We start from the raw sequence: 119,729 nt of genomic DNA, 5'->3' as shown, positions 1-119,729 counted from the left end.
TGTTGGAACATTGGATCTTGGTAGATGATTAATGCTGGGTTTTCTGTTCTTTCTGAAAACTAGTTAGACTTGTTCTTAATCTTCTTGCGTGTAAGAGTGTGCATAAAACAATCCTTGACATTTTCTTTGCCAGCTTTCTAAAATTGGGGACATACAGTGTGTCTACTGGTCTATATTAATAGCTGCTAAAACAAAGCTCAGAATGGACTCAATTGCACTGCAGAATCTCATGTATAAGGAGTAGCTTTTGACTTTTATCGGGTGTACTATAATTTCTGTGCCTGTGTCTTACAGTTTACTGCACTTAGGCAGACAGCATACTGCCAAGAGCTGTCAGCTCTGTTCCCTGAGAGGAAAGTAGCACTGTCAGGCAAGAAGAGTTATGCACAGGAAAACCTTAGGGAAGGTTTTTTGGTATCTCCAGACAGAACACCACAGAACTCCTGCGGACCCCCAGAGTCCAAGAACTGTACCCAGTAGCACGATTACCACAGAAATCTTGACTTTTTCCATAGACCCTAGTCTATGAATGAAACTGGTTGATTGACTGCTCCTATTGGAGGGTGAGAGCACTCCACAGCATCTCTGGAGTTCTACCTACTTAGGTCTTAGATAAATGCGGCCTTGTATTGTTTGAAATTACAAGATTTTTACCTGTCAGCTGTGGGAAAATGTCTCTTCTTTAAATAGAATGTGTTCTGGAAACTGCTTCAAGGTCTAGAAGGGGGTGGTTAGGGAGAAAAAGGTAAGCAAGCCAAGCAAGGGGAGTGCTTTTGTAAATGACTTCTTGAAAAGAAGGAAATCATTCTCTTATCACATTCAGTTGTCACAGATTTCTGAAGCCAGTTGGTGCTTTTAGTGTCACTCATCTGGTCTTAACATGGCTTGCAGGGATATTGGTAAAAGCATGATAGGTGTGTTGTCTGCATGGGTGTTGAGGGTAAGAAGAGCTTAGCCTGCTGCTTAGAAGACCCCAGGGTGGTGTAAATTGAATGGATTCCCAACTTGTATTTATCTGGATCCATTTTCAGAGTAGTGTTGCAGTTGGTAATGTTCTCTGCATCAGTCTGAGGAGGACAAGCAATTTATGAATAATAAAGGGAAGTTGGTATTTGAGCAGTCACAGCTTCTGGGATTAGAATGAGAAAACCTTGTTTTACTTTTAGGTGATTCTGTAGAACTACTTTTTTACCCTATTGAAGTAACAAAGACATTTGAGTAATACAGGTTATTATATACTTTGTTGTCACTGTGAGGAGATCTTCGGTCCTGAGGATGTGGGTGGACAAGTTAGTAGAATACAAACTAGGATGTGTAGATTTAAAGTTAACTAGCTACTTCCAGGCAGCTCCTGGTGTTGGGCTGCTCTTAGTCTTAGTTGCATTCAAGATAATTTATTGTGCCTTTGCTGAAGGATATAAGATCACATGCTTGAGAAGCTCAACATCTAGTAGATGTGCAAGTCTGACCAAACGAGACCTTCCTGCCTCCAGGTCCCATGAGAGTCTTGATCCAGGATGATGTCTCAGATTGCATATAATACACATCAGCAGGATCAGACTCTTCACAACAAATTATGCTTTTTCATACAGTAAGTTGGGAACTGCAAATAAGTGTCCGCAGGTGACAAAGAGCAGGAACAATCGCTGGAGAAAAGAGAGCCTGTGAAGCAAGGACTATCATCCAGGATTTTCTTTCTGAGCTCTGTGCCCTAACTGCTAAGCTACAGAGTCCTACTCTCTCCTCTCCACTATGAATCCAGCATTGTTTTTTCTACTGGAACAGATGAACTGCTTGAATATTTAGCCTGGTTCTTGGACAAAGTTTCAGAGCCTGGGCGAACTCTGGCCTGGTTTAGAGTGAGCTTGGATGCGTCTGCATCATTCCCGTAGGCATGACCTTACTGGTTTCTGCTGGGCCTCGCTGCTGGTTTGCATGAAGCATGAGAATACAGCTCCAGACTTGTCGCACACTTCGACATGGGAACCTTTCGGTTTTTTTCTTGAAGTTGGCACGAGCTCATTATGAATCCCTTAAAAATAGATAGCTGCCTTACTTCCAACTGCTAATTTGAATTTTAAAAAAACAACATAGGGTTAACGTTAATAACAAACCACCAAACTGCATTCTTTTTGTACTTTAAAATCCACATATTTTAAACCCGTCAGTGCAGCGACTTCACTCTTGTGTGTAAAATACCTAGTACGAATAGGCTCCGATCTTGTTTGGAGTGCTCAGTAGTTCTAATTACACTGCTGAAAAGTGTACCAGTAATGGGGCTTGCAGGCAAGCGGTTGAGTGTAAACTCCCTTATAAATACAAATTTGTACATGTCAGGTTTTTTTGTTTACTATGTAAACTACCAGAACAATTAAAAATCTGAAGTATGGAGTGAGTTAAGACTACAAACTTTGTCTTGAAACTGAGCACAAAATGAGATACCACGTGTGAACGTTGTGATGAACTGCAGCTGTGTGCTGTGCTATGGAGTGTTATTTAAAAGTAAGCAAGGGGAGTATGTATGTTGCTCAGCCTGCTGTTTCTTCTGGCATACTGCACTCTAGTCATCCTGTCTTTTGGGTGAACCTTCCCTTAATAATCTCATTTTGAATCCACTCATGCAATGCTATTAGAGGAAGGCTAAATTTACCTTAATACTTGTTTTATTAACACATAAAAAAAGGACTTGTAGGTTTTTAAAGGATCATATAAGTGTTATGAGTTCTAGCATCCATTGATTGTATCCTGGCTGTGACGTGACCTTTGGAGATCAGTGACCAGGAATGTCATGAATTAAACAGGATTTCCACAGAAATTAGATTGCTATATCATAAAAATCCTTTCCTTTTTAATTTAAAACTTTAAATAAACTTTAAACTGAGGCAACAGTGTCCATTTTAGAGGGATCAACCCAGTCCATGCAACAAAGAGCTGTTTAAATGCTCTGGAATAAGGATAGCTTTCTTCCAGAAACATGTTTGCTTAGGCATACGTATTTTTTAGTATCTTGTTGCTTAAATCAGCTATGTGTATACCACAAATCCATTCAAGCAGCTGCTCAGCATAAGACAAATTTTTTTTTCCTATGAGTATAACAAAACAGGGGTTATCTTATCAATGTGCTGTGTTATGAACAATATAAGTAGCAAGTTTTAGCAGCTTTTGTTTAAGTGGCTAGGACATGAGCAAAAGATATACTGTATACCCTGGTTATCATCCTCGTCCCAATTTCTCCATTTCATGAAATAGTTTGAGTTTTATTATTACAATTTAGTGTGCCCAAGCCAGAGTGCAGGCATTTCATATCTCTGCCGTAGTAAAAAACATTTCATTGGGTACATTCAATGACTTCACAAGGTCAGAACTTGATTTCCACTCCAAAAGACAAATGAGAGGTTCACCAATATGTTACATTACTTTTTCTTTTTTTAAGCTGTAGTACTCCAAATACTGAAGCTTGCATCCAAAAGTTCCTACAGTTTCTAATGATATTGTGAGTTACCACATCACCAAGCGGTTCAGAGATGAGAAGTATCATAGTAAAATAGAAATAGTGTATGGGACTCATCAGGGCTCTTTAAATTGTTGGCAGTAGAAAAGAATAAGGAAGGTAAATGCAAGTTTAACAAGTTTTAATTGGTAAAATAAACGTATGGTTTGCTCCAGACAGCGAGCATCAAAGACAGCACATGGATTTGAAAACGCCTAGAAACTCTTCTCAATAAGTAAGAGTTGCTTTTCTTATGCCACCTTCTGAGTGTCCTGCAACACTTCACTGGTGCCGATTTTCAAAACCAAAGGATTTCTGGAGTTATCTTTGGGTAGTGACAGTCGTCCTGCCTTGCTCCTCGCACATTGCAGCTCCTGTACCCTGCTATGCCACCCCACCCCAGCTGCCAAAGCTTCCACAGGTGCCCGAGGGTATCCTTACTCCAGAGCATTTTGGTGGTGCTTTGTTCCATTGACCAGGCTGATCCAGCAAAAATGGACACCGTTGCCGCAGTTTAAAGATGCTTTGTACCAGTGAAACTGCATTCCCGAGAGGCTTTGTGCTGGTAGAAGAAGGCCACCTTCATCCACTTGTTCCATCTATACTCTGAGCCTCTTGCAACCTAGTGCCGAGGTAGCTGTGCTTCTCAGAGGCGCAATCATGAAGGAGGCACAGTGTTTGTTAGAAACTCTTGAGCAAAGTAAACTCAGATTTACTGAGTTAAGGTAAATCTCAAGCTTTCTTAATGCCAAAAACTAGCTGGATTATCGTTCTGTGCTGGTGAAAGGACTTTGATGTCTTCCTAATCGTTCATCTAGCTGCATATATATATAGAAATACATTAACCACTGAAAAAGGGAAAGCTCCCCCCCAAAAAAAAATTTCAATCCTCAGGCTTATCTGCTCATCCATGAGAACTGAGCACTGTCTTTTTGAAAACTTCTCTTCAAATTTTTACCTAAGAATGAATAGCTCGCTTCCACCTTCTGTCTTGAGTCCTTAATGCCGCCTTCTGTGGGGCAAAACCTGTGTCTGGATTTTGTAGCTGTGCCAAAATACAGCTGAGACACAGGTATCAGCCCAAACAGAGCTGCTCTGTTGCCAGACAACACGACCAGTGAGGAACAAAAGGTTTTCTAAGAGGTTGAGGTGATCTATTAATTTTTTTTCCTTGTCAGGATAAAATTACAGAAATACGTACCATATGGGGTTACCTGGCTTTTCTAAGTGCTGCTGGTGTGTTTTCTTCCTTCAAAGCTTTTCCCTCCCCAGCGTGGGTGATGCAGAGCATGCCACAGGCAGGGGCACCTGGGGGATCAGGATAAATACCTCATTCGGTCCCACTCCCTCAGTTTTACTATGCCTTTAATTGAAAGTTAGGCAGAGGCAGAAGAAAACTCAGCCTCTAAAAAAAACATTGGGCCAGATGCTGCTTGACTGTAAGTTCAGGCTGACTCCTGCTGACCTTACTGAAATAACAGAGCTCTGAGTCATGGAGGGGCTTGCTCTGTGCCCAGGGGACTTTTTGGATGATTCTCTCATTCTTAGTGGATTTTATGTTTTTTAAGTACTCAAGGTTCAGAGGAGGAAGAAATGCTGCACACCCACCACAGAAGAGGAGCTTTTGTATTCATGTGTGTTTTCTCAATGCTTGCCAGTGCTGGCTTGTTGGCTGAAGGCACTTGCTGACTCCCTCTGTGGCCAAGGCTTTAATTAGCTACAGTTGAGGGTTTTTAAACAAATGTCTGGCTATAGAGGATTGGGTCATAAAGGTGATATTTAAGGGCTGCCTATTGTGTTTCCATAATTCTTTCTTTTCTGTTGGTATGGCTTTACTTGCAAGACTCCTTTCACAGGCACCTCTGTAGACTGCTAAGCACTGAGAGAAAACATTTCTGTGAGAGGAGTTTCTGTTGAAGGTCTGCCAGCATCAGCTGTGTCACGCAAAGGCATGTTAATGAAAAGAAATTCAGTGACCTTAGAAGCAAGGCATCATAAAGTTGCACTAAGGGAATAGCATATGCTGGGATCCTTGCAGGAATCTTGCTGAGTTTATTAACTGTCAAAAAGGTTTTCTACGGTGATGAGAAATATAGTTATGTCAGGCTGTGGGCTTAACTGGAGAGACATAATGAAGCTGATATCCTGAATGAGAGTAGTGTTGTCTTTTCTTCTGTAAAAATTACCATTTGCTAAAACATCCAGAGCTGCAAGAAGATGGAAAAAACCCCTTAAGATCTATTTATTTATTTTTTTCAGCGTAATGGTAGGTCAAAATATTTCTTGGTCTTAGTAAGTTATTTGTAAATATGAAGTATATAAACAGAAAAGAATATAAAGTGATATTTTTTTTTTTTAAAGTAAGGTCTTTACATTTGGTTTTGATTTCTTTTAAAAAAGGGGGGAAATGATGAAAAGTTTTTCCCTCCTACACATTCAGTAAATTTTTTAACACAGTGTCTATGTGTAGAATAATTTTCATATAAATGTAAGTGGGAAAGGCTTTGTTCTTGATGTTTTTTCCATCTTTTGTCACTGCAAAACTTGGATAAACCTCTTGTCCTCTCTCTATCATTGCCCTACACTAGTAACAACAATCAATCCTTTTATGATTATCCAGGCAGTTTAATTTATCTTTCCTCTTCTTCCCAGTTGCCCAAGCAGACCAATAATCTTTTGCTTACTTGAACTTTGACTGTGTCCTTCTGGACTGTGTGGAGGCAACAGTCCCAGGACAGAGTCCAAGGCAAAGGAGTTAAATTGACCCTGTTACATGACAGCTTCATTCAGAGGTTCACCGCTTAATTAACTGTTTCTGTTGCCTAAGAGCCATTGTCATGGTCCAGGATCCAAACTGGAAGGAAAAACCTTCAGAGTAATGCATTCCCACAGACCCAACCCAAGTCCAGAGACACCAGAGAACAGGAAGCCCAAGGGAAAGGTGAGACTGTCTTGGGAACAGTGAACCGATTTGGGCTCTCCCTGGGCAGCCTCTCTCCTTTTCCCCGCCTGTTGGCACGGCATGACTCTTTGCCAAACTTCAAGCCCCCAGATTCGGGCAGCGGCAGCAGAGGAAGCGGGAAGCTGCAGGAGTGCTGGCGGTACCAGCTAGACTCACCTCCAGCCTACTCCTACTCAAGCTGCAAGCCCAAGCCATCATCCTCGCCCGCAACCTGGCCGCAGCTGGGATTTGGGATACGCCGAGGCAACTGATAGGTTAGAAAAGGTGGTGGCAGGTTAAGCTGTCAGCTGATGCCTGCATGGATCACTGAGCTCTGCCTCTGCACAGGGTCACTGAACAAGGATCGATGCTTTTGTTAGAGTTAGGGATGCCTGCAAAAATGTAGCTGCATATATGAAGGCTTTGCAGTGAATGACATTGGTTTGGCTCAGCCACACCTGAAAGACCTTTTGGAGCCCAAGCGCTATGCTTTCTGGAAAAGCCCTTCAAACCTGAGCTATGAACCCAACCTTAAATCAAACGCTGACCCAGCCTTAGCCGGAGTCTAGCAACCCTTGCAACCCTTTGCCTAAATACATCCATGCTGGTACAAGCCTTGTGACATTCAAAATCTTATGGGGAAAGGGAACACTGAGAATTTAGTGTTAGTATAACTGAAGTCTTAGCAGTCTAATAAAAAAATTGTTATTCTGCAGATTGACTTTGTTTGTTTTTCAAAACAGGAAGGAGGGAAAAAATTAGGAATATTATTATTCATGGAAAACCTCAGTAACAATAATACAGTCAAAACTGTTATGCATGCACTGTCTAGGCTCTACCCCTTTCCCATAGTGCCCCGCTCACTCTTCCACTGCTCCTCTGGGTCAATTGCTTTAGCCTGGGGGGAGCGGGTATGGCAAGGCAACAGCATCCTGAGCCCTTTGCTGGGATAAGTATGGTGGTGGTGGTGGTTTCTTCCTCCTCCTCTAGGATCCACTTAAGGTCATATTCATGTTTCCCAACACGTTTTGTGCTTTGTTCTTTCTTCTGCAATTCTGTTTTACATCTGAATTTACTATATATGGTGCATTTTACCTAAGTTAGAAACTTGTTCTTTATTCTTTTTGTTACTTTTTGTTACTCCTAAGATGGGTTTTGTTCACCTCCCAGGTCTGTACTTCTTTCACTGACCACTGGTGCGTGGGTTATAGCCCTGCAGCCCTCAGCATTTACGCCATGCCCCATCTCCATCGCCTTGTGCGTGTACTCCTCTACCTCACCTCTTGGGCGTCCACCTTCAGGGCCTCCTCTTTCATACCAGGCCTGCATTACATCATTCTGCTAAGGTCATAAATACTGCATGCTACACTGAACAGCTGCGTGTTACTACTATCTGTGTAAAAGCTGTGGTTATACTGTATGAAGATAAGCAAAGCAAGTTAGGCATAGCTACCTGGTCACTAGAAAAATGGCTGTTACAGCAACAAATCAAACCAAACCAAAGGAAAGCTTTGAGCAAGTCTAGACAAATTCATGCAAAGCAAGACTGATAAACCTCTGCCCCGAGGCTCTGCAAAGTCAAAGCAAAGCCTGTGTCTTGTTACCTGCAACAGCTGTGCTGTCTTTACAAGGCTGCAGCCCGCAGTGTGTCCTGGACAACCCATTTTTTAAACCTGGGTATCCATGCTGTCCTGAGAAGTTATCCCAGACCTAATCCTGGTCTAGGCATCCTGTGTAGCCTCAAGTGCTGAAACATCATGGTGCCAAACATGGAGAGTAGCCCTCAGTTCAGCCCAGCGAGCCCTTGCCAGCTCAGTCACCTTCCTGCGTTAGGCTTCACAGGGTCTGAAACCCCAACTTGAGCCCATGGCTCCACATGCACATGGCTCCAAAATTCTTCCCAGCCTCCACCTTACTCTCAGGATGAGCCCGTGACCCAGCACGACCATCCCCCATGGGACAGGGTGCTGGTGCGGGAGTCCTCGCAAGAAAGCAAGTTCAGGTTCATCCAGAGACCCATGTAGGTGTTGACTCCTGGTGCCTTCTCAACCCCCTTGGGTTGCAGCAGTGCACCCTCATCCCTCGCCCTCTCCTTGGCACTGGGGCAGTGGCCTCCCATGGTGGTGGGGACCCTGCCTGAAGCCAGACCTTCACCTTGGCCTGAGGTCCATGCCTGAAGCCCCAATGCCTTCGGCTCTCCTGCATCAGGAGCCACCAACTCATGGTGGCCTCAAAGAGAGGCGGAGAGGGCTGGAAGTGTTTGAAAAAATACTGGTCTCGGTCAGAGGTAGCAAGGTGAATTTTGGTTTGGCAGTACTAAGGGAGGTTTTTTTTTCTCTCTTTTGGCCTAAGTTCAACATGGGTCATGTGCTGGGACCCCTCTGCCATGTCAACTTTGCAAAGAAGCATGGGATCCTTTATGGGTTTGGTGGCCAAGTTTTTGCAGATGCTGATTTTTAATACTGTTGGGCAGGAGGGGAGGATTCATTCATTTCATAATGAACGTATAACAATCTTGGCTATTGTTTCAGTAGCTTGTATTCCTAACTTTATCCCCAGTCTCATTCCTTCATCAGCCTGATTTCTAAGCAGGGGATATATTGGAGGGTGTTTATGTTTTCGAGCCGTTTAGAATAAATAAGATTTATTTGGGGGTTTGGTTTGGGATTTGACAATTTGGGAGGGTAGTGATGCAGGTAGGAATAGTTTTTATGTTAGGGCTCTGGGTTTGAGGTCTGAGGAAGCTTTGAATTTATTGCTGTATGCTTCGGACTCCAGGTTTTCTGAAATGGGGTTTGATAGAGTGCTTCTGACACATGTTGGTTGCTTTTAAAAAAGTAGTTATCTTGGGCTACCGTGAGTTCAGGCTAACTCATGGGGCTGCTCCTTTGAGTCTCTTCTAGAAGGATTGCCCTTTTCTCCAGTGGAACAGGTTGGTGTAAAGAGCAGCTACACCAAGCTATGGGTGTGCACTGGCATGATCTGAGGGCATTTTTTTAAGTCTCCACCTTCAAAAGGCCTGTTGTCCAGGGCTTAGGTTAGCATTTGTGCAATTTGGGCTTGCAAAGCACCTTTTTTTCCTAGTAATAGGTACAGTTTGATTGGGCTTTGCAGGAGTATGTTTTTTCAGTGGTCTAAATATAGAGGTAAGTCTTGCATTCAGAAGAAATGCCCAGTTTTGTCGAACGTGTCCTAGCTTGATTTTCCTCTTGAGCTGATAGAAGATCCCTTGGATAATTTGTAGTTAGAGTTAATTACAGGTTTCAGTTAAGGAAGTAAGGAGTTAGGGAAATAAAATAAATATTTAAGACATAATTTTCTAATTTCTATATTGAGCTGTTGGTTATTTATTTTTGAGCTGTAAGTCTAGAGTCTCAGAATAGCTTGAGTAAACTGTGTTGAGGAAGACAGCTAGATCAGGTTTGCCCTTTTAAGCATGTGTAAAGGATTAGGGCTATGGTTTAGATGCATTTGGTTTGTAGGAAGTTGATGTGAACAGGTAATGTTTTGTTTTGGAGGGAACTGCAGCTTTTTGCTTTTGGGCTGCAGTGATGGAACATTTGACGGGAATAAGGGCTGGGACAGACAGGGAGCTGATTTGGAAAGCAGCATAGGTTGATTCTGGGGTGGGGGGCAGGTGGTCAGATGTGTGCTTGGGTTCACTGAACAAGGATAAGGCCTCAGTTAGAAGAAACCCTAAGGGATTAAGTTTGGGATTTCTTGCCATATTCTGGCCTACAGTCGATGGGGTAAGATTATGGCTGATGCTGCAGCTGTGGTTTTAGCTTTTGGAGGCTGGAGACCAAGCATAGGACAAATGCCCTGGTGGGTCATGGCAGCCTTCTGATGTCCCAACAGGGAAATGGCATGCAAACTTGAGGACAGTATGGCACAGGCTCTGTTAGAGCTTGGGTTAGGTTCAGAGTAAGGGCTACCTTTACTCAGGCAATGAGAAATGAGGCCTTGTTAAAGGATGGATTTAGGATCACGCTTCTCAACCTACTGATGGGTTGATGAGCTGGTGTCCTGATTTTGGCTGGGATAAGTTAACTTTTTTCCTAGAAGCTGGTGTAGTGCTATGTTTTGGGTTCAGTATGAGAAGAATGCTGATAACACACTGATGTTTTCAGTTGTTGCTAAGTAATGTTTAGACTAAGTCAAGGATTTTTCAGTTTCTCATGCCCAGCCAGCAAGAAGGCTGGAGGGGCACAAGGTGCTGGGAGGGGACACAGCCAGGACAGCTGACCCAAACTGGCCAAAGGGATATTCCATACCATGTGATGTCATGCCCAGTATATAAACTGGGGGGAGTTGGCCTGGGGGGGGATCGCTGCTTGGGAACTAACTGGGCATTGGTCGGCGGGTGGTGAGCAATTGCATTGTGCGTCACTTGTTTTGTATATTCCAATCCTTTTATTATTATTATTGTCATTTTATTATTGTTATTATTATCATTATTATTTTTTTCCTTTCTGGTCTATTAAACTGTTCTTATGTCAACCCACGAGTTTTACTTTTTTTTCTGATTCTCTCCCCCGTCCCACTGGGTGGGGTGGGGGAGTGAGTGAGTGGCTGTGTGGTGCTTAGTTGCTGGCTGGGGTTAAACCACGACAGCTGGATACTCTGCCTGGAAGTGAGGACAAGAGGAGCTGATGGCAATCCCAATTTACAGGAGGCCCAGGCTAGCAGAGAGAAGTCAGCTGGGGTTACAGCAAGTGACTTTCCTGATTTGTGGTCATCTCTGCGTGATGCTGTCTCACTTCCCTACTGCTCCATGGAGAAGTGGTGCTACGTCAGCAACCTCCTCGGGCATGCTCATCCTCTGTGGGTTGTCTGCCTGCTGCCGTGCATGTTGTGTCATCCACAACCCCTTAGCTGTGTAGAGCTGCCTGGGCTAGGTCTACGCAGTCGGGACCTGTGCCTCGATCCTGTTTTATTTCCTACTGCTGGTGTACTGTTGCTGATGGTGTCAGAAGCCAGATGAAAGTAGTGCCTAATGTCCAAAACTAAAGGTCCTGAAAACTATGCCTGGGTGTTGCTTAACCCTGGAGTCTCTTAGTATCCACAAAAAAATCTTTCTGTCTGGCTTAAGTTTCCGCAGTGACTACAGTAGCATCTGTATGTGTATCCAGAGATGTCCCAGTATTAACCAGGCTGAGCAAATTGATGCCTTGATCATGTGAACCATAAAATAGATGTCCTTCTGCTTAAAGTCCCCGAGGGCTTGATCTGGGAGGAATGGCTTTGATATCCTCTGAGAACATGGACAGCGTGCTACACAGGTGGGGCAAAACTTTTCTTCTAAGAGATGAGGGGCAGGTAAAGGGAGAAGGAACCTAGAGTCTCTTCCTTATCTGAGGACAAATGCTCTAATGTTGTGTGCTGCTGAGCCCAATAGCTCTGACAAACATGTAGTGGTGGATTTAGCCCTGTTCTGCCGGAGGTGTCAGCTCTGTGTATAACCCAGTTTACAAATCAGCATATTAGTACAAGCCCATCTTCATAAGTGAGAGATTTGCAGTGGCCGTGACTGTGATGGATGAAGAATGGAGACAGGAATGGGCTCAGCAACCTTCGGCGGAAAGGGAGACCTTCAGCAGGGTCAAGAACATCTGAAATTACTGTGGCTTAAGCTACAGCAGCCCTTGTTTTCTAGTCTGGTCCTGTATTTCACCTGGGTCCTATCTAGCTGAAAAATTTCATGTAGTTATTCAATATTTTGTGTATTTAAAACATTGTCTGTGCTAGCTTTTTCCAAAACAATTCATATTTTTAAGTAATTATATTTTATAATGCAAAATAGCAAGTTTGCATAGCCTTTCAAAATAAATGTGGAACACATCAAATGCTACAACATTTTGAAACTTATCTTGAAATGAACCTATATTTTCGCCAATTTCTTTTATTATTTTGCTTACTGACAACTCTGAGCTGGTGAAAAGGAATTTTTTCTGCCAGGTAATTTATTAAAAAGCCTAACTAATTACTTTTACAGCTTTTTGAAAAGGCTCATCATCAATAAAGAGCAAAAGAGTTCAGTCCTGCCAGTAAAACTTTGGACTGTTTGATTGCCAGAAGTCTATTAATCAGTAAAGGAATTTTTTCAGAGTCTATGGGGGAGAGAGAACCCAAAAGGAAACATCTTTACAATTTTAATTTTAGCCCTTAAATTGCATACCTGTATATAATGTAATTAATTTTTTCCCCTAAGGGAAAAAATACCCATGATTTTTGTGATATTGGGGTGAGAGAAAAATGCTGGAATTGGAAAAGCAAAATTAATCACGGAACAGTAGATTATAATCAAAGCCCAGATCTGAGTCTAGCGAGTGGGATGAAGTGTCATCGCTTTCACATGATCCCTTCTGTTAGTGTTCTTAATTTATTTTGCAGATAAACTCCAAAAGGTTAAGTCCTTGAGCTGCCTGTGCTCTGGATCTAAGCCACTTGTTTACTACGGAAAAGGCATTTATCTCCATCCTTGGAGATAATCAGAACTTGACTAGACGTGACCCTGAGCAATCCAATCTACTTTTAATGTTGAATCTAACTTCAAGGTTGGCACTGCTTTGAGCAGGGATGGGACTAGATGAGATCAGGAGGATCCTTCCGACTGAGGTTTTTTTACGAGTTTCTCTGTATGTGTGTATATATGTGTATGCAAACAAGTACTGAAAGAAGGCTACTCCTTGGCTAGAGCCTAAGGATATAATTTTCCCTGAAAACATCAGCATGAAATTTGCCATAAGGCATTCTGGCTAAATTAGTGAGTAAAGAAAATGATCGTCATTTATCTTGCTATTCTAAAGCCTGTAAGTATGGAAAATCAGCTGTAGGGCAACCAACCCATGTGAGTAAGGGGCTACTATTCATGGATTTCTGCAAGTTAAATTTCTTTTTCCCAATATACTTGTTTATTAGAGGAAAAAAAAAAAATCTAGAAACAGGCTTGAATCCTGGGTGTTTTGTCATTTCTAGCTCCACAGCAGGCAAATCGAGAAGTCCTGCCTGTCTGCACAGCAGAAAGTGACGTGCAGCAACAAGACAGCGGTGGTGGCCTAAGGCAGGGTGGAGGCAGGTTCTTGGTGTCTCCACCAGCCTGTCTTGATTGGCCTTCGCTGATAACCTGTTTGGGATTTCCCTAGTTTTTTTATTTTCCTCCCTCTATTCCTGCTCTCCTTCATCTTCTTTTCTCTGCCAGTTGCTATTATCTAGGAGGAGCACTTAAATCCCATATAAGTCCTTTTTAAATGGCCATAATATGTATGCTAAAATATATGTTCATAGGAGAATAAAATAATGTTAGGAGAAAAAGCCTCCTAGGACACATTACTGTGTCTTGGTTTTTCAATATGCAAACACAGAACTACTCCAGTTTTTCGAGCAGAATAAGAAACTTCGATAATTAAATGGATTTTGACAGGTATTCAAAACTAGATTTATAGCAAGTATTTCTTCAGTCTGATGTCCGAGGGTTTGATTCTTCTTAGGTTCAGGCATTCATCTGTGAAGCCTGAAAATCTTGTAATCTAATGCTCAGCTGCATTCGAAGAAAGTTGTGTAAGAAGATGAAAATCACTTTGTAGTGAGTTAGAGGAACAATATAATCGGGAAATTATGTAGAAGGCTGAACAAAGCCTAGGATGTTGCCAGTGTAAGTCAACGTAACCCTGTGTCAATCCAAAGATTTACTCTGTCTTTTAGCATCTGTGCATAGGATGCCAGAGCAGCAAAGTAGTTACTAGTGTATACCACTGCAGTGGAGAGAAAAACAAAAAACCAGAAGGCATGGATGGCAAAGTGAGGATCTATCTATCAAGACATCACTCAGAAATCTCTTTACTATTTCTTTCATTCATAGCATGAAGCTCAGGGTTTAAAATGCCCTGGTATTTAGATGCAATATTTGAATGGTAAGGAACATAACACTATTTAAAAAGGAAAAAAAAAGCAGTAAGAATTGAATTGTGGCAACTATGTTTCATTAAAAATGAGGTTTTGATTAAAAGGAGCATAATCAACGCCAGCTACGCATGCAATACCGATTTCTGTAGTGCTTCACCACAGAAGGTCACTGTAAAAACAGCATGAAATGGTATTTCTGGAGACTAGTTCAATTTATTATCTTGAAATGAAACATTTAATCTCGAAATGGACCAACTGTCATGCAAAATGGCAATGGCTCATGCAATCCTTTTCTATTCTCTCATTGACTTGCTTTGACTCCTACCAAATGAGGTCAAAGATAAAATGTACTATAAAATCCCGAAAAGCCAGCACTGAAAATCAGGTTTGCTCCCTCGTTAGCATTTCTCTTCCGTTTCTTTCTTTCTCTTAGCGACGCAGATCATCCTCCGCGATGCGAGGGCTGGATGCCGGGGCAGGGGCCGGCTGGGACTCTCCCCTTGGGGAGCTGGGCGAGGGTGGGTGCTGCGCTTGCACCGGGGTGTGCGGCAGGAGCTGGAGCGAGCGGCTGCCCCGGGCAGCGGTGCTGGCAGCCGGCGGGCTCGGGGGCGGCAAGACAAGGATGTACGCATCCAACGCGGTCATGTCCCGAAAGCTCGCAGTCCCCGTGGCAGACGGGGAGCGAGTACAGGTGAATACGTAAGGTGACATCAAGGCTATGAGGCAGAGTGCAAGAAATTTGCCTTCCCAACAGGCCAGCTCTCTGCTTGCCCTGCTTTTCATTTATGACCGTTAATTTGCAAATTGGCTTTTTGGTCCCAGGCCTTTAAAACTGGACAGAACAAGGTGACTTCAGTATCTTGTTTGATGGTCAACAGCAACATGAGCTCTGGTGTAAGTTGGAGACTAGCTAGGGAAGGAGCAACTGGAAGTGGTTTTTACAAGTGTCTCAAAACGTTTCTTCCAAATATCCATGGTTTGAGGGCTGGTGGTGCACGTAGGCTTCACTATCTCCTTTCCTGTGCTTTTGTAGGGGTGATAGCTTTCTGTCCTGGTTTTGCCTTGGAGACACTGCTGCAGGACGATTGGACTGCTAATGTTGGCCATTTTGGGGTTTTCTCTTTCCCAGAAACACTTGTGGTCCAGCCTCTTCCTTCTTATTTTCTGGTGCGATGTGATGAGACTACGGTCAATTCCCCTGGGCACTCTTCTGAGAAAGGGAAAACGGTCTTCCCTATGTCATACTCGGTTGCTACAACTTTTGCATCCAAACTCAAGCCTGTTGCACATTTTGCAGCTCTGGAGAATAGTGTGCCTACCAGCATTACTGAGAAGAGCACTATAATGGATTTCCCTCTAGTGATGAAATATGTCAACTACAGATTATTCTACATATTTAAAGTACTGACACAGTAGGAGTAGTTGTTTCTCCCTTCCTTTCAAACAGCCACTTCGGGAGGGGAAGAAAAGAGAATAAGAAGTTTATTGGATATTGAATACTATAAATTCAGTATAAATAACAGGACTCTTTACCCTAAAAAAAACCCAACAAACCAGCAAACAAAAGCAACTTTTTCAAGTTAGAAACAAAGTTGTGCAGTGAATACACCTTCACACCAGGTTTGTTATTCTGCATAAAAAACCACTACCTCTTAAAGCAAGATGAGTATCATAATGTATTTTCTGGTGGAACAGGTAACTCTTTCATCAGTTCTTCGTGTTTAGAAAATATTTCATCATCTCCAGGCCTGAGACTGTCCCTATTTTAAGAGTTGTCATCCTATGCCAGGATTTTAAAATTATAGCAGAAACAGGTGCTTCAGGGTTGAAAATGTTAGATTCAGGTGTGGATTCATCTAATTTTGCTCAGCCAATGAAGAAATTATTTACTTAACCTGAGCACGAAATGCATTAACACATCTTTTGCTCTATTATTTTCTAAAGGACTGTCACTTTTGGATTCAACAGTGTGTATTATTTCCACTGAATAATTTTGATATTATTGGCTATTGTCAAATAAATTCGGCAGTGGGAAAAAGGTTTTGGAGACGCTAAGTTTGCCACTACTTGTAAAAATAGCTAGCCAGCTACAAAGGAAAAGCCATTTATGCATGCCCTGAAGGACAGCAGTGTAGGAGCAGAGTCTTTGTGCAGACAAAGAGTGCCCGTGGGAGGCTGACGCAGAGAGTACCCACCCACACCTTCACTAGTGGCTCATGCCAGATTAGATAGCAGGTAATTTACACCTTGCTCCAGGTGTCTCTTGTGTGGATTTTCTTGGATACAGGAAGGTGTGAACACAGGGGAACAAGGCTAGAATTCAAGAATTTTGGGAAACTTGAGACAGGGATCACTTTCATCATGGTGATAAAAGAAAGGTGATACATTTGGGCAGGAGTCACTCAGTGCCATCACTGCACAAGGAAGGATCAGAGGACATTTGGGGATTGCAGGTCCAACAGTGCTGCAATAACGTACCAAGGATAGGAAGCATGGAAGAGGCTGCATGGGTGGTTGTGGAGCTGCCACAGCCAAAGGTCTTCTTTAGTTTAGACAGTTTATTTTTAGGTGTAATTTTCCCTGGCCTTGAAGCAGGACCTAGACTACCTGACCTCTTGTAGTCTTTTACTGCCTTATGGCTACATGAATGATGTTTCCTGTGGTTAAATCATAACGTCTGATGCTTGAGGAAGAGGTATTGGCTTTGCAGTCCCAGAGTGATTCAAATAAAAAGTCAATCAAAAATGAAACATAAGGAAATGGGGTCTCTCTAGTCCTGGTTAATTTGATGAGTGCAGAGAACAGAATGATTAAATGATTAGGTACCAAAATTTTTAATGAGTTAAGAGTTAGTCACAAGTTACTAAATGTTGAAACACTGGATAGGCAGCCTGATTTGCATAAATGGCTTGTATCCTGATTAAACCCACTTTCTTCTATATTATCCTTAGTCCTGTAGGAAAGACTTGATGCAAAGTGCTCAAGCGGGGTTAGCTGTGCACAAATTTTTGGTTGACCCTGACTTGTACAGTCACTCGCCACTGGCTAAACCCTGCCCTATGCCTGTGTCCATTAGATGATCTGAGAGAGGGGGTGAGGCAGGGCAGAAAGGATAACAAGCTTTCAGACAGCCATCCGGGACATACCAAACACAGTTTCGGAGGATTGCATTGCCATAGCGTGCAGCTTTGGTAAGGGGGGTCCATGCTCAATGTGTCCCCTGGGACCACCTGCTGCTTTGGGGGGAAGCACCCCACTGCCTCCAGCCTCCATCCAGGCCATGGCAGCAGGGCTGAGAAATGGTGTGGGTAAGACAACTGATGTGGTTTAAGCATTCTGGTTTCGGCAATCCTTGGAGGTTTTCAAGACCCGACTGGACAAAGCCCTAAGCAACCAGGTCTGAATTCAGAGCTGTGAGCAGGAGGTTGGGCTGAGACCTCCTGAGCATCCCTTCCAGCCGGAATGGTCCTGCGAGCCTGTGACCAGGTGCTGGGCTGCTCTGCAAGTACCTCCAGACCTCCCAGATCACATTGTTTGTATACCTTGTCTTCCTTTCTCCTATCCTTTCCTTTCTTGATCATCTTTTCAGCTGCCCTTTTACACCCCTTTCTCCTCCTCCCCCTGTCTCTACCCAGATAAACACTTTTTCAGGACATGGTTTAGCAGGCATGGTGGTGTTGGGTTGATGGTTGGACTTGATTATCTTAGAGGTCTCTTCCAAACTTTATGATTCTATTCTATTCTATTCTATTCTAGATGTGGCACTTAGGGACATGGTTTAGTGGTGGACTTGGCAGTGCTAGGTTTATGGTTGGACTCGATGATCTTAAAGGTCTTTTCCAACATAAATGATTCTGTGATGCTATGATTTTTCCTCATTGCTCCCAGTTTTGCTGCACCCTGCCTCAATTTTGCTATTTGTGATAGATACCCTCAGCCTTGGAGGGCATTACTGAAATGGATCCCCGAACCTTGCTGGCCTTGCGAGGTACAATGCACCCAGAAGTCCCCCATGCAACTTTCACGTTTGGTCCTTGCTCACACACCTTCCCCTTAGCCTCCTGTGAAATCCAGCCATCCCTCCCGGCACTGCCCCAAACTTTTGCCAGTTTCTCCCACTGTCATCTGTCACCTCCAGCAATTTCTTACATCACCTCCAGCAATTTCTTCATGTCCTGCTGAGATCGATAGCGTCAGCGCAGGCCAGGGACCAGCTGTCTACCTGCAGCTATGATACATCGTCTCGTTGCTTCCTTTCAGCTTGCTCCTTCAGTGATCTGCCTACACATTATACTCATATTATTTAACGTGGTTTTATCCACAGAATACTTGGCATGTGCGGGAAGACAGGGTTAACAAATATTTAAAGAGCTTCCACTGATTTTTTTAATGTATTTTGAAAAGCAGTATTTTCTGCAAACCTGGTAAGGGGAGGTGGGAGAAGGAGGGACGTTACAGTTGCCAGATCCTGTGTACATCCTGTGCACTGTGGTCATTACAATTAGAAAAAAACGCACCACCCTGATATTTTTAAATTTCAGTCTCAGTAGTCATGAGATATTTATGTGAACACGTAACACAGCAAAAACATCTCCCAGAGCTGGAAGGGTGTAGAATCTGAAAAATAGTCAGCATCACTTTAGCAAAGTCTGAAAATCATTAAATACTTAAACTAGTCTCTCAGAGGATTTTAATTATATTTAAAGAACAATTCTTCTCTTGCACATGAAAACAAGAATGGTGTCTTCTGTGTCAGTAAATTTGCATCCAGGCTGTATGTGAAGTCAATTATGCATATTTTAGAAATTAAAATATATTATTTCTGTCTTTTAGAGTTGTTAGCATCACAATACTGATGTAAAAAGACCCATCTGGAATTAGATCTTTTTCATCCCCTCTGATGAGATCACATCTTCAAATGTGAATTTTGGATATATTACCATACAAAACTTCAGGGCACCTCACATTTTTTTCAGCAGCACATTAAGTGCGTATCTTCTCAGCTTTACTTGCAATAACTGGGGACTTTTGAGTAAAAAATCCCTAATGTAGGCAAGACACATAAGCTAAGAGCTCACAACAAATTCTTTTTCTCCTGCAAGTGCCCTCAGGACCAGAATGGATGTTATTTGCAGTCAGGAAGCCAGTCAAAAACTCTCAAGCCACTTCACAGTTTTTGGCGTAGTTTAAATAGCTTAACAAAGAGTAGGATACAATTGCTGCTGCTGGAACATGGAAACCGTCTCTCCTGTGAGACCTTAATTAATGAAGATGAAAAAAAAAAGAAAAAAACCGCTAATTTGACAGCTGTCTGGCAGGCTTTGCAGGGCTGACTGTGTAAGAACTGTTTGACCTTGTAAACTCAGCAGGTTCAAAATGCATCTGAGAGACTGTAGGTACCCAGCCTCATTCCCACACTTGCTTAAAACCAGTCTGTTCAGAGCAAACTTACATCTTCAGGTACATATAAACCTTCATTAAAAAACTGTACATCAGAGGTTTTATTTGAGTAGATTTTGACCAAATTAATTTTTTTACTGAATTGTATCCAAAGTACCTTTCTTTAACTACATCTACGCAATGCTGCATGATTTCAGTTTCTTTAAGGCAAGAATTGTTCTCTATAACCATTTTGACTTAAGTCATGCAGTAGTATTCCTTAAATCAGGAAAGCCAGACTAACTTCTAAGTGCTTTACAGCTTTACATTTTAGCAGCAAGATGCCAAAGCAGCTTTGCTTGGTGCATCGATAACTGTTGTGTCAGTGAACAACAAGAACAGACCACAAAAGCTTTAGATAAATACAAGGAGAAGAAAGCTGTTAAATGCATTTCAGTGCATATTTACACGTGTCAGAGTACTATAAGGCAAGGCGTACAAAACTGTAAAAATAAGCAGCTCCCAGAGATGAGTGGTATGTCACTGCTTATGTTTTGGAGAAGGGTGTAAAACACAACTGGGCTGAAATGTCCCAAAAGAATTAATCACGATTTATTCAACTAAAGTACAGGATCCAAAATGCTCCTCATCTAAACTCATTCCTGATAAATAAGCTGAGAAACAGGACAGACTCCACTAGGCAAGCAGCTATCACTGTTGCCTTTGTGGCAGAAGAAAGGGGCTATTAATTTTCTGCTAGTAACCTGCAAAGGAATAATATGTTTCTATGCCCTGAACTATCAAATCAATCACATATAAAAACAGGCCAGCAATTCTTTTTCTTTGAGATTTATTCTCTTCCATTATTTGCAGGTAGCAGACTGCTGTCTCAGGCCTTGGTGGGAGCTAGGAGTGAACCAGGGCAACCCATCACCTCCAAGGGACACAGCCGAGAGAAACGCTGTCAAACTTTCTTTACAGTATGGCAGTAGATACCGCAACAGTTCACTCTCACAAGTGGCCCATCTATAAGCTGCTGATCAATATGAGTTAATGGCAAATTTGAAAGAGCCTTTTCTCTCAGACCCAGGGGAAAAAAAGGTCTGTACCTGCAGCTGAAAAATGTTTGAGGTAACAGCAATACAAATACATGGATTTTGCAGCCAGAGTGAGTTACCCTAAGCACTGGGACTTAATTTTAATATATAAAAGGCATTTTTGCAAGCATTTTTTACCAGATCAGAAATTGATATCCTCCATGAAACTAAAGCAAGCAGAGTGAGCTTGTTCACATTTGCACAAGACAGATTCTGAGATACCTGTTCCACACTGTGTATGTCCTAGAAAAGGTACCAAACAGCACAGTTGTTGTATGGTTCCCTTCAGGTTTCTGGGTGGACGTCTCCTGTGGCCTTCAAAAGTACTCATTTTATAACGTTGCTAGGGGCCTTTGCTATAGAAGTGATGAATTTTAAATTAGTAGCATTTTTAAGCTAAAATGCCCCCTTTTCCTGTTCAACGTGGCAGTTTAGATTTTTCTGGAAGACAAATTGAGTATAAAATCATGTAAAGTTTCTGGAGTATGAAAGTTTATTTATTCCTAGAATTCTATCTCTTGGGAAATGTCGTGGTTTAACCCCAGCCAGCAACTAAGCACCACACAGCTGCTCACTCACTCTCCCCCTCACCCAGTGAGATGGGGGAGAGAATCGGAAAAAAAGTAAAACTCGTGGGCTGAGATGAGAACAGTTTAATAGAACCAAAAGGAAGAAACTAATAATGATGATGATGATGATGATGATAATAATAATAATAATAATAGTAATAATAAAAGGATTGGAATATACAAAACAAGTGATGCACAATGCAATTGCTCACCAACCCATGCCCAGTTAGTTCCCGAGCAGTGATCCCCCCTCAGGCCAACTCCCCCCAGTTTATATACTGGACATGACACCACACGGTATGGAATATCCCTTTGGCCAGTTTGGGTCAGCTGCCCCGGCTGTGTTCCCTCCCAAATTCTTGTGCCCCTCCAGCCTTCTTGCTGGCTGGGCATGAGAAGCTCAAAAATCCTTGACTTAGTCTAAACACTACTTAGCAATGACTGAAAACATCAGTGTGTTATCAACATTCTTCTCATACTGAACCCAAAACACAGCACTATACCAGCTACTAGGAAGACAATTAGCACTACCCTAGCTGAAACCAGGACAGGAGAAAAAAAAAAAAAATGATATGTTTCTTTTGTGCAAACTTCTCACCCAGAAGGTCATATAAGAACCTGTATTTTGCTCAACCTGTGTTATTTTCTGTTAGGCAATGATTTGGCTGCTATTAATCCAGTCATGTTTCAATATATCCTTTCTGTCATATGTGAAATCTAAAAGCTCAGACACTGGGTACTGTTGGTTTGTAGGCTTCAGTGTACATTTTTTAATTAAACAAAAGAAGAAATGGAACAATCCAGGAAAGGAAAGGAGGAAATTCTGGTGGTGTAGCTCCTTAGCAGTATAAAATTGTGGCTGACATGACTAGGTTATAGAGAGACTGACCACCCTCCCTCCCAGTACAGCACTGGGGCATCAGGTGAAGCTGCCTGGGGCCACGCGGGAAGGGCAGAACAAAGGCAGCTCTTGATGCCCCAGCTGGTGGAGCAGCACTGGAGGTGAGATCCTGGCCTGGGTAGTTCCTTAGTTTGAATCAGTACAGCTGCTTCTCATGTTTTTCTCTTTCCTTTACTTTGAAGGGGAAAAAAATCCACTGTGGTAAGAAGCAGATGAAGTGGACAAAGCCCTGAGCAACCCGGTCTGAGCTCAGAGCTGGCCCTGCTGCAAGCAGGAGGTTGGGCTGAGGTGCCCTCAGCTCCCATCCAGCTGGAATTATCCTGTGATCCCGAATGGCAATTTTTTTCACGTGAAAGTAGTGTTCAGCCATTTATTCAAAGTTATGCTATGTGATGCAAAATTTCGTAAGAGTAGCTTACAGTCACCTGTATTCAGTGGTTGTTTAAGAACTTTCCCACTGTTTATGAAAATTAATTTTTCTTTATATTTTAATTAAATAACTGCTGGTGACCTTCTAGTGTATCTCGGGTATAAGAATCCCCTAATGCTTATCTGCCCTTGTTTATTAGTTTCCTCAGGGAAAAGATGATCCTGTTTTGCATTTCTGGAAAGTCCCTAGCTGTTGTTGATAAACACGCTGCAGATATTTTAGTTACAACATATTTTCGACTTAGCTTCCATTTAATTTATTTCCATTTACCATTTGTTTGGATATTGGCAGTGCTGGCTGTGGGTGTGGGATGTGTTAGCTTCAGATTACTTTCGTAAGAGTAGTCTGTCCGTTCCATGACTTCTCAGGTCTAAAAGCACAGTTTGCAATTCCACGATACAGTTGAAAGTGAAGCAGTGGGTGTGCACGCACCGACTTTCTGCGACAAACGCTCCGTTGTGCAAGTACAGTGAAAGGTCTTTGGGTTTTACATTCTTGGCAACCTGTGAAGCTAAATGCGTGCTGAGAACGGCTGCTCAGAAGAGACGAAGTAATTGCCTTAATCAGACACGAGAGCAGCCGTGGCTGGTGTCCGCAAAGCAGAGGGGAAGCGTTAGTGAGGGGGCAGGGGCGAGGGCATCACCGCTACCTTCCCTGGGGCACCGAGCAGTGTATGATAACCTAATGCGTGCAGGGGTAGGACCCATGCGTTTCCAGTTTTTTGTTGTGGGGCTACGCATCCTGGGGAGCGCGAAGATGTGCGAGGTGGTTTTCCGTACCTTGTTCTGACATAGTTTGGTTGCACTGACTTTCTGGTGGCCTGTGGGTACTTGACCTTTAACGGTGAGTTCAGCAAATGGGGGTCTAAGCCTTAAGGTCAAAGGCAGCGTGAACAGCAGGGTCCAGCAAAAGTCTTTGATGAAACAGAGACAGGTCGTAGCCGTGGGGGATTTGAATCGCGTGCAGGTTGTGTGGCCTGTGGATTCAGAAAACATTGCTGGGTGTCCTCCCTGCTCCGTGCAGAAGTGAGAGATCCCACACAGGGTCTTCACGGGCTCTTGGGCAAAGCTGGAGGAAAGCTGTTGAGCATAGTTTCTGTAGGTCCTGATGACTTCTTAAACTGATCCATTTTGATTTTATCTCAGGATTCGTCTACACAGTACGAAGCATTTGTACTGGGCTGAGAGAGCATGGTATCTGGCCTGAGCCACAGTATGATTCAATGTTGGCATGGCATGATGCTAACACATCCACGCTGCTTCAGCTGTCTCAGCTGTTGCAGATATCTCCCCGGTACTGTGTTGTACAGCGAAGACATATCCTTAGTTTTACATGTGGCCACAATACTCCTGGAGGTATATGCTTTCAGCGTATAGGTGCCTTGTGTTCTTTTTAACCCCTTTTGGGTGTACAGAAGAGGGGCTGGCTGGTTGAAAAATGGATGACTGCACTTCAGGAAACTTGCAGAAGACTGTACAAGTGCTAAAAGCTACTGTGATTTCATTTAATAATCTTAACATTTTCTCCTAAGTGACTAAGAATTCCATTAAGAAATATTACATAGGTTGTTTATTCAGTATATGGTCATGTAAACTAGTGTGCACTTTCTCTTGAATTTTGCCATGATATGCTAAAAATTTTTGCATCGACACTAGAAAAAAAGTATGTTTTGAACTAATAGGCTACTTCTGCTTTAATGGTGGCACGACAGAGAAGGATTAAAAGTTATTATCTCTCAACAGTTACTATGTTTTCATGTGTATATTCTTGATGGTTATTGTGCGATGCAACACATTTTAATTATCATGTTTGCAGTTATGCCAATGTAGCTACTTCAAATTCTTTCTTCCTGTGTTATTCAGGATCAGTGCCTGCAAGCTGACCTGCCAGGATGAATTCCAGGCAAGTCTGCAGTTAAATATTTGGGAAGAGCCATCCAGGCAGACGTAGTTCAGCTAAGGCAGTAGGAGTTTTGCCATTGACTTACTGACTCTAAGGTACTACCTGTGGACTTGGAAAGACATTTCTTCAGTTGTCAGAAACCGTTAGGCGTATCCAAATCAACAGCTCATTCCTTTGCCTGTTGTGGCCCCTTCGTCTCAGTTACAACAGAAGATTTGTGCTGAATCTGTTTCCTGTTCACACACAAAAACTTTGAGTTATTTGGCTTTAGCCAGAATTAATATTATCCTCTTAGGGGCTATGTGAATTTGGTATGAGTCATAGTTTCTTGACATACAGCATGGAAAGAAAAATACTAAAGGTCTAGGCAAGTCTGCTGGTCATCAGGAAAAGTTTGTAAACTTGTTAGCCTTGTTTGGAAGCTGTTTTCCCATTTTATAGTATGTAACTGTAGCTATGTAACAAGTGATGCGTGATGTAGACAAAAGCACTATGAAATCCTATATCTGCTTTTTGTAAAGATCAGCTGAACATGTTAGGTGACGAATAGAGCAAAATTATTGGTCTTGTTCAGAAAAAAAAAAATAAACTGCATTTCTAGCTACCTTTCATCTATTTTTCATTCAGGATAAAATGCCTGTCATTGCAACACTGCGATGTAGTGTGAAGCATTAGATAACCACAAAACAGTTTTGAAGCAAAGACATAATTCAGAGGTCTGATTTTTGTATGGTGATGAATCCCCGCAAAAATGGAGCATCAGCAGATCTGAGGCAGCAGACATCACCGTGTAGAGTCAGTTGATGTGAACCCTCCTGCTGTCAATAAACTTCAAGCCGCCTTCTGCATGTCATAAATTCTAAAGAAAACACCAAGGGGAAGAGATTTTTCCATTGCTAGAGAAGAAATGAACTTAGAAATTTTCTGTATTTCTGTAAGAAAGAAGAAACCCAGCTCTACTTTAAAGAAGTCATAGAAATTGTCATAGAAATTTCATTGCTCTGTGCAACCTCAAAGACACCCATGTTCCATGGCCAACACATGTGATTAAGCACTTTTAGTGGAACCAAAACAATGAAGATTAAACAATTATATTATACCTTCAGTTATAAATAATCCTCATCTTGTCTACCAAGTGTTCTTATATCAAAAAGAAAGGCTTAAAGTATCTAATCTACTTTTCCTACTTTATTTTCTTGTCTACTCCTTGAATTTGATTAAAATTGGGTAATAAAAATGAACTTTTCTTTCCCTTTTGTTTGTAGACTTTTACTTGCAGTGCTTCTTGTTTTTTGAAGAGATGTGCATAAATCTTCTGTTTCTGGAGTCAAATGATTTATCCAAGATTCTCAGTTTACAGGTTTGTAGGAACTGTGAGTGCGATGAAAATCAGAACATATTAAAATTTAATTCAAAAATCTAGGGAGATAAATAAGGAAAATAAAAGGATAAGAAATGTTTTTCAAGAGGCTTGATTCATGATTGTGGATAGGCGGTGTTAGCATCACGGTTTGGTTGTGACAAATCGAAACAGTCACTTCATAAAAGCTATGGTTGGTAGGACACCATTTTCTTAAAAGCGTAATATTTTTTCAGAGTCTTAAATTCTGGGCTTGCAAAATCTAGAAATGTCCTTTGAAACATAACATTTATTCCTTATGGAGGGTCTTCTTCTTTGGAGTTTTCAGTGAAACAGCTGAAGACAAGAAGAGTTCTTACGTGTATCATGAGGAACTCCAAGAGACACCAAGGCCTCAAATAAGACAGAAAGACCTACAAACACACATGGATTTTTGGAATATATGAGGCTGGACCTAAGAATTCTGCTGACACTTTCGAAGTCCGAGGATAACAGATAATGAGAGATCCCGAAACCATTCACTTTTTCAAATAAACTACTGAATTACTGGACTTCCAGAGTAGATAGATAGATAATAGAAAAGTTTAGAAGTGTTATGCTTCACAGCTCTTCACTAAGCTCCAGAGTGCTAGAGATAATAACTGTAAAAATAATAATTTAATGATTAATAATTTTAATGACTATTAAGAATATTATTTACAGAAGTCTGAAAATAAGTTGTTACAGGCCACAGAAGTTCACGTAGTAGCAGAGAGACAGTCGTATCACTGAAATCATTGATGAACACACATGTGAGTACATCAGGTGCTGAATATTGCCATTGACTGCCCAGGCAGGGAAACCTGGCTCCTGCCAGTTCTGCTTGGAAGTGGTAACAGGGCAAGTTGGAGCGGAAGACAGAGTGGGAAAACCAGTTTCTCAGGGAGTGTAGTAGGGTATTTTGAATTTAGAGTGAAAAATGTTCACTGTTTTCAGCATTGGTAGGTGAAGAAATCAGCAATATGTACAGCATACAACTGCTGCTGCTCATGAGGGATAAATGCTGAATACAGCTGGACCTGTTTCCAGGAAAGCAATTAACTGTATTTTTTGTTCATTGGTCAGTGGCAGACTGGCATCAGGAGGACCAAAAAGACATAGAGCCTGTCAGAATGTGACGTGTGGGATAAAAAGTCTAATTCTTTACTCTTAAGTAACTTCTTTTTAATATCTGTACTTGTGCATCTCACTGCTACTGGCTCCTCTCTGATGGATGTCATTTTCTGACGCTTGCTTTATAGCTGTTCAGCACTTTTATTGCCCTGCCATCTGTTCTAAACAGTTAAAGACACTTTTATTCTCAGTTCTTCTTCAGGGATGTAGAAGAGGCATCTGTCTCCAAACACTTAAAATCTCCTAATATACATTTGCAAATTATTTATGCAAAATAACTCAGATGATACATTTTCAGTAGGATTTACAGATGTCTGACAAAAATATAATTTGCTTACACCTTTAAATAAAACATTGTTGAAATCTGGCATACATGCCAACATGGAAAACTGCTCATTTTGTGTAAGAAATTAATAAAGTTAGGCTGAAGTTTGTGGAGTTCTTAACCCAAATCCTTAGCTTTAAACATGCTCTGAAGTATTTTGCTGAATGACAACTCTGAAATAAATTTTCATTGCAATTTTTTGAATCTGTAGTCCGAACAGTGCTAAATCTACAGAACACATTTTACCAAGACTTTCCATCACAAAGGTCTGTGTAAACACCGATTAATCCAGTTACCACATATGGGAACTCTGAAGTGGAAAAAGGGACTTGTTAAAGGCATCAGAGTGGAATTAATGAGTCTGAGCTGGGCTTAAAACTAAAGAGTTTCAGTTGTTAGGCCATGGAAATAAATCCTCTCCTGACCCAAGCGTATCAAGGGAAGAGATGATGGATCCCAGTGGGTCCTCACTGCTGTCTGCTGGCAGCCTCCTCCCCAGCATACCCGCAGAGCGCAAGTTGTACGAGTTAAACTGTTTGTACAGGTGACCTAAGACAATTCAGTCATTTTTTCAAATTTTTCAATTGCTAGCACTGCTATGTTTGCAAACATTCGATAAGACCTGTTGCTAAATGTCTTGGGAAAAACATCCTCTTCCGTTGCTATAGACCTCTGCTCCAGCCCCTGCTTATCACCTTTCCTATGGCAATAGGAAAAACCTAAGGGCTTATCGACATGACTGGGTGTAAGTGAGACGTGGTGGCTGCAGGAGCCACCCGTCCCCAGGGTGAGGTGGGATGTGCTAATTAAACCAGATCTGCCAGTCCCTGCCCCTGCCGGGGAGGTCTGCTGGGCCTGCTGAAATTACTGAGAATAAGTGGCCGGTGCTCTCAATGTACTGGAGGATACAAAAGAACAAATCCATGTTGGAATAATTTTCTAAATAAGTTTTTTTAGTTATTGATATTCTTCTCTATAGCAGAATCTCACAGCTCTGCTTTAATCAGAAGTCATCCCTTGGGTGCCCACGTAGAGGTCCCAGGCTCCCCGCGGCAGCTGCGTTGGGTCTGCCGAATGGATTTTGCAGCCGCACAACTCTGATTCAGCAGCGAGCTGCTCAGCTGGCGTCACCTTCCTGAGCGTGAAGGATGCAAGGATTTGGCAGCACACCGAAAAGTTTCAGTCAAGAATGAGTAAGATGTTACCTTTTAAAAATAGGATGAAAAAGTTTTCCAAGAAAGCTATTCCCTGTTGCCTGCCATAAATCCCGTAGGAAAGGATGAGATGCTGGGAAAAGGCTGTTTGCGAGGCTCCAGGGGATTTCCTGCTGCCCAGCAGGATTTCGGCATGGATACGACCCAGCAGCCATGGCAGGGTGGGGTACGGCCACCCTGGGGTGCCTGGGCTTGGGCACCCCAAGGCATTCGATGGTGCCACCCCATGCCGGTTACTGGGGGATGACTGCAGGCAGAGGGCACTGGCCTCGGTCTGTGGGAAGCAGGCAAGGGTAATTATGACTTTTTTGCGTATTGGCAAAGTTTGTCTGGATTTTCGTGGGAACAAAAGGCCACATATCTGCTGCAGAATCTGTCCACAGACAAATCTGAAGTCCCTGCTTCGAATTGGAGGTTGCTGGAGCTGCCGGAAGAGGGTCTTGGTATTTATAGAGGAGAAACGGAGACACGGTTTTTGTTCAGCCTCAGCCCCAGAAAGGGGCAAACTATTTTGGCTGAAGATTTTAGTGAAGGATTGTGGGGGAAAATCAACAGATAACAGATGCTCATTGTGTAAAGTTTAATTTCAAGTTGTTAAGGAACTGTAAGCAGGACTTTTGTAGCTTTTATAGTTGGCACTATCACTTTGTATTTATCAAACAATAATTGCTAATACTGCGTGCCTTCTGTTCTCTCTGTATGCCCTTCGTTCTGTTCAAATTTCTAGCAACAGAGCAATGCCATCAAATTTGAAGTGCAGCAGCTGGAGACAAAGAGAGTGTCCTTAATGGCACGATTTTCATGTAAATACCATGCTCAGGGAACTAATTGCAAAGTTCACTAGCCTGAAAGACAGAAAACTGCTTGGCAAACAAATGTCTTCACCAGGCCAGTGCATTTGAGGTAGAAATATCTTACTGCCTACAATGCTTTGACTTATCAGTCGTTCATGAGGGAAGATGGATTACACTGAAGAAAAGCATTAAACCAAAGTGGCTGAGTTCATAACTCCTGCTTGTGGGCAACCCACAGACTCTTCTCCAGGCCCTTCTTTCACAAGGCCCAAAAGTCCCTGAGTGCTGCTTTTCCTTTGTGGTGGGTTGACCCTGGCTGGTCGCCAGGTGCCCTCCAAAGCCACTCTATCACTCCCCTCCTCAGCTGGACAGGGGAGAGAAAATAGAACGAAAGGCTCATGGGTCGAGATAAAGACAGGTAGAGGTCACTCACCACTTACCATCATGGGCAAAACAGACTTGACTTGGGGAAATTAGCTTAATTTATTACCAATAGAACCAGAGTAGGGCAATGAGAAATAAAACCAAACCTTAAAACACCTTCCCCCCACCCCTCCCTGCTTCCTGGGCACAGCTTCAATCCCGATTTTCTCTCCCTCCTCCCCCTCAGCGGCGCAGGGGGACGGGGAATGGGGGTTGGGGTAATTTTGCCACACCTTGTCTCTGCCGCTCCTTCTTCCTCAGGGTGAGGACTCCTCACTCATCCCCTGCTCCAGCGTGGGGTCCTTCCCATGGGAGACAGTCCTCCATGAACTTCTCCAAGGTGAGTCCTTCCCACGGGCTGCAGTTCTTCACAAACTGCTCCAGCGTGGGTCCGTTCCCCGGGCTGCAGTCCTTCAGGCACAGACTGCTCCAGCGTGGGTCCCCCGCGGGGTCACAAGTCCTGCCAGCAAACTTGCTCCAGCGTGGGCTCCTCTCTCCATGGGACCACAGGTCCTGCCAGGACCCTGCTCCAGCATGGGCTTCCCACAAGGTCACAGCCTCCTTCAGGCACCCACCTGCTCCGGCGTGGGCTCCTCCCCGGGCTGCAGGTGGAGATCTGCTCCCCCGTGGACCTCCCTGGGCTGCAGGGGGACAGCCTGCCTCACCGTGGTCTTCACCACGGGCTGCCGGGGAATCTCTGCTCCGGCACCTGAAGGACCTCCTCCCCCTCCTTCTTCACTGACCTGGGGGTCTACAGAGTTGTTGCTCTCACATCTTCTCACTCCTCTCACCGGCTGCTGTTGCCACAGCAGGTTTTTTTCCCTTCTTAAATCTGTTCTCCCAGAGGCACTACCACCATTGCTGATGGGCTCGGCCTTGGCCAACGACGGGCCCATCTTGGAGCCGGCTAGAACTGGCTCTGTTGGACATGGGGGAAGCTTCTAGCAGCTTCTCACAGAAGCCCCCCCCTGCTACCAAAACCTTGCCACGCAAACCCAATACACCCCTTTGTGTGGACAGCCAGGCCACGGCCTCTGCCACTGCCAGCAATGCTGTGGGTGATGGAGAAGAAGATGGAGAATTACCACCAGCCCAGGACTGCCACCTATGCGGTGGGCTGCGCTTTCCAGGACTGTGATGTTTGATGGACCAGAGCTGTAAAGGGCTTGCTATCCAGTGCTAACATCTCTGAGATACCGCTGGCTCATCTGCAGTGTGAACTTTTTATAAAGACAAGTGAGAGCCTGCCAAAATCAACTGAATGAACTGGGGATATAAACATTATAACTGGAAAATGGCATGATGCTTCAGCCCTCCCCATGGCTTTCCCAACTGAGCTACCTGTCCCACACCGTGGCTCGTCTGGAGCTGATACTAAGGAACCTAAGAGGGGTTTTAAAGATAACGATTGGTGTCTGAGGAGGTCTGGAGAGCCAAGGGAAGTACAGACATCTAAAAATAGTTTCCATGCTAAGTAGGAGTTAATCTGTTTACACTGGGCATGTCTGTATGAAAACAAGTAATTTCTGTAACTGTAGATGTCTTATACAGTTGAAAGAACTCTCTGATATAATACATTTTCTATGCAAACTCCAGGTGCAATTAAAGTCAAATTCAAATTTTAACAGAAGCATCAAAAATATGTGCCATGTGAGCACGCAGTTCTGTTTACACACTTGCCTCTGTTGAGTAGCAATGTCTATGGAAATATTTATACGCTCCATTAATTGGGACAAGAAAAATAATATATATCTGTTTAGCATTGCACACTATCATGACATTCTTCAAATAGTAATGCATTTGGTGTTTGCCTTCTCAGGGCCACGCTGGAAATGCAGTCCAAACAAACTAAAGATGTGAATTAAAAAGGCAAGAATTAAACTGCATTACATAGTATTATGTGGACACTGTTAGCCAGAATTACAGTATCCTTAATTCAATCTGCTTTAGTTCTCCTTTGAAATTAAGTAAATGAAATTAAGGCCACTTTAGGTTTTTTTACTTCTGAATGAGAATATCCACACAAAAGTGTAAAGAAATTAAACTAATCCACCTTAAAAGACTCATTCACACACGTTTTCTTGAGGCTGCCTCCAGAAACGATACCTGAATCGCATGTGGAGTTCAGGGAAGATTTTAAAGGCTGACACCTACAGCTCCTCTCTTCTCATTTATCATCTTTTCTCTCGGTGTTGTTGCCCGGAGTCAGCAGATGTCAACGTGTGTCCATTCCTTAGCTCACTGCCATAACTAAAACCACTGTTGGCTGCCACTGGGGTTCTGATTTTGGGAAATGAAGTATGTGATAGCAGAGTGGAGACCTAGCAGGGAAAGTGCAACAGTTGCTTAATATGCAATATCACTTTTTTTTTTCCTTCCTCCAAAGAGACAAAAATGAGGGGTTCCTTTATATTCGCAGTCAGATTACGTTTGAGTAATTGCATAGGCAAAGCAACTAAGACTCAAAATGCCTAAGAGGTTTCCCCCAAGTTAAAAGTGTTTTCTAGGTGAAGAATAATTTTACAACCAGAGAGGGAAGCAAAGGCTTAAGAGGGGATGCAGATTCCGCATCCAACATGGCAGTGAGCAGCTTAGCCACGGAGCTGACCCGAGAAACACAGGCAGGATGGCCACAACATGTCACCCAGAATTTTGTGACCACATCTTGGGGAGCACCTCCTGCGAGTCGCTGATACAGCACTGAAGTGAAGCAGTAAGCTGAGCAAAAGTACACAGACCTCTTGGGTTTTTTGAAGTATCAGTATGTGAGACTTTTGTAAAACAGGTTGTGCCATGGGGGGCATATGCAGCTTCTGGGTCATAAGATAAGGAGCTCAGCCTAGAAAGAGGTTTTGCAGAGGGTGACTGTAAGGTAATTTTGTGATTAAGCTTATTCTTGGTTAGCTGATCCTGGACGTGCCCCATGCAAGTGAGGGCATGTTGGGGAACACGCAGGAGGGGAAAAGTGAAGAATGCATTAAAAAACCCCTTACATCCTTCGCTTGAATTTTCTTTGAGGTATGGGCTTGTCTTTGACGTTAATGCAGGTCAGTTACCCCTACGTCTGTCACTTTTACTGTTTTTCTTACCACCTCCTTGGATTATGGAGGAAAGTATTTATATTGTGGACTATGAGGCTGCCAACTACCATTGTCAGTTCTGTTTGCTTTTCAAGGAATCACTGAAACTCTTTCCTTAACAGTTGTTTATGATGAAGTGTAGAAAATAGGTTGAAATTTGTTGCCTAGAATGTTGAGCAAATGTACCATGTTCAGATCAGGCACTCACAAGCTCCTTTTTAATACTAGAATATGCTATATGCAGCATAAACTACAGTTTACATGAGAAACTTCAGTTTTCATGACTTGGAAACATAAGCGATGGGCCCTGAAACCGTGACAGCACAGATCCACAGCTATCGATAGAGCCCCCATAATTAAAGTGCTACAGGGAGCACTAGTCTGTGCGATAGTTTCTAAAAACTGATGAGCTCTAAAAACTCCTGAGGATGGAGAGTTCTATCTCGTTATTAAAAATGTCTAGTAATTAAAACAGATTGGGAAATAACCACCCTTCTTTGTACTTTCCTTTTGCTCTGCTTTTGTACGAAGGCTTCAAGCCAAAAGATCTGGCAGTGCAAAGCTGCCATTCTTTGGTGTCTAGGAAGGTGGTGCTAAACTACAAATTATAGCAAAAGCTGAGGGAGTGTGTATTCTTTGCAGATAGAGGACTCACTGATGGTAGTTACTGTTTCGTGAAATCCAGAAAGACTGTAGAAGGAACGTTGTAGGGAGTCAAAAAGGAAGGTTAATGGGCTTAGGATAATATTGTCTCCTAATAAAGTTCCCAGTTCAGTGTTAGGAAAGCTTAATCCGTTCTGCAGCATCTGTTACTTTTGTCATGTGAGAATAATCAAGATCTCCTCTCAACTTTGTGGCTTTTTTCCACGATCGGTGAGAATCTATTATGAAAACTCCTAGAAAGCTTCATTAATGTGCACAGGCATGAAATAACGTAAAACTTTCAAGTGTTGACTAAAAAGATATTTGAAGTTGTGAGTGTTCCCACTTACTTCCACCATCTTTTAAGGAAACGGTCAGTGAGAGCCGGGTATGATGCAGCTCGACCTGCTATTTACAGTGAAGAGATATTAATCAATTATTGCTGTCCTTTTTCCTTGTGAACTACAGACAGGCAGATGATTGCTTTATTGTTCCCATATATTTGTTCAGTCTTACAAATAATTTGCTTATTACCAACACAGTTGAGTTTGTGGATTGTTCCCCGACCGTTTGCTGCGACGTGCTGGTTAGATCAGGTGCACAGGCAGCAGGTCCTCAACAGGGATCATCTGCGTAATCCTTCTGGGGCCGAAGCAGCTGTAGATCAAGGTCTATGAGATGCACGTCCGAGACACAGACCTGCAAACTTCTCTTTGCATGTGCTTCACAATATCCACTAAAAGTCAGCCAAGGGAGCAAAATCTTGACCACTCCACCTGTTAGACCACGTGCAGTGTAAGATAAGATACCCGTGTTCAGCTGGATCTTATTTCCAGACCTGCTTTTCGTCCCTGCCTCTCTCCTAGAGCGGTTGTGCTCAGCAGGGACTCACGCTCATGGGCTCCGCACCCCGTCCCTGCCCCTGCCCCTGCAGATGAGGAGCTGTGCTCCAGCCTCGCCTGCTCCTCCCCAGCCAGAACCATTGGGTTAGTGAAAGAAACCTTCCTCAGGGGTTAAGCTGTAAAGAGGCAACCCCCCCGCCCCCACAGTACCGTGCGATGGTTAGGCTTAAAATGATCTTCCAGATCACATTTTGTAAATTACACCGTTGTCATTTACAGTAGGTGGCAGTTCAATGACTTTTAATTGCTATTAGTCATGCAGCCCATTATATTGTGGAGCAACGTGTGTGCTCCCACTCACGGCACGTGGTGCTATGGCTCCTGTTCGCATCGGAAGAAAGCTGCATCCCGCTCAGAGAAACGTATTTTATTCTTTATATGCATAAAGAAGTTCATACTGTCCTCGAGTGATGGGTTTCATTCTGTTAGGCATAAGACCCTTTGGTTTGCTCTGGTTTTTAGTCTGAGCTTAAAAGTGAGCTTCTGCTTCTTGTCACGTTATTTTTCAAGTCCGAAGAGCTTTTCACTAACACCAGAGATTAATTGCCGCACAGGGATGTGGGACAGCCAGGAATACCAGGCTTGGACTACCGGACACATTGGCCCTTCATTATCAGCGCTAATGTTATCAGTTTCCTGTGAAGCTTCCTGTAAAATCATGGATTTCTTGAGGTATGGCCTGAGGGAAGGGTTGATACCATGATTTTTTTTAATGTCATGACATCGTAATTCCTTTACTCAGCACTTTAATAGACAGGAAGTGATGAGATCTTCTTCCTGGAAAAATGCTTTTGAATACCTGACTTGAAATGTGTTTAAGAAATATGCTCAAGAATTTCTGAAAACCCATCCCTTTGGGTTTCTCAAACTCACTGTTTTGTTCTGCGGGCTCCTGCCTACCTGTCCAGGCTTTCTGCAGCTTCAGTTCATTACCCAATTCTCCCAACACCCATGTGGGAGAGGTGATTACTACAGCAGAGAGAAAGACAAAAATACTCACTCCAGGCCCACAGAAGGGATGGGTGACAGAATTTCCTTTAGAATCAGTATTCCCTGAGTCCCAACCCTGTGCTCATTACTGGTTTATGTGATGCAGAAAATATCTGTATCATTACTGACAAGTTCTTATTTCTACTAAGTAAATTATTTCAGTATGAAAGTGTGCTTCTCATGTAACCCTGTACATTGCGGCAGTGATGTATAGGCAGTTCCAAAAATATCCACGTTATTTCTTGTCTTTAAAATCCCAGTGAGATCTGCACGGAGTCGCTGCAGAAAGCATGGCCTGAGGAACATACGTGGTATGCAGAGGTCTGCAGCTGGCCTCCAGCAAACCGCCTCTTATTCCCAGGGAAGGGATGAATGATCCTTGAATTTGAGACAGGAACCTTCCCCGGGGCTCCAAGACTGAACAGAATATCATTTTCAGAAAGCCATCAAATGTCTGCCATTTGAAAGGTGGGGACTCCCACGAGTATGACACCAGCGGGCACAGCAGCAAAACCCTTTATAAGTCATCATAATGACCTCAGCATGGATATGTATGTGCTGGTTGCTCCTGAACTCTATCGCAAGGTACAGCAATGTGACCACATCAGACTGGGCATGCAGCAAAAGTATTTAATGCTCTCACACAGCAAGACTGCTCACTGATTCTAGCGTGGCCTGACAACCTTCATAGAAGTATGCTAAATCTAAAACCAGACTTCACTCCGTGGAATACATACTCATTTTCTTGACATTATGATGGTTTCATTTTTGGGGGTATTAGTTTTTCTTTGATCTTGTGTGTGTATGTGTTGGTATTTATGTGGTGGTGGATAATTATTTTGGAGACATCATGTAGGAACACTTTGCTTAGGAAGCACAGGCCCAGTCCTCCATGAAAAGGAAGTCACTGTGTCACATCCCTCATGTGGGTGGTACAGCACGATGGCTAGCCTGTGGGTAAACGGGGTGACTGTGACATCGGCAGTTGGTTTAGAATTAATAATTTCAACATGAAAATGCACGTTTTTACAAAACCACAAAAACCAAATCCATAGACTTTCATTTTGGTATTCCATCCCAAAGGCTGACAACCACCAGCAAATGCAGCACTATTTTACTGGCCTTTACCATTACGATGCAGGATGGAGTGAGGGATTGTCAAGGAGAAACTGCCATCATGATTCCCTTAGTGCAGGAGAGAAGATTAGAGTTGACTGGCTCTAATCTTAGCACAAGTCACATCCTTGTGCTTATCTGATTTCTTCTTTTTAATTCATCTTGAAGTATTTGCCACTGAGAGATGTCTGGAGCTTTTGTAGATGTCAAGTCATTGAAGGTTTGGATGGGGTGCTGGACGTCAGTTAAAAAATGAAGGGCTCCATTTGATCCACCATCCAGAAGTCACCACTTGTGAGTTCCACGTGGCTGATGCGGATCACTGTGATCTCAGGAACATCACTGGAGACCTTCTCTCCCACGTGACTTGGTCAGTGATGGTAGGTGTCTGTTGCTGAATGGCCTCAGAAGCTGGTTTGCTTTGATGTTACATGAAAAGCTTACCAAGGTGAGGTCAAGAACACACATACATACATGTAGGTAGGTATTTCTATTACGTATACATAATACACATTATATAACATATAAGCTCTACATTATATACATGGTTTTATGCATATGCATATATATGTATTTATGTAGAGACATATGCCACATTAAAATGCAAATAGTTGCAGGACATGGCAGAGGGCTGGTTTGGATGACGTTGTTCTTTGGGATTAATTGTTCAGTTTTTGATGGGGCAGGGATGAATTACTTGACTTTTATTTTGGATATAAACCATTGTGTATCATATGTTATATTGATATAATCATACCTCCAGATTTTCATAGGCAATACCTTGAATGTTATGCTGCCATTGTTTCATGTAGAAATCAGGCACTCAGTAAAATTAAAATTATTTCCCTGAAATCACTTCACTTTATTTACCTTAATATATGGTAAAATATTTGGTAGCTATAAGATTACTTGTCATCCAGATGATGTTGAATTACAGGCTGTAGACGTTGACTTCATACCACCTTTAAAGTGAGTCAGCATGATGGAAAAGTTGGAGAAAGCCACAGGAGAAAAGCCACCAGCTCTAGAAACCTTGGAAACTGAAGGTGTAATATTTCTTCCTCAGCTTTCGTTCTGCTAAATTAAATATAGGTAAAGAAGAGAAATGCAGACGTGGAAGTTAGGCATAATATTTTGAAGGAAAAGAGAAATATATGTAGAGGCTGGCAGGACTCCCAAAAAAAGTGTTAAAAGAGAAATTCAGGGAAAAGAAGTGGGAAGAATACAAAAAATTAGTAAAAAGTAGGACATCTTTCACGGATGTTTTCAGGGAAAAATAGTTGTGGCTTATTATGAGGCTTTTATGCTCAAGACAGTTGATAGAAAGCTGCTTTCTGTTTTAAATCTTGAGATGTCTCAGCTATTTTTCTCCACCACTTTTATTCTCACCAGTGTCACACACCTGAATACGGTGGCTTTGCAGCCACGTGGAGGAGGAGAGGGTGCCTGGACCTCACCAGGTGTCGCACCGAAAAGCAACCGGTGGCATTCTGCACATCTGCGCTCTGCCATTGGGATTTGGCTTCGTGTTATTAAACACAGGGTAATGCATGGCCCCAGACAGCATACAAAATAGCAGTTCGCTTCCCGCTCTTCTATGGATGTTGTAGCGCTAATGAAGCAAATCAGATCTCAGGGAATATAGCCACGTATTTAGTATGTGTGTAAAACAGTTGTAATAAGATATTGTTATGGCTGAGATTGTTATGTTTCTAGTGGAAAAAAAGAATTAGGATTGAAATTGCAAACCAACCCCATTCCTATAGAAAGTGAAAACGCACTTGGATAAATGAAGGTTAATAGAGTTAATTGCGGGGAGTAATACAAGAAGGCAACTCATGCTAGAGAACATAATTGTGATTCAGATAAAGGGGAATTGTAATTAAATGGAGGTCGGATAAACATGATTATCCGGGAAAGGCTTCCCAGCACAGTACCGGGAGGTTTTAAGATGCGGAGGCAGACACGTGTACGTGATCTGGAAGTAGAGAGGCCATCGCCGTCAGCGCCCTGGGTGCTCCCCCACCGCGGCAGGTTGCCCACGCTGCCGCGCCGCGCGGCAACGCAGGCGGCAACGCCAATAACAGGCAATAAATTGCGTTAATTTTGAAGTCTGTTTTGCCTGCAACTGTAATTGGCAAATGATCTCCCCGTCTTCATCCCAAACCCCCAGATTTCTCGTTCCTGCCGTTCCCCGTTTTCACCCCCATCCCGCCGCGGGGGGAGCGAGTCTGGGTGCCGGCCGAGGCTAACGTGCCGCGGTACGGCTCTGGGCCACGGAAGGTGAGGGCATCCCACCCCCAGACAGAGGGACAGGGGTGCGCCTGCTCTCCCCCCCCACCGCCACCTCGGGCAAAAGCCTGTGCCGAAGTATATACAGCAAACTTTTATATAGATGGGTAAATATTTGTACTTGCCATATATGAGAACTAAACCTGGCATTTTCTATTAGTTTAAAATCCTTGATATTTTCTCCTAGGCACATTGTGTCATCTCCTTTATGTAGATAATTATAAGCTTACTCACCACGTTTTTTCCATAACTGGTATTATTTTTTAGGTGGATATTTAAAATGAAATGCAGTAGCTTGATACTGAACACTGCGAGGCAAACAGAGGCTTTCCAAACTGAAACAGGTACTTGTGCTTATTTCTTTTATTTTTCAAGTTACAAATGTTCCTTGATGACCTATATGAGATGAAGGGAATTGTATGTATTCCTCCTAGGACAACCACAAGACTTCCAGACAAGCTTTTTTTTTTTTTTTTCCCCCTTTTTTTTCCTTTTACTTGCAAAATATTTTTGCTACATTTTCAACTATATATCATTATTAAGAAAATTTAAATATACCAAATTTGAATACAGGACGGTATTAATTCACATTCTTCTAGAATTCCTATAGATTATTTTACACAACACATACAGAACAAAAAAGCCCTGAGAACTTACTAAGAAAAACTATCACATACTTCTGCTGTTCAATTATTTACAGTACAGATTGGAATCATTGTTTCATAAATTCTTAGTATAGTGTATCATAACGATATACATTCCCAGCTGCCTAAGGACAATTAGCGCAATTTGGAGTTCTATTATTCTGTTTGGAGCAAGTGAACATCTCTCTAGGGACTAAGCCTCCAGTTCCCCCCCCCCCAAAAAAAAAGAGGGCAGGGAGATCTTTTTGCTTTCAATTTTCTCTGTTTTTCCAGTGCCGACTATATTCTAGATCGTCAAGCAGGCTTCACAGCCGCATACACAGAGGCCACTCATGAGCCCTTACTGTCATCTTTAAGCTTGCTCCTTGAAACTTTTTATCTTTTAATTTTTTTTTTTTTTAATCTTTGTGCTTTCCTTCTGTATTTCCATCAGCTTACAGGCTGCAATGAATCCTAAAAGGAGGCTTTGAGTCAAAATGTGCCCCCAAGCTTTTTTTGACGTAATCTTTAACAGGTTAGGTTGCTGATAATTTACACATTGCAAAAATTCCGTAAGTATTAGGATGGATGGCACCCCTTGTGATAGTGAGATGCAGCTGAGAACAAAGTGACTTGAAATTAATTCCGAAAACCCCCAGAACATCTTCTTTGTCTTTTTATTTCTGCAGTTGGCATGTGATACAATAATTATCTTATTCACGTTCCTGTCTTTTCTGCTTGTTAAATGAGTTTGTTGAATTTTCTGGTATCATCAGACATGCATTTATTTGCAACCATTCCCAAGATCATGACTCCATTGCCTAAATTGGATGTTGAAACTTGATTTCCATGCTGGAATTATTTATGTATCAAGGTCATTTTAAACCTCAGTCAGTCACGCACAACAACATTTTTCCTTCCCAGTCTAAAATTCCATTTTTCTTTGCAAGACCTTCTGTTTTTACTAAAGCTTAGTAAAAGAGTAGTCATTTTTTGATATTTTAAAGTTTTCACAAAATTAATTTCCTGAAGGTATATTTCTTTTTGTCATGATACAGCAAGTATACACAGGTCCTAGACTCATAGAGGTCATGTAGATGACAAAGTAACATTATTATTCCCACAAACCAGCTCAAAGGATGTTGGCTGCCTATACTATATACACAAGTTTTGGCAGCCACAGAAATGAAGGCAGAGATGGGAAAGTTAAGACCAAATTGCACACCTACCTCAAATACATTCTGAGTAGTCTGCCACACAGTGTTTCTGGAAAAACAGCATTTCACTGGTGAGTGACGTATTTTCATTTCCTAAAGAAGAGGGATTTGAGTATATATGTATTTCTTAATTCTGCAACAATCAAAACTTAACTCTGGAAAATGTGTTTAATTTCCATGAAAATGTCATTGTTTTGGCTCCGATTTCCTGGCAGTGATTTTTTTCCACAGCTTTAGTAACAATAACATGACAGTTTTACATCAGAAAGTAACTGGCATATGCTGTAATTTTGTGCTTTCCCAGAGAAAAAAGAGGAAAGAGCTTTAAAAAGGAAACAACGGAACGTTTATTGCTTGTGTTTACCGAAAAGTGAAGCTGAACCTTCCAGTCACTTTCCTTTCTCCCCAGCCAAGCATCATCCCGTGAGAGGATGGAAGACTCTGAGCTGCTTGCCACGCAGAAGGAGCTCAGCACGGCTTACTGGTAGCACAACGATCCAGTGAAGCAGGGACAGCTTCTTAAGGAACAATCTAGGCTAACAGTCTTCAAAATTACAACAGGGGTGTTCTAAAACATTATGTTTAAACTCAGTGAATGCAGCTGTTCTCCTCCAGTGCAAAACTACCACCAGGTAAAGTGGTACCACGGAAGATATCAATGTTCTCTGTAACAGATGTCTTGCTAGACTAATCTTCTTCACCTAATTTTGGTGAAGCTGTCCCCATATATTTGCTTGCTTTAAACAGGATGGGAGAAAATAATTTTTTAAACATGGATCCCAGCTTGGCCCATAGGGACCGACAGAACTTCAGCTTCACAAGGAATATGGAAAGAAGTAACTAGTTCCCACAAGACCTCTATGTTAGCAAGAGCCATTTAACTTATTTTTCTGCAGCCAAACTACATACATATAAAACTTTAATATCCTTGCAGTCTCACGGGGCTTAAATAATCTTGCTGGTGATAGGTATCTAGCTAGGAGGAGGATGATAAATCAAGCTATGAAGTTCCTTTTTTTTTCTTCACTGAAGAGATTTTACTAGAAGAAGGATTCCCAAAAGCTTTTCTCCACTGAGGTTTGAAAGCATTTCAGCCTTGTATTTGTCATTTGTCCACATTAAGAACACTAATATATTTAAGCCCAGGTAAAGGTGGATTTCTTCTGCTACTTTTTATTTTGCCTTCATTTTATCAAGTATATTGTCAGCTTTTTCACAAAGCAGGAAAAGTGATATCTTTTAGAGTTGTGTCCCCTATTCACGAAGTATAAAGAAAAATATCCTCGTGTATTTGTTTAGCTGGCGAGGCGATGCAGGCAGTAAAAAAAATCATGAGGCAAACTTTATGGACTGAGGACACATCCTCATAAATACTACTTCTAGACATAGACAAGATGGGAAGGAGAGTTTAAACGGAATATTGTGCTTTTCAGAATGTTTTGAAGGCAACAATATTTAAGGCTAGATAGTTTTCTTTAAGAGACACCAGCGAAGATCTCGCTACCATTTGGCTTCGTGAACATTTTGTATGTGTACGTCCATCTCTCTTACTGTTGCATTCAGCTAGCATTTTGGTATCAGGGCTTGAAAACAAAGTATACTGATGGAGTACACTACTTCCTGGGCACAGGAAGTTATTCCACAGAAAAGGCAGCTTTAAAGGAAATACCAAATGTTCTCCTGAAATTACAGAAGAACGTTTCTAGAGCTAAAAATCCCCTCCATTTACATGGCCTTTTGCCAACAGGAGGCTAACTAGCACTGCATGGTAAAAAGACCGCCTATGTTACACAATCCATCCAGGGCCACAGCCCATGTCCCCCATGATAAATATGTGAATGTCAGAAGCTAATTAAAGATACTGAGGTCTTTCTGCCTTTTCTCTGGGGGGTTGACGATGTTAAGGGAGGTGGCCAACAGGAAAGGAGATTGTCAGATACAGGGCTGCAAGTATTACAGCTCTCCCAGCCCATGAATAACTTTTAGATAGTAAATAACTTTTTGACATGATAGGGTATGTAATGCAACTTTAGCAAAGTGGATGACTGAAGGCACCCTGAAAGGGCTCTGTACCCCTTCCCACCAGAAGCGAGACTGACTGACCTGCTATGTTCCTTGGACTCCAACAAAATAAAAGTCGGTTAAGCTTTAGTTGGGAAAGGGCAATTAGCAGTTCCTGGAGATAATTATAATTTTACATTTATAATGGCAATTTTACTTTTCCACTCTTTGAAAGCAAAATATTATCCTGCCTCTCTAGTATTCTGGCATTTACAAAGCAGTAAAGATGATATACAAAGATGATTTATATATGATGTACTCCTCCACTGCAACTTCTTTCCAGCCTGCGAGATGTTTTCTTTGTTAAGAAGTATATGGAGGGTGCCACTGCGGCTGTGGATCCTGCTGCTTTGAGCAAGTGTGCTCACCCACCTCTTTCTTGCAACTCCACAGGAGAAAGATGAGTGGTGAAAATGACAACTCCATGTAAGTACAGGATGAGAAACATTTTTTTTATAACCCTGTCATAGTGGGGCTACCCTAACAAAAAATAAGCTTGAAAGTAATCTCAACTTGTTTCTCTGGATTCTCCAGTTTCTTGAAATGCAATTAATAAACCAGAGGTTTGTACTTTGCTTTTAGACAGTGATAGCATCATGGAGAAATCGTGAAGGTCAGTTGCACTGTGGACAACTCCACATCCATCTGTGTCTTTTAAATGATACTCGTGCCTCTTCCTTATTGCCAGTTTTGGTCTGTCTCCATTTTTCTCATACCGGTCTGGACTGGCTGCCAAAGGGCCAGACAGAATCATTATGTTGACTTTGCTAAGACTTCTTCTGACACCTGCAGTTGTAGCATTTTTTCCCAGCTAGGGAGCACGATAGTAAGGCCTGACACAAATGCCAAAGTATGACAAGGGCACTTAGTGCAAGAACAATGTATGGTACTGACAGCTTTACAGGCAACTTTAAAAACTTCTGATGTCTCAAAGGGACCAACCAACCAGGGATCTGATTTCCAAATAGACAGTTCTTTCACACAACCGTTGAAATACATTATATTTCTGTATATGTTGGGAAGTCCTTGCTACTGAAAAAAACTGTAAATAAATCTGGTTGCAAATAACCAAATTCTTAGTTCATCTAACTGGGGTTAAACCATGACACTTCTCAAGCTGAAGCCAAACATACACATAAACCCCAATGGCCAATTCTTCCTGTTTTACCACAACCCCGACATACAATTTCACGTACCTGCACTGTTGGGAAAACATCATTATGTGAGGTCATCATCTTATCCTTCCCAGAAATTTTATAGTCCTGACAGTTTGTTTCTTCCGTGCAAAAAAGGCTCTAAAACAAGACAAAAGTAAACCTAACAGCTGGCCTCTTTCCTGTACCTATACCGTTTCCTGTAAAAAAATGTTTCTTACATCTTGCTTTAGGAAATACTCCTTTCTCGAGCAGTGAAACCCACTGAAAACAAACCACAGCTGGATTAATACGAAAGCAAAGCTGGGATGCAGAGTTACAGGAAAAAAACTAGCCTGTCTGTTCTGTTGTTGACATGAAGGTTTACAATGGCTTTCAGGCAGCCTGATATGGTAAAAACTCATAAAGGAAGGGCAAAAATAGTATTACATTTTCTAGTTTAAACTGTGTATTTTTATGTAGTCTTCCTTTGTAAAAGGTGAAGAACAATTACATTTTTATCAAGGTATAGCATGGGCTTAAGGCTAGTAATCTTAGTATGATTATAAACTTACATAGCTTGCAGTATTTCTGATGTGGTCTGACAAGAGGCTCCGTCTTGCATTCATAACAAAACTCTTGCAGAGATGGTTTTCAGTAACCACCACGGTATGACACATGCCTATGGCAAATGGACGTAGGTGGTGGCAGGTAAACGTGGCATGTAATGCTATCAGTCAATACTGCAGCAGGTTGCAATGAAACAATGAGGGCCTCAGATACTTTTTTTTTTTTTACTGGGTTATAAATCAATTAGGTTGGTTTGAAAATTTCTTCTGAAACAGAAGTTTTGGCAAGTGTAATGCTAAGAATTGGGAAGAGTCATAAGTTTAAGTCAAAAGGTGTTATTGACTCTACTGCTTTCAGGAAAATAACATGAAGAACAATGGGAGTCAATTGCTTTCATTACTTAAAGACACCACCTTTCCAGATGGACATTAATGATGTCAGTAACTGTAGGCAAAAATAGAAGTTTATCAAAGTTACTTCATGGTGATGATATCAAGTACCACAACCATTTCTCATACTTACAGTAGGGAGCCACCAACACAGACTTCCATCACTTTTGACTATGTGTAAAATTGTGGGCTTTAGTCTTGGCAAGCATCCATCAAGGGATGAAAGCCAGCAGACAAATTTATAACTCTGCTGAAACTAACAGATACGAAATCACTTTGGTCAATCTCAACTGATGTTCAAAGTTTTGTAAAAATCCCTTTGGCCTGCACAGTAGAAGTCAGTTATGTTGTATACAGCGTTGAAACTCCAAAATGCTTTGCGGTTTAATGCAGATGAACACTGCTCGCTGCTCTGCTATAACGGATGGTTACTCTGCTCTGCTCACAGAACTGGGATGAATGCGTGACTCCTTCTCACTGAATACTGTCACACAATATGACGATCTGACTGAAGTCAAGGTTGTAGTGATTAACATAAAGCAAAGTTATCCAGGTATAACAAAGTATCATGTTTAGTTATGATTATGCAAATGAGATTACTGGGACACAGATAAACAGGATGGCTAAAGTCCAGCAAAGTATTACTACAGGTCTATATATGATATTTGTGGCATTGTATGAGGGAATATCGTATGAACTTTAGAACAGTCCAAATGTACCATTAAATGAACACATAAGGGCTGATAATTGAACATCAGTGTATATTTAACGTAGGGATAATTCACTAGTGAACTAAAAAGCTCGTAATGTATGATAGTAACTACAGAAAAATGCATTAGTTGGTGTTTAAGAAAGGGGTTAAATGTAAGAAGCTAAAGCTTAAAATTTTTTGGTTGGTGCTGCTTGACAGACCAGCACAACTGAGTCTGATTATTAATACACAGGGTTACGCTTGCTATCTGCCATGTTGCACTAAGGAAGAAACCCAAGTGAGAAATATGGTCATGAGTTGAGCTTTTGAGTTTGGGTAAACCTATAGGAATCTGATCCCCAGGTGATTTAGATTAGTTAAGGGAAATATTGTGGGCAGTGCTGAGCAGCTACAACACTGCAGAGCAGCATGGAAAACGTTGGAAAGAGCAGACAGTATCGCTGTTCTGTATGCCGTTAACTTCTTTAGAAGACACCAATAACGGAAGTCTTTATCTTCAGTCATTTGTCACAGGTGTGCATCTCCACAATTCCTATCCTTACATGCCTTTGCGCTAGATCTCCTTTGCATCACTAACATACATTCTTATTTTACCTTCTTACCTACAAAGGCATCCAGAATGAAAACAGTGAGCTTGTCTACACTTAAAATACCACTTTCTTTATTGCAGTGCTAGTGGGAAATCCAAGCAAAGGAAGACAAAGAACTCCCCATCCAAACCTAAAATCTTGGAAGACTCAGCTTTTGGGTGTGCAGAAGTATTATCCAGCATTAAACTGTTTATTATAAGCCATTACATTCCTCTGTCAAAAATATTTGCCATAAGTGATGGCTCTACTATATTTCATTGGCTTCACTTCAAATCCCGTATCTGTTATTATGAAAGACCTTAATGGAGGCCCTGAGAGGCTACTTCCTGTAACACAACCCCAAAGTTGCAAGATACAATCGAGAACACCAAACAATTCACGTGTAGACTGGCTACACCAGTATCATCCAATACTCAATGAGATGGGGCAGCAACTTTCATCATTGGCTATCTGTTGTCTTCTACGACAATGGTTCTTCTAGGATAGGTGTCAACGTCCACAAATATGTAGCGGACCTCAAATCTTCCTCTCTCAGGATTCTGCAAGGAAAACAATTTCAGGCTGTTTGTTTCTCCTCGGTAGTTTCAATTCAAGATTAAGCTTGTCAGTTATATCAAGCAATTGTACATACCTCTTTGACTTCCACGTGGACTGTTCCCCGCTTCCCTGGTTCAGAGCCCTCAATATAGAACTTCAAACGCATATGTTTCAGTTCATCCTTTACGTATTCAATATGACTAAAAACAAGAAATCAAAACAAAAACCCAACCCAGCCAGCAAAAATACATATTATATGCTAGTTAAACTTCAAATTTAAACTTTTTATTTAGAGGATCTGCTTAACTATTTTGTGAGAAAGCATATTCCAATGCAGTCCTCGTGCTACCATGGGTTCCTTCTCTACTGCTCTTACCAAGCTTTACTGCGAGCATATAATGACTAGCGGAGCAGTTGAAGATTAACAGACGAAGTGCTTAAATGTCCTCACCCCAGTCCTCCCCTCAAAACTCAACAGCAGTCCAATGGCTGAAGATTCTGGAATTTCCTTGTATTTATTCTAAAAAACCCCAGATTCAGAGCCTGACATCTAGAAAGGAACACCCACATCACTAAGTGGATTTTTTTAGGTGCTTTAAGTTACCAAGCCAAAACACACAAAGCATGTTTTGTGAACTTAATTATCAGATTGGTTAAATCACATAAAACAAAGAGTTTACTATATGCTTTACTTATTTTGGCAATAATTTTGTTCTACCGAAGTTGTGTAACTTTGGCTCCGATATCGGATCTCCAACCTAAATGCTGATATTTAGACTGGAGTTAGGTTATGCTCAAGTATTAGATAAATAGAAAGGTCACGTCACTTTCAGGGTAACCCCTTCCAGAAACTAATGGTCAAACTAGAGTTCTGGTGCTAGTTTATGTTTCCTACTGAAATTAATAACTGCTGCATACTACCAAGCTCTTATTTCCATCAGTCACGCCTAGATACACACTGTGAATTAAACTTCCAATACACTTCAAGGTGACATGATGGGTTACAGAGAACAAAGATGAATGAAGAGGCTTACTGCAGTAAATTCACATTCGAGGTGTTCATACACAAAAAAAATCTGTACATTTTTGAGACATTTAAGGTCATCCTTATACTGCAGACACAAATTCTACAATCTTGCCAAGTCCTTAGCTCAAAAATTTATTTAAAATACTACACTTCCAAAATGATGGAAAGTAAATACTAGGAAAGCTGACAGTACATTTACTTATTTATATAGTTTGTTTTACAGACAGATGCTTAAAACATTTGTGCATATCCTTTTCATTTAGCAGCTCCACTTTAAACACTTCTTCACAGAGTCTGGTGAAAAGATAAACTTCCACCAGTAAAAATCACCCTCCTCCAGAAAAAAAATTCTCCATTTCATGGTTCAAGTTGTGTATCTGGGCTTATGTGTCCCATCCTGTATGAAATCTCCTTGAATAAATTCAAGTCAAAGAACCCAATAAAGACAAAGCTCCTATTGGATTATACTGCAGGAAGGATTTACATTTTGTAAGAATTAGTTCTGTTGTTTCCCTCAAAAGGAGAATAATAAATAGACACACTCATGAAACGTTTAGGTGAGAGATGTTCTGTTAAATACACAGTAGAGATGTGGCCTCAAGTACCAAAAAGCAATATAAGAAATAGGCAGTCAACACTGCGTATGAGCTCGGGACAATATAGTCACTGCAATGACTACAACCTGTACAGTCAGACCCAGCCTAGCTTCAAGCAGAACAAGCTGGATTCTTGAAAGTCTGAAAGTTAGTACCTCCTGCTCTTTATGGCCTGATAAAAACTACTGCTTCAAAAGGAGAAAAACTCTCAAAGAACAATTTTTCAAAGAACAGTTTCACTCTATTTGAGGGTTTCTGACTGTAAACTTCAGTCAGATCCCTGCTCCCCAGAGACATGCCTAGGCCTCCGTACTACTCTCTTCAGACTCGCCCCGTTTTTTGGAGACACCAGCTCTACCGTGCTGACCATTGCTCGTATTGCGGCACTCAGAATTGGCATTTTATATTGTAAGTGCACTGTATTTAGTGGTATGGGCCACACAAGAGGTACTGCAAAAAACTGCTTTCATTTTCACTCAAAAGTGACAGGGTACGTCACATACAGTTTATTAATCTAGATCTAACTTGCTATAATGTGACCCAATATGTCTTTGCTGTGCAAAAACTAGTGTCTGTATGTGGCAAACACCAAAGGGCACCTGACAAGCTGTCGTCTTCCTCTTCTTGTTGCCTCCCCATAACCTTTAATAGATTCACCGAAAACACCAATTATCTACAAGAGAAAAGAGGTTCGAGTTGTCAGAAGGTATCACATTCAAACAGATATTCCAGTATCAGCTCACGCCCCTGCTGTGAATCCATTTTCTCTCAACAAAATGCCCCTTTTGAGTCTGATGTGTCAAGAACAGAGTTTATGAAAGAAAACAGCGTAAGGAAAATTCCTCTGTATTTCAGTGCTTTTCTTTACAGTCACATATTAAATGTCTAAAATAAATCCTACTAATATCTTTCATTTGTACTGTCCTCTGAGATTATGACATTTTAATCTCTCTTCTGTGTATTTTATACTTTACTGACATTTTGTGTAAAAGCAAACAAAGCCTATTTGCTCATGTCTCCTCCAAGACAATGTTTCAAAGTTTAAAATGCAAATGTGCTGCCATTCACATAATCTAAAAAACAATACTCTTTAAGAAATTCAATATTTCTTTTTTTTTTTCAGATCTATAAAGCCAGACCAAATTAACCTAGTTTTAAACTTACTTTAAAGTTGGTTAGAAAGGGAGAGTGATTTTTCCTGTATAAGTACTGGAGAGAAGTTTTAATTTTGCAAACTTGTTCCAAAGCAGTCTTCATTTTTATTCTAGTTACAATTTGTCACATCGTATCTAGGTTATCCTCAGTGGCATCTGTGGCAACCTTCTTTGAAAGCATTTCCATGCACTTCTTGTTTTGCCTGAAGTAGTGGTTTTTAGAATCTAGTTTTAGATTTATTTTTGTTTACATCTAGCTATCTTAATGTGACTCTGTGATCACATAACTGTTCTATGTCTCTTTTCCTGTTAGCCACGGGAATGCTAACTGTGTTTCAAATGAAGTTTAAATTTCTGGATACTTAGGTGGTGTTTTGCAAAATGACAGAAGCCTACTGAAGTGTCACACCAGAATAACTGTGCTGAGGAAAGGCAACAGGCTCGATCTACAAAACTTAAGTGGGACCAGTTGCCTCTTGACCTGCAGGACTCCTTAAGTACTACATTTAGTAGGCACTCAGGTATGTCTATAAGACTTTCTGTATGGGGACACAAGCCCACGCTCTGAAGGGACAGACACTGTATTTGCATCAGTTGTGCTGTGGCACACTCACTTAACTTGGCTTTTAGCAGGCTAATTCACTCAGGCTCAGTGCTTGTGTTAGCTTGTCCTAATACGGACTCCGATTTGGAGCCGACCTGCCTCTGGCCACCTAAAAGCACAGGCACATCTGCTGGTGTTTGCCTGCTAAGCACCACGTGGGTCTTCCTGTAGCTTTGCTTGTGAGATTCCTTGGGCAAACTTTTGACTCAAAGAGAGAAGACAGTAACCACTGAGAAACATAAACTTATGACTAAGGTTGAAAAACCAACCTCAGGGTGAGATCTGCATTTCTCCAAGGCATCTCCATAGATCTTACTTGGACTAGAAGAAGAGAATAGCTCTTTAAAAATCACATAGAACAAACCACCTGTAACAGAAACAACAGCAAATGGAATGAAAACTAATCAAACCAGACGGAATTCATGAAAAGTGTCTTCTGATGAAGAATATAATTTTTAAAAATAACCTGTAACACCAATTCCAACAAGCACCACAATAAAATAGGTAAAGTCTCTTCCAGCTTCTTTCACTGAAATAGACAGAAAACAACACAGGAGTTACAATCTTGGACAGTAAGACTTGCATATATAAGTCTTTTTATATAAGCTTTCTTATATAAATGCTCTTCTATTAGTCTGCAGCTCAAAAAACATTTGGCAGAAGAAAAAATTCCAATAACAGCTTCCATAATGCCTCATCGCTAAAAGAAAGAGACCACGGAACATCTCTTAGGTTGTACAGGGCATGTTTATATCTCTGTATTAAGCCTTATCATTTTCTGGTTTTCCTACTAGATGTTTTCAAGAATAGCATTTATTGCTACTTTTTGTGTACATGAGAGCTAGTTTTTTTAAGAACTAATGAGGTATTTAGCACTGCAGTATTCAAGCTACCATGTAAACCCATAATACTTGCAATCCTTATGCACAGAAAGGGAGGAGTAAAAATAAAAAAGTGTAAGCTTATAAACTGCACACACTTACTAAAAATAACTGATTTTATGAATTCTCAATCAAGTGAGCAATAAAAAGGAGGGATATTAAACCAAAATATGTATTTTATTTATTGAGATCGTTAACTGCAGTTTATCTGATTAGTTTTTATCTGTTAGTTTTGATCTAATGTAGTAGTAGAAGCCTCAGTATACACTCCCCCAAAAGTCATATGGGATTCGCTGCTACAAAGTATTTTTTGAGAACTTGGCAAGAGACTACTGATCTGTTTAAGTGATAAGGTGTTCCTTTCAGTGAAGTACAAGCTACCAAGGCAACTTTACTAACAATTTTTCCTGCACTCTTCTAATCAGTTGAGGGTGTTTTTCATAAACATTTTCAGAGTACTTAGAATTTCTGAGGCTAATTATGTAGTAACCACTTCTCACTGAAGTGAATGAGATCAGCCAGAGTGACAGCCATCCTATAAAGAAGCTAGCATCACACGTGGAGCTTTTGACAATTCTGCTGGAGGTAAACTTGTTTTAGCAGCAGAGACAGGTTGTGCGTGATAGGTTTTCCTTTGGAAAAGGAAAATGGGAGGCTACTAGCTCTTGTCCCTGATGGGACTTAAACACTGAATCAATAAGCTGTTTGGAAGAAGCCACAGTTTCTGTTCTGCTTGTGCAATACGTATGCTGAAAGGTATCAACTGCTGCAAACAGTACGACGTGAAAAGGAACGGGCTGCTTGTTTTCTGAGCTTTTTTTTTTTTTTCTTCCAATTCCTGAGTTTGGGGGCTATAAAAACCTCAGCTGCAGCAGTAACTTTCCCCGTGCCAGCCTCTTCGAGCAGCGCAGAGTATTCCCGCTCCCCAGTGACTGCAGCCCGTCTTACCTTTCTGAGCTGCCGACAGCAGAGTTTCTTCTCTCCGGCCCCTTTGCACGGACACATGTTTGCTACTATCGCCAGGTTTTTCAGCTCTCAGCCCCCCGGCCCGCGTCCCGATACTCCGCCGGGCGGCCCGCAGCAGCAGGGCGGCCTCCCTGCGGGGGGGCTGGTGCCGCCATCTCAGGCAGAGCCCCGGCCCAGTCCCCGTCCCCAGCAGCGCCCAGCCCGGGGGAGCGAGCAGCCACCTCCCCAGGGCGGCCCGCACCAGGCAGGCGGGCAGCATGCCGGGGCAGGGCTCCCAGGCGGCCCGAGGGAACGCGCGGCGGAGGCAGCCGAGCTCAGGGGAACGTTTCTGCCGCTCAGCCCCGGGGGAATCCCTCGGGGGCCGAGTCAGGGCAGCCTCCCGCCCTGAGCGCGGCTCCGCGGCCGGCGCCTCAGGTCAGGAGCCCCCATTGCCCTTTAGCCGCCGACCCGCCATGGCCCCGGCGGAAACCTTGGGGGTGGAGGGGAAGAAAGCGGCAGCGGGCCCTGGGAGCGGTAGTTCGGGCGGGCTCCCTCTTGCGCCCGCCGCTAGGAACGGCTCCCGGCCAGGTCACTACAGCGACCGCCATGCCGAGCGCCGCCGCCACAGCCCGCCCTCACGGGGCGGGTGCCCGCCTGCCGTCCCGGTCACGCTTTTTAAGCTGTTTTGTTGTGTGGCGGTTTTTTTTTTTTTCTTTAAGTATATATATATATAAATTGCTTTTTGATCTCGCACACAGAGGTGCGTAAAAGCGACGCAGTTGACGTTTCCACGAACGGAGACCAGAACACCCTGAGAAGACCGTGCTCCGGCTTCCCGGGGACGGCGCACCGGCGCGGAGCTCCCGGCGGGGCGGGATGGGGGGTGAAGCTGACAGGACGGCTGTCGCGGCAAGGTGCGGCGCTCGCCCCCCCCCCCCACCCCCGCGGCAGCCAGCCCAGCCCCGCAGCCGTCCCAGCCCGGGTCCGCCCCGCTGGTGCGTCCGACGCCTGCTCCGACCCGTGCCTCGGGGCAGGCGGTGTCCCTTCTCGCCGGGTTAACGACACGCTTCTTAGGGGCGAGCAGGAATTCCCGCCGGTCGCCTTTCCCTCGCCCGGGCTGGGCGGCGTCAGGTGGGAGGCGGCAGCTCCCCCCCCAGGCCCGGCCCGGCCCGGCGCGAAGCCGCTGTCCGGCTGTGGCGGAGCCGGCCATGGCGACGGGCCGGGGCAGGGCCCTGCGGCAGTACGGGCGCGGCGCGGCGCCGGCTTCCCCTGGTGCCGCCGAGGTCGGACCGCCGCGGCGTTTTACTCCTGCTGTCGCCGCCGCCTCCGCCGGGCCCAGGTAACGGTCTCCCTGCCCGGCCTGAGGAGAGGCCGACGGCGGGCGTCGAGCGGGGAGCAGGGCTCTGCTGCCCCAGAGCTGCCTCTCGTCCTTTTCCACCTTGCCCTTGGCGGGTGGTTTGTTGTTTTTCCTTAACGCCCGTTGCTCCCTTGGCAAACGCCTTCCACCCACCTCACGGCTCTGGTTTCCAGCTCTTAAACCTGCCACAGCTCTGGCCTGCTCCCTCATGGCCGTGGTTGTCTCCTCTCCCTCTCCCCGGCCCTGTGGAGGGGGGTATCTCTGTAAAGGTGACGGGCCTTGCGGTAGGAAACACAGGCGTTCCCAGGTGTAGGGAAGGTCTAGGTTTAACACGTTGTTTTCTGTCCGGGTAGTGGGGCTTAAACTTGGGTATGGGCTTGAGTTTAGAGGAGGTAGTGGGATAAGTGGTAGGCCGTCTACGAAGTAGTAGCTAGCTTGGTGGCTCATGCCTGTATGTTCAGGGTAGTTAGGCCTTTGTAATAAATGGGAGGATTTCATTGTGGAAGGTGTGATTAGCTTAATTCTTATAGCGCAGGTTCGGCTTCCAAGAGTTTAAAGCACCAGTCTTAGAAGCAAAGTTGAGAAAGCAGGTTTTTCTGCCAACCCATTTGTACAACCTTGGGTTTCATAGCTGTTTCATTCCCCCTGTTTTTTTTAACCTGGAAATGGAGTGGATAACATCCACCTTTTAAAAAGACTTTGGAATTGTTAGCTGAGGAAGAAAAAACAAATGTCAAAACATTACTGTCATTTCTGTTTATCCCCAGGTATGCTTTGACATTTGGAGGAGGAGGCAGATTTTGTCACTACTTACAACTTTCTATAGGTTCTTTGAAATAGATTTGTTCCCTGACCAGCAAAAAACCAATAGCCATGTTGCAAGTAGTACAGGGTATGAAAGTGAAAATACTAGTACAAAACCAAGTAACACAAGTTGAAAGCTAATGAGATGGCAATTGAGGTTGTTGTGCCTCTAAGCAAGAGCATCTCAGTTGTTACTAGACGTCTCTAAAGAGGGGGAGTAACAGCTGTCATCGATTTTTAATTTGGGCAGGCAAGCTTTGTCAGTGCTGTGTAAAAGCATTTTGTTAATACTAATTTCAAATCTTAGCACATGCAATACTTGAAAAATAGTTTATGCAATAGATTTGCTGTTCTTTCTTCATACCTTAAGAATATTTTTTGTTTAGAAGATGCAAAATTCAATACTTTTTTTGAATTGAAGCTTACAAAAGTGGTAGATGCTATGTCGAAGTTTTCAAGGCATGTGTAGGCACCATTTCTCTCACTTCAGGAATTCTTTCCTGGGGTGAAGAAGAGGGGGATGCAAGGAGTAGTTAAAAAGAGAGCAAGAAGGACTGAATATAGGCAGTGCAGGTTATGCTTGTACCAGGTAAAGTGTGTTGTAAAATCCAGGACCCAGCTCCTGATCTGAATTACTCCTGTACCTGGAGTCTGTGTAGGTATGTCACTGTAGGGTATGCCCAAACTAGGTATCTTTGTGCTTTCAGCGTAGATACAGGCAGAATAGCCTGGGATGTGCTGCCCAGAAAGATACAGCAGTGGTAGTTCTGCTGCTGTTGAACACAACTTGTGTCTCTAAATCCCTTTAATAGCTTTTGAAAAATGCAGTTTGTTACAATCTCATCATCTAAGTGTACTTCTTGATAATAATACATGAGTAAAACATTTGCTTGACCTTCAGGGTGTATTTGATATACAGTTACTTTTTTTGTAGTTGTTAATTTTGTTAGTCTACCAGTGATTGACACGCAATGAAAATGTGCACGTCTTTTTGTTATGCTTATGACAATTTCCAATAAAACTTAAGGATAGCACAGTTGACAATGTAGGGCAGCGTTGTTCTTTTCTCCCATTTTTTATTTTTCTTTGCGCATAAACCAGTCTTAAGAACAGTGTGCATTAAATGTACATGGTACCCATGTACTTCAAAATTAGATATTTTTTTTTTTCCCCCCAACTTGGATTGGTTACTTAGAAACCCAGAGTTGGGTTGACCAGGTGTTGGAAAGTCAGCTGGCGATACAAATGATCACTAATAGAGTGTATGGGGAGCTGTGCCTGCACGGTGGCATCAGTGGGTATGAAATGTAAGGATTTGATTAAGACCAAAACTCCATCTGAATATTTCTATGTGCTTTAATGATAGCATTTGTAATTACAGCTTACAAAGTTCCTACTAGCAGAAATCTTGGAAAAAATGTGTGGCCAGTTGGATTGTAAGAATTTATTTGTGTTAGAAATATGCAAAGTTTCTTTCTTTAGTAAAAGAGAGTAATTTCTGTCCAAATTGTTGTGTGTTAATGAGCAATAAAAACATTGATGCTCATCTTGCCTGTTGACGCTAACACTTATCTCACACATTTGCAAGTATTTTAGGAGGCGAAAATCTGAAATGAGACTATAACTTTGTTTCACATGTGATTCTGTTGTGTAGTCAAGGGAATTCTTTTTGAGCCTTGTCAGTTTTTGAGAAAGTTTCAAGGTACTGTTTTATTTGGTATCTCTTAGGAGCTTGGCAAAGTTGGATGGCTCAAAAATGTCCCTGGAGTAATGCTGCAAAACAGAAGATTAATCAGTGAGTTTTACTTACTGCAGGGGCCTATCTGGAGCTTGATTGTGGTGGCCACAGTGGTGCAGCTGTCTAACCTTAATAGATCTCTACTGGATTCAAACTGATTTGCTGGTGTGACACTATTCCCTTCTGACTACTGTGGGAGATTAATCATAGGAGAGACACCTATGAGTTTAAATCTGACATCTTCCTGATGTCAGGTATTTTAACCTGGTGATAATTGTTCAAATTTGTGAACTGATAATAATGAATTACCATGTGATGTATTCCCTGAATCCTGTCTCAGTTGAGATGTGGTGTCTAGGTGTGCACGGTATGCATACTTCTTCATTTTGTGATGATGTGACTCCTCAGAGCTTTTCTTTTTTAGAAATAGGTCAAGGAGCTTTGCTGCCAGGCCTGGGGCATGTTCTGAAACTGTAAATGCTGGAATTAAAAGTCTGTATTTGACACCTTCCATAAAACCGAAACCTAATCTCTGCATTGAGAGGTGAGTATGTCTTTAGGAGTAAGAGTGGAAGACCCCTTGCAGACTATCAGCCATCTTTTGACTGCTTACAGTTATGTTCATACCTTGGAGATTTCCATGTCACATGTTCTGAGTCGAAAAGAAAAGGTATGCTTTCCTGGCATACTTTGTGATCTTATTGTTGACCTTCTAAAGTTTTCTGGCATGGTTCTCCCTCACCTCCCTTTCTAAGTTCATATGAAGGATGTAGGTTTTCCAAGTCATACAAAGCGTTCAGCAACTCCTTTGCAAGTCATGGGCTGTGTTGTTCCTTGAGAACAAAAATTGTTATTGTATTACTTCAATAAAAGCCAGCTGGGAATTAAACTTCGGATGTTTCTCTTGATGTTTGTTGCTTTGTGTAGAGAGGCTTAGGATGGTGGAGCAGGATGAGGCGGGAGGAATAAAGTGGCTGCTGAATGTTTGCCACAAGGTAAATGTTTCCCTACCTGTTTGACAGTGAAAGGGCCCTTTCAATATAATCATGAGTTGTTTTCTTTTTGAAAATTAGTTACATTTCTACAAAAAAAAAAATCTCAAAATGTTACATGAAAGATTAATTAATTTTCTTTGGTTTATACTTTTTGTAGCTTCCTGTGTAGTCGTTTCTCTGTTTTCAGTTGGATGGCCAGTTCAATCCCTTATGCCGTTAGTTTGGTGTAAAAGACGAGAAAAAAGAAAAAAAAAATTCCCTTCTCTCAGCTTCCTTCAAAGAAAAAATAATACAGTTGTAAAAACTACTGTTGAGAATTCTGGATCAAGCATATTATTTTAGCTAACTTGCAGCTTTTTGAGGGATCATTTCTAAATTCTCTCTGGAATAAATGCACTAACTGCTTTGGGCATACAGTGTTTGAGTTATTTCGTATAATAACCGTGCAAGTTTTGGCACAGTCACCTCTATGTTAGTGCAGTTAAAATTCTGAGTTTTAATACCAACCTCAGACTATTGGTGTTACTGTCATTCTAAGTGTGAAAGCTGTGTGCTTCTGGAATACAGTATTATAAATCGGCAGGTGTTGTCAATGACACAATGGTAAATGGACAAGAGACATGGCTGAGGTGTGGACTTTCACAGCAGCTTGTATTTTCAGTGGTGATTTTGATGTTACCATACTCTCATGTTCCAAAAAGTGGAGTATAAAATGCATCTTTTTTTAAACTCTGTGCAGTTACCAGGTACTACTGGAAGGGTATTAGGTTTCTGTCTGTTAATACAAAAATCGTGGTGGCTCATCTCCAAATTATGATGTGCTGCTTGTACTTAGGCTGGCACCTGCATTTCAGGCAGCCTTACAGATGCACAGAAACATTAATGTTCTCAAGATGCCACTCAGCTCTTATTTTGAAGTTCACATCTTTCTGTTGACATAAATGAAAACTGAATGAGACTCCTAAGCACAGATGGTTTGAAGATTTTGATGAGGTGGAGCATGATCTCACTGTTTGACTAGGACATTTCTGTCCTGGTGTGTCCTGAGACCTGACTCCACAGTCAGGAGGAGAGTGAGTATACACAGTACTGGCAAATGCCGGTGGTTATGGACTAAGTGTTAAAATCATGGTACAAGCAGTGAGAAACTGAAGTTGAATGAGGTAGTTTCATGTCAGACTGGGTTAAAGTTACCGAAGTTTAATGAAAATGCAAACCCATAACTTTTTATGTAATTGTGCTGTGCCACCTGAATACGTTGTGGTGAATTGTTTTAAGCAAATGTCTTATACCAGAGAGACAAATCGGGACCCAAACTCTGCAAATTAACTCTTCAGGTGAGTTCTGATTTGTGTATTTACAAGCTGATAGTTTCCATCTCTTTTGTTCTGCTCTGGTTTGGAATTAAAATTCTTTGCCATTGTCATTTCTAAAGTTTGCAGGCAAGTCTAATGGTGTTTCTCTTTTTTCCAGCCTGCCATCAGAAATGCTGATAAAGATATTTTCCTATTTGGATGCTGTGTCCCTGTTGTCTGTTGGTTGTGTGAATAAGCACTTCTATCATCTGGCCAATGACAAGTAAGGAAGAGGGAAGCGTAAGTGCTAGCCTTAATCATGTTTACCTGAGTTATGAGTCTTTCTAATTTAGTTTCACTGATGCCAGAGCACTGATGCATGTACCTACTGGCAATTACTCTGCTGAAAATGTACTACATAGCTCACAGTACAATGTGTTGTATGGAATTCTAGCTGCGCGAGCCCTGTTAAGTTTAATGGGAGTTATGAGCCGAAAACTAAATACAGTGTTTTGAAATGTTGCTATTAGCATTTATTTTGTTGTAAAATTTGCATATATTTGTTTGCATTTGCATGCACCTGCACAGGCTTTTTGGTTCAGGCAATTCTTAGTGGTGTGTAGCCAGTAGCTTTGTAGAATTGTCATAGCTTTCACAGTTTTGAAGTCCTACTTATTTAGTTCTTTCATCAGGCTTTTGCAGAGGGCTTGATTTAGTCAAGTGATTCACTAGTGGGTTTTATCTGTTGCTCTTTCTGTCAAATTCTAGTGACTTCTAAATGAAAACAAAAGGGGCGAAGATAAATACTGACACATTTTTTTTTTTGTAAGTGATTGCTTATACAGAGTTCACAAATTGCTCCTACCAGTATCATGATAATTTTGGTGAAAGGATCAAGAGGAGAGACCCTGGTTGGTATGCGATAGCTAGGACATCTGGGTATCCTTTTTTTTTCCTAGGATTCTGCTGCGTTAGTGTTGTTTAGATGAGAAAATGTCTTCCTACATAGGAAGTTGCTGCATCTGGTATTCATCCCTTTCTCACTTATTTGCCAAAACTTGTACAGTGTATCAGTTAACAGTGGCATTGGCACCTTTAGAACTGATGAATTTAAAGGGAAGGCCATAATCCAGATTTATTTTTTGAGGCTGTCAGCAGGTGCATGTAGATAAAAATTGTGTAGTTGACACATATTATATATCTTAATATGCATTTTCCACTTCAGGATAGTAAGGTAGGATAAAATCACTGTGGCTGTTCAAGGGAAGCTGATTCATCTGTTTCCATCTCAACAATGTCTGTTTCCATTTTCTAATCTCGATGGAGATTACTATATGTGCACAAATGGGATTCAAGGAAGAGAGACTTTCCCTTATCTAGGAGACTGACTGGTTCAGTGGGACCAGGTCACTTCTTCCTGCTGGGTTTCCGTGGACCTTCTTGAGTCCCTGAATCTTGTGGTGAATTAACAGAAGTTTTAATTGAAGTCCCTGTGTATCTCTGTGACAAATTTGATCTTGGTTTTTAGGCAGAGTATCTTTCTGAGGATATTTCTGCTGTCCTAGATGTATAGGATGCTGTCCTTGATGCAGCAGGACCATCAGGCTTTCATTGTGATATATCTGTGCTGCCTAATGCAGTGCTTTGTCTTTGGGCTTTTCAAATAATGTCTGCGCTTTAATGGTTCCTTGGTGCTGATGTCTGCAATGTAACTGTTGAAGGCAAGGAAATGTTTCTGACCCCCCCATTCTGCACCCACATGCCACATGTGGTATTATTCCAACCTTTCTGTCATGCAGTGTGGCAAGCTCACATAGATGGTCTGTCTGAAAGCCTGAGGGTTTTGATCTCCAGCAGAAAGTGCTTGTATAAGGGGAATTGAGAAGCCAGAGCACAGGGGAAGATCTTTTTGCTTTGCCCAGATCTTTGTGCCATTGTGGTCAAGTGATGACTGACAATGGTGTGTGTCTGTTTCTGGCATTTGAATTAGCCGTAAGAGGTTGGATTGGCTTGTTGTAACAATGTCCAATAAGAGGCCTTGAGATGAATATTATACTTAACACTTTGAGGCAGAAGTGTCATGTATTCTGCTATGAAAGAGGCAAATTTGTCCTTCCCTGTTGGATGCCTTTTTCATTTGTCTGTCCTGAATTCTTCAGAAGTTGAGGATGAAAGGGCAATGATATCTCCCTAAATGCTTGTGATTCCAAGTCCCCCCCTTTTTTTGTCCTCTGCTTATGGGTCTGTGTGTTTTAAACAGCTTTGACTCAAAAAATGGCAATGGGAGATTGTACATATATCTGCAGAGCAGCAGGCTGGAAGGTTTTTGCAAAATTCCTGAGTATGTTTGCATCAGTAACAAAGAGCCTGGCTCTCAGTGTGTGAGGACTTATTCTCAGCAGCTGATGAAGTGAGAGTGGTTTTCATGGATAGAAGGCAGTGTGGGATGGATTCAGTCCTTGAATGCTTTAATGCTTTAAGGAGGGGAAAAACGCGTCACAAAGCACATTAGTGTAAATTTGCCTGGGGATAGGTGAGGACTGGTAAAGGTAATCTTGCTGATAAACAGTAGGTAATTTCTCTTGAGAATTTATTTCTGTTGCTATTAATTTTCTTTAGTGCAGTTATGTAGACTGTGTGGCTAGCACTTTAAAATTAGAAAACTTACTGGAAATGTTTATTCACAGATTGTTGTTTGAATTCTTGTAACTTCTTGTACTCAGTGTTCCCTGAACTGTCCTAGAGATACTGCGGGGGCGAAATGTGACCTCATATTTTTTTCCTCATGGGAAAGAGGTGAACCCATCATTCTGTTGCATGTTTCTTTGATCTCTTCAAAAAGACATCTCTTCCCTGAGCTTTTCAAAAGAGAGTGCAGAAGGGATTGACGTGACGATGGTACCACCACCAAACATAGGGGATTCTAATTGTCCTCCTCCACCCCACTTTCAGCTGCATCTGTGTGCGAAACTTGAGGGGTCCAGATTGTCTTTGTTTGAGTAAGAGGTATTAAAACACTTCTTCTACTAGCTGATTTTGTGTGAGGAGGATGCATCATTGTTTTGGGGTGGAATCTTCAAAAGTAACTGCTTAACCTTAATTGTTTTTCACTTAAGTCGCTGAGTATGCCCGTGCTGTTTCTGAGCTTCATCCTGGATCCTGTATTTTCAGGAAGACAGACAAGACTTACCTTTTCTTTGTTTCCTCATGATAGCTTTCTCTGATATGTACTGTTTTGTTTTGTTGTTTTTTTTTAAATCTGCTTTTGTGAGTGTCTGTGAAGGAAGTAGTAGCATAAGGGGAAAAAAGGCTTTTAAAAAACCCAAATACTCTAGTGTGCTATTGAGAGGCGTAAAACAGTGGGAAGTTCCCCATATCTGATGATCCTACTTTACAGAGCACTAGTCAAACATTTTCTGTATATGCAGTTGAGATGTTTGTCAACCCTACTGGCATATTGTAAGAATTAACTGAATAACTTTTTTTTTTCCTGTGGTAGAGCAGAAAGTTGTAAGTGGATCTCATTTGGTATGTATAATCCAGAACAAGAGATGTACTCAAAGATTCTATATTCTTTGAGATAATCTAGTAAGCCCATGAGAAATGCTGACATCTAGCATCTTTTGGTTCCTGAGCCTTCATGTTTGCGCCAGGGAAACTGACCTCAGATGAGCTGTTGGAAGGTCAAAATGGGGAAGAGTGTACAACCGTGCCTTTGCATTTTCTTGACGAGTATCTGGGAGGCTACAGTTTCTGGTATTCTGTAAAGTTAGATCAAACCCGGTTTGCTGATAATCTAGGACTTTTTATTTTCCTGCTAACATTATGCTCAGCAGTAGCTGAGACATGCATATAAGAATAATTAAGTAACTATTCTTGAAATTTATGTGGTTTTCCTCTTTATTCTGTTTTTATTTTCAGTGGAATCTGGCTGAAAATCTATTCCATTTGTTTTCAACCAAAAAGGACAATTTGGAAAATGAAGTCTGAAGAAACAGAAACAGTTTCCTTGGGCTGTGCTGCTCTACATGATAGAAAGCCTGGGTACTGGAAGAAAGAATACATCTTCAAACAAATAGCTGCTGTCAAAATGAGAGTAATGCGACTTGTTAAACCTGTAGATCCTTATACAGGTCTTCCATGTAAAAACAAAGAAGCTATGAAGTAAGCAATGCCTTGTTACAGAAGATGTTTACTCGAAAACAATGTACAGAATATTAATGGCTTTGGAAATGCTGGGGGGATATGGAAATAGAGCTATAAAATATATATCATAATGGGAACATACGATGATAGCCTATAAATGACCTAGGCTGAGAACCATAAGTAGCAGTTAGTAGAAATATAAAAATTCTGTTGGAAGCATAGTTTAAATTTTGTCACCTTGAAAATCTTTTTTTTTTAAACACCCTTCTCCCCTCTCAATTCCTAAATAACAGAGCCTCTGGCTTGAGTTGGATGATTGTTCTAAAGGACAAAAATGGAAAGGAACACTTAACAGAGAAGGCAAAGCTATCATTTAAGGACACATCTGTTACTATACTTTGGTATAGTACAAATTGGCCGTGCTTAGATAGCCTGTCAACCCTAAAACTATTTGGAGTTATACCATTGCTTCCTGACCAAAGCAGAGGTCCCAGCAAGAATGGGTGAGTTTTAACATAGGATTTTTGAGGGGGTTTTGGTGTAACTGGTTGATAATGTGTCTGTAGGAGCTGTCTGACCTTGGTTTGACTTAACAAGTTAATTCTTTCTTAGAAAGCCTCTATGTAGTATTTCTTCCAAAGCCTATGTCCTTCTCTTCATTGGTAGAGCTTTTTAGCAAGAAATAGATATAATCCAGTGAGCTATGACATTAATTCATAGGTTAATGTAGCTACTGGCATGTAAGATACAGACTGATAGGTCCTGCCTTGGAAACCTGAATCTAAGGTATAGATACAAATAAGCATGAAACAAACATGTAAATCTAGGAGAATTTAATGTGAGACATTTGGATTGGAACAGTTCATCAATGTTTGTGTGGCTACAATCAGGTAATCTATGTTAACAGCATTTATTTTTTTCTGTCTGGTAGGTGTGTATGTGAATTTAGGGACCTTGGTATTTGGCTGCTTGTACAAGTACATGCATATAAAAAAAAAAGTAGTCCACAGCACAATTTGGGATAGCAGTTGTTTTGTAACTTAAGTGTGTACAATATTTTTCTGGCATTATATTCTGAGAAAAGTTGTTTAAATTAAAAGTATGTATTTGAGGTAGGTATGTATTTGGTAGCTGTCAAGGAGTTTTCCACATCTGTGTCTTGTGTGTTGTTCTAGTATATGCAGTATCAGCTACATGCTTCTTATGCAAAGCCCCTAGCAGTAGAGCTCTGAAAAGAGAGAATTGTTGTTCACATACAAAAACCACGGTTCCTCAAGCAGAAGCGACGTATTTGCCTAAAAAAAAAAAAAATCAATCAAGAGAAGCCTTTTGTGTAAAGTCAGCTAAACGAAGTCTTGCAGTCAAATTATGTGGGAAATGTAGTTATTTTACCAAGATGATGATTCATATGTAGAAAATAGTAGAAGAAAACTTGCAGGCATTTAGTGTATTTATTTCACAGAGTCATAAGTTGTTAGAACTTGTGAATATACATGAAGGTAATGATTTCACAAATATCAGAATGTTACTCAGAATGTTAAGACTATAAGGAGCTAGTGCAGGGACTTTGGGAAAATCCCTGTATTTATACCAGCCTGATTGACTTAAAGATGGAAACGGTTGATGTCCCATCCCTGCCCCAAATCTTACTGTTCAAGGTAATGTGACAAAGTTCCTGTTGGTTGCTGTCTTCCTAGTAGTGTGTAGTGGTAGGTGATACTACTGCGATACTATTGGGAAATCTAGGAACAGTTTTGAACAGAAGAGCCTAAGTCTGTGAAGGGTTTTAGAAGGAGTTATTTCTCCATTCTGAATAGGTAATGCAAACTCCGCTTTCTGCTCTTTTTTTATGCATCATTAGCTGATAAGAACGCCTGTGAAGTATGAACTTTAGTTAAAGGGTGTTATGGAGCTAAATCACTTAACTACAGGCAAAATCTAGAAATAACTTCCTAAAAAAGGAAACCTTCCTCTAACAGAAGCTTTTAATTTATTGTATGTACAGCTTGATCCTTTCCTTGGAATTTTGCTTCTGTGGAGGAAGAATTTACCTTCTTAGTAGCTTGCTTCATACTGACAAACATTCAGTGATTCCATCTAGTACCAACATAGTATTAAGAACAAATTATAAAGTAATTCTGTGGCTATTTTGAAATATTGGGCAAGCATCTAAGTTTTTCTTCTTTTTTTAAGTAGTATATTAGGCCATCCTATGGTGGCTTTTGTTTCTTTTCTTGTTAGGCTGTTGAGATCCTGCTAGTATGCTGTAGTTGTTCAGAAGTAAAGTTTATGGCTGTGCATGCTGAATGCTTTCAAAACTGTTTTCATCATGTGCTGTTGGTCAGACTTCAGAGTTAAAAATGAAATTAGGCTGAACTCCTACATAAATAAGGACACATAGTGTTGTTGCTACATTCTGTGTGTTCTTTTCAAAGACCTCGTCGACGTTCCTTAATTGCTGAATACCATCTTGCTAACGTGACTGAAAGTAGTGTAGCACTTGGTGCTGATAAGCTTGTCCAGCTCTTCAGTCTGAAGCCAGGACTCTTAGTAGGACTTTGGAAGGTAAGATAACATTTTGTTTCAGTACTTGATTATGACTTGAAGAAACAGATCCTTTTGCTTTGTATTTTGGGATTTGGGGAGTTTTTTGGGGTTTCGGTTTTGTTTCTTTTTTTTTCATCTTCCTTTTTTTCTTTGGATTTTGAAAGATCTTATCTAAACTAACAACAAGAAAATACAGGTAGGGACAGCTAGTTGATGATTTATTGTATTCTAAAGAGCTGTCACAGGAGTATCTACTTTTCAAAAAAAATCCACCTCTAATTAAAAGAACAATTATGTATCATAGTATATTAGATACTGTACTGATCTTATTTCTATGTTCAGTTGTATTTATTTTGCAGTCTTCACATGCCAAAGTTTGATATCCTCAAGACATTTAAAATAGAATGGTTTCAGGAGGGATGTGCTTCTTCCCCTGACTCGGGCCTTGCCCTGTCCCTATCACTCAAAGTGATGAATTCTCACGAGGCAACTTTGCTAGTTGTTTCCTTTAATCTATGTCACCAGGTAGTTGTATCCTGCTCCAGCAGTAGGAATGCTGTAAACCATGCCCTTTTGGGGATATTCAATTCTTGGTATTGAGTGTCCAAGTTAAGGCGTTAGTCTCTGTAGGCTGTGTAGAGATGAATGTCTTTAGAGAGCGGGGCAGCACATCTGAAGTAGACTTCTGCTCTAAAGGAACCTGCATCTTTGCACTGAATACACTGGGACCTAGGTGTCTGCCTGAAGTTGCATACGGTTAGGTGCTATGGAAGCCTATCTCAGGTGTTCTGCTCTTGGACTGAATTCAGAAGTAGCAGCCCTTTCTTCCTCCCCCAGCCATGCTAGTGATGTAGACTTATATTATTTGGCACTGGCAAGGAACTTGCCTCAGGGAGCCTGTGAACGTTTGCTCTAAGCTGTGATCATTTCCAGCTGGAAACTCTTGCTACCTTAAATATGCACAATCACCAGAGGAATTATTTAAAACCACAGAAGGAATATTTGTTTCACTCTTACTTAAAGGTGTCCATTTCCTAGAAAACTTGAGACCGGCTGACCTGTGTGAGCCTATTACAGGTTGTCTCAATCTATGAAAATCTCTGATAAGCGAACAGCCATTTCTTTCGTATCTTCAGAAGTTTAGTAGACTGCCGTCCCTGTGGTATTGTTCCTATAGTCTTGCTAGCGGTTTACCCCTTCCCATGCTTGGAAAGAGAATTTTTTCAGCACCTGGTAGTGGTTCAATCATAATGAATTTCCACAAAGTTGTTAAGCATTGAGTGCCTCACTCTAGTGTAGTTTTCCTGCTTACTTTTCTGAACAGCTGTTCTTATGCTCTGTGTGAGCAGAGTAACATTAGGCAGTTAACTGTAGATGGGTGTAATAATCATAAATGCCACACATCTTGTTTTTTCGCACATAGCTTAGCTGTGTAACAGAAATTGTTGATGCTAGTAGTTTTGACAGCCAAGTACAGGTTATATGGGCCTTCTGGTATTTTGATAGAGAAAGACTGAGGGACTTTATGTGATTGATAAATCTCTGTCATTTTATCTTTTATAGCTGTAATTTTGCACTACAAAAGTACAGCAGTAGCTAAAAAAAAAAAAAAAGTTGGAGTAAGGGATGTCATTTTCTGTTTGGTAACCCAGAGAGATGAAAACAAAATTTGCCCACTTTTCAGGACAGTAATAGACTGCTGGCAGTGAATAATTTAGCTATTGACTTACGTGTTTGCAAATGTAAGAGTTAAGAATGCATTTTTCTTTTAAAAACCAAAAAGCTGAAATCCTAGCATTCTGTGTTCTTGAAGTAAATAGATACCTTTGGCTCTGTTTAGTTCTCTCACTGAGCTCTGAAGTGTTCTTTGAGCTACACAGGCCTATAGAAGGTATGTCTTATCATTTTCCCAGGAGTATGTAATCTGGTGAAGACATCTGGGGTTTTACTTTGAAATTCAATATTTCTGTTGAATAGCTCTGTATTCCTCACTGATGTTAGCCCTCTTTGCAAACAGTTCTTTACATATGAAAAAGCTTGATGCTTAGGTGTTTAGTAGCTGGGAGTAAGGCCTGTTTGACTCTTAGGTATCCAGTTTAAAGTGGTAAGTAGAAGCTAGAGAAGTACAATTCATGGATTGCTGCTGATAACTTTTGCCCTGGCATAGCTAGTTTCCCTCCCTTTCCCCACAACACATAAATGGTGTGATCTTTTACATGTATTCTGTACTCTAGTGAAAAACCAGTAGCAGTTACAGGGGTCCAAGTGTTAAAGCAAGCTATTATTAACATTATTACAGTAACTGGCAGAGTAATAAGCAGCAGCACTTATCTATGAATTTTAATGTTCAGGAAGACCTTGTGAAAAAATGTATTTCCAGATGAAAATAAATCTACTTTAATTAACTTTTCAGGAGAAAAATGAAATTGCTTTTGTTATGGCGAGTCTTCATTATCATCAGCTTCTTGAGAGAAGCACTTTGGGTTCTGCTACTGTGTAAGTTTTGGCTTCTCCTTTGTGGGTAGTAAAGATAACCTTTTGAATAAAGCTTTTAGTTTTACAGTTAAAATTGGCTGCTGGTAAGAGGTTTGTATTTAGGCAGTAATTAACTATTCTTGCTTAATATAAACAACAGTTATGGGTAACTATATACAAATATGGGTAACTATATACAAAGCAAAGTAGTATTTTCATACTAAAATGTTGCCATTGTTAGGCTATTAAGGAGATAATTTAGTCATACAAGTGTACTAGTGCTTGCTGTATTGGGAAAGTTAGAAATACACTGCCCATACTTTCTCCCTTTTCACAAGCAGTCTTTTCATTCCCTCTTCCTATCTGAAAGACCTAGAAAAGAGGGAGACATTTTAGGAAGTAGGAAAATAATCTCTAGCTGTGTAAGAGGGGAGAAAAAAATTCTAGTAAACTGGTAAGGTGCCTGCATTTATCTTTCAGTCCTATTGAAAAACTAGCTGGATTTCCTATGAAGTATTTGAGTATATGTGTATATTGCAGGGTATAATATAATACCTGTTCATATACTGTAAACCGTTTACAAAGATGGAGGGTTTTAGCTTTAGAGGATAACTTTGGGGACTTACTTTCCCCCCAGCCCACCCCCTCAGCTTTCTCCTCAGATACTGTTGTATCTACTGGTAGTCTTATGTACCCATTATAACTTAGTATGGCTCTTTTCACACAGAAGGTAAGACTTAACACGATCTTCCTTACTACCAATAGGATCCGATGTAGAAGCTTCTCAGTTGCCTCTGGGATTTTGGCTCTTCTGGTCATTTGTGTGCAGTAGTTTCTCTTTTAGGTTAGGCACAGGCAAAATTATTCAATAACTGGTATTGCAGAGAAGTCTGTAGCTAGTTGACTTTTATATTCGTAAGCTGATGCTTTTTTTTTTTTTTGCGTAAACAAGTCCATATTTTGGAGTTTAACAGATGTACCTTTTAAAGTTGACTGCCATATTTTCTGCCTTTGGCTAAGCTGGACAGCTGATCAGAAGTATTAGACACTGCATTAGGCAGCTTAAAAGCAGCATGGTGAACTAGAGATGTTTGATTTTCAAAAGCATTAATAGAGAAGAAAGATTGTATATTCTAATAATTTTTTCTCCTCTTATAACCTCTCCGAAGGTGATAGTCTCAGTGTAGAGCTATTTACTATATCTCTTTCTATTAAGTCATTCCCCCTTGCTTAATTCTATTATTATTATTTTTTTAAAGTCAATATGCCCTTCCACCTAATAAACCTGTCTTGGATGATGTTGACCCAGAATATGGACTGCATGACTACAGTCTACATCTTGATATGCATGGTGGAAGCTGCACCTACCTGTGTGGAACATTCAAGAGCCTCTTTTGCAGAAAAGGTATAGTTGGCGGAACAGTAATGTCTGTTTTTAAAATGATCCCTGCTGTTATGTTTTCCCTCTTATATCCAGTATCTCTGTTTTAAGGGGAGAAACTGAAATGGATTTTTAAGAGTAAGCTATCTTTTTGTCTGTTGTGTGATTTCTTTGTATCGGCATGGTGCGTTGTGTGGTGTTGTAAGCTTGCACGGTATGAAGTCTGCCTGCTATTACATTGACATAGTGTCAGGCCTGAGATATAAGTTCTGCAGATTGTCAGGATATTTTCGTTTGGTTCAGTGCTGAGTTAATAATGCAGTGGCAGAGCTTTTGGTGCAGGTTGATGTTCTTTCCACTTGTATACTGTGAGGGAGAGTGAGTTTGTCCTCATACATTTTGGAGACCTATTTCTATAGAATTCTTCTCAAGTATAATTCAGGTGCATTGACAGATTAAATATTTAAATATATTTGTAGAAGGTACTGTGAACTTTAAGATATGTAGCTTTTATTTAGGTCAACTTAAGGTTGTCTGTTTTGACATCCTTTCATTCTGTAATAAACAATTTCAGTGATTGTTTTTAACTATGCTGCTTTTTTCAGTTCTTAGCATTTCTTTTAGTGAGACATGATTGGTTATCCTTGTTGTTCATGTCAGCCCAACTTAATAATTCTACTAGGGTTTTGCAAAATAAATTGGTGATCACTCATTTGACTTTAACTTCAACACAGCCCTGCCTATAGCTACACAGCTGTCTTTCTGTCAGCAGAAACAGATTAAAATACTAAACTTAACATTAAACAATTAAAATTAAACACTCAATTAATTATTGCTCCCCAGTATTTTTCTGGTAACTACTCATGAGCCTTCTGTTGATTTCAGAAAATACTGTTTTTGATGAAGACAGTAGAGGGCACTGTTACCAGGCTTGAGTGCTTTTACAGTGTTAGAACAAATTTACCCATGACTTTTTTTTTTAAAAATTGTATTTCATTACTCCAAGAACTGTCATTTAGACTGTAGCCTTGTGCACAGTGTGCAGTGTTGTAGTCCTTTGAATGTGAAACATGTTTTCAGATTCCCGAAAAGCTCCAAGCCTGAAATGAAGGAATACTTATTAGGGTAAAACTTCTGTGAAATTCTATCCATGTAGCAATAGAAATTTTTCCTGAGGTGTTGTTCAATACAGGAGTCCTCTTTATACCTGCAAAAAAAAAATTTCTTCTGTAAATTGCCAGAGGGTTGAGTTTTTGGTCTTGTTTTGGGTTTTTTTTTTAGGTGAATGTCATGTTTTGTTTTCTAAAATGAAAATTTTATGCTCATAGCAATACAGCTATACAAGAGAAAGCAGTATTTGGCATACTTTCTTTGTTGGTATCACTTTTTTGCCACGTAGATGCTACTTATGTTAAAGATTAAGCTGATGTTTATGCAAATTGTAGCAAATGTCCAGGAGCTATAGTTGTGATGCCATCTCACTTTGCTAGTTAGAGAATCTGTTTTATGATAACGAGTGTTTTCTGAACTGTATCGGTTTTGTGTCCTTCAGCTGTGTGACAGCCGCTAGATTCTGCTCTCACAGGACATCAGCCAGCTGAAGCCATGGTTCTGCAGGCAATAAGCTTGTTTGTCATCTAGTCCCTTCCATGTACTTGCACAATAATTCCTTTTGGAAAATGCTTGATTTCCTCCATAATTTGTGTTAAAAAATGATGTAGTGAGGCAGTTTATGGCTGTCTGCTGTCACATACCTTCATAGTAATTTGTTGTTCACTTTGCTCTTTCTAGTAAACATGGTGTTTCTGAATGTGGCCAACAGTGTAGGTGTATCCAAGCTGGTTGTATTTGATGGTTTGTGCTTTGTTTTTAGGCTCTGTTCTAATGATACTCTGTCCCATTCTCTGGGAGGGCTCTGAAGCATGGAGGTCTCTGACATACTGAGAAGTCTTGCTACTTCTTAAAATTCTCTACCCAATCCAGATTTATTTTAAATTACGTATGTGACACTGCTGCAGATGGAGTGACGCGCTTCACTCGTAAGAGAAGTAGCAATATGTTTATTGATATAAAGCAGCGATTTAACAAAGTTTGATAGTAAATGCAACAGTGGTTTAACAAGATCTGATGGCAAGATTCACTTGATATTTACCGCATAGAGGACAGAGTCAGACAAAACAGTCAGGGAGACCCTCCCATTGAGTCACGGGGTTCAGAAAGGACCCCCTTGCATTCTAAACTCCTTCTCAGAGGGGAGTATAGGTGTGGCTGGATCCAGACTTAGTCCCAGGCTTGGTCAACGGTGTATGTCTAAAGGATTAAATATGTGCAATTGATCTTTTACATCACTTAGCTGAGATTTCAAAGTTTAGCATGCTGTTAATCTCTTACTGAGAATCTGTTGTGGCAAGGAATCTCACAACCTAGGGGAGTAACCTTGAGAGGCGTCCCTACTCAAGGGGAGGTCCTGGCACGCAGCCCGCTGCCGTGCAGAGCTCAGCAGGCCCTGGGTTGTCCACTGTTTATGGAGTAAGATGATCGATTTACAGTCTCCTTGCATACCGACTACAGATGTTAGCTTCTTCCAAATTTGGCTTGAGTCGGACATTGACCAGCACTGTGGTTAGGTGGGTGCATTGCTCAGATTTAGCCCTTGGCTATTGAGTTGTTACCCATCTTCCCCTGAATCCGCTTTGAGCGGAATGCAGCCATCACGACCAGACACATCCATTATGACTACCACTGGTGGTTATCACTTGAGCAGGGTTACGGGAAATACAGGTCAGGTTGCAGCTCGGGGAACACACCACCACAGACATGTCAATGGTGGCATGTTTTATTTTTGTCTGTTTTCTGTTAGTGTTCATTAATATTGTACTTCATTTTGCTGCTCTGTTTTCAATTCTTTCTGCAAAATTCTTAACATTAAATTAAAAAAGTTTTATCACACTTCATTGAACCAAGTGGATGGAGTATATATGGCTTCAGCTCTTTTTTTTCTGTTATTAATACTTGCACTGCAGTAACTAGCTGTTTTGCCACTCTGTTTTGGCTGGGTTTTAGCATTTTATTTTATGCTTCCTTCCATTTAAACAGAATTGGTAATATGGTCTTGTTGACAGATGCTGTAGGGTGAACTGAAAGTATTAGAAAACTTCTTGTTTTCAGGAAGCTGTGACAGGCTTTTTGCATAGAAGCCATGAATACTAGATCTAGTTTTTTAATAAATATTCTTGAAATGTATTTACTTAGGCTTTCAACTTTTAAGCATAGCTTTGTAGCCATATGGTAGTCTAAGCTTTGGCTTTTCAGTATTATTCCTTGTTGATATAAGTTGGTGCATTGTGCTTGCAAAATGTAATGGGGTGATTTTTGTGTGTTTAGAGAGCTTTTCAGATTTGTTTGTAAAATATCACATCATGGGTTTGAAATGTTTTAGCTTGACCTTGAAAATGACCATTTCAGCATGGTAAGCCTGGTTGTTGCCACCAGAATTAGTGTTAAGTACAGCCTTCCCTGTGAAAATAACAATCAAATTACAACTTGCAACAAAGGCTTGGTTAGCAAAACAAACTTGCTTGGCTTTTAGCTAAAATAAGTGCCTTTGAACTATTGGGCTATTTGTTTCTTTCCCCTGAGGTTTGTCTACATGATATCTGTTCTCTATATTGGTATTCCCTTTATTTGGAAATACTTGTTCCCTATAACCTATACTGATTAAAGGGCTGCTTTGCTGCTATACGTTTCTTGCATAAATCCTGGACATTAGATATTATAAGGGGACAATGAAACAAATTCTAGATGAGTTTGCTTCCTCTATGTTTTCCTTGGTGTGTTTAATATAGCTTGGTCTGCCCTTTAATTTCCTGTTCTCATCTGACTGGGATGAGGAAGGGGAGATTTCAGTACTTAACACTTCAGCTTCTTGCTAATTTCTAGGCATGCTTTTTCTCTCTGCTGGATATGAGGACTGCAATGGAGCTTTTATATTTAAAAAAAAAAAATATAAAGACTGGATTAACTAACCCATGAATAATTAGCCTTCAGGTTCCTAATCTGTGTCACCTATTTCCATTCTGGCTTAAAGTTAAGAAGTAACTGCAATAGGGGATTTATAATTTACACCTTAGCCAGGTGACCCCTCTAGCAATGCAGCGGTTCGTGTTAAATGCCATGCAATAGTAGTGATGTTCTGGGCTTCATTAATTTATTAGCAGTATGCTTATTTTCAATCTGTTTTTATTCCATTAAATTTTTCATTTGTTTTGAATGAGCGAGAGGAATAGCTGCTTGCATTCAAATTTGAATTGCAGATAACTGAATAGTCCTTTGGGAAAAATGATTGTTGACTGATATTGTTTAAAGTCTCTTGTATAAAAAAAGCTCAACTTTAAATGCAGGCTTTCAATGTTCACTCAGTAAAGCTTGACTATTTATCTAAAATAGTTTTCTCTTGAATGAAATCCTGTCATTGGATTTGATTTACTGAGGTTTGGAACTGAACCATTTGGGTACTGAACCATAAAGGCAACTGAGGTTTGGAACTGAACCATTTGGGTACTGAACCATAAAGGCAACTTAATAGCCTTTTTTGCACTTTGAGCTGGATCTTGAAAGTGAATTCTGCTTACACTTTCTTCAGTGAGTTCCCTGGGATTTCAGTGCGAGGACAGTGGGTATCACTGTCTGTAGCGATGCATTTTCCTTCAACCATACTAAATATTTCCTGGGCATAGTCATGTTGGTTTCACTGTATTCACACTCCTATTCCAGACAGTGTATGTGCTGAAAAACCTGCTGATTCTCTCCTCTGTCGTTTTTTGGGATGCTTCCTCCACACAGTAAGTATTCTTTGGACTCCCTGCTTGTGAGTGATGTCTTTCCAGCATTGGTTTGTGGCCAAGCATCTCTTGGGAGTTGCTTGGCCCCACAGTACCAATTCAGAGAAGTTTCTGGCTTCTCTGGTAAACTGTGGGCTCTCTTTCTCTGTCACGTGGCATCCAGCTGTCTGCTGTCAGCAGCCACCAGGCAAAGGCTTCTGCTGCTTCTTCACACAGGCTTTAGCTTTTTAACTCGAAGCCAGCCTTTCTGATGTTGCTGCTTCTGTCTTCAGCCTCATGGTGCTACTTGGGCTTGATTGAAGGAGAACCACAGGCAAAACACTTCTCTCTTTTTTTCGCTTTTGCCACTTGCGTCTTAAACCTCTACAAACCTCTTCAGTTATTATCTTACCATCCAGGGCCTGCTACTGGATCCTGACAAGCAGTATTTTCCTGGGAATTCCTTCTCTCCCTTCTTGTCTGTCTCCTGCAAGTGCTAGATGCATAGTTCTGTTCCTTTTTTTTTTTCCTTTGAGGTCTCTAGTGCTTTTGTTTGCTCTTTTAAGAGAGTATCTCTTGTTCAAGGGAATTTGTTTAAGGGGTGTCTTACAAACAAATCTGCTTGTGTCTCGATGTAATGCTTTTTTTTTTTTTTTTTTTTTTTTTTTTTTTTTTTTTTTGTAGTCAGAGATCTTGTTTGTTATGATGTATCCCAAATTATAATTAGACAGTTGGACTCCTTGGTTAACTTTCCTCCTCCGATAGCAAGGGAAAAAAGAATATTTAAAAAAGGTTGGTCTCTTCTAGGGGGAGAGGAATACTGTCCTGGGTTTGGCTAGGATAGAGTTAGTTTTCACAAGAAGCTGGGAGGGGACACAGCCAGGACAGCTGACCCAAACTAGCCAAGGGGATATTCCATACCATATGATGTCATGCTCAGTAAATAAACTGGGGGAACTGGCCGGGGCAGGAGGAGGACAGATTGCCGCTCAGGAACAGGCTGAGCATTGGGTTATGGGTGGTGAGCAATTGCATTGTGCATCACTTGCTTTATATATTTTTATTAGTTTTGTTGTTGTTTCTTTTCTCCTTGTGTTGTGTTATTAAACTGTCCTTATCTCAACCCAGGAGTTTTTACCTTTTTCTTCTGATTCTCCTCCCCATCCCACCAGGGCAGGGGGAGGAGTGAGCGAGTGGCCGTGTGGTGCTTAGTTGCCAGCTGGGCCTAAACCATGACAAAGACATACCAAAGAAATACAGTTATATGTAGTAATAAAATTTAAAAAAAAATCACAAAGAAATCTTAATAATTCTGTCAAAAAATGGAAGTGAGCCTTTGGAAAGCTGTTTAAAAAATGAACAAATCCATAATTTAAAAACTTGATTCAAATCAAGGCATACTGCTTGTCAGTTTAAGTGATGCAATATCCTTTTCCAGGGAGGTTTGATAGGTATCCTTATACCCTGTTGAACAGGGTTATTTGAATTACCAGACAGAGCAGAGAGATTTTAAAAAAACCAAAGGGTAGGGGATATCTCATAATTTATTTCATACGTTATGGGTTGAACTTGACTTTTGAGGAGTGGGCAGTGATGGAGGCACTGGTGGCAGGAAATTGAAATATTGAACGTGGAATTTACTCCCTGCATCCTTGTGTAAGTCCTTTAGGTGGCATTCAGATTTTTATACTCAAATATACCAAATATTTTTTAGCTTCTGCTTCTACTGTGGATCACAGAATCAAAGCCCTGAACTGCAACTTAAATTCTCTATAATGTGCTTGATATCTAGATGTTGGTGTATGACAGGGTACCTTATTGGTGAGTGGGAGGAAACTAAAGACATAGAGAGAAACAGAGAGAACATTTACAGTGTACTTAGTTTGATTTGTAGTAGTATAATGTTATATATTGTTAATATTTTCAGGTGACATTGCAAATGGATATTTGAGGCTGACAGTTGTAAGCTTGAAGGATAATAAGAAGCACTTGCCTCTTACTGGGACACTTGGCTTATCCTGGGAAACAGATGTGTTTAAAGGCAATGTAAAGGTCAGTCAGAAATACTTTTTGTTTCTGGAAATGCTTATCTCAAAACAGAATTATGTTTATGCATCCTAAATATGCTAATTTTAAAAAACTGTTTTTATTTGTGGAAGGTGTCTGTAACTAGAAAAAAACCTCAATTCAAATATTGCAAAAACGATGTGAATTTTCAGGAAAAAAAAAGTTCTGTCCTTTCTGTCTTAGAGTCTGGATTACATGATAGACCCATTATGCATGTGTGATGGCTCCAGTGCTTTCCACTCAGCAAAGATGCTGTGACTGACCAGCACTGCTTGGAAATGCTGGACAAAAGATGTACTGGAGATGTGCTTTTTGTGGTTTTTTTTGTTTTGTTTTGTTTTGTTTTTTTTCTTGCAGGCAATAAGTCTTGAACCCCTGGGAAAATGCTCTGCAGTTCTGTTGTAGCATGTATGTGCAATGAAAGTTAGAAACTGTTGGAGAATGTTAAAATGCTAGTGGACACGGGCAGAAACTACAGTCCACATTCATGCAGTCAGCACCTAGCTCTTGAGTCATGTACATGAGTCAGCTGGATTAACAGTGTATTAGAGGAATTATCACTCATTCTCTTGTATAAAATTCTTAAAAGAATTACTTTAGAGAAAGTTTGAGAGTAGTTCTGTAGATTTTGCAGTAGTGGTAAAGGCATATATTTTTAAATGTACTTCAGCTGCATGAATATTTCAGAAGTACCAAAAATTCTGATAAATGTAACTTAAGCACTACTAAAAAATGATCCAGTTCAACACTTGATTTCAATTTTGGCACTTACTTTGAAAAAAGTAAAAATTAATAAATCTGTCATTTCTGCTAATACTGCATAAGTGTGGAATGGAATACTGTTTGATAACGTAATATTTTGCTCATAGACATTCACATACTTGTTTTATAGTTTATAGCATCAGCCAGCTTTCCTATGCAATGAGGAACATAAAATTTATCTTAAAACTTAGTAATGTACTAGTATCTGTTGGGAACATCAGCTACAGTTGAGCATGGATTACGGTTGCCATTCAGTCCTCCCTCTAATTGCTCATAGCAATTTTTTTCTTCAAGTTCCTTGTCTGCATAGTGACAAGTTTGTTCACTTGCATTTTTTTTTCTCAGTTTGTACTAAACTTTTTTGAGTTGGGTGTTTGTTTTCAAAAGAACAAAAATCCTTCCCCTATGCATGTTAATAAAAATACTGTATGTTGGTAATTAGAAGGAATTCAAGCTAACAAGAAAATGCTTTTAAGGGAATTGTTTGCCATCTTTCTCCAATTGCCATGAATGTTCATTGAGAACCATGATGCAGAATAGGTGCTTTTTTAAGGCTCCTGAAAAATTTTAGACTTGAATTAGTTTTATTTTTATTGTGTATCCCATTAATTTCATTAGAACTATTCACATGCTTAAAGTTAGTGGGATCTTAGCACATAATTACAGAATATGCTTCATTTGCTTGAAAAGCATATGATAGGAGGTGGGAAATCTTGATGCCATGTTGGGCAGGTATCAGAAAATTAAGGCTCTGGGGGGACCTTATAGCAGCCTGCCAGTACCTAAAGGGGGCCTACAGGAAAGCTGGAGAGGGACTTTTTACAAGGGCATGTAGTGATAGGACAAGGGGTGATGGCTTTAAACTGAAAGAGGGTAGATTTAGATTAGATGTAAGGAAGAAGCTCTTCCCTGTGAGGGTGGTGAGGCACTGGAACAGGTTGCCCAGAGAGCTGTGGATGCCCCATCCCTGGAAGTGTTCAAGGCCAGGTTGGATGGGGCTTTGAGCAACCTGGTCTAGTGGAAGGTGTCCCTGTCCATGGCAGGGGGGTTGTAACTAGATGATCTTTAAAGGTCCCTTCCAACCCAAACCATTCTATGATTCTATATGATTTATAGCTGCTTGGCAGAATTTTTTCTTCCATGAAAATAATCATGAGTAGCACATAAAAATCTGGGAAATTAACTGTCAGAGGAAACAGAGAGCTATGGCTGTAGTCTTCAGTTTAGCTCTGTCCTATGTGCTTACAGCATAAGTTATGCTGAATATTCGTTTCTGGGAAAAAATAAATAATATCAATATTTTTTTTTTTTAAACCCCTCATTTTGTGGTGAGAGATTGCACATGTCAACACATAGCTGTGGGTAGAATTCAGTTTGGCTTTTAACATAAATCTCTAAAACTCTTAAAACATGTGAAGGCCAAATAAAATCAGCCACAGCAGCAGAACATGCCACTACTTTGAATTTATTTGAATTTTGTCCAGTACTCTAAGGAGAGGGAAAAAAAAAAAAAAGTAAAGCTTTTTTAGCACTTCTGGGTATTTTTTATAAAAAACTAATTGTTGAAGTACAGATAGTTGAAAATATGTGGGAACACCACCTCCCCCCCCCCCAACAGCCAACAGTCAAGGCCACCCTGCTTTACTTTTCATAATTAGCCTCTGATATGCAAGATGTCAGACCATGAAATAGTAATTATTTCTTGTTTCAAGTAAATTTATAGCTTGTATAAGTTATTAAATGATCATCAGCTTTGGTTTGAAATTTTTATTTTTAGCATAGTCTACAGTAAAAAACTTAGGAAAACTGTATGTATCACATTACCTCTTATGTTTGTGCCATCTGCTCCATATGGTTTGATTGAAGTACAGTAATAGTGAAAGAAATGTTAAAGCAATGGAAGCACAACTACATAGTACAGTGAAATAAAGCATTCCTAATTAATTTTTTGGCATGGAATATGTGATGTTGGTTTGTTTATGCTTTTGGAGCATATGATACTGCTGGAAGTAATGCATATATACAGCATATTTAAGATAAACTGATTCATTTAGTGATTCAGAACTCATAAGAATAGGTAACAGCTGATATTAACAATGACACACAACCCATATGCTTTTAAGGCATGTGTCAAACCATCAGTTTGCAAGTGCCCAAGAACTGGCATCCTGACTTTAACATTATCAAATGATGCAATTGTGTAGTGTTGTAAAGAAATACCTTCAAGAATTTTTAAAAGGAAGAATTATTTGGAGGGTAGAAAGATATATTAGTATTACCTTTTTGGGAAATGAAGCTTGCAGCCATTCAAAAAGTGCTCTATACCTTTTGTTTATAGCTGGCATATAAGGGTAATTGTTGTGTGTGTACACTGCCTTGGGGGTGGTGTCTTTGAGTATCTTTGCAAACATTTCTGCATTCACACAAGTTTAGCACCTGAGTTTAAATGTAGGTTTCTTTCTCATATTGAAAGGACTATCATTATTTGAATGGTAAGCTAACTAATAATTGAGAAACACAGATGTTAAAGGCTTAAAATATGTTCAAGAAATAATGTCTGATTTAGATTGGCTGTGCTACTTCCTGTAGCAGAGTTTTTGATGTCTGTAGGTTGCAATTTTGATTTCTGTAGGAAACCTCTAAATAAGTATTTGTTGTTTTGCAGTAGTCAGTAGAGCACTATCAATTATATTTTGAGCTTTTAGCCTTCATACCAAAAATTGCTCTCTGAACCCTTGATATTTCTCCTAAAATCAGGACAGATCTACTTACAGTGCCATGGCATAGGGAAATAATCTCCTCTGCTTGTGTTTGTAGGACTGCTACGTGATGGATGTTACTCTCTTGGATGAAAATGGAAAGCCCTTCTGGTGTTTCAGTGCCCCAGTCTACATCGAACTGTCTTCTGAGGCATCTAGCCTTTATGACTACCTGGGTCGTACCTATACCACAGACTATGCAGATTCAGAGGGTAAAGTCTGTGTTGAGTTGGTATGGCTGGAAGAAACCAAGGAGTATTTTATAGTTAATTTGGTGCTTTATATAAGCACCAAAAAGGTAAATAATTGGTATGGAACAAATTACTGACTTAATTGGGGCAGCAATTTCCTTGCTTAAAAAAACCAAACCAAAACAACAAAAAACCCACCACACTAAACTTTTGATGCTTAAAATTGATACCAATGAGCAAGACTGTTCCTGCAAGTTTTTCAGTAACAAGTGCAATTGCATAATTTTTTTTTAATTGGCATTGGAGGGATTGAAGAGACATGTTAATGTAAATGAATCTTTTTCTTCTCTATTGAACATCACATGGTTAGTCTGTTTCTGGTACTGGGTATATTGAAATTATTTTTAGGAATATTTTTCTTTATAGATACTTGTTACTATGGTTAACGAATTGCTTCTTGTGAGAGCCATACTGTGAAGATGCCTTGCCTTACGTAAGCTACACTGTTTTTCAGAACATTGAGTTTTATGCCTAGTAGTAAAACAGCATGTGTGCTGTTCCCTTCAGATTCGTTATTGTGTCACTGGTAAATAACAGGTTTTGAGGGGTTTTGTTAAATGCAGAAATACTTTTTTTTCAGAAAATACTTCACTTAAATATATTCTGGTAGAGGATTTAAATGTAGACAGGAAGTTACAGATCTGAACAGTATGGCAGTTAGGGCATTTGTTAAGAAAATCACATATAATATCTATTATGAAATTTCTTTAAATTCCTGTTTGTTCTGTTTTCCCGTGTTCTAACCTTCTGTCTGATTCGAGCCTAGATACTTGCCTCATGTATTGACATATGAATAAGTGTCCCAATTATCAGCACAGCTGAGCTGTTGTCTGCTCTTACTGAATGTACGTAACATTCAGTTGTTTTGGAAACAGTGCATATCTGATATAATCTTTATCTAACAGTAAGCATTCATATAAAAATTGAATATATGTGCCTGATCTTTGAGGTTCCTTGAAGTAACTTTAGGACCAAATCTCCTACTCCTTGTATTAAAAAAAAATAAAATTACATGATATTGGGACTCCAGTGTCATTACATAGCATGTTACAAACCACAGCAAATTTGTGTAGTTTCACGGTACTCTGTTAAGATAAAAGCACAACTGTGTTGTTGACTTCTGTGGCTTTATTATGGTAGTGATTTCCTTAAAAATAATTTCTCTCTTTTCTTTATTCATTTAAGTACGTTAATTGGTTCATGCAAGCAATGTTTATGTGCAAGCACTTGTGCTCTATACTACAGAGACAGTAGTGCTCTATACTACAGCAATAGGGTTGTTTCTTAATGTAACTTTCAAATATAATGAAGTTAAGGCTGATTCAGTTCTAGTTTGACTTGTATAACCTTGCTTAATGAAGAAACAGAAACATTTCTCTGTTTGGTGGTTAATTAGTGTAACGAGCATGATCAGCTGCATTCTGTCTCCTTTCTTATTCACTGCTGATGGTGACTGGGATCCCTTGAAGTAATATAAATGTTTTAACAAGTGGACTGGGTGTGATGAATGCCAGGACAACAGATGCTGAAATTCATGCTGCACAGACAAGTGGCCAGTCAAGATTTTCTTTTGCCTGAAGTTAGACTTTGAGGCACCACCTTTAGCAAGGAAATGGTAGCTCAGTCCCAAAGTCCTCTCAGTCGCTGGCCTCACCAATAAGCATGTAAATGAAGATGTAGAATTATTCTGGCTGCATTGATCCTTTGAGATGGGCAAGTATGTTCTCTGACCTGCTGTGAAGCTGCTGAAGTCAATGGGCACTCAGCAGCCATAAAATGGTAAGATTCTGTTACTGCTCATTCTAGCTGAATTTTTTGTTGCATTTCTAATTTAAAAAAAAAAATAATAAAGTACTTCCTTTTGCTTAAAAAGCAATTTCAGTTTCTGAAGTATTTGGCTGTTATATACAATTGAATGTTTTATAGAAAATCCTGGTGTCACTATTGGAAATGAAATGAGAGTATGCTGTCCCTACCCCCCATACTCCAATCTAGTAGCCTGAAAGTTTACTAACTGAATTAATTAGAAAGAGGTAAGTCTTTAGCAGCGCTGTCAACCTAAAAAGTGATACAAGGCATAGCAGAGTTTCCTCAGGCTATTGCTAACTTATTTCTGCTGTTCATAAACAAGAATATGTATATATGCCGCAGACCCAAGCAAATGGTGGTTCTGAGATCTTCAGAAATGGATGTAACTGTTGCAGAGCTGTTCTCGCACATCTTCACTGAAGTAACAGGACCATAATGTTGTCCTTTCTGAAGATATGAAGACTAAGAATCCGTTTTTACCTCCTCAGGTAGGCCTGAGATGGACCTAAACCTGCTGTAGTATTATGCCATGTGTACACTGCTTTAATTTCAGCTGACAGTTGCTTTTAACTTGCACAGCAGAAGCAAATTTAGTAGTTATCACCTGTATGATCAAACCTGCAAAGGTATATGTGGCTCCACTCAAACTTCCATTTCTTCAACTCCCATGTTCCTTTCTTTGTATAAGTGAGGACATACACTGAACCTCCACAAAGGAAAAGGATGATGTTAGGTAACGGCACTGGCCCTTTTCATAAAAGAAAATATCATCTGTTCCAAAGACCTACACATTTTGATAAAATCTTTGGCTAATCTTCTGCTAAGTCCCTTTTTATATACCTGGTGCAAAGGGTGGTAGGATGCGTTGCATGTCCCACTCTGTGATAAAAGACAATTGTTAGAACAAACAGGGAAAATGGAGGCACCAGCTGAAATCTGATCATCAAAGTACACAACTGGTTGTGACACTAAGTCTTACATCACATTTTTCTCTTAATGCCTCAGGATTTCTTGCAGCTGCTTTTAATGATTTTGTTAGTGTTCCATACTGAAGAGAGGACAATGTCTTTATTGTAATTGCATAATTTATACAAGTAGTATGACAATTTCTGTGAGAGAAAGTATAAGCACTTGTAAGTGGAAAAAAATGTAAATGTTAAAGATTTTGCTTGTATTTGTGTGCACTTTATGGACCAATTCATCCAAGTAAAAAGATGGTAACCACCACCAACTTTTAAATGTGTATGTTTAAGTACACTGCAACAGATAGAACTGTGATATTTTTTAAAGGGTGATTTACCTGGTAGGCAAGTGTAAAAACAGTACTTTATTGCAAATATAACAGTGCTCATTTAACATAATGAGTTTAAATTGCATTGAAAAAGAATCAGTTAGTATGAAAGAATGATTTAGTGAAAGGGCTTTTATGAGATTATTCCAACAGTGGAGGAGTTGTCTTTTTAATAGAACTACATCTAAATGTTAATCCTGCCATTTGTCATTGTTTTGCCAGATGTCTGCTGTGTACCTAAATGCTTCCATATTCTGTAGTCTTGATTTTCTTTTTTCCTTTTTTTTTTTTTTTTTTTTTGAAGGAGGTACTTGTAAATGGAAAATGTCTTCAATGAACAATTCATTAATGTTCTTGGGCACTTAATGTTCTCTTCCATTGATACAAGCTGGAACTGTGTTGGTTTATATAATCTGAAGAATTGTCTTTAATTTTAACACTGGCACTCTGGAATCATTGATCTTTACTGTGGTTGGCTTACTTTAGTGGGAAACTAATAGCAGCTATATATTTCTGAAGTCTTTGTAGTGTAGGCTAGTAATCACAGTATTTTTCTTCAAACTGGACTTTCATTTTTTTTTTTCTTCCTATCTTTTTGCAATTGCTGTTAGAGAACAAGCTCTGCTTTCATAATGCATTTCTGTTCCAATGTGCTTTTGATACATGTGATTGAATACAGAGAGCAGTTGTATGGTGGATAGCCTCATCACAGATTTTTTTTTCTTTTTTTTTTTTTTTTTTTTTTTGCCTGCCTGGCCTCTCTCTCCCTATTTAGCAGGCATGTTCTGATTTACATTCATCCATTAGATATTTAGGAATGGTATTTAGATTTTGTTGAAACTTCTCGTCATATGCTTGCTTTCTGAGAAAAGGACTGTCTTGTTTTTATGTGTTCAGCTACATGGCTATCTGATGCTAGCAATTCAGTACTCAGCAGAAATATATGTATAGTATAAGGATACCATGAGGTGAAATGGATTAATACTGTTTCAGATTAAGAATCTAGACAAGTGATCAAGTTGTATATCTTAATGAGTTACCATCCAGCAACAGTCATGTAGTAGCCTACCTTGTATTTACCAGGTGTTCCAACACATTCAAACAATTAGAAGGAGGTTTAGGTAAAAGCATTTGCTCTTCTGCCTGTCTGGCATATTGCTACAGCTCAGCTGATAACTCAGTGAATCACTAAGTTGTGTTAACTGAATCTGAGCTCAAATATAACTGCATTAGAAACTGCACAGATAAAACAGTATTTCGAGAAATTAAAATGAGAACAAGCGATGGGTTTTAATCTCTGCTTGTATGTAGTGGGTTGGAAGGACATTAATATGAAAAGTTAAATCCTGTCATTGTTTCCTGTCTCTTGTTTCGACCATAAATCAGAATGGGAAATGGTGGCAACAAAGATAACTAGTTGAGTCGTGTGTGGTGAGGAAAGATTTATTGTACTGAATGTCAAAGCATTACTTATTCTGTTCTTACTTCAAATTTTAAACCATTTAGGAGTCTTTCTCATGCTCTGTCTCTTTTGAAATGTCTGTGAAAAAGGAGTAAATACTACTTTGTATTAATGCTATTTCAGTTGTAGAAGTGTTTGTAATAAAGTTGAAAACTGTAAGGCTTTTAAACACACCAAAGAAAACTAAAATGGGAGTTATTCTTTCTATGTTTAAGTTGTTTATCTCCTTTTGAAGAGAGATGCACCTTTTGAAGGGAAATGCACTTACAACTCAGATACTGATTGTATATTAGTAGGTAGAATTACTTTTGTTCTGCATACGGACCACCTGGAATGCATGTTAATAATTTTTTCTCTCCTGAATCAGTCATGCACAAAGTTACATTCAGCTGTCTTGATGAAATCTTATCCAAAAAAATGCAAGGTAGGGATGAATGTGTAATAGCTAGGTAGTATCCAGTTGATTCACTGAAATACCATAGATCAGTTTAGTCTGCAGGGATTGGAAAGTATTTAACTGTTAAACAAAAAACCACCACCACCAAACCCCTCAAGCTAAAGCAAATGCTTAGCTTATCAGAATTTACATATCATCATTTCTTCTGTACCAAAGATAAAAAAATACATTTTTACAAATACGCTGGAAAAAAAACTCTCAATGTTCAGAAAAATCTGGAAATAATGAATAAAGTCAGTATTCTTATTCGTGATTATCAGTGGTTCTTTGTTCATTGTTATCTCATTTGTTTTATAACACCTTGATTTACAACTTTCCCTTATTTTTTTTCTGTTAAAAATGTGCAAAGAGAGCTGTCTGTATGTACCTAGTGAAAACGTTTAACAAAAACCTTAAAAGAGAGATAAGGTACTCTGAAACTAAATCATTCTATTTCAAGTTTGCTGCCTGTATGGTATGGTAAGTAAAAGAATGTTTTTGAGGGAAAAAAAAAAAAAATTATAGTAATTATACCACATGTCCACCATGTTTTGTTCTAATTTTTACCCATGTATATAAGGATCTTAAATTTTCAGTTTCAGTTCTATTGCTGAGTAGATTTGTAAGAGTGGAATATTTTTGTGTGAGGAAAGACAGAACTTTGTAATGCTAACGTTATGCTATGCTGAAAAGACATTTAATGAATAAGTAATGGAATAATGCAATTACTAAGTAATTTTTTTACTTCAAGTTTTGCATCTGCTTTCACATATTGTAGGACATACGGTGAAGACTGAATTGGAAATAGGAAGTCTTTAGGAAGTAGTAGAAGTAACTCAGAGCTGCTCCTTTTTTTAATCTCAGCATTTCGGTTTTAAAAACCTGATGGCACAAATGTACTTGCATGGACAAGCTATTAAGTTACTGAACATGATTTATGTTTTGCTCTGGGACCAGCAGATTTAGGTCTGAATCTTACCTCCTGTTGTGTCTTAAGCAGTTGATATTCTAGTGTTAACAATCCATTTCCTGCTTCACTTCTCCCTCCACGGTATCCTGAAGAAATCAATTATATACATATTTTCAAAGTCCCAAGCCCAATTAAAGATTTGCAACACTTTGCAGAATAAAGCTTCATCAGATGTGAAATGATTGGTTCAGCTAATTGGAAATCAGGCATGTGACCCGTCTGAGACTGCTGGAAGTGAAGCTTGATGTTAGGATAGTATAACAAATCTAGCAAGGTGTGGGACTGAGGGGGAGTGACATAGTAGTAGTTAGTTTCCCACAGATAAATTTATGTAAACAGATTTTGATATATACAAAGCCTGAGCAGAAGGCAGCTATTCCGGCCTTTGATTTTCACTAATTTTTATATCTGCTTAGGAATTTGTGGAACACAAGGATTCTTGCCCAGTTTACTCAGTATTCCTGAAGGATCAAAGCTCAAGTATTGGACTCCACTTTTATGCAGCTGGAGACCTCTATGTGTGGGTTAGTTTAGGATACTCTTTAGAATTGAGGTGCTAGTTAACCTGTCTGTTGTTGAACTATATATGAAAAAGTTTTCATTGTTTTATGCAGCTCTATTCCATTAAAAGCCAGCCTGCAACAGTGGGTTCTTTCTCAAAAACCTGAATTCAAAGATTTATCCATTACTGATGAGTACATTCATACATTGCCTCATTCTCATTAGCCAGCAAACAAAACTGGAAAAAACCCAGCAGCATTAAGTTTATCGCTTTTGAGAGACAGAGGCTTTTTTTTTCTGGCATCTCCCAACAATGACTGTTTGCAAGTACAGTGTAGTCTCTAATGTAGTAGGGGCCTTCCGTTTAAGTTACTAAATACACTTACGTGTGGGATTTAAATTTACTGTTACAGAGCACTCTCTGAGACTCTTCTGCTGTGCGTTGGTCCCTCATTTTGCACCTGCGGTAATTCTGTGCAAAACGTGTACAGTAATATTTCAGTGCAAAGAGGAGGATGTCTGCAAATTTTAAAGTCCAAAGAGAGGCCCATCTGCAAGTCAGGCTGCACATCCATAGTTGTGTTACATGGGACATTTATTCCAGGATTTATTAAAACTGGAGTTTTGGTTGGTGCTTTAGCTCTGCTCTTTATGTTTATTGCTACTAATTCAGCAGTAAGGATTTCCAGTGTAGATGTCCTTTATGATCTCATATCTCTATGAGAGTTGAAATAAATTATCTAGCAATGAAACTGGGCAGAATTACATTCAGTAAGAGGAATAAGATTTAAGTTTTCTGATTTGTGTTGATAGTTTTGCCTTGACTATTAAAAATCCGATTTAAGCAAATGACCCGTTTCCAATTAATACTTGGGTATTAGCATAAAACCAGCCTTGATTCTTGCTTTTTTTGCCAGAATTTGTATAGAAAATAATTCTCAGATGTTAGCAGACTACCCCAAATTTATGACTGCTTGATCCAAATGAAAATAATGCACGCTGTTTGACTGTTGTAGCAGCTACTTGTTCCTCTGAGATTCTTCTCTGAAAAAGTGATTTCTTCTCTTTGAGATAAGAATAATGGAAGTTGATTTACCCCTTTTGTCCTTCATTAATAATTTTTGCCGAGCTTTCATTAGATATATGTTCTCATAGCGTAGACATAGTTACCTAGGTTAAGAGTACACGTGTATCTGTGTGTGAAAACTTATTTATAACTCCAGGTGATCATAATACATTTTCTAGCTGTGAATAATTTGCCGGCTCCTTTAAATCTACAACTTGAATCTTTTTCCAAGGACTGATTTTTTTTGGAAAGTTGTTTCTCAAGACCCAGAGATGATTTTAAGACACTGCATGTCTCTCCCCCTCCCCCCCCCAGAGGCCTATGTCACATCGTTTCAGCAGATTTCAGACAGGGCACTTGCTCATTTTACTCCTTTTACTGATCTTTTTTTCTCTAGTCTTATGGAAGCACCCACCACCTTTTACTAACGCTGTTGTGCATTTGGCACTCCAGGCAGCTTCTGTGTAGAGCAATCTCATTCATTTCATTTCCTTTTCTCGTTTCAATGTGATATATAAAATAACACACACTAACAAAGTCTTGTTCATAGAGAATGGCCCATTTTTCACATGGGCAGCAGCTGGCATCTGTGCAAGGTCACCTGCAGTTAAGCATTCATTTTTTCTACCATTACGTTGCTTCTTAAGGCACCAAAATAGCTGGTAGTCTGGATGTCCTTGTAATCCATTTTCATTGAATGTTTCTGTCTTTCATATGCTTACCTGCTCTCTCCTTTCCACTCCTGCTATATGTATTTCTTGTAAAGGTGTTTGTATGAGGAGGCAAAGAACTTCTTTACTGCTAAGAGGGTATAGGGTAGGCAACAACTGATAGCTTCTAGGCACTGGTCGCTGCCAGTGTTTCCCATGTAGCAGGCCAAGACTTGAACTGGAGAGCAGCACCGAGTTCTGCTGTCTTAGGGGAAAATGAATGCTTCCCCCATGTACCTCTTTCTTTCTGTGAAGGTAGCCAAAGCCTGTAGTAACAGGATTCCTACCCTAGGTAACTTGCTAAGGTGGATAGAGGCAGGTGAGATAAATCTAAGGCCTTTGAGTCCACAAACTTTCTTGCACCAGAGTAGAACAAAGAGCTTGTCATGAGATGAGTCCCAGAAGAGAAATGGAGTTTGGGTAGAAGCAGAAAGTCATTGTGGATGGCCCATGGAACCCATTGGTTGTAATCCTTATAGAGAGGTGAATTTCTTTTATTTCCAGGATGTGTCTCAGAATGCAAAGTTTACCCATGAGCAATTTACTGAACAGTAATTGAGTTTCGGACTAGCCCTTCTGTGATTTAATTGTGTTACTGATGATACCAGTCTCCTGTGCTATGGACCACTGCTGAGGGTTCAGGAAATGCAGCGTAAGGCTGGTACAACAAATGTAGCCAACACATGGTAATCTTTGCAGCTCTTCCTTGGAAACTGCAGCAGGAGGCTGCAAGAAAAAGGCCACCATATGTAATGGCACATACAAGGGTTGCAGCTGAAGGTGGAAAAAAGTTCTGTACTTCAGGCTTCAGCCTCTACCTCTTTTTCTTATTTTTTTTCCTATTGCATTTGCTTCTTTACATGTTTCTTCCCACACTTCTTTATATCAGATACTGCCTCTGTCTTACCTTAATCCAAATGGTATTCACAGAGGGGATTGGGGGATGTCCCTTGTTCATTTATCTGATGAATATTTGGCAGATTTGCTGCTGGGAGCTGCCAGGACCTTTTTTAGCTTCATCAGTGTCAGGCTAATGGTCTTGCCACATAGGGACTACAATAAATCTTGTGTGATCTCTTCCCACAAGTATGGAACTGCATATCTTATAAAGGTGTGGGGCAATTCCTGATGTCCTTGATGAAAGCAGTAGCTGCCCAGTGGATTAAAGCAACTGAGAGAAGATTCCAAAATAATATAAACTTGTAAACCAGCAAAGTTTATACAGAATATGGCACACTGGTAGCGTCTGCTTGCTATGGGCACAATTGGACAGGTTATGGAACAGGTTTCAGCCACTTGAAAACGTGAACTGAAGCATGAATTTAATATGTATTGTAGCTGCAATCTGGCAACAGGGACTTAGCGAACTTTCTAGCCATCTATTCTGTAAAGGACATAAATCATAAACCAGCACTTTTCCCTGCCACTTTCACTAATGCTTACTTTCACATTACACTCCCATAACTTTGTGACAGGCAGCGAGAGAAGTTACACAGGCATGTGAGATTTGTCTCAGCTAGTAGAATTTTCAGGGTGTAAAATAGGGAGTGGGGGAAGAGAGGGTCCTTTTTTGAAAATGTTTAGCTTACCTTCTCTGGCAGCTTACTTATTCAGTAGAAGAAATTGCATGCTAACCATTTAGCCTTAAGAATGTTAGCACGTAAGGGAGTTTAATGAATTAGTTTAAACAGAAAGGAATTTTGTAATGTGCACTGAAATTGCTTCATCATATTCATTGGGTGTAAAAAAACTCCTGTTGGTATTACAAGTGATGCTTTTCGTAGTTTGCATTTTAAGTGAATTTAAGGCTGTGGAAAGTGCTTCCTTTAGGCAGAGATTTTCTAAGTAGATCGAGAATGATGCAGTGTGGATGGCATCTAAAGTTCATTAGCAACTTCACCCTGGGAATGTCACCTCCAGACATGCCAGTAGCTCAGCAGTCATGTCCTTTCAGCTTTGCTGCCTCTAGAGATACTAAAGATGATGCAGCAAGTTAGCATCATCATCATACAGAAATTCCATCCTGCAGTAGCATAAACCAGCAGTTTCATTACAATCTTCAGTTAACTGTGGGGAGAAATAGGTTTTGACATGCAAGCAGTTTATATCTGTGTTACCTTCTCTTCAGTTATGTGGCTGATCTTATCCTGCTGCCTTGAACTAACTATAAGGTAGCGTATCTTATCTGATAATGACAGAAGGCTATGTTGAATTTCTTTGACTGGATTTTAACCAGTGACTTGAAAGGTACTTTCTACTACAAAATCTCACTTTGAGTATCTATGCATACATCTAGTTTGGTTTTTTGGGAATAAAATCACCACCTGTTTCTCTCATAGTCCCAGATTTTTTTCAGTGAGAATATTGACAGAAGCATACCTGTGGAAAAGGGTTTGATCTCAGCAGGACTTATGTGATAAGCATAGTTAAACATGTGAGCATACATTCGAAAAGTCTAAAGTTCTGTCAGTACATATTTTGCTATTTGTATTCACATTTCCCTCATTGCCTTTAAGAGAAGGTGTATTCCTGTGTTCATGGGAAAATTTCTTTCTCTGTCTTTCCAGCATTACGTAGGAAGCACTGTTCTTGTGTTGAAGCACCTGCAGTCATGTAATGTAGTGGTAAAATGCATTTCCTTGTAATGGTTCCTAATCAGGTTACTGTGAGAAACATAATTTTGTAAGGTCTCTCTCAAAACCCCTCATTTTTTTTCTGAGAAGTGAAGGTTGATGAGTGGAAATGGATGCTGAAAAGAATTCTAAAAGTAGCTAAACTGCTGGGCCAGTTTTGCTGGGTTATCTGAGCAAAGTGAAGTTCATGTCCTTTCCCTTTTCCCCCTTCCAGGCAATGTATCTTGAAACAGCGGCAGTAAATCTAGGTGTAGTCACGCATAAATCCTTTCCACGTAACTGCTCTCCCCATGTGGTTACACTGATTAGCAATCTTTAGTTTGTAGGTCAGGATTCATTTGATTATATGTGCTTGTTTATCACTGCCCTAGAGTCACTCATTGAAGAGCTAGTTACTGAGTGTGCAGTTCTAGTTCGTACTCATTGTTGACCTTTGGGCTTCTGCACACTTTGTCTTGAATAATGTTTTTTCAGTAGCAGTCCAGCTGTCATCTAGCAGTTCCCGTCTCCTCGGTGAATTCTGTTCCAGGCTCCTCGTTTTCATTATGCTTGGTTCAATCCCAGTGTTTTTATATCCTGCTGCATTAATTTCTATAGTATATATGAAGTCACTTTCTTTGGGTGGAAGAGTCAGGATAGTTCCACCATAAAATGTGCAAGTGGGGTCAGAGTTGAACTTTGCTGCTAAGGTTTGCATAGAAAATGCGTTATATTACACTTCCTCTTAGTTAATTTGTATGGTTGAAACATAATTGTTCATCTAAGCTGAAGAGAGATTGCTTTGAAATGTTTCTTACACCAGCAGATCTTTGATCAATGAACCAACAGCTTGTATAGATTTTAAAAATCTTCGCTGCCCATGCTCTGCATACGACTTACATATTTGTCTTTGATATCATAACAATGTTGTTGTTTAGTGCTTCCTTAGAACTGCTGAGTTTTCTGCACAGCGTGAAGTTGGACAGATTCAGAAAATGTTCTGCTTTACCTAAAAACCTCAAAAAGCAAAGTTTTTAGGGTAATCCTAAGTATTATTTTTATTATAGGGTTTGGAAGATCTGATAATTTGTATTATGCCTTTGGCAGTGCAACCTTTGGGTATGTGGTTCCCTAGTGTAGATTTGTAGACATGTGTGCAGGTTTGAAGACTAGTATAGCTATGGCAACACAGGGTTAATGTGTTCATATAGGACTGTGTTAATACATTTCTAGAACTGGAGGCATAGTGTTAGCTTGGGTATTCTTCCGAATTCTTCTGCACAACACGCAACAAAATGTTAAATGATTTAATTAAACAAAAACAAAACCAAAAAAACCCAAAAAACAAACAAGAAAACCGTAAGCATTCTGAGTTATTAGAAAGTCGTCCTCCTGATTTTAAAAAAATAAATAATTAAATCTACAGGTTACACTGCTTCTGGAATTGATGTGCAGCATCTGAAGGTAGCCAAGAGCCAGTCTATTATATATATGATGAGGTTAAATGAGACACAACTGTAATGTGACACAACTGTACACTATTTCTTATACGTCATGGACAAGGATAGTTCAGCTTGTGTTGAAGCCCAATAATATGGCAAGTGGATGTTGTTTGCACCAAGCAGATTAAGCAGATTCACCTTAAGTAGTACGCAATACCACAGTGACAGCTGAAAGATGATTCTAGCTAGTAGCAAGAAATAACAGCGAACTTCTAATAAGATGGAAACAGGATAATTCATTATGGTGCTACAGAAAATGCTGTGGTTGCTGAACAGCTTATAAGCTTTATTATTAGTATTATTATTAGGAAATTATGGTAATTGGCCACAATGCTTCCCCAAAACCGATACAGTTGATGTTCTAGTGTTAGGGGCTCATTGCATGCTGTATACTGTACTCAGTGGAGATGGTTTGAATCGGGCATTTGCATTATGTGATTTGTTTCAAATGTTCTCTGTCATGCATGTGAGAGTAATTCATTTTAGCAGCTGGAAAATGCACTTGAGTCTGTGGTATACGTCGATATGTAATTTTCCGTTTTCTTGCATGCTGCTGGCATTTAAAGGCTTCGAATTGTTCACAGCAGTAGATGTTCCTTCTAGGGGAGGTAGAACAACATTCTTGTTGTAGACTCAGTTGGATCTCTTTAGTGCACCCTACTGGTTTTGGTATGTAGTTGAATAAATGGGTAGATATTGACAATGCAGACTCATGCAAACTCATAATTATCTGTACTATGTGAGACATTGTAAACAATATTGTCTCAGAACCCCATTGTCAGGCATTGTAGCACATGGGAATAAAGATAAAACTGCAGCAGGCTGCCTTTGGCCAACAGGGAAAAGGTGTATTTGCAGAGAAAAAAAAATTGCATCAGAGACAGGGAGATGACTCAATGGAAATCTAATCATCTGTCAATTGAAATGACTGCTATAAAGGGGGTAATCTAATAATGTAAGTCTCTTATGCAACTTTCCTCAGTGTCCTTTGTAGTCTTTTCCCCACCTGGCGAAAACTAGAGAGGGGAAGAGGAACTGCCTTCTTAATATCCCATTTCTACTTTTTGGAAGGCTTTATTTCTGTAAGTAGCTGTGTTTAGTAATGTTTACCTCTAAGAGAATAGTGGATGTGCTGTTATCTCACACATTGAATACAGGTAATACTTCATTTTGCCTCTTGCCTGTGATTATCTCTGTTCTGGGACCCATGGGAGGAAAGCATCCCTTTGAAAGGAATGCTGAAACCAGAGATGACTGGAAATTATTTTATAAAAGCTGATCTGAAGTACGCTCCTAAGAAGGTAGTAATGCACAGTTATGGAGGGCAACTGGTTCAAGGCCCCGATAACTGCAGTGCTTAGCTCCGATCACTGTATCAAGTGACCAGGCTCTGTTGTAGGCTCAGTTCCAGTGTTACAGTGCTTCTGATGCTGACTCCTTCAAGATGTTCTGGCGTCCTTACATAAAACACTGGGTTATCGTAAATCTTTCAAAAGGGGTAGCTTTGTGAAGAGTAGTTGGTGGTGGTGGTGGTTGCCACTTTTTTAAATTTACCATTTTCTGAAATGTCAAGATAGAAGTTTATATTGCAGAGTTTCATTTAACATTTTTCAACTGCCTTTGTGTTTTTGCAAAGTGCTCTACAATAAAATTACTGAAATAATTGCTCTCTCGCCCATCCAAAAAAAGAAAGCCATTGTCAGGCAGGTGCTTTTTGACAATTTGAAAATCTGTAGCATATAGAGCCATAAAATGTGGGTACCCAGAATAGAAAAATACTTTGATATAAGTAGATCAGCATAATTAAATCTTTTTAATAGTTCAGCTGTTAAAAACTGCCTCAGTAAGATAAATTGATCCTAAGGAGTCTGACTTGGCGGGGGGGGGATAAATCTGTGACATCATCTATGTCGAGTACAATGTACACGACATCAACGCAACTAATCTTTTCTTACTGCTTGTATATTTTACCCTCTCTTTGCATTGCTAGTATTTCTCTCCAGTTAAAACAAGCATTTTAGCAGAGGGAGGGAGTAAAGTCTTTTTATTGAGATAGATTCTCTTAGTGGTGAATACCGTGTGAGGTTAGAACCTAATTTCAGGACTGGTGAATTGACAGAGTCAGGCGGCACATGTGTTCTCCTGTTTGTCATTCTCATGTCATAATAGTTGAGGAGAAAGAGTGAACTTGTGGAAATGCTCATTGATAAGTTACATGTTTCAGTCCAGTTTCTTGTGTGAATCCTTTTAGAATGCAAGTATATGAGGAGTAACTGCGGTGATTAAAGATTGTTGTGCAAATTCTCTTCCTCTTTATGGTGATTACTCACCTTTTCAGAATGACTTCCATTACGTTCACCTCACCATTAATACTTTAGCTGAGGGATGTTTTACACTACATTTCCCAGAACGCTTATGCAGCTGACATCTGAATACTCTCCAAATAAATGACAATCTGTCATTTTGATGCCAGATTCATGGCTTACGACTTTCTTATGTAGGAGGAGTGATTATGACACTATAAAGTACCTTATTGTACAAAACTGCATAATAAGGTATAAAACTGTGTATTATTTATTATTTCCATCTTGAGGCCTTATTATTTCATTAACTCTCTGACCTTTTCTGTCAGATGTTATTGTTTCAGCAGAACCTTCCTGCAGATTTAGAAGTTTGTTCTCAATATTGAAGCGTTCCTACATTGTCTTACTATATGCAAATGGAGTTTCCTTCAGTATTTTTAGTAGGAACTGGGTCTTTTTTGCAGTTCTTTAAATTTCTGATAATATTACCCTGCTCACTTATACCACCGAGACCTACAGAAGCTTTGATGTTTAACAAACAAAACTTCTTGCCAAATATCAGGAAGAAGTGAAGGTCTGCTTGAAGTTACTTCTTTAACAAGGCAAACAAAATAAAATAAAATTGTTATAGTTTAGAACTCAAATTCTTCCAGTGGAAAGCAGAATTTTAGTCTCAAAAACCGCTGTGTTATGATTCTAGAAGTTATGATTTATGAGCAGGTTCATTATTTATGCAACATGACTTTTCCCATCAGTAATTCTTGGATTATGCTAATTAACAGAATATAATAATTTGCATATAAAAGATGTAAGGTGGCACTGATATATCATTACTTAGGGCAATGTAGATTATACTGATGGAGAGTGCAAAGAAGTTTTATGTCTCAGTGCATCAGGAAAATGGAAGTGCTAGATCACTGTACTCTTGAGTTCATATACTGCACAAAGGTACTGATGTTACGTGTGCTAAATTATCCTTCATATTTAAATTACCACTATGATCTGCACTGTTCATAGAATGAGTGCTTCAGACAGCTGTTTGTCTATGTTGTATTCTCTTTGCAGCTGCTTCTGGAAGTATTTGAAAGCTTTAAACTGAACTTGCAGTTCACTGGAGCCCCAGTCTGTGAAAAACAAGGACGTGTTTATCATGAACCTACAAAACGAAGAAAAGTGCTGTGATGATCCTTGTATTGTGCTGCTCTTCTCCCTGCTTGATTTCCTTCTCTTTCCTCAGCCTTCTGTACATCTCTCTCCTGATATTACTGTTTCCCCCAGGTCTCATATCTCTCAGGTATAACAGCTTGTCCTATCTTTCTTGGTTGCTTTCTTGGATGCAAATAGGGATTTGCATCAGGACTGCTGCAATTTCAGTTAAGAAACATGAGAGCGGAAGGAAAGCTTTATCGTATTTTTGTTCCTTTTGGTTTGGTGTCAAGTTTTCTGTCCCTTGTTTGGTGATTCTCCCATCTTTTTTTCCTGTTTCCCTTTTCTGTTGTTGTTCCAGCACCGAAAGGCTCTCTCTTTCCCATTACTTCATAGGAGGACTGCTTTTTGCTGGTTTCAGACCTTTCTTTCACAGTCACTTTTTTCACTGAACATTTTGGGGTAAGTTTTTTTCCTCATTGGTGTCCTCCCTCCACAATGTCCTTTCTTCCTCAAATTTTTTCCGTGCTCTTTCTTATTCAGAATTCAAATGTTTATAAATAACTGGACAAAATTTGACAAAACTGGAACATATCCCAGTTGTTTGTGGTTGTCCTCGGCTCTTCTTGGGTTAAGAAATCATGTATTCTGCTCCTTCCCAGTCCTTTGTGTTTTAGAGTTACTTCCCTTTTTGTGTGTGTGTTTAAAGGCCTATCTGTGCTTGTGAACTGTCAGATTAAGACCTGTATTTAAGATCTTACATAAGATGCCTCTGATAGATCTTCTTGTAAGTGGAACAGTGTTGTAGATGAGACCAGTTTCATGTGTCCTTTTCTCTGTCTGAGACTGTTTATAGCAGATGCCTACATAAGATTTTTAAGTCTAAGGCAAGATACATGAGGATACTTTTTGCCAAGCAGTCTTCTAAGTTCCAGTGATTTGTCTTATGGGTATCTTGAGACAAATGTGTATGGCTTTGTATTTAGTAGTCCAACCTGGATATACTTTTTTCTCTCCTTCGTGAGTTTGTCTACTCTGTTTTTGACTGCAAATTTTTAGTTTTCATAATATCTTGGGGCAAGAAGCTCCACAGCTGAATCAGACAATGTATGAAGTGGTATTTGGTTTTGCACTTACCATCTGCTAGTTTCATTTAATGCCCATAATTGCTGTGTTGGAGAGAGTTTGTCCATTCTACTTGCAATTTTATAGACATCTCTCAGAAGCTAGCCAAGATTTGACTTTTTTTTTTTTTTTTTGACAAAAAGAAATAGGCTGATATTTTCATAGAAAACACAAACTCTGCTATTTCTGAGTGATAATTGATTCACAGCTCATAACTATGTACGCAAAACTTTTTTTTGTATGTGCCTCACTTCATGTTGAGTAAGTGCACTGTGTCAGTAGCATGCCTTTGAGGTGAAGAAGGTTGAACCACATACTTTGGTTCATTTGCCGGACTGTGGCCAGCAGATTAAGGGAAGTGATTAATCCCCTCTATTTAGTACTGGTGAGACTGCATCTGCAGTACTGTGTCCAGTTATGAGTTCCCAGTTACAAGACAGACGTTGACATATTAAAGCAAGCCCAGCAAAGACCATGAAAATGGTTGGAGGCTGGACCACATGATGTTACAAGGAGGTGTGCTAAACGAACTAGACTCATTCAGCTGTAAAAAAGAGAAGGCTCGGGGGGATATCTTATTTGCTGTCTTCAGCTGTGCAGTAAGAGGGTGGAGAGAAGACAGCCAGAATCTGTTCTTGGTGCACAGTGTTTGTAAGGGGAAACAACAGGCACAAACTGAAACACAAGAATTCTCATTTCAATGTGAGACAAATTTTTTTCACAATGAGGATTGTCAAATATTGGCACAGGTTGCCCAGAGTGAAATTGCAATTTTTCAAAATACTCCAAACTAAGCTGGGCAAGTCCCTGACTATCTTGATGTAGTTGACCTTTGCTGTGAGCACCGAGTTGGCTTCAATGATCTCCAGAGATTCCTTCCAACCTAAATGATTGCATCATTGTGTTAGTTCGTATCTGCTGTTTTACTGCTTGTTCACATAATAATACAAGTTCCTTTTGGAACTCCTTCCTATTGGCACTTCCCTTTACTTTCCTGATTTAAGATAATATTGTTAGCAAACTTTGTTGTACCACTTTTCTGTAACTTTTCTTTTTTTCTTAGATTGCTTGTGAATATATGGAACTGCAAGGTCTTTCCCTCCACTGAGGTATTAGAGTAGGCAAACAAATGGCTACTTTTCTGTCTTTTAACATTTAATGATTATTTATTATTAGCTTTATTTAAACCATGTAAAATTCTTCCCATGGCTGTTTATTTTCTTTACAAATTCTTCCGAAGGGCCTTCAGCAATCTGAGTGGACTGTATCAACTGGATCTTCTTTGTCCACCCGCTTCCAAATTGTTTCCTCAAACAGAAATCTGGGAGGTGTGACTACCCTTGACAAAAGCTATGCCAGTTCTTCTTCGGTGGGTCATGCCAATTCATGTGTCCACCAATGCTGTTCTGAAGAACTGTGGAAGTCAGGTTGTCCTGGCTTTGGCTGGGATAGAGTTAACTTTCTTCCTAGTAGCTGGTACGGTGCTATGTTTTGGGTTCTGTATGAGAAGAATGTTGATAACACCGATGTTTTCAGTTGTTGCTAGTAGTGTTTAGACTAATGTCAAGGATTTTTCAGCTTCTCATGCCCAGCCAGCAAGAAGGCTGGGGGGGCACAAGGAGTCGAGAGGGGACACAGCCAGGGCAGCTGACCCAAACTGGCCAAAGGGGTATTCCATACCGTGTGACATCATGCCCAGTATATAAACTGGGGGGAGTTGGCCTGGGAGGGATCGCTGCTTGGGGACTAACTGGGCATCAGTTGGTGAGTGGTGAGCAATTTTACTGTGCATCACTGTGAGAGACTGATTTATCTTGAGCCATTTGTCTCAAAGATTGTTTGCTGTGAGAGCCTGAACTGTGAACTATTTATCTCGAGCCATTTCTCTCGAGGATGGCTTGTTTAAGCAGGCCACTCCTCTGGCCGATAAGGATGATTACCACGCCATTGAGGCATCCGAGGGAGGAGCAGGGCTGGAGCTGCTGGAAGCATGCAGGAAAACATGGAGACTACCATTGTCATGGAAATTGTAGTCCTTGAGATAATGTACTGGTTTGTTGATCACATGAAGGTCGTGTGATAGAGAAAACCTACAGTGCGCGAACAGTCCGTATGTGCACGCATCGGACCGTGCCCTATAAAACCGTGGAGACAAGCCGTGGGGTGCACCCACCGCCGAGGGGCTGAAGGCTGAGGACCAACGGGACGCCGCTGGATCCACGGTGGTGACTATTCTTGCAACCCTATCCCGAGTGCTTGCTTGTTTTCTGCCTTTTTCTTCCATCCTATCCTATCGCTATTATTTTCTACTTTTGATAATAAAAGCTGTTTTGGGTATATGGCATCTGACCTCGTTTGTCTCTTAATCTCGCTCTTGGGATCATATCGAAACCTTCCCTGACATTGGATCAGGACAGTCACTTGTTTTGTATATTCCAATCCTTTTATTAGTATTGCCATTTTATTATTGTTATTATCATTATTAGTTTCTTCCTTTCTGTTCTATTAAACTGTTCTTATCTCAACCCACGAGTTTTACCTTTTTCCTTCCGATTCTCTCCCCTATCCCACTGGGCGGGGGGGAGGTGAGTGAGCAGCTGAGTGGTGCTCAGTTGCTGGCTGGGGTTAAACCACGACACAGGTTTATTTATCTGTAGATCCTGACCTTGCTTGGAAGACTCTTTAAAATTTGGAACATGATTTCAATCATCTTTTCTCTGGTACAGAGGCAGTTTGACAAGCATTGAGAGTTTGAGGACTATACGCTACAATTATTACCTCTTGTGTCTCATTTATGTTGTTGGGTAGCAAAGGGGTGGGTGGTACACTGTGAGTGAAATGAGGGCCTTAGCGCTTGTATTCCCTGCTTGCCTAGGGAAGGAGAAGAAAACTTCTCATGAACAGAGAGAAAATTTGCTTTTTTTGATCTGATTAATTCATGGTATTGTCTCGGTGACTCACTGAGACAACACAAAAATACCTCCTGAAATTTCAGGTAAACTTTTTAGGTGTGAGCCCGCTTCTTGACTATGCCCACTTCTGGTATTTTTCAGCTACAGACTCAATTAAAACTTTGAATGTTAAAACCATTCCTCTTTCCCAATATCCCCTCCTTCTTCCCTCACCTCCTTCCCCAGTTAAAACACTGGAATAGAGAAGAAGATTGCCACCCTTCCTAATTTAGTGTTCATTACTTCTAATCTGTGGTTATAGCACATTTCAAAGCATCTCCTGTGTGGAGAGCTGCTTTGTCCACATGCTTGCTTTTATTCTTTGTTGCTAATACAATGTATTTGATCTCACTTGTAGGATGGTTTTGTAGTTTACAGAAGAGCTGATGTGAAATCTCACAGATAACACTTATGTGGGATTTTAAAAAAGCTGTACTGAAACTGGGCTCTGTAGTGCCATGGTACTTGCAACTTTCCTAGGGGATAAGGTCCTGTAAACAACAGGGCCCAGTCACAGCCGATTTTATAGAAGCTACTGTTGCTTCCTTCTGACTTACTAGATAAGGTTAATTAACTAAATTGGGACAGGAAACAAACACCATGTACTGAAGAAAATACTAAGCTTTACTCTGAGAAAGATGGAAGGAACTTTGATTTTTAAATGGGAAGAATATCGGACCTAGGCTTTCTTACAGACTTCCTGTTTTATGTAAAGTTTTGATCAAAGCAATATACCGAAGTTGCCATTTAAGTATTTATTACTTTGCTTGTAATCTCTCATACTTTATAATGAGAGCATGACAAACTTTGATTTTTCCTCAGTAATTGGGAAGATCCACATTTTTAAGCATTAGGAAATGACAAAACTTTCCAGATCTGTTTGACAAAATTCGTTGGTACAATAATGCTGTGAAATGTCTGTATTCTGTTATTTTCTGTACCGGGTGGAGGCCTGTGTTACAAGAGTTTATTTGAAACTTCTAAAACTTAGAAATATTCTACATGCCCAGCAATATGCTGACTGCTCAGACATGCATGTTTCTCTTCTGTGAACTTGACCAGTTGAGCTTCTGTTGGCTTTACTTGCTTTTTTTCAGAGTAAAATGAATTAAAGGTGAAGGCATTCTGAGCGACCATGAACTTGGGCTTGCCAGGATGCTGGAGATGTAGAGGTGATGGAAATGTACTATTTATATCCTTTGTTAATTCTAATGTCTCAAAATGCAAATTTGTCACAAGCTCTCATGAGGGGTGCATTGTGGAATTTCTTGGGGAAGTATTTTCAAAATTATCAAAGCTGTATTTAAAAAACGAAAGCCAAAATAATAGCCTACAGGATGTGGGTTTTTTTTGTTGTTTTGTTTTGTTTTTTAAGAAAACTATGTCTATATTGATCTACTAAGGTTTTTATTATAGGAATGTAGATTTACACTTTTTATAAGTTAAAAGAACTTAGAAAAATCCTGGCCTGCTGCAATGAGCCCTCACTGAACTGTGAAGAGAAGGTTGCGCTTAGACGTACAAGCAAGGTGAAGTTTTTTCATAGCACAAAATACTTGTCCTGTGAATCTGTTTTAGTATTAGGAAACAGGAGAGCAGGCAGTAAGTTGGAAGGCACCTACAGAGAGGCTGGTAATAGAGATTTTAAAACATGAATGGAAAGAATATATATGGGATGGTTTGTGTGCTGTAGCTGTACTAGTGAAATTATAATTCCTGTCAAATCCTCACAGCTGGAAGTAGTTTTTGAAAGAAGAAACAATTTTCTGCAGGATATGTTTTTTTCTTTTGAAAGATTATTAAAAAAAAGGCAAGGCTGTTTTGAAAGTACAGGAACATTCAGTTAAGAAAGTGTTCGCTTGGAAAGTAACTGCCATGGCTCAGCATGTAGCTACGATTGCCTGCTGGAGCTAAATGTAAAATAATCAATTAATGGCCTTGCGTATCCTGAATTGTTACCTCCTGCAGCCCTTGTAAAGTACTCACTGTGATGGCAGCACTTCTGCTGGGTTTGGAGTCCTCAAGCACTGCTCAAATGCAAGAGAACCACTGGAGTGAAAGGGATATGTAAGTAGACAGACAGATGGCTCTGAAGTTTGTGTGATAGTATGGTAGGACTTCCTTCAGAGGTTGGAGAGGACTGTAGAAATGCCATTTATAAAGTTGTAGGTGAGACCCTGTCAGCTGCTCTCACCAATAAAACTTGGCTTTGGAAGTGCAGAACTTAGCTGCAAAACCTTGCTTTGGGCTGACTTTTAGTCTGAGTCTGACCTGATCTTAGAGCCCGTAAATACTTATTTTCTGCTGGTTCCTGTCAGACCTGCATAAACTGCATTGCTGCTTCTTGCTTTTATTCCTGTCCTGTTCAGTTTGTGGTTTTCTGTCAGCTTGTGCAAACTTCAACTAAAGAGTCTAGTGTGGGTTTTGTATTTTTTAAATAGTTGAAGGCAAAAATCCTTTATCCAGCGTCTAGAATTTCTGATCTTATGATTAGTGTCTTGTTCATGCATGACAGTGTTGTATTATGCAGTACTTATGTACCCTGTGCTAGTGTAGCTTGTTTATTTGGCTTTTACTATAATACCTGTTAAATTGTAGTAGCAAACTCTTTGAGCTAACTTACCTTCTTCTCTTTTAATAAACCTGTGCCATGATATTTAAGGCACAAGTCTAACGTCATAGAAGGTGGCAGCAAAAGGCAGAGTTGGTATTCCTGCACACCATTTATTTCAGAAAAAGTTATAATTTCTGGTAATAAGAAAATGAAAATAATTAGATGTGAATTTAAAGACATTAGGGTGGTGGAGATGGGAGGAATTTTTTGACTACAGTCCAAGTCTTTTTCAGCAGGCCGTCTTTGAGAAGTCTTTTTTTTCTTTTTTTTTTCCCTCCCTCAACACTGGCTAAAAGAGTGAGCTTTGGGGAGAGCAGAAGGCTAGAGCAATCCTGTAGTGATTATTTGACAGAATATTCTCCCACCCGCTAACATTTTCACTGTAGGACTTCTAAAGCTGAATTTGGTTTCTGTTCATTTAATAGATCATCTTGTTGTCAGAGAAATGGTTGTGGACGATCTACTGTCATCGTGCCTTCTGTTGCAGATTTCTTTGAGTCTCTTGCTGCAGTGCAACCTGGGAGTAATTGCTCAGGCAGTACTTCTCACCACCTCTGATTTCAGGGCTTCTCAGAGGAAAAAGACACCAACCTGATTTCCTCTGATATTTAAAGCCTCTCTTGTAAGTCCTCTGATATCAGTACATACACCGATGAATGGATGAAAAGAAAGAGATAACAATAAACATGCTCCAAAGCATCATTCCCGTGAATGAACAGTGAAACAATAAATTATGCAGTGTGTGCAGCACAGTAGAGTATCCTGCTCATGTTCTGTCATTCTTTATTGCAGTAGATAATTGCTTGCACGTGCAAGTAGAGCAAGGCTGAAATACTAGGTGTACCTTATGTGTGGATTTTCAAGGAGAATGAACCCTGTGTTGAGTTCCTGAACTTAATTCTGTTTCTGGAGGAAAAAGAATGACAAAAGTGCTTTAATTTAGGAAGGCGAACAGGTACATGAATTTCTTTGGTACTGAAATGCACCATTTTTTCTAGGTAATAAGTGCCATTAATATGTTTGCTACTGCAGTGGGGTTTTGTGGTGTTTTTTTTTTTCTTTGCCCTGTGAGGATGCTTATAAACTTTTAAATGATGTTAGTAAACTAGTGATCTGATTTTACAATATGTGCATGCCCACGTCTAAGCACACGGGCTATCTGTTAAAGTTAATGGCACTACTCATTTTCTGAAGTTACGCGCGTGCTCTTTGCTGGATGGTAGCCTAAATCTTTCTGTTCAGTGGAACCAGGAAAGTGTCGTGGGATGAGAGGGACAGCCGCAATCTGGCATCTGTGTAGCGCCAGATGCGGGCCCTGTGTGCATTAGGGTTAAACAACGAAATGGAAGTCTTCGTTTAAAGTAGAAAGAGAAAGAACTTTAAAAGAACGTAGCATCTTTTGAAAGCAGTTGTAGATAGCCTCACTTACAAATTAGCAATATTTTACAAGTTTCCTGTCTTCTCTGAGCATAGGATTTTCTGAGCCTTAAAAAATAAGCTGTGAGAGATGGAGGAAGGAAGCATGAGAAATATAGGTACATTGTTTTAAAGACAGTGTTGTATTTTTAAGCTTAATTAAACTCAGAATTTCATGTTGCTGTTCAGCTAGAAACAATATAAGAACAACTAACATATGTTCCAGTTTAATGAGGTTTCCTTTGAAAACTACTTTGTGTGAGCTCAAGACAACCGTGCATTTGCTAGTCAAGAAATAAATGAACCGTCTTTCACTTGGATTCATTATCCTGCAGATCACTGCAACTGGTAGGGAAGAAACAAGGCACCAGTGTACTTTCTAACTGACCAAAAAAACCTCTGAATCAATTAATTTTTTTAGGCTAGGCTTTGTTGATTTTTCTCATTATCAGTGGCATGCTAGGGTTTATTTGTTTAAATTAACACGCAAATTTTACTTTTTATCTTTTGAAAGTAGTTTGAGTTCAAATAGTTCAAAGAACAATGTTCATCGTAGTGAATTCTGGCCAGTCTTTGTTTAGGCCCATCTATAAAGAAAATAGGACACACCCCTGTGTCCTGAAACCTCTTATTTGAGAGGAATTAATGGTTACTAGATCTTCTTTGTTTAAAACAAATAAAAGCCCTACCCCAAAGGCTACACAGCTGCTTGCTTGCTTACTGATTTGAGGGAAGAAATGTCAATGGAAGGGGTATTAAATTATTTCTTGAAACTATTGCTGCTGTTTACAGAAATATTTTTTTGAACTATTTTTTTATCTTTAGAACACAGTTGGTTTAAATGTTTCAAACAGGTGTTTTAGTTTGGACAGATCTGGTATTTACCTCAATTGTTTCTTTCCCTGATCACCACTAACAGGATCACACAGCCCTGCTTTTTCCTTGCAAATTAATTGCTATTAAACATGAATTAAAGGGACTTTGATTTTTTTTTTCTGCCTGGATATGCTCTTCATCAGAACTTGAATGACTAACTTGCACCTACTGTTTTTCTTGCCTTCTAAAGAAAAAGTATTTGGCAGTCCTAGAAACTGAATTAACTGATTAGTCCTAGAAACTAATTAATGAAGCACAGACTTTGGTGGTGGTGGCAGTCGTGCATTTCTCAACCCACCTCTGTCTTTGGCCTTACGACTGTTTGGAGAAGGTAGTTGTCTCTTTGGCCTTCCCATTCATGGCTTCTTTAGTAAGTTTGCCAGCTGATTTGGCGTTTATTTCCAAGTTTGATAATGATTTTTGTCATGTTAGCACTTGTACATGGGGATTTAATTGTAGTGAGTTCAGCAATCTTATTTCAAATGGGTTTTTGAGCTCTCCTGCTACCTCACACAGATGTTTGGGAACCTATGACATGGGCTCAATTTAAACTCTCCATTTATATATCCCTCAAGGGTTGAAAGAAAACAACAAGGATACCTCTCAAAGGAATCAAATACAGAACCAGTGTTCCGTGTGTGATTGCATTACTGTTTCTAGCATGGCCAGGCACTGCAAACAGCCTTATCCACTGAGCACGATGTTGGCTGAAACACAGGTTAGGGAGCTGAACAGGCAATTTGCAGTCAATGGAAAAAAGTAGGATACTAAGCTTCAGTGAGCACTCGGATGATTATGGATCAATTGTGCAGAGAATTTGAGGAAACTTAAAACAGCTTTTAGTACGTTGGCTGTTTACACAGAGTTTAAGGCAGTGGATAAGCTGTTGACGACTTGCAGGTTGCATTAGGCCTTGTATCCATCCAAGTCTTCATTGCCTTACTGCAGGGATCAACGCAAAGGTGTCTGTGTCTTCCGTAGCACTGATCTTAAAACTGGCAGAGTGCGTGTGTAATGGAGAGAGTGGGTCTGCTGCTGCCCTCGTACGGGATGGGACAAGCCTTAACTGGTAACACAAGTCTGTTGCAAATGGATGTAGCCAGAGCAGAACTGTGGCTGCTTATCCTCTGAGCTACCTAGGAGATTCTGGTTCTCTGAGAAATGGGGAGGGAAGGGAAGTGCTACTACTGTTCTAATTGGGTTTTGTTTTTTCGTAAGCCTTGGATTTAAGACAGCAGTGACCTGAGCCTTGTATTGGAAATATCTGATCTATTGCAGTAAGGCTTAATTTACACTTTATAATTTAATTAGCATGTGATTATAAACTCACTTAAATCAGGAGTTTATTTCTTACAAAACATATGAGAAACCACAACCTCTTCCTTAGAACCTTATGGAGAATTTCCTGAATTGCATAATCCTACTGATCATTTTCAGTGAAGATCCTCTATGACCAATAGCAATATCGGGTTTCTTGTGAGAATATGCATCATGTTACAGGTGGGAAAGGGTTTTGGTTCGTTGTTTAAGCAGCTGTTTTGTTATTGTTGGTTGCTTTTCTCAGTAGTGTTGTGCTATGACAGCTTTGTTTGTATATGTAATACCTGTGGGGTTTTTTTTTGTGTCAAGTAGCAGGATTTTTTTGGTCAAAATGCTAACGTGCCAGAATACATCCATACTTCTATTTGCAGGGCTTTTGGCCTATCATGAACCCACAACTCTGTGGTATTGGGAATGACAGTGCACATAATTGGCAATTAAAACCTTCTGAAAAAGGAGAGACAAAACATCCCCCAAATACTCTTTGTCTTTAAACGCCTTTCTCATAGGAAACAACAAAGCATTTTTCATTGCCTAATATGTGTAGACTTAGTCTAGAACTGTGGCTTTTTCTGCTCAGCTGGACTATAGAGGTCTGCATTTGTGTCATCAGTAACAGCATATAGCTTCATGTTAGTCATCACAGTAATGATGGTCAAGGAAGTTTGTTTCTGAAGAGTAATTTAGTCCTGCTGTGGATATAGTACCTTATGATACACAGATGACTAATATGTTCACCTGCTGTTCTTCCTCGCAGAGTGTCCCCACAGCCCAGCCAGTTTTTCCTTCCATTAAAAAGTTCCTGCCTGCATGCCTGACTTTTATTACCGTTATATTGTAAAACAACATGGGTGAGCCTAGAGAATAGTGAAATACAGTAATTGTGGGAAACCCTTATTCAGTACCCCAGGATTTAAACTGATTTCAACTGTCAATATTTTTTTGTTCTATGTCAAATTCTGATTGTCTTCTTACTAGCACTGAAGAGTGATTTTCACTGTTCATTTGAGGCTAAGTTTCCAAATGTTTCAGGCTTGTTTGTAACACCTAAGAGCGAGTATCTAAAGAACCACTTCTGCCTAGATTACAGTAGCTAGTCATTTGGATAAAATACATTTGTGCATATATACGGATACACACACGCAAGTATATAAGTAGTTGTTGGTTTTCAGTGAGCATTTAATAATCTTATGTGCCTGGATTATATTGTGAAATTTTTTTAGTTGATGGAAGTTCACGACTGTTCTTCAGGTGAGCAAATTTCCCATGGGATTTACTCTGTATTAAGATACAGTACTTGCTTCTCCACTGCCTTGCACCTTATGTTGTTTTATGCTTGCATAGGATGGGTATCAAATGGTATCAGTGCAAAACAGTATAGGCAATGGTAGGAGAATGGACGAAAGCAATATTCAAGACAAGCATGGCCCTAATTGTTTCTTGCAATATTATCATGCTCATAAATAAATGTAATAAATCTATGCCTTCTGCTAAACAAAACAGAGGGATTAATTTCTTTCTTGGGATATAGACATGATGGATCACATCTTGAGGCTTCTGATGCTGCAACAAACTAGTGATTTATAGTTTGTCATCTATAATTAAGAGTTCCAAGTAGAGATGTTTATTACTCTTACATAGCATGACGGCAGTAAAGCAACACCTGTACACAGTGGTTGCACAAGTATATGACTGAGATTCACAGTTAGCACAAATGAGCTGAAAACCTAGCTCATAACTCTGAGGTTTTTAATGCCTTCAGATTGAGCTTATTTTCTTTGACTGTAGAATGCCAAGTTCAATTTAAAGTGCTTATCTTACGTAGTTCTAAAAGTTCTTGACACAAACCCACATTTTTGCCTTCCCCGCCCCCCATCCCCCCCCCCCATCCCCGCCATTGAATGCGTTGGAAAAACTTTCTTTTCTAGTAAATTGGGAAAATGCTTTAGGAATTCAGGTTTCTGTAAGATCAAGTTTTCCTAACTCTGTTATCTTGTAGTCTGTATCTTCAGACATGTGTGTGATTTTTTAAATTGTTCCGACTGCCTTTCCACGAGTACCTAGGTGAAATAGGTAAAGTTGATTTGTATTGGTATATGACTCTCTGCAGCTCCAAACTTGAGTGTATGAATTTAAAAATCAGAATATTCTGTTGTTTTTCTTTGGCATCTTTTTAAAAATACATTAACTCTTGCAGTCTTTTTTTTTCCCCACAAAGTATCAGCCTTCTTAAATCCTGTTTGACTAATCGTAACGGTAATTTTAAAAGATTGTTAGCAGCTAGAAAATGACACTCATCTCTGTCAATCCTTCCATTAAAAGCCTTCAGGTACCTCACTAAACAGTTTGTAGGTTTTCATGTTGTTCTTGATTTTCTTTGTTCTTGGTCTTGGATTCTTTTGTTTCTTAAGGTCACACAAAACCCAGTTTGACTTAAAATAGGAAAACAGTGGGATCATGAAGGAAGAAGGTACAAGGAGAATGCTGTGTAATGGAAGTGTTTTAAATGAACGATGCTGTTTGATGGAAGTTAAATTTATTTGCAGATTAGTAGCATAGCCTACTGTTACTTTGATTTCATTATGTTTTCACAGCTTGCTACTATTCTTTATTCAGACTAAATATTAAAAACCCCACTGTTTCAAAATGTTTACATTTTCCCTTGCATCCAGCATAAGATTAAATCCTTTTCATGCCTAATAAAATGGATTGATATTTTCCTTTGATTATATAAGTGTTTGTCAGTGGAATCAGGTGTAAATATGAATTTATGACTGGGGAAAAATCTAATGTGCTTTCTGGAAATACCAAATTTTCACTTTCCAGGAAGAATCAATTATTGGTCTCTCATTTATTGAGTGGTAAATAGATTTGTTTGGACTGTATGTGGCATTCACCCATGATTATTCAGATTGGTTCCCACTCTTGCGAACTGCTAGCTTGTTTTTTGCTCTTGGAGAGCAGCCACAACCGAGGATTTAAGAACAGCATTAAATAATACTTTTAATTTAAGGGAGACTTCCTACGTTCTGACTACTTTTTTACACTTTTCAAAATGTCATTGTCATAACAAATACCTGACTTCACCCTGAGACTTTGTAAGGGTTTCCTGTGGCCGTCAGTAACTAATATTACTGCGCGGCACAGGAGAGATCAGTTACACTATCTTGTTGGAGAGGCAAAAGCCAACATTTTTTTTTCTCATTTTAAAGGGGGGTGAGCGTTGGGTAGGAATGTAGAGCTCATGCAGACCATGAGATAGAAGAGCTTAGTATTACTTCCGTTGTAAGTAAGGCAATGGTGTAAACCAAATGGCAAAATCAGCTTGCAAACACTGAGCCTGCTCTTCCTCTGTATACAGTGCAAAGTGGGTAGTCTTGTGGGGTTTTTTTTTGGTGTGTGTGTCCCAAGCCCCCGTTCATGTGCCTACTGGGTTAGGATTTTAAATGGTAACATCATATAAGTACAGAATCACAGAATGGTAGAGGTTAGAAAGCACCTCTGCAGGTCATCTGGTCCAACTCAAGATGGTCTCTCATCTTAAGCCACATAAAGCAAAGTTCTCTGATTCACAAATTTTGATTAGTTCAGTTCTGGCTTTGAGGAATTCTAGGTTCTGATTTCATATCAAAGCCATATAAACTCAGTTTTATCTTGCTGTTCTCGAGCAGGAAAACTCAAGGAGAAATTCAAGCACACAACTCCCGGTGATCACACTTACTAGTCCCCAGCCTGGCTTTCCAACTTCCCGGGGAATACGGAGGGCACCTCAGAGACAGCTTCTACTTTCCATCATGGAGAGACTCTCTAAGAAGGTTTATCAACCAAAGGATTTACCTGGAAAATAAACTCCTTTGGAGTAAGGCTGCAGCTTGGTTTTGTTTGCACTGACAACTCCAAAATGCTGACAGTTTTTTTTGTTATGAATTCTGCCCAATGCTGATATTTTGAATGGTCTTTGGTGGGGCTTGTAAAAGGTGCAGGAGCAAGAATAACCGAACTGTCTACAAGTGAGCTGAGCAAAGTCAGGGGGCAGAGACCGTCAGGTTTATTATGAGAGAAATTGAATTCAGAGTTGCTTTCAAAGTCTCAGTAGAGCACTTTTCTGCAGAGAAGTGCTTATTCAAGTTCAATTTGAAATATTTTGCAGGAAGCTTTTTCTAAAAAACCTTTTGATAGCTAACAGTCATTGTATTAGCATTGACATTTAATAACAGCTTGTGTCTAAAATATGTATATGAAAGAGTGACTGTTAGATTCAATATATGAAAAAAGGCCTTTCAATAGGATTTTGGACAGAACCAAGTGTCAGCATTTTGCAGTGATTAAAAGTGCATTTATATATTTGCCATCTCTTGGGGGCTGTTACAGCTCTTGCAACAGCACTGACTGTCACCGCTGGGAGTGAAAAATTTCACATTATAAGAAGTCTATTTTTTGCTTGATACTCTTGAGTAATGTTATGTACTAATTACTCTCAGTGGCTACAACTAGTGCAACTGTTGTATGTTTGTGCCCTGTTTGTGTGTCTCTGCTCATGGTGCTGTTCTGAGCCTCCTGCAAGTTGTTTGGGCTTCCCTTTTCATTAGTTATTTTTTGACTGAAAAACTATAAAATGGTAGGGGCCTGTGTTATGGCTAGGTGCAGAATACAAACGGGATAGTGACAGTTTCTTAAAGAGGCAACTGTATGAAGGGGACGGGACCTTCCTGATTTATTTATTAGCCTTCCTATAGCCAAAATGACACTTGGGGATTGCTGTGTTGGATCAGGATGGTCCCCCTCTCTTCCAGGGGCTGTTTCTGTGAGGGGACAGACACTGGTCATTTTCATAGGAGGAATCTGCGTTAAGGAAATTGTGTAAACCTTTAAGCCGGTAGAGATTGGCCAAACTCTGCTGAAGGTGGTGCAGGTCTGCTCAGTGGCTGTCACGGGGCAGTGCTGCTCTGCCGGGCAGGGTCTCTGCTCCCCTGGTGCGGCGTGGGCCTGCAGCAGACCCCTACGGGTTGGGCTGGGGCTGGGGAGGGAGATGCGGTGGCCTGCCTGCAGAAGGAGGGGAGCAACCTGTGTAGCACCAGGAAAGATGGAAAAGAGATTGACACGACTGCGTAGAGACCCAGCTAGAGCTGGTGTTGTAGACAGAAAACTGGTCTACAGCTACAGGACCCTCTTTGAAGATCAAGGCTTGCTGTGGAAAGGAGGATCTGCCTGATCAAATAGGATGAGAGCATCTTTGCCAGCAGGTTGGCCAGCCCGGTGAGGAGAGATTAAAGAAGGAACAACATGGGAAGTAGGGATACCTAAAATGTACATACACGAAGGCATGCAGCTTGGGAAACGAACAGGAGGGACAACAACTCTGCTTGTGGTCACAAAACCTACAGTCAAGCTGCATTAACTGCAGAACAAGGGGAGTGGTTATCCCCCTTTACTCATCACTCGTTGGGCTATATCTAGACTACTGCATGCAGCTTTGGACCACCCCTCTCCCCAGTGCAAGACAGACATTCAGCAGAGGCCCCCAGGATGGTCAGGGTGGGAGCCCTTGCCCTGTGGGGAGAGGCTGAGGGACCAGGGCTGGTTCAGCCTGGAGCAGAGACAGCTTCGGGGGAGCCCCGCACGCTTGCGGGGAGGTTATCGGGGAGAACGACCAGCCCTGCGTGGGCAGGAGGCGAAAGACAACTTGCCAAAGCTGAAATAAGAGGTTAAGCCCAGCAGTGGGGCAGGCTGCCCTCGCTTTGGTACATTTTCCGCAGCAAAAATTGGAGTAGCGGCAATTTATCACGTTTCTACCTTGGCAATCTAAGGAGAGCCAGGAATGATTGAAATGTACCTAGCTGATCCTATCTTAGTGTGCGTATCAAACGTGCAGTGTCATCTTGTGGACTTTGAGGGACAGCATCAAAATTGCTTTACACTTGCTGTTATTTTCTGATTCACATACAGAATTGCCAGGGAGTGTAACGTTGGTCTTTCTGAGGCCGTGTCATTTCCATTCACAAATCCACTGGACATGCTGGCCTTTGTTAATACCTTAGAAGCATTCCAGTTTTCTGTTTTAGAAGGAGGACTCTAGGTGTCCATATGCTAGTAGAAGTCCATGGAAGCTGGTTCAGCGTAGGGCTCCCTGCAATTTTAATTTGGTTACTAAAGCTGGTCTTTCTTGTTCATTAGCCATAACTGTAGAATGTAGGAATTAATTTGGCTCAAATAATAGCTGAATCTGCATATGCAGAGACGTTACCTTTCAAAAGAAAATGTTTTGATTTTTCAGTAAGTGACACCTATATTCCTGTTCTGGAAACAGTGCCTTGATCGCGCACTTCACACACTTAGCATGTCGTAAATTATTTAAACAAATCCATTTTAACATTAGAGATGTGAGAGTTCTAACTAAAACAAAACTTCAATAGACAGACCCTGTCAGTCTGGCTTTAGGCCTCTGTCTACACCTCTGATTTAAACCTGTGATGTTTCAGCTCAATTTGTAGAAGCTCCATAGGATGTTCAAAATAAGAGATTGTAGGATGGACATCACAGACTGCTCCAACCGTATCCAGTCCTCCCACAGTACTTTTTGCTCTTCTGAAGTATAAATTCAAACTCATTTCCTCCTTTCAGAGGAATGGAGACTTCAGAAACAGCTTCTCCCTAGCTTGGAAATAACAAATAAAATTTGCTGCTGCTCTGCACATCCTGATGAATCCACCTGGGATGTTTTGGTTTACACCAGCCAGTGAGCCAGGGGATGCAATCAAGGATCATCTGGTTTCCTTGTAGGAAAGTTAGTGTAACAGAATGCTGATTCAATTAATCTCCAAAAGGTGGTGCATTGTTTCTCTGGTGAAAAATTTTCTGTATATTCTAATGTATTTCTCTACAGTACAACATCAGTTGTTGTGGACCTATGTCTTGAAGTCCACAGTAGCTCGAATAGGCCTCGGGATGTTTTCTTGGGCTGTGTGACTTTTTCTTGATCACTTTTTGCAGAGATTTAGTTGCTAGTTGCCTGCTTGACAATAGAGTTAGGTATTTGATACCGTGGAAAAAAATCTGAAGCAGACTTATGGAATATTTCAGCTCTTTTTTTTATATAGCTTGCACTTGACTGTATGTTTTTCCTGATTTGTCAGAAGAATTTGTTCTGTATTTTTCCACTCCTTGTGGCTGTCTTTAAGTCATGTCTTATATGTGGTAACTTGCTGTACTCTGCCTAGAGTTATGTATAGGTGAGTATTGTTTTTAAAGGGATTCACACAGTGGTTCACACATCATTTCTTTTATAAATCTATTTGGAGTTTAGACTGGGTTTTTATTTTTATTTTTGGTATGAAAGCTGCCTCTCCATGCACAGGCAGTTTACATATATACTGTACCTAGCTTAGGGAAAAGGACCTTAGGGACCAGATTACGATACTCAGCTTTTTACTGTGCTGGAATATAGGAAATGCCACATGCAGTAAGGTCACTGTTTTACCTGTGAGATGGTCTCTTCATTAAACTACAACACATGGCTAAGGAATTAAAAGCTGGAGCATAGAGGAGGCTGAAGAGCTGAAGCTCCAGTGAACACAGCGGGCAAAAGGCTAAAGAGCTGTTTTGGGTCTCTTTCTTCCACCCTGCATAGACACCCCTGGAGATAAAAGAGTTTTGTCAGATCTTCAATAATTCTGTCTTCAACATTGCAGGCTTGTATCTGGTAAATGTAATATAAAGGCTTTGGGGGACAGAAAGAGCTGATGATGTAATAAGAATGTTAGAAGACTAGATGAAAAGTAAACCCAACCTTTGTGTAGTCAAAATGCTTTAAAAACTTCATTCCCCAGAAGAATTTGAACTCTGGAGCATATTTGGATTCACTTGTTTAAACGTTTAAACGTGTATACTATTCTTATTTGAATGTGCAATCACCTAAGTGTTATGCATAATGGATTTTCTTTTCTTTTTTTTTTTTTTTTTTTTTTTTGCTAGCTAAAGCTTGATGCAAATGTAGTTTAAATGTTTGAATCAATATCTAAAATCAGTGTATTGCAAGAGTTTGCTATCTCATTTTGATTGTTCAGCCATCTTGATGTTTTACTTAGTGGGCTGAAGATGTTTTCAGTCTGAACATAAACAGGGATATGTACCTAGCTGAATTGGGTGGGCGTATGAGTGTCTTCACTTTAAGATTGCTGACATGTTAAGCATGTTCTTGAATAACTGCAATTGTGGCAAAATGGGGACCAACTTTTGGTCCTTGATCAATTTTTTTTTTACCTGCGCAGCTGGACAGAGCAAAGATGATCTTCAGTTTCAAAGATGACAGCAATTTGCCTGATAAAGCGAGGAAAATGAAATCTGTCATACTAGGGCATATAAAGACCTCTAGATAACCACCTTTGGATGGTAAAATGCAATATTTCTTATGTGGGAATAGCCTGATGGCTTTGGCATAGGTTACCTAACACTTTGTTTTTCACATTTGGAGGTGGAGCTCTGAGAGCCTGAGCACTGGGCAGACTTCGTCTGCTCCCAAACTCTGCCCTGAAAAGGTACATCTAGAAATCTAGTGCCATATTTTAAATCATCTGGAATGTTTATGTATGAGTCAGAACAACTGAGTTAGTTGTATTGATTTGTGACTGGGTCGTTTAGCTATTGATTTAATATGTTATTGGCAACTAAATACACCTTGTGTCGCAGAATTATATGCCCATTAGTCAGCTCTGTTTGTCACTACTGACTGATTCGGTTTTTCCTTTCTAAGGGAAACTAAATCCCTAGCTGTCAAAGGCTGGAAAATTATTTCCGTTGCTACCTCAAAGTTTCTGTTAACCCTGATGTGATACTTGCCATTGGCCTCATTCTTGCCATGCAGCCTCACGCCAGGAAGCAGTGCAGTTGGTGTCGCAAGTTTCACTTGGCCAGCGAAGTTTAAAAGAGTTTCAAAACTTCAGAATTTAACAATTGCCCTTGCATGTTTCAAATTACCACAAAACTGGCATATAATAGGGAATTTAAAAATATTATTAGCCCAGTTACCTATTTTTAAGGAAGCCAGATGTCTTTTAGGAAACTATGGTGTTTGGGACTAGAAGCATTTTTTTCAATGAAGGTTTTGTATAACACAGGTGAGTTTTTTGAAAGACAAGGTTGGCTTTTTCTTCCCTTTTTTAGAAACTTAATATAGATATTTGATTCAAATAGCTGGACTTCTGGAAATGAAGCAAAGAAGATTTTTAATTATGATAAACATAATTTTAAAAGTGCAAGGTTGTCATATTTTGAGAATATATGTAAATACGGAACAGTTGAAAGCTTTAAGTTTAGCTCAAGGTATATGTTCTAACTAAAGTGCAGTTGAATTAGTAACTGGTGGGTATGCAGTAGCTATCTAAAGCAGGTTTTGATTGTTTCATGTAAATATTTAATTCTGAATTTGTTCTCCAGTTGTGATGAAGTGTGGTGAGTTGACCCTGGCTGAACGCCAGGTGCCCACCAAAGCTGTTTTATCACTCCCCCTCCTCAGCTGGACAGGGGAGAGAAAATATAACAAAGGGCTTGTGGGTCGAGATAAGGACAGGAGAGATCACTCACCAATTACCGTCAAGGGCGAAACAGACTCAACTTGGGGAAAATTAACTCAATTTATTACCAGTCAACCAGAGTAGGGTAATGAGAAATAAAACCAAATCTCAGAACACCTTCCCTCCACCCCTCCCTTCTTCCCGGGCACAGCTTCACTCCTGGATTCTCTACCTACCCCCCCCAGCGGCACAGGGGGACGGGAAATGGGGTTTACAGTCAGTTCATCACACGTTATTTCTGCTGCTTCATCCTCCTCAGGGGGAGGACTCATCACTCTCTTCCCCTGCTCCAGCGTGGGGTCCCTCCCATGGGAGACAGTCCTCCACAAACTTCTCCAAAGTGGGTCCTTCCCACGGGCTGCAGTCCTTCACGAACTGCTCCAGCATGGGTCCCTTCCACAGGCTGAAGTCCTTCAGGCACAGACTGCTCCAGCGTGGATGCCCTGTGGGGTCACAAGTCCTGCCAGAAAACCTGCTCCAGCGTGGGCTCCTCTCTCCACAGATCTGCAGGTCCTGCCAGGACCCTGCTCCAGCGCGGGGTTCCCACGGGGTCACAGCCTCCTTCAGGCACCCACCTGCTCCGGCGTGGGGTCCTCCCCGGGCTGCAGGTGGAGATCTGCTCCACTGTGGACCTCCCTGGGCTGCAGGGGGACAGCCTGCCTCACCGTGGTCTTCCCCACGGGCTGCAGGGGAATCTCTGCTCCGGTGCCTGGAGCACCTCCTCCCCCTCCTTCTTCACTGACCTGGGGGTCTGCAGGGTTGTTTTGCTTACATGTTCTCACTCTTCCCTGCAGCTGCCGTTTCTGTGTGTCCCAGCAACCTTTTTCCTTCTTAAATATGTTATCACAGAGGCATTACCACTATCGCTGATGGGCTCGGCCTTGGCCAGTGGTGGGTCCGTCTTAGAGCCAGCTGGCATTGGCTCTGTCGGACACAGGGGAAGCTTCCAGCAGCTTCTCACAGAAGCCAGCCCCGTAACCCCCCCACTACCAAAACCGTGCCACACAAACCCAATACATGAAGATGTGAGGAGCTGAGCAGCAATTACTGCAGTTGACATGAAATTAATCACTAATGTAGGACAGACAAAGTGAAAATTGCACTTTCAGCACTTTCTCTCTGGATTTACAGATACCCTTCAATTTCTGCTACTGTCAGTTAGTTAAATATGTTCCCCTTTGCAGTGCTGGATTTTCCACTGGCTTGAAACAGGCATGAGGTATAGAGTTGCTGCTCACTGGTGAGGGATGCAGAGCTTGCAAAAAATTTAGCTTGGCTTTTAGAGCAGGACTGTGAAGCTAACCTTTTCTTGCCTCTGGTAGAGAGGCAAAAAGAGCCAGTGCAGTTTTCTGCTTCTGAAAATAAAACATATATAGCTATTCTTTGTGATAATAACTATTTAGGGCAGTTGGTTTTGACCTTATTGATTTATGGAACTAGGAAGAATGAAATTCTCCGGCAAGAGCATTTCAAAAATTTCATTTATATTGGCAGTTGAGCACACACAGGTAACTTGCCTCTGGGGGAACCCTTACTGCCTGTATAAGTTGGGAAGTAGTGGAGCTCATTTTCAGTGGGGCTTGAAAGCACAAAATTTGGCGCAGAGGATCCAGTACCCGTGCTGCACATGTAGGGAGTTTACCTGAGACTATTCTAGTCTGATCCTGTGGACTGAGCACCCATAAGCAGTTGGTGCATCTCTGGTTTGACTTCACCTGAAAGGAATCCAGCTCATGTGCTCTATGACCACTTCAGGAATTGAACCAAAGCATAGAAAGTGGGGATGACTGGGCTATCCTGTTCAAAAATGAATTTCTGGTATGAAGTCTGTGGTGACATTGACTTGGTGTAGTACAGTGTTGTCCAGGGGTATGTAGGCCACTGCCTCAAAACTTGGTTTGGAGAGAGAGATGGAAAGCAAACAGATATTTCTATGAACACTTCGTCTTCATAGAGTCTTTCCTGTGACACTGCATAAGTCTAACCTTCTCTCCCTCCTTATTTTCATAATTTTATTTAAGCACCTCTTAAAAATTGAGTTGATGCTTATGGAATGGTCAAGGGTTTCCAGGGTTCATTCAGGCTTTCTTGTGATAGTTAGGATAGCACTGAAGCCCCTGAGGTTGAGTGGTCTGGAAAGATCTGCTTTTGTGAGAAATTAATTTTTTTAAGTTTCAATGATTTCAGCACAACTTAAACCACTTGTTTTTTAAATCCATGGTTCTGCATTGCAACATTACATTTTTAGGTTAAGTCATTATTTTTAATTGAAGCCAAGTGCTGACTTCAGGATGAAAAAAGTTATATTAGAGTTGACTTGGTAGGAGGAATCACTGAAATACTGAAATCTTTGCACAAAAAAGAAAATTCTGTCAAATTGCTGATTGGTTGTTTTGGTTACTTTTTTTTGTTTGTTTGTTTTTTTTGTTTTTTTAAAAAAAACGGGCTGGGAAGGGGAAGTGACCAGAGAGAAGTTTCTGCTAATCCTGCTTCTTGAAAGTCCCTAACCCCTTCTGCAAAAGGAAGAAAGCTGGCCTGTTATTGTGCTGGATGTTCTAGGGTCTGCCTGACAGGCGGTGAGAAGTCATTTGATGATCAGTGAGTTGCTTTTGAAGTGCAAAAATCTGGCTGATTAATAGCTAGGACCATTTTCAGTGATGTGTAACTTCACTGAGGTGTAACAGGGATAAATATTTCATAACTGGGTGATGTCTCAGATTTGTGTTTCTTGGTTTTAAGACTGCTGTCCCATCCACCAAGAAATCATTTTAATTCATGGTCTTTAAGAACTGCTTGCTGAGAAATCTTTGTGCAAGTGTTTGCTTTTAATCTGTTCTACCTGAATCAGCCTGGAGGAAGTTGGCAGATGTTAATAGAGTGATTATGCTCCTTTCCTTTTTGCTTGGTGCTGGGAGTGGGAAGAGAGCTGGCTTTGATGTAGTGTTTTCTAAATGAAGCAGTTTATAGAATTCATGAGAGCTGGTAGAAGAGATATGTGATGAAAAACAAAAGGGACAATAAGGTGCAATGGTAACTGTGGAACTAGAAATTAATCTGCTACTATTATTTATTTTACCTAATCTTAGACCAATAAACTGTTGTCTGTACCATACTTCATACTTTTATAATGATGTTGCAGAAGGTTAGTGATGGCCTCTCACACTACAAAAGTAATTGACAAATTAACTGCAAGTTTTGACTCCTTCTGAACTGGCTATCTCCACATCTGACGGATGAAAGCACGTGTCCAATTAGCTAACATTCTGGTTTTGGGGTTTTTGTTTGTTTGTTTGTTTTTTGCTTTTCTTTTACAAGATGCTGCTTATCATACTACATGACAGAATTGCCTGCTTTGGATGCCTGGGAGGTACAGATTAATCAGGATCATTTTTCCTGTCCTCAGTTACGCCTTCAGGAGCATTTGACAGTTGACAATGGCTACTGATTATTCAGAATAGTTTTGAGAAAAAGAAATTATAAAAGCTACATCTTTCCAATTAGTAATTACAATCTATTTAAGATATAACAAAACTAGGAAAATAACTTTTTTTTTTCAGTCCTCCACTTTAGGAAGGGTACAGTAGTGGATGAAATGATCGTCACCATCCCACATAGTGCACTTGCTGATTAAAAGCTTCCTGTGTAATTCTGCTTGTTTATGAACTGGGAGTCACCAAGAGGATAACCCAATACTCTGATGACCTGGAGGTTTAATTGTTGGCCAGACCATTCCTATGCAGTGAAACCAAATTCTTAAGTGCCAAAATTTTAGATATTTCTGTGTGGTTTTGGAGATAGTCTTGCCCTGCACACCAGTGCTTTCAGAGGTTTTCAAGAATGTTTCTTTATTTTCTTGTTGTCCAGGATATTTGGAGAAGAGGTGTTCTTGATTTTTCTTTGCAGGGGCATGGCATGGATTATATGGGTCTATTTGGAACAGTGTTTAGATAGGAAGAGGGGGAGCAGCCATAGCAAATAGCAGGAAAACTGCTTTTGTCTCTGCTTTATCACCTGGGCTGCATTGACTGACTAGACAGTTCTTTGCTTCGTGTTGGTGTTTGGGCAGACATTTCTGAGAGGTGGGAGAGATAAGGATAAAATAGAATAGAGAAAGTAGAATCTGAAACCATTGTATGTATGTCTAAGTAGAAACAACCTTGCCTTTTCTTAAAGGTGGACGGTTGCACTGGGGAAACCTCCCATATCTCTTTGCTTTTCTTGGCCAGGTAGTGATGTTTAAGTCCCTGAAACAAGCTACTTCCTGGCACAGGAGTTGAGACACTGTATATATCTTGGAAGCAGTAATTTTATTTAGCATTATCTTACAAGGACGAAATGCATAGTAATATTTTGTCAGTTTTCTTACTGTATAAATTACAGCCTTTTGTAAGGCTTCAGAAAACAAAAACCGAATGCTTTTAATCAGATTGGCAGATTAGTTGTTTTCACTGCTCTTCAGGATATTGATATATTTACCCCCCTCCACACCTTCAGTGTGTCATTTGGAAACAAAATAAGAAAATCTTCAAGTCATTGTTTCTCTTCCTTCGAATCTCAGCTGTGCAGCCTGCAGAAGCTGTTCTGCATCAATGAACTTGGGGGGGGTGTAGGTAAAATAGTTCCAAATTTCCAACAAACTAATTTAGCAGCGATTAAAAACAATTTACAGACTTGTGAGTGCTCCCTTGGCAACGCTCACTGACATTGCAT

General features: G+C 40.4%; 2 protein-coding genes and 2 long non-coding RNA genes across 8 annotated transcripts; 3 read left to right on the top strand and 1 right to left on the bottom strand.

Moving 5' to 3' along the window:
- Positions 1-19,780: 19,780 nt before the first annotated feature.
- On the top strand, positions 19,781-25,681 carry LOC121233238. Its single transcript, XR_005932173.1, has 2 exons — positions 19,781-20,816; positions 22,465-25,681. It is a non-coding gene; the product is annotated as an uncharacterized LOC121233238 (long non-coding RNA).
- Positions 25,682-34,247: 8,566 nt separating this feature from the next.
- LOC121233244 lies at positions 34,248-39,254 on the top strand. The gene is made up of 3 exons (XR_005932210.1): positions 34,248-37,060; positions 38,005-38,155; positions 39,172-39,254. It is a non-coding gene; the product is annotated as an uncharacterized LOC121233244 (long non-coding RNA).
- A 6,994-nt stretch (positions 39,255-46,248) lies between these two features.
- On the bottom strand, positions 46,249-52,442 carry TIMM21 (translocase of inner mitochondrial membrane 21). The gene is made up of 6 exons (XM_030011775.2): positions 51,947-52,442; positions 50,584-50,646; positions 50,387-50,484; positions 48,959-49,032; positions 46,831-46,936; positions 46,249-46,738 (listed from the first exon to the last, which is right to left on the bottom strand). Exons 1-6 carry the CDS (start codon positions 52,221-52,223, stop codon positions 46,646-46,648), a joined length of 711 nt encoding a protein of 236 aa, XP_029867635.1. The 5' UTR covers positions 52,224-52,442; the 3' UTR covers positions 46,249-46,645.
- A 523-nt stretch (positions 52,443-52,965) lies between these two features.
- FBXO15 (F-box protein 15) lies at positions 52,966-84,612 on the top strand. 5 transcript variants are annotated; one of them, XR_003923107.1, is made up of 11 exons: positions 52,966-53,282; positions 56,267-56,386; positions 58,311-58,415; positions 62,054-62,296; positions 62,572-62,781; positions 64,714-64,843; positions 67,239-67,321; positions 68,560-68,705; positions 73,455-73,522; positions 75,429-75,553; positions 79,148-79,265. XR_003923107.1 is itself a non-coding variant. In XM_030012472.2 (10 exons), the coding sequence occupies exons 1-10, from the start codon at positions 53,152-53,154 to the stop codon at positions 79,415-79,417; spliced, it is 1,563 nt and encodes a 520-aa protein (XP_029868332.1). In that variant the 5' UTR covers positions 52,966-53,151; the 3' UTR covers positions 79,418-84,612. The 5 variants fall into 5 exon arrangements, 4 of the variants coding, with proteins under 4 accessions (XP_029868332.1, XP_029868334.1, XP_029868333.1 ...); XM_030012472.2 differs by lacking the exon at positions 73,455-73,522 and having other exon boundaries at positions 79,148-84,612; XM_030012473.2 differs by lacking the exons at positions 52,966-53,282; positions 73,455-73,522 and adding an exon at positions 53,290-55,899 and having other exon boundaries at positions 79,148-84,612.
- Positions 84,613-119,729: the final 35,117 nt, after the last annotated feature.

Source organism: Aquila chrysaetos, chromosome 4 (genome assembly GCF_900496995.4).
Source record: "Aquila chrysaetos chrysaetos chromosome 4, bAquChr1.4, whole genome shotgun sequence".
Taxonomy (NCBI): Eukaryota; Metazoa; Chordata; class Aves; order Accipitriformes; family Accipitridae; genus Aquila; species Aquila chrysaetos.
This window is presented reverse-complemented; position numbering and strand designations above follow the sequence as displayed.

Coding starts and splice junctions, on each gene's coding strand:
- TIMM21 (XM_030011775.2), bottom strand. CDS start 52,223: ATGCTGCCCGCCTGCCTGGTGCGGGCCGCCCTGGGGAGGTGGCTGCTC. Junction 50,647..51,946: donor GCTGTCGGCAGCTCAGAAAG/GTAAGACGGGCT, acceptor TGTCTATTTCAG/TGAAAGAAGCTGGAAGAGAC. Junction 49,033..50,386: donor AATGCAGATCTCACCCTGAG/GTTGGTTTTTCA, acceptor TTTCTCTTGTAG/ATAATTGGTGTTTTCGGTGA.
- FBXO15 (XM_030012472.2), top strand. CDS start 53,152: ATGGCGACGGGCCGGGGCAGGGCCCTGCGGCAGTACGGGCGCGGCGCG. Junction 62,782..64,713: donor AGAGGTCCCAGCAAGAATGG/GTGAGTTTTAAC, acceptor TTCTTTTCAAAG/ACCTCGTCGACGTTCCTTAA. Junction 67,322..68,559: donor ACTTTGGGTTCTGCTACTGT/GTAAGTTTTGGC, acceptor ATTTTTTTAAAG/TCAATATGCCCTTCCACCTA.